At 42.2% G+C, this 144179-nt stretch overlaps 6 protein-coding genes and 1 long non-coding RNA gene across 13 annotated transcripts in view; 1 reads left to right on the top strand and 6 right to left on the bottom strand.

Annotated features, from left to right (window-relative positions):
- Window positions 1-15692: 15692 nt before the first annotated feature.
- Window positions 15693-16934, bottom strand: LOC134287785 (uncharacterized). The gene is made up of 2 exons (XR_009997544.1): window positions 16435-16934; window positions 15693-16351 (listed from the first exon to the last, which is right to left on the bottom strand). It is a non-coding gene; the product is annotated as an uncharacterized LOC134287785 (long non-coding RNA).
- A 7387-nt stretch (window positions 16935-24321) lies between these two features.
- On the bottom strand, window positions 24322-26226 carry LOC134287781 (leucine-rich repeat-containing protein 74A-like). Its single transcript, XM_062850673.1, has 3 exons — window positions 25724-26226; window positions 24859-25662; window positions 24322-24801 (listed from the first exon to the last, which is right to left on the bottom strand). The coding sequence occupies exons 1-3, from the start codon at window positions 26102-26104 to the stop codon at window positions 24355-24357; spliced, it is 1632 nt and encodes a 543-aa protein (XP_062706657.1). The 5' UTR covers window positions 26105-26226; the 3' UTR covers window positions 24322-24354.
- A 15678-nt stretch (window positions 26227-41904) lies between these two features.
- Window positions 41905-45681, top strand: LOC109424818 (serine palmitoyltransferase small subunit A). 3 transcript variants are annotated; one of them, XM_062847338.1, is made up of 3 exons: window positions 41905-42201; window positions 42293-42564; window positions 44830-45681. In XM_062847338.1, exons 2-3 carry the CDS (start codon window positions 42465-42467, stop codon window positions 44991-44993), a joined length of 264 nt encoding a protein of 87 aa, XP_062703322.1. In that variant the 5' UTR covers window positions 41905-42201; window positions 42293-42464; the 3' UTR covers window positions 44994-45681. The 3 variants fall into 3 exon arrangements, with proteins under 3 accessions (XP_062703322.1, XP_029723576.1, XP_029723578.1); XM_029867716.2 differs by having other exon boundaries at window positions 42290-42564; XM_029867718.2 differs by having other exon boundaries at window positions 42287-42564.
- An 8666-nt stretch (window positions 45682-54347) lies between these two features.
- On the bottom strand, window positions 54348-99545 carry LOC115264214 (zinc finger protein 557). Of its 3 annotated transcripts, none has more exons than XR_009996635.1 (8): window positions 99115-99545; window positions 98694-99037; window positions 97654-98010; window positions 97224-97586; window positions 96970-97134; window positions 96554-96898; window positions 54576-54870; window positions 54348-54517 (listed from the first exon to the last, which is right to left on the bottom strand). XR_009996635.1 is itself a non-coding variant. In XM_062847332.1 (7 exons), the coding sequence occupies exons 1-7, from the start codon at window positions 99265-99267 to the stop codon at window positions 54678-54680; spliced, it is 1920 nt and encodes a 639-aa protein (XP_062703316.1). In that variant the 5' UTR covers window positions 99268-99545; the 3' UTR covers window positions 54537-54677. The 3 variants fall into 3 exon arrangements, 1 of the variants encoding a protein (XP_062703316.1); XR_009996634.1 differs by having other exon boundaries at window positions 54358-54517; window positions 54572-54870; XM_062847332.1 differs by lacking the exon at window positions 54348-54517 and having other exon boundaries at window positions 54537-54870.
- A 6971-nt stretch (window positions 99546-106516) lies between these two features.
- On the bottom strand, window positions 106517-111360 carry LOC109424786 (zinc finger protein 808). Of its 2 annotated transcripts, XM_062847335.1 has the most exons (9): window positions 111077-111360; window positions 110656-110999; window positions 109641-109997; window positions 109238-109573; window positions 108982-109146; window positions 108717-108909; window positions 108544-108683; window positions 106993-107300; window positions 106517-106933 (listed from the first exon to the last, which is right to left on the bottom strand). In XM_062847335.1, exons 1-8 carry the CDS (start codon window positions 111233-111235, stop codon window positions 107108-107110), a joined length of 1887 nt encoding a protein of 628 aa, XP_062703319.1. In that variant the 5' UTR covers window positions 111236-111360; the 3' UTR covers window positions 106517-106933; window positions 106993-107107. The 2 variants fall into 2 exon arrangements, with proteins under 2 accessions (XP_062703319.1, XP_062703318.1); XM_062847334.1 differs by having other exon boundaries at window positions 108544-108909.
- Window positions 111361-111853: 493 nt separating this feature from the next.
- On the bottom strand, window positions 111854-134361 carry LOC134285785 (zinc finger protein 91-like). Of its 2 annotated transcripts, XM_062847337.1 has the most exons (9): window positions 134124-134361; window positions 133677-134050; window positions 133185-133556; window positions 132774-133118; window positions 112613-112780; window positions 112426-112538; window positions 112239-112371; window positions 112042-112165; window positions 111854-111978 (listed from the first exon to the last, which is right to left on the bottom strand). In XM_062847337.1, the coding sequence occupies exons 1-9, from the start codon at window positions 134262-134264 to the stop codon at window positions 111946-111948; spliced, it is 1803 nt and encodes a 600-aa protein (XP_062703321.1). In that variant the 5' UTR covers window positions 134265-134361; the 3' UTR covers window positions 111854-111945. The 2 variants fall into 2 exon arrangements, with proteins under 2 accessions (XP_062703321.1, XP_062703320.1); XM_062847336.1 differs by having other exon boundaries at window positions 112239-112538; window positions 134124-134359.
- Window positions 134362-138549: 4188 nt separating this feature from the next.
- The window catches only part of LOC109424820 (zinc finger protein 62 homolog), a 7994-nt gene continuing 2364 nt past the window's right edge, over window positions 138550-144179 (bottom strand). Inside the window, exons 5-7 of the mRNA XM_062847330.1 lie at window positions 139270-139449; window positions 138871-139185; window positions 138550-138808 (exon numbers count right to left, since the gene is read on the bottom strand). Coding sequence (XP_062703314.1) covers window positions 138682-138808; window positions 138871-139185; window positions 139270-139449 — 622 coding nt within the window. The 3' untranslated portion in view covers window positions 138550-138681. The remainder of the gene's footprint in view (window positions 138809-138870; window positions 139186-139269; window positions 139450-144179) is intronic.

The raw sequence follows: 144179 nt of genomic DNA, 5'->3' as shown, positions 1-144179 counted from the left end.
GTCTGTGGTCAGATAAAGTTTCGTCGTCAGAAACATGCCAATTTTTCATATTTGTTGAAAGCATTGGACTACAAATAGTTATGTCCAGTACTTCTTGTCTTGTTTTTGTTGTAAATGTCGGCTGATTTACATATCTCAATTTTGTCTCGATATTGTTCGCTGATATGTATTCTAAAAAGTCTTCGCCCCTTTTATTAATGTCGGTGCTTCCCCAAATTGTGTGATGGGAATTGGCATCGCACCCAATAATAAAATGTTTGTTATTATTTTTGCAAAAGTTAACGAAGATTATCAGTTCGGGTGGAGGGACCGTGTCCACATCTCCTGGAAAGTAGGCCGAAGCTATGTACGCTTCTGTTTTTCCCCGGGTCGTGGGTATCTCCATTTGAACCGCAACTAAATCTTTGGTAATGAACTGTGTCAAAGGTACGAATTTTGTTCCCCCTTTTATTAGTAAAGCTGTACGAGGTTTTACGCAATTTTCATCGTATATTAACTTACCTGCCTGCATAGAGATTCCAAGAACTTGGTTTTTATGAGCCCACGGTTCTTGTATAAGTGCTACGTTCAAATTTTCTTTGATAAATCTTCGACAAAGGATTCCCGTTGCTGCCTTAGCATGATGAAGATTGATTTGGATGAATTTGATGTTACTATTCATTTTTCTAATATAAAATAGGTATGTTTCGTATTCAATATTTGAGGACTTTTTATTATTCACTCATTATGTATTACAGGTATGTTCCGTTTTTATCAACACGGTCCGCGATTTTCAGTTGACAAAAACGGAATAGTGATAAAAACGGAATAATTTTCTTTGACAAAATATTTTGCAACATTTTTATATAAATTGGAAGATCTACTGTGGAACACATTCCAAAAGTAAAAATATGCAGTTTATTATGAAATTTAATTGTTTTTGATATATTTTAGCACATCTCAACGTTCAGAGCCCTTAGGTCCTCCTCAACTGCAAAAAGCCACCGTGTGCGCGGCCTACCACGAAGCCGACGACCCCTACCTGGTTATCTGCTGAATATGGTTTTAGCTTGTCGTTCCTCCGGCATACGAGCCACGTGCCCAGCCCACCGCAGCCTGCCGTGTTTTATTCGCTTCACTAGGATACTTTTAGAATTCACTAGAATAGTTTTAGAAAATCTTCAGGAATTTTTCTAAGCAATCACTTGTATTTTCTCCAGAATATTGGATTCTCCAAGAAGTTCCTCGAGAATTCTTGTAGGTTACCTTGTACCATGTCGCTTGTTTATCTTTTGGAATTCGATAGGGGGTCGTCCAACAACGACGTGGCATTTTTAGACGATTTTTGATATTTTCCCATACCTTAAACATGGTCGTAGCATAATCAGAGACTCCCCCCGTTGTCCTAAAATGCTACGTCATTTATGGACGGCCCTAAGAATTTTTAAAGAAAAGAGGTTCTGCCCCTTATGATTTCTTCAGAAATTTCTTCTCGGATCAACCTAGATGTTTTTTTTAAATTTCTCCTGGAGTTTCTTTGGGGATCCCTTCAAATATTCCACCAGGAATTGGAATTTATTAACCATACTGGGAACAGCTCGCTGACGTTGTGTACGGTTTGGGGCTGGAATGCACAAGGTGGGCTAAGAAAATCATTCTGGGATTTAGTCCTAGTTCATCAATTCAATTCATCCAAGAGTTGCTTTGGAGATACAACAAGATTTTACTTTTGAAATATAGGAGGTTCTCCGTTTCTTCAAAATTTCCTACGAGATGTCTTCCAAGACTGCTCTTTGAAATCCCTCCAGGATTTTTTTCTGACATTTCTCCAAGGGTTCTTTCTGGGATTCCTTCAACAGTTTTTCTAGAATTTAATCAGAAGTTCTTTCTTGGATTCTTTAAAGATTTTCTTATGATATTTTTTTACTTTACTTTGGTAGTTATGCGCAGTAGAAACATCTACACCTACTGGAACTTTCAGAGATTTTCCAATACGATGCTATCTTTTATCTATGTTATTTCCTCATGATTACAATAGATGAACCAGCCTTGGATTGAAAATCTAGTTAATAAAAATAATATGTATTACAATAATAATTATCCCCGATTTCTTACTACGTTTCCTGGAAATCTCCCAGAAGTTTAGTCTAGTAATCTTCCAGGAATTCTTTCCTAAAATCCTCCAGAAGTTTCTTGGATGATGTTCTGTATAGAAATCTCCGAGGAGTTATTCCTGAGAATCCTCCAGAAGTTCATTGTGGGAATCCTTGAGAAATTCCTTCAAGGAATCCTGTATAAATTCTTTCAATTGTTCCTCGAGGGATACTTTCAGAATTAATAGGATTTCTGTAGGATTTTTTTTGGAATCTTTTGTTTCTTCTTGGGACCCTTTAGGAGTTGCTGGAGAAATCCCCAGATTGATTTCCAAGATCCTAGACTCCAGCTTCTTTGAGAAACTTATTTCTGAAAGATTTAACTCCTAATTCACCTAAAGGAACTTCTGAATTATTTCCTGACGATTTCTCAGAAGAAATCCATTAAAGATTCTGGTGGAATACAAAAATCGCTAGTAGGAATCACTGAAGAAAATCAAGATTGCATTTTGGGAGCAAACGAAAGATGAAATCTCGGATAAAATTCTATAGGAATCTCCTGTTAGGCTAGTGAATATCGCTGTTTCGGTCTGGAAATTTTCGACAGGGTATCAAGGATGACAAGAGAGATTTCTGGTAGAAGTTTGAGCAACGTCGGAAAGAAATAGCGAAAGAAATAATTTCAAGAAAACGTGTACAAAATCACGTGAAATTTATTTCACTTAAAAAAATCTTGTTTAAAAGATTGTAGTGTAAAAATTCAGGCAAGGACAGACAAAGAAAGCCTTAAACTGTTTAAGTTCTTGAAGAACACTTGAAGTGGCAGGCCAAGTTCCAGTTGGGACGTAGAGCCGTTAAGAAGAAGAAGAACAATAATAAGAAGAAGAAAGGAAAAGAAGGATCTTCAGAAAGAAGTTCTTTGAGGAATACTCAGATAGCCAGCCTGGAGCTGGCATGGGACATCAATTGTACCCTAACACAATAGGCTAATGAAATAAAAAAAATAGATTATCCAAGGGGGATTTTTTCATATTCCTTTGATGGTTTTATATGCACATCCCATCTATTATTGATCTATCATGATTATCAACTTTTGTTACTCTTGGAAAATGATTGAACCATTTTACAAACCGACAAAATTGTTGATAATGATATTGATATTTACGTGTTGCCACCTCCTGTCAGATTTTCATTAATTAAATTGGCCCGGTTTAATTTTTCTATCGGACTATTGGTTTAATTTTTCGCATTTTCAAATAAGAAGTTAAATTATGCTTGAGAGAAAGCATGAATTACCATTATCTCTCTCTCTTCTTGGCGTAACGTCCTCACTGGGACAAAGCCTGCTTCTCAGCTTAGTGTTCTATGAGCACTTCCACAGTTATTAACTGAGAGCTTCCTCTGCCAATGACCATTTTGCATGCGGCGTATATCGTGTGGCAGGCACGAAGATACTCTATGCCCAAGGAAGTCAAGGAAATTTCCTTTACGAAAAGATCCTGGACCGACCGGGAATCGAACCCGTCACCCTCAGCATGGTCATGCTGAATACCCGTGCGTTTACCGCCTCGGCTATATGGGCCCAATTACCATTATATATAGCTGAATTTGAAATGTTTTGAAAGCTACTGTGGCGTATTCGTCTTCTATGTCATCATTGGTAATTGTTTAAAATTCATTCTTGGATGCATTGCCTCAAGATTAATGTTAAGCTATAAATAACTCGTGTTCGAGGGAACAAATTTGACAAAAATTTTAGTGTTGATAAAAACGGAATGAAATGTTGACGAAATCGGATAGTGACAAAAACGGATAGTGATAAAAACGGATAGTGACAAAAACGGAACATACCTGTATTAACACATCTAGTCCTTTATTGGCCCAGATTTTTTTTATTTATTACATTGTTTTCCTATTCAGTAACATTTTGGTCCTTACATAGCCCAGATGTCTCTCGGTCTTTCCTCGAGTCTGATTTATTCTGGTATTTTTGAGTTCCGGAGTAGTTCTGGTCCTTTGACGATCATGGGCAGTATAGAAGAACGGTGTGTGACGGTGAAGGATTTACCACGAGCTCGCTGCATTCTACGGCGAACCCAGCATCCAGAAGGAGGCCAAAGTGTGAAGGATACGATGGGCAGGGCATGTTGTAAGAATGCCGAACAATAACCTTGCAAAGCTGGTGTTCGCTACTCCAGGACATTTGGTTGGACCTACTGTTACAAAGCTTAAAATTTGTTTATTTTCTTTGTTCTTGTCATTATTCTGATGACGACGTATATCATGGAACGAGTATTTTTGACATGTCTGTTCAAAGTTATAGAGTGTACTTCAAGCTGCACACAGGTAAAATACCATTAGAATTCAACCAAAAATTCCGATGATTCATTGCAGATTGCTCCCACACTACCTATACCAACTGATACTATCTCCCATGAATCAGGTCAAATCTGCAGCTGATCGCAGCCTGCTTTGCCATTTAAGGCCCGCTTCTGCATCCGATTTCCCATGTTTACCATACAAAAACAATTATGTAAGCAATCTCGGAGCCTGCTTAGATAATCTAGATCTATCAGGCAAAGCAACGGTGACTACGATAGGTTGAACCAAAAAAAAAACTACCCTACAAACAAGCTGCAAACATCTCAATTCCGTCGTGTCCTCGGCTGCGCGCGGTCTTAGATCGGGATCGACCATACAGCTTGGCGATCCGCGGGGTCTCCTGAAAATAATAGGCTAATTAAGTCCCATTATTCCAATAAACTTTTCTATTCGCCCGGGAATAATAAAAAGACCCACACTTTCCGCTCGCTATGTGCTGAGCTGCAGATGGAGACTCCGGCAGTTTGCAAACACAAACTCTGATCGACTTCCGATAAGGCGTCGTCGCGAGAGCCGTACCCAAGTCGTCGTCGTCGTCATCGAGCGATATCACAATTAAAACATAAAATTGTGTACTTTTTTCTGCAATGGCCACTACTGTGTGTTGGACCTAAACGGCGCGATGGTTTCCCATTGGGTTCCTTTCTCTCCTCACTCTATAGTACTATTTTTAGTAGGGATCGCGAATAGCCGTGCGCGGCGGCAATATGCTACACATTCCGCGCGAGTCTCGATCGCACGCCACAATAACAACAACGACGACGACGACACGGTGTGCAATAATAAAAAGTGTCACGAACTTGCGCCACTGCTGCATCCATCCCTGGGATAGCAACAAGTAGGCCAGTGGTGTTCAAACGGGGCGGTTGAAAAGTACTGGTCTTCTTGATCGTTAGCTTATTTAGACACAGACAGACAGACAGACAGACAGACAGACAGACAGACAGACAGACAGACAGACAGACAGACAGACAGACAGACAGACAGACAGACAGACAGACAGACAGACAGACAGACAGACAGACAGACAGACAGACAGACAGACAGACAGACAGACAGACACTACTTGAAACGGCGAGTGGGCTAATGGTGCGTCTGCCTCCGTCCCGGTAAAACCTTGGCAGGCCTTCGGAAACGTTCTTCACTTGTCCGTCAATTTTGATGGGTACTAGGCTCGGATGTAAAATTCCCGACTTACGCTGATCTGGCTCTGGACACGAACCCCATGAAGGTTCGTGTTCAACCCTCCCTTGGCCTCCCTGTTTCATAGACAACCAAGAGATCACGAAAGCGACTACGTACAGCGGGTGGAGATAGCGGCCCGGAGGGGGGACCCAATAACATGGAAGGAGAAAACGGAAGTAACAGCGGAAAGGTGGCGAATCCGTTCGCCAGAGGAGGATTGCTGAGGTCTCCGCCTCAGCAAACAGAAGGTGCAGAACCGCGGCAAGAAGCGGCTTTACAACAAAGTGCGGTACCCTCGGAGCAGCAGCAGCTGCCGACGAATAGTGGATGGAGCGTGCCTCAACAACAGCCGAAAGTAGTTGCGGCGAAGAACTTGACGGATGACCTACACGAGTTCGTCGACAAAAAGCACAACGTGCACAAGGACATCAAGGACTTGGTGTTGAAGATTAGGAGGGCTCTCGGAGCTGCTGTGAAAGAATGGCACAGCGTGATGCAGAGAGCGGATGAGGCAGAGAGCGCATTAGCAGCGACTAAACACGATCTTGCAGCAGCTACGCAGCGGCAGCAGCAACGAGCCACGGTCGAAAATATGGAGACGCCGAAGAACCATCGGAATACTCGCTCGGAGAAAAGAGGCAGAGATACGCCAGGAGAAGAGGAAGTCCCGAAGAAACAAAGAAGTGAACGGGAGCGCGCCAGCAATCGGAGAGATGATGGATGGCGCACTGTGGAGAGTCAGCAGGCGAAGAAGAAGAAGCGAAAGGAGAAGGAAGAACAGAAAAAGGAAGAAAAGAGGAAGGAACAGGAGAAGAAAGAAAATCGCCGGCCCCCTAGGCAGAGGAAGAAGGGTGATGCACTGATCGTCGAGGCGAAGGACAAGACGACGTACGCTGCGCTCCTCAGGAGAGTGAGGGAGGACCCGGAGCTAAAAGAGTTGGGTGAAAACGTGGTAAAGACCAGGCGCACCCAGAAAGGAGAGATGCTGTTCGAGCTCAAGAAAGATCCGGCGATTAAGAGCTCAGAGTACCGGGAGCTCATTGCGAAATCCGTAGGCAGCGAGGCCACCGTGAGAGCACTTTCACAGGAGGCAGTGCTCGAGGTCAAGGATTTGGACGAGGTCACAACTGAGGAAGAGCTGAGAGTCGCATTGACCGAGCAGTGTAACTTGGAAGTACCGGTGACAATCCGAATCAGGAGATCGTTTGCAGGTACCCAGACGGCGGCAATCCGACTACCAGTAGATGCGGCTAACAAGATTGCGGTAGCCGGCAAGATCAAGGTCGGATGGGCGGTGTGCCCGCTGCGACTGGCTCCCCGAGTCACCAAGAAAATGGAGAGGTGTTTCAGGTGCATGGAATTTGGTCACCAGTCAAGACACTGCAAGGGTCTAGATAGGTCCAAACGGTGCTGGAACTGCGGCGAAAACGGACACGTTGCTCGAGACTGCACGAAGCAACCCAAGTGCATGCTGTGCACGTCGGAGGAAGGAAATGGCCACCGGACGGGAGGCTATAAATGCCCGGCCTACAAAAAGGCGAAGGCAGGCCAACAATGATGCAGATAACGCAAATTAATCTGAATCATTGCGACATCGCACAGCAACTGTTGTGGCAGTCGACAACAGAGACGAAGTGCGATGTTGCGATCATCGCAGAGCCGTATCGGGTTCCACCTGAGAACGGCAATTGGGTAGCGGATATAGCAGGATTGGCAGCTATACAAGTTATGGGCAGATTCCCTATAGAGGAAGTGGTGGAAAACTCTTACGAAGGTTTCGTGATCGCCAAAGTTAACGGTGTCTTCGTAGGTAGCTGCTATGCACCTCCAAGATGGACCGAGGAGCAATACAAACGGATGTTGGATGCACTCACTGACACGCTGGTAGGACGTAGGCCAGTAGTCATCGGCGGCGATTTCAACGCCTGGGCCGTTGAGTGGGGCAGCCGGCAAACCAATGCAAGAGGATATAGTCTACTTGAAGCTCTGGCGAAGCTGGACGTAAAGCTGTGCAATGTAGGAACAGTCAGCACATTCCGCAAAGACGGTCGTGAATCCATCATCGACATTACATTCTGTAGTCCATCGTTGATGGAAGACATGGACTGGAGGGTGAGTGAGGAGTACTCCCACAGCGACCACCTGGCGATCCTCTACAAGATAGGCCAGAGAGCTCCTACGTCCATACAGAGAACTAGAACTTATGAGCGGAAGTGGAAGACGAAGGACTTCGACAAGGAGACTTTTATCGAGGCACTTCGGCCAAATAGCGATGCGGCAAACCTCGACCCAGGGTGGTTGACGGAAGCGCTAGCAACGGCATGTGATGCAGCAATGCCGAGGAAGATTGAACCTAGGAACGCTAGACGCCCAGCGTACTGGTGGAATGCGACGCTCAGCACCCTTCGTGCGACTTGCCTCCGAGCTAGGAGGCGAGTTCAGAGGGCAAGAACTGCGGCCGATAGAGAAGAGCGCAAGGTTGCGTTCCGTGAAGCTAGAGCTGCCTTCAAACGAGCTATCAAGCAGAGCAAGGAGAACTGTTACAAGGAGCTATGTCAGGAAGCCGACGGTAACCCCTGGGGAAATGCCTACCGCATCATAATGGCAAAGCTGAAGGGCCCAATGACGCCAGTCGAAATGTGCCCAGACAAACTGAAGGGTATCGTGGAGGGCTTGTTTCCAAAACACGATACAACAACGTGGCCACCTACGCCGTACAGCGAGGGCGATGCGGAATTTGACGTAAACCGACTGGTCTCCAACGACGAGCTCGTTGCCGTGGCGAAAGCATTGAAGGTGAAGAAGGCTCCCGGTCCGGATGGAATCCCCAACGTGGCGTTGAAAGCAGCGATCCTGGAGTATCCTGATATGTTCAGGTCAGTGTTGCAGAAATGCCTGGAGGAAGGCATCTTTCCGGATATATGGAAGGTCCAAAAACTAGTGCTGCTGCCAAAACCAGGAAAGCAGCCGGGAGATCCAGCATCGTACAGGCCGATCTGTCTGTTGGATACGCTCGGAAAACTCCTGGAGAGGATTATCCTTAACAGGCTGACCGAGTATACCGAAAGTGTTAGAGGGCTGTCCACGATGCAGTTCGGCTTCCGCAAGGGAAAATCGACGGTTGACGCAATTCGGACCGTCGTTGAGATGGCGGAAAGGGCATCCTTACAAAAGCGGAGAGGAGATCGCTACTGCGCCGTGGTAACGATAGACGTTAAAAACGCGTTTAACAGCGCCAGTTGGGAAGCTATCGCCGTAGCCCTGCATAATATGCGGGTCCCCGACTATCTGTGTAAGATTCTAAGGAACTACTTCCAGAATAGAGTCCTTGTGTACGAAACCAACGTAGGGCAGAGGTCGTTTAGAGTGACAGCAGGTGTTCCACAGGGATCAATACTTGGCCCAACGCTCTGGAACGCAATGTACAACGGTGTGTTAACACTGAAGCTTCCGGCAGGTGTCATTATCGTGGGGTTCGCAGACGACGTTGTCTTAGCGGTATCTGGCGAATCAATCGATGAAGTCGTAGTGCTGGTATCGGAGGCAATCGACACAGTCGAAAGATGGATGAATGGAGTGAAGCTGCAGATAGCCCATCACAAGACAGAAGTGCTCGTAATCAGTAACCGCAAAGCAGTGCAAAGGTTGGAGATCACCATCGGAGAGGAGAGAATTTCGTCGCAGCACGCTTTGAAGCACCTGGGCGTGATGGTCGACGACCGCTTAAACTTTAACGCGCACGTTGACTACGCCTGCGAAAAGGCGGCGAAGGCGGTTAACACAGTAGCGAGGATTATGTCAAACGCGGGCGGTCCAAGAAGCTGTAGGAGGCGCCTCTTGGCAAATGTTGCAACCTCAATACTTAGGTATGGAGTGCCAGCCTGGGCTCCGGCGCTAAAAACGAAGAGAAACCGTGGAAGGCTGGGCAGTGTGTTCCGGCTCATGGCTATGAGAGTCGCGAGTGCCTACAGAACAATCTCGTCGGAGGCTGTTTGCGTTATCGCTGGGATGATGCCCATCTGCATCACCCTAGAGGAAGACGTCGAGTGCTATCGGCGGAGTAACGTAAGGAATGCGAGAGCAGCTGCTAGAATGGACTCGCTGGTGAAGTGGCAACAAGAGTGGGACAATGCGGCGAACGGAAGGTGGACCCACCGACTGATCCCAAATGTGTCGGCGTGGGTGAACAGGAAGCATGGGGAGGTGAACTTCCATCTGACGCAGTTTCTGTCCGGGCACGGCTGTTTCCGGAAGTACCTGTTTCGATTCGGTCACGCGTCTTCCCCTCTGTGTCCGGAGTGTGTGAACGTGGAGGAAACACCGGCGCACGTCGTCTTCGAATGCCCTAGGTTCTCGGAGATGCGCAGGGATATGCGCGGTCTGACAGTCGACAACATTGTCGAAGAAATGTGTCGCGACGAAGCTACGTGGAACGCTGTCGACAGAGCAGTAACGAGGATGCTGTCCGCGCTGCAAAGGAAGTGGCGCGAAGACCAGAGAGCGCCGGAACGCGATCGGAGTAGGCTTGATCCACCGCCGGGGACATGACGGAGTCGTCCGTTGCGTAGTACCGGTTTTTGGTCGTCGGAGCGCCGGTGAACCGGAAGTCTACCACCAACCGGAATCGCCGGGTCGACTTCGGCACCTTACTGGTCGGGATGAAAACATCGGAAGTCTTTGTCGGCGTAGGGTAGATCCACCGTCGGGGACTATCCGAGTCGTGCGCGAAAAACTGGAGTGCTAAAACGGCACCGTTCCTCGGAGAAACTCAGTATGATCCGAAGTACTTGCTGGTGGTATTAGAATAACAAATTTGGTGTGTGTTTGTGCTAACTGTGTCGCTGAATGGCGATAGGTTAGGTACGAACACGAGAACGACTAGAATAACAAATTTAATTTTAGAATAACAAATTTGGTGTATGTTTGTTACTAACTGTGTCGCTGAATGGCGATAGGTTAAGTACGAAAACGAGAATGACTAGAATAACAAATTTAGAAGCGACAAAAAGTGCATGAGCACAATAGCAGAAGAGCGCATGAGCGCATTGCCCCCCCTGAAGCAGTCGCATTTCAGTGGTACCAGGGGGATCGAGGCGTCAAGGTGTAGCAGAGTTTTTCCAATCGGTTTTCTCTGCTTGGGAGGTTGGGAGGAAAAAAAAACAGACAGACAGACAGACAGACAGACAGACAGACAGACAGACAGACAGACAGACAGACAGACAGACAGACAGACAGACAGACAGACAGACAGACAGACAGACAGACAGACAGACAGACAGACAGACAGACAGACAGACAGACAGACAGACAGACAGACAGACAGACAGACAGACAGACAGACAGACAGACAGACAGACAGACAGACAGACAGACAGACAGACAGACAGACAGACAGACAGACAGACAGACAGACAGACAGACAGACAGACAGACAGACAGACAGACAGACAGACAGACAGGGGAACGATTATCACAAAATCCGGTCAATTTGTGTGCTCTGCGGACGACATGGACATTATCGCCAGAACATTTGGAACGGTGGCAGAGCTGTACACCTACCTGAAACGCGAAGCAGCAAAGGTCGGGCTGGTGGTGAATGCCTCAAAAACAAAGTTCATGCTGGTAGGCGGAACCGAACACGACCGGATCCGTCTGGGTAGTAGACGGGGATACCTTCGAGGTGGTGGAGGAATTCGTCTATCTCGGATTCTTACTGACGGCTGAGAACAACGTGAGCCTTGAAATTCGGAGGTGCATCATCAGCGGAAGTCGGGCCTACTACGGGTTCCAGAAGAAACTGCGGTCTAAAAAGATTCACACACGCACCGAATATATCATGTAGGTACAAAACGCTAAAAAGGCCGTTGGTCCTTTACGGACACGAGACATGCTCGGACCATGCTCGAGAAGGACCTGCAAGCACTCGGCGTTTTCGAGCGACGCGTGCTAAGGACGATCCTTGGCGGTGTGCAGGAGAACGGTGTGTGGCGAAGAAGGATGAACCACGAGCTCGCTGCACTTTACAGCGAACCCAGCATCAAGAAGGTGGCTAAAGCCGGAAGGATACGATGGGCAGAGCATGTTGCAAGAATGCCGGACAACAACCCTGCAAACCCCTTGGTGTTCGCGACAGACTGGTTGGCACAAGAAGGCGTGGAGCGCAGAGAGCACGATGGCCCTGCACAAATGAAACAGTGAAAAAACATGTTGTAGATCCGTTAACCCGTTCTTGAGGCTAATCGTGACATACAAACACCATTCCATTTTTACTTTGGATTATTTAAATTAAATTTCGCCTAGTTTCGCGTGCAAATTTAAACATGGAATAATCTCAACACCGTTAGAGAAACAAATTTTTGAAATAAAAACCTTCGTGAATAAGTTGAAAACCACTGTAACAGGCGATGCTCCGCTTTGAAAGGTATGTTTTTTTTCGCCTACTGCTATCAGAGAGACACCCGTCGTCGCCTGCTGAGAACTAGATCGGTTCGCGGTTTGCCTCCAGTCCTTCGCCGTCGTCACCATATCACCTGGCATCAGTTATGACCGATCTTAATTAACTCATTAAATGGGTCTCTGCGCTGTTTGGCCTGTAGTGCGATTGCCAAATCGGGAACGACGCGGGACGATTTTCCCGAACCTTTCACGCGCGGGTCGCAACCCTTTTTGGGGACAATTATCACCTGCGCGGAATCGAACGGAACGAACGGGACCTGAACGCGACGAAAGCCGCGTGAACGACGTATCAATTAAGCAACTGTTGCACGCTCGGTGATACGGCGTGACGCGTCGTCTTCGACATTGGTGGAAACTTGATCCCACCATAACTGGGCGGCGGAGAGTTTGTGCCGTTTTCGCGAGATGTGAGGAATGCGAAATTTGGATCCGATTGGACGCTAAATTATGTCAAATCGACGTGGACCCATATACGGACCTTCCGGCTTAACACTGGTCCAGGCGAGAGGCTACTCAGCTCCCGCGAGTACTCAATAAGCCGTATTAATTCCGCAGATTAAGATTAATAAAATGACAAACTATTCAAGACTTCATTACATTAGGGGTATTCACTAAACAGATTAAATTGCTGCGTAAGCCATGATTTTCTGCTTATTTGAAATGTTTCATGATTTTGCGAATGAAATAATCGAAGATTGCCTTGGTGATTGCGACGTTTAATCAGTTTAATCAGTTTACGCCGTTAAGTGAATCCCCCTATTATCGCGCCAAGGTTTCACAGCTGACTCATGCGCGCACCAAAAAGCGTGATCTCCGGGTCCATAAAGGAGTGAATGGCTCAAGGCATGGGAGTTCTACCCGGCGGCGGCGCAGCGCAGACCAGCACACCCAGCGAGCGCGATCGAACCTTGGGCTGACGACAACCGCAGAGCGCGAGGTGTGCATTTACATGGGAACCGATAAGCCCTGCCCGGCGCGATCGTTTGCAAATTTTTCAATCCTTAAGTACCTGCCTGTTGTACCCACTTAGCTGCACTGCTCGGTGTCCCAACGCCAACGACAGCCAGCGATCGTTTGGGGCCTCCTCGAAGAGAAGCGTTCATTAAATGATGAAAGCCAGGGTTTCTGCCTGCCTGCCTGCCAGAAAGACAGAGCTCCCCATTATCTATGACAAACTGTTATCTTCAATTTGCAGCCTCACGCAATTGAATTTAGCCAGCCTGGGTATAAGTGAGCAATCGAGCGTGAGAGACTCGATCGCAAAATTTTAGGTCCTCTTTGCACCCATAGCTGATATCGCAGTAGGCTGATCAAGTACGCTTGTTGTACGTTATATTCTTTGCAGGTGAAAGCACGGAACTCGCATAGCAGGCGTGTTTAGATCCTATAGCATTAGTGGCCTACTTGGACACTCGTGCTATGGAGCTAAAAATACTCAACTACATATTACTATGTAATGCCGTTTCTTCCAAGGTCTAAGTCAACGACAGAATCGTCGCCGACGCTGATAAGAGTGAATAATGGTCACACTTTTTGCGGTTTTTGGCGTGATGTTGCGCAGCAGGCTCGGAAATATCATTATCAGCACGTGCCATTTGCGGGCGGCATTCCACAATCCTCATCTTCATCGTAAGAGTAGAGCATAATCATAGAACTATGTGAAGTGGCGAACACCATTACCATCAAGAGAAGTAACAGATTGCTACGATCGACGCGACAACAGAGCGTAAGCATTTTTCAGGGTAAATTGGTTTGTGCCCGGCGGCTACAAATAAACCAGGCACAGCTTATTCACAAGAAGATTCCCGTCTTCCCTTCTCCATCCATGGGTCCTCCAATGGTGATACTTTATTACGTGGCATTGTTGACAGTGAGGCATTGTATGGACACAGCAAACTGGACCTGACTGAAAACCGGAAGCAAGTGCTTGAGATGAGAGACCTGAGGTGAACAGACAAACAGACGTAACACTTTTCGAAACAGCTTGTCACATGCATCTAACGATAAATTTGAATTTCAATTGATTTCCGCGATCCTTCCACCAGAGGCGCTAGTGTTCGATCGCTTTGATGTTTGCTAGTGCACACGTGGCGAATGATGCAAACGATAATTACAGGAAATTTTTAAGTAGTGTGTGTGTTGGCAAACGTGAAATCGCAATCCATCATGGCGGACAATGTCTCGCGCGGTTACACCAACAGGTGGCAGCGTGTTCGTGAAAAAGACATCGGGCAAAAAGTTTGAATAAATTTCCCCTAAGAGTTACGTCTGTTTGTCTGTGGGCAAATACTGGATATGGATCGTATGTTCGTCAATGACCGTGCAGTACAATAGGTTGGCGCAAATGATTACATTATCTTCGCCGCATCAGCAGACCATATTCCGAGGACCACAGCGTATTCAGATTAGGGCCAAATATACATAGATGATGACAATTCCTAAGATATGCTAGTCGCTTTTCGCACACATATCAAAAACAGTTACGAAATACCATTTTTGCATGGTACAATGAATGGCCTACGCCACCCGGACAATTTTCCCACTGTAAGTATCTGCACACATAAATAGTTAGCGACATTATTTACCATCGATCACGCTTTAAACGACTGTTTTCCATTCAAGTGGTAAATTAAAAACATGATTAAAAATCTTACATCCTGAGGGCCGCATTGTTTTTTTTTCCTTCAGACATTTTGCCCTGTTGGAAATCATAGTAATCATATGACGCATTTGAATTCCATTGTAGTAGGCATAAAAAGCCCATAGGCAAATTTTTCGGAAGCTAACGATCACTCTTTTCTCTGGTGGTAGGAATGAGAACCCTATGAAAAGAGTGACTCCGCCAAAATTTACCATGGCGAAGCATAGGCAAAGTGCACTTTTTCCGTTCTTCATATCAAATTCCGCATCGCATAGTAGAGAAACAAACGAGCACTTTTTGGAAAGAAAATTTAATTCTCTTTCAGATGCGCTTAGATCCGGTAGGTTTTACGAACAATTTATGTGATATTTTTGAGGAGCTCTTGCTATGCCTCCTGTGGGCGATCTTCCGGATTTTTTTGTTAGCCGGCCAATCCGGTATCTGTCGGCGTGGCCATCAAGAATGATGATAAAGAAGCCATTGCAAATGGAAAATAGCAACTTCTAGAGCAAAAAAAGAGTAAAATTTGACGACAAAAAATTGACCTTTTTATGTAAACAAACGATTTTCTCCTTATCTCACCAAGCGCCTCTACAACTGGGGGTCATCCGAATTAGCCTATGGCAACCGTTGGGGTATAAATACCACTCTGATCTCTGGGGACAATTCAGTTTCTATTCTTTACAATAAATCACCAGTGATAGTGCTCTTGTAAAATGTGTTTCTCTTCATGCCCGGTAGGGTAATTTGCCAATTGTTGCACGGCTAAAAATTCGCCAATTGTTACACACCTCATAAGAATAACATGGAGTGTGCAACAATAGGCGAGTTTTTAGCCGTGCAACAATTGGAAAATTACCCTACATATTTTTTAGTTTCTGTTTCGATAGTAATTGAATCTCAGAGTGTTTTAATGTTTACGTGACAACTGATACATACCAGTCGAGTTGATAGTTTGTAACTTAGCAAGGGCCGTGTTACTCCCAGCAAGGATGAAACCCCCGTCTTCAAGCCTCAGGGTCGGCAAGACGCTCGTGACACTCCGCGAAAGAAAACACTTATAGGTTCGATTAAGAAAACTCCCTGTATTGTCGGTCTCGTGCACTTTTATTCCTACTTCCTGACGTCCTCCTTTCCTACCACTTTCCTCTAGCTTTCTCCCTCCTAGCTTTTTGGCGTCCGCCCTTAACACTGGACGACGCCTCCCACGTTCTTAAGGACTAGTCCTACCTTACTTTCTTCACTTTTCTTCGTTCTTCGGGGCCCCGCACACTGCACGCCTACGCTGCCGCTCCTTTCGCCTGTCCACTAGCTCCTTCTCTCCTTCCTGGGCCAGGGGGCGGGCAATTCTTCTCCTTTCCTCTCTCTTCCGTTGGCTGCAGCCTCTCGCGGACCTTCCTCCTGTCCCGTGCGCCCCTCGAGTGTGTTGACGGACTCGAGGCTTCAGTGATCCGTAGAGTCACTGGAAAAAGCCTGGGTTCGTCGGCGCGCTTGATGGTTGTATCGGGTACAGGGGTAATGCGGACGCACTACAAAAAGGTGAGTAGCGTCTACGCTGCGGTATGGCTCCAAAAGATACCGCAAAGTTCGGTTTTAAAATAAAAACCGCGAGGTCCTGTGGGCACAATGGGAGAATCGCGATGGCGGGTTAAGCACTATACGGATGGGCTAGGTTCGGGGTATTGTTACGGAATTTACCTGGATGTCCGGATTGCTCCAACTTCTCCACTTTCCTTTTCTCCTTCTTTCCACTTTTCCGTGCTTTCAACTCTTTCTATTAACTTCTCCAACTAAACTTCCTTCCAACTTTACTTTTCTTCAACAAACTTTCCTTCTACCAACTTTTCAAATGACTGTTGTCTCTGAAGATCACCAGGCTAATGATCCTCCGTTTTGAAGATCGTTGACCCCGAACCATTGGCCATTGACCCGTCGTAAGTGCCGAAGTTCCTCCTCATCATGGCCACCCAGTTCGCCACCCCCATGGCCGCCCATTCGTGCAGTCCTGTGCAGCCTGGTGGTGGCTAGCAGAACTACCGTCGTCCTTGTATAGGGCAGTGCAGTGATGGCTGCGTTCGTGGGATTTTGGGGACGTTACACTTAACCTAACTACAAACGTTTTCTTTTTTTTTATACAAAATACAACGAATACTACACGCGACAAATCTCATCAATACTGGACGTTACACTGACACTTGTTACAAGTTAGACATAAAAATGATTACGGCAGCTAATGAATATCACGATGCCCTCATGATCTCCCTTATAGACGAGTGCACCGCCCGCTGAAAGTTCACTCGGGCCGCGAATTTTGACACCACAGCGGGGTCTATTCTCAACAACTTCTACCCAGCTGAATATTTGTTTAATTTATTGCAACTAGTTTCCGCGATGAAGTTGCAAAAATGTGGGCTAGTGCATTTACTTTATGCATATGCATCACTTTAAATGAAAATTGATGTAAGAAATCAAAGAAAAAAATATCAGCGTATTTTGGTGATGCATCTCTGACTAGAAATTGTTGAGAGTCGACCCCGCTGTGCTGTCAAACATTTTCAGGCTCAGTGAACTCAATGTTCATCGGTGCACTCGTCTTTTGTGCCAATAGACGAGTGCACCGATGAACATAGAGTTCACTGAGCCTGAAAATGTTTGACAGCACAGCGGGGCCGACTCTCAACAATTTCTAGTCAGAGATGCATCACCAAAATACGCTGATATTTTTTTCTTTGATTTCTCACACAGTGAATCAAAATTCGGCCATCGCGCAACAATAATGACAATGTCGCAACCTGTATTTGTTGCGACAATCCACCCAATGCGACATAAGTTTGTCCCAACTTGAAAATAATAGGATCAACATCGTACACCACGAGTTTAGAGATTTTTAAGCCTTGCATTGCGATTTTCGAACGGTAACTTCGAGTCGGTAAACACTGCAACACTGCTGAAGATCTGTCATCAAACAGTTTCGACTTTGGGTTAGTAATAATTGATTATTCACGAGTTGAAAAGTACGCAACAAATTCAGCTTCCGTTTTGTCTGCAACAAAAATATTCGAGATCATCCCTAATAAAAATGTATGATACACTGCTGATAGAGTGAATGATTGTATCATTCACTGTATGATCAAGATGATAGCCCGAAAGGGTTGTTAAGCACGTTGTATCATATTTTTCTATTAGGGATGTCATTATCTGCTACCAGTAGGGATAAAGAGTAATCGGCGCGCCTTCTTTGTTGCTTGTTTTGTGCCTCTTTTGTCTGACAATTCTCTTCACTGAGTGATGCATATGTATATAGTTAATGCACTAGCTCATATTTTTGCAACTTCATCGCGAAAACTAGATGCAATAAATTGAACAAATTTTCAGCTGGGTAGAAGTTGTTGAGAGTCGACCCCGCTGTGGTGTCAAAATCCGCTGCCCGAGTGAACTTTCAGCGGGCGGTGCACTCGTCTATGTTTCACACTCTTTCAATCAAACTTGGAAACTAACCAACTATATATGGTAATGAACCTTAACCACAGACAAACAGACATACTACTTAGAAGAAATTTGTTTCAAAATCATCGTTTGGCATCTCACTAGCACCCTCTATAATGCTCAATCCGAAGCATTCATTTGCAGGTGTTGTTTCCCTCGGTTCGATGTAATAATTTAGCAGATGACGACTCCCTCGTGGCATTACCCATTCATAAAACATGAATGAAGGTTCATGATTGAATCATTTTATGTAAACATTGATCGGCGTCGCGTTCATTTCTCTCGAAAATTGAGAGGTGGTGTAGGCACAGCAGCGCCACCATGACACATGCGAGCACAGTCCGAACCACACTGCATTTTCAAAATGACCGTTAAATCGTGCGACGATTGCGATTTGAGTGGTATGTCTGTTTGTCTGTGCCTTAACCTTCCGTAACTGGCGCTGTTGACTACCTGCGTCGGCACCACGCTAATGCTGAGTACAAAAAGCGAGATTTTTTCAACGTGTTGTACAAAATACAACAACGCGATCGCTCGAGGGTTAAGGCTGTGTACCATATCACTTGTTCGTTTAACTTTTAGTTAAAATTTGACACTTCGATAGTTATTTGATAAGAATAACTAATCACAGAAGTCCAATGTCGCGACTATTCGTGTGACTACCCTGGTAACCAATAAGCATTTGAATAAGCCGTATTTCTGTTTTAAATCTGCATTCCGCCTGCTTACTGCCGTATCATAGCAGTTCGACTGCTAAACTGCCCTATAGTAACAATTCAAATGCTACTTAAAATCTGAAAGCAGTTTCGTAGCATTTCAAAAGCATGGTGTGGTTTGGCCAACAGGCATCGTAACTGCTACTTTATTGCCATGAAACTGCTAAGAGAGATGAGACAGTGATGCTAAAACCACAATACATTTCCACTTTCTAATTTACGTGCCACGGCTGTAGAAGCCATCATTATTCGCATGTCCAGTCAATCATATGTATCAAAGAAGAAAATCAATGGGAAAACATCCTTTGGCAAATTAATTCCATGGTTGGTTTTCTATGATCAATTTTATTATCAGCACCTGCCGAGCTCATAACATAACGACTGCCTGTCGGTGTAATACTCATGCCTTAAATAGATCAAAAATCCAACGCGCTTCATATGATCATCTATAGCTTACTCTGTAGCGCGGTTTAGCACCATCGTCAAACTGAGGATCGAGGGATCAAATCCCAATTTGGCCGAAAGCAGCAAAAAAAAACAGCAGTAGCAGTTCAGGACGTGCCCCAAGCTGGAAAAGTTTCACAGGAGAATGAAAAAAAAGAAGAGAAAGGGAAGCCGTAAAATGGGCAGGGGAAGATATTTGTTTTTATATTTGACAATCTGGGGGATAGGAGGGATAAGCATTTAATCAGCCTATATTGGGCCAAAACCTGCAGTTAATTAGCACTAATGACGCATATACGGCAGGTTTGCATTTAATAACCTGCTGTAAAGGCGTTATTATTTGTCATCGAAAAAGCCAGTCCATTTGGAATTTGACAGACGAGTAGTTATTTGGAACAAAATACAGCACGCAGCCCAATCATTGCGAACAAAAAATAACTAACGAACTCCAGGGATGCCAGATGTGAAGACATGTCTTCAATTTGAAGACATTTGAAGTTCTATGTAGACACTTATTTTTGTGAAGACATATGGAAGACATTTCAAATTTTGTGGAGACTTTTGATAGCTGAAAAAAAAAATATTTATGTTGTTAATCTGAACCAATAGCTTCTTGAAACAATTTTGAGATGAAATGCGTTCAATTTTTTTGTAGATAAAATTTTAAACGTTTAAAACTTTTCCAAATTGTTCGGTAATTGGCAGAACTTTTGAAGCAGTTTTCAGTTAAAATACGAATCAAATGAGACGACCACATTTCATGGAAATTTTATTAAGTATACTGAATTATTGAATTAATTTTTCATCCGCAATTGTTTATCTATATCTATCTATCTATCTATCTATATAGGGGAAAATACCTATTCTCGGCCGTTTTGTTCTCTTCGTCTTGGGGGGTTTTTTGAAACCTAGTTAACTCAAAGTTGGCCTCAAATCCTTCTCAACTAAGCTGAATTATATGGCCAAGTTTCAGGCAATTTAGCTGACAAAAACCCCCCATGACGAACAGAACAAACCTGCTGACAATACCCAATGTCACCCTATATAAAAATGAGTTTGACGTCCTTTTGAGGCAACAAAAATCACGAACGGATGAACAGATCAGGATGATTCTCGCATGATTAGATTCGTATTCATGGTGGAATGTAAAAAAAAGTTAGGAAAATCAACTACAGAAGTAACAAAACTGATAAAGTACTGATTTTCTATGAGCTGTGAAGGAAATCGACACGACCGAAATTAAATCAATCTAGAGTGCGGTGCTATTTTGAGTTCAAAAGTTGTCAAACCACCACAAGACGGCAAGACAAAGTTTGCCGGGACAGCTAGTAGAATATAAAATTTTCATCAACAAAATTTCTCAGGGTATTCTTTAATTTTCAAAAATGTCCAAAAACAGAGGTTGCTTATAGAATATTACCAAGGTTTTTTTTTCGGAAATTCCCCCAGAACTTCGTTTGAATTTTGAACAGAGCTTCATCCAGAATTTTTCGCAGACTTGTCCGAAGATTTGTCCAAGCCTGTTAAGATTTCTTCAGTAGTTCCTCGAGAATCTCTCTAAAAGTTCCACGGGTTTTTTATCAGGATTGCATCACGAATACCTTCAAATGACTCTCAGGAATTCTTGCAGGTGTTCCTCGGATATTCCACCTGGAGTACCTCAGGAATTCTTTCAGTTTCCCGAGAATTCCTCCAGGAGTTTTACGATTGTTTTTTTCTGGAGAGCCTCGGAAATTCTCCCAGAAGTTTTTTTTCCCTCGAGAGTTCATCCTGGAGTTCCTCGGGAATTCCTCCAGCAGTTCCTCGGTAATTCCTCGAGGAATTGCTCGGGAATTCTTCCATGAGTTCCTCGAGAAATCCTTTCTCGGAAATTCCTCCAGGAGTTCCTCGGAATTTCATCCTGGAGTTCCTCGAGATTTCCTTTAGGTGTTCCTCGAGAATTATTTTAAGAGTTCCTCGGGAATTCCTCCAAGAGTTCCTCGATAATTACTCCAGCAGTTCCTCGAAAATTCTTCCAGGACTTCCTCAGGAATTCCTCCAGAAGTTCCTGAAAAATACCTTAAAGAATTCCTCGAGAATTTATTCAAGAAGTTCCTCGGGATTACTTCTGGAGCACCTTGGGAATTTCTGTACAAGTTCCTCGGGAATTCCTTAGTAAATCCTTTATGAGTTCCTCAGAAATCCCCCCAGAAGTTTCTCAGGAATTCCACCAGGAGTTTCTCGAGAATTCATCTAGGAGCTCCTCGGGAATTCCTCTAGGAGTTCCTCGGGAATTCATTCTGGAGTTCCAAGGGAATTTCTCCAGAAATTCCTCAAAAATTCTTCTAGGAGTTCCTCAAAAATTCTTCCAGGAGTTCCTCAAGAAATCCTACCTAAATTCCTCGAAAATTTCTCCAGCAGTTCCTCGGGAATCCTTCCAGGAGTTCCCAGAAAATTTATTCATGTATTCCTTGGGAATTTCTCCTGGAGTTTTTTTTTTTTTGGGATTTCTCCAGGAGTTACTCGGGAATTCTTCCAGAGTTCATCGGGAATTTCTCCTCGAGTTCCTCGGGAATTCCTCCAGCAATTCCTTCAAGAAGTTCCTCGAGAATTTCTCTGGAATTCTTTTCCTCCAAGAGTTCCTCGGAAATTCTTCCAAAAGTTTCTCAAAAATTTCACCAGAAATAACTCAGAAACTCTACTAGAAGTTTCTCGAGAATTTATTCTGGAGTTCCAAACGAATTTCTTCAGGAGTTCCTCGGAAGTTACTCCAGCAGTTTTTCGAGAATTCCTTAAGGTGTTCCTTGAGAATTCTTCTAGGAGTTCATTGGGAATTCCTCCAGGAGTTCCTTGAAAATATTTCCAGAAGCTCCTCGGGAAATTCTACATGAATTCCTCCGAATTTTCTCCAGAAGTTCCTCGAGAATTCCTCCAGGAGTTTGCCAACAACTTTTTCAGGAGTTCCTCAGAAATTCCTTGAGAATTCCTCTATGAGATCGGACTTCTTCTAGGAGTTCCTCGGAGATTCCTCCTGGAGTTCATCGGATTTTTTTAGGGATTCCTCTAGAAGTTACACGGGATCTCCCAAAAAAATCTCCTTTGAGAATTATCAAGAAACTCCTGGAGGAATTTCCGAAACACCTAGAGGCATACCCGAGAATCTCTTGAAGAATTCCCGAGGAACTCGAGAAGAAATTCCCGAGGTACTCTGAAAGAATTACCGTGTAACTTCTAGAAGAATCCCCAAAAAACTAGGAACTAGTTTTAGTTAGGAAGTCTCTCTAGCATTTTCTCGGAAATTCTTCCAGAAGATTCTCGGGAAATGATTCAGGAGTTTATCAGAAATTCATCTGGATCTTACCTATAAATACCGCCAGGAAAACGTCGGGAATTCCCAGAAAACTCCTACAGTAGGTTTTCTGGGGACCAAGAGGAATTCCCCAGGAACTACCGAAAAAGAACCTCGAGAAACTATGAAAAACTGCTCGTTGAATTCTTGGAGGGATTCCCGAGAAACATGTAACTCCTCGGGAAATTCCCGAGGAATCCCAAGAGGATTTCCCAAGGAGCTTCTGGGTTTCCCCGAGAAACTTTTTAAGGAATTCCTGAAGGAATTTTTGATGAACTTCTGGAGGAACTCCCGAGGAACTCATGCAAGAATTCCCGAAGAACTCCTGGAAGGAATGTACCAAGGATCTCCTGTAGAAATTCCGGAGGATCTCTTGAAGGAATTCCTGAGGATCTGTAAATGAATTCCAAAGGATCTCCTAGAGGAATTGTTGAGGATCTTTAGGACAAATTCTCATAGATTTCCTGAAGGATTTCTATGGATCTCCTGAGGGAATTTCCGAGAAACTCCTGGAGGGTTTTTCGATGATCATCTGAAGGAATTCTCGTGGAACTCCTGGAAGAATTACCGAGGAGCTCCGGGAGGAATTTACGAGAATCTCCTGGAGGAACTCCCGAGGTTCTCCTGCAGGAATTTCCGAGAAACTTCTGACGATCTCCTAGAAGAATTCCCGATGAAGTCCTAGAGAAATTCCCAAGAAACTCCTGTAGGAATTTCCGGGGAATTCTTGGAAGAATTCCCAAGGAATTCCTGGAGGTATTTCCGGGGAACTTCTGGAAAAAAATGCCGAGGAACCCCCGATGAACTCCTAAGTTCCCGAAGAACTTGTGGAGGAATTTCCTAAGAACTTCTTGAGGAATTCCCGAAGAACACCTGGTGGAATTAACGAGGAAGTCCTGGAGGAATTGCCGTGGAACTCTTGTAGAATTTTCCGAAGAACTCCAGGAGGAACTTGTAGAGAAATTCCTGGAAGAATTCTTGGGAAACTCAACTCCTGAAGAAATTCTCGGGACTCTTATGAAAGAATTTCGGAGGAACTCTTGAAGAAGTTTCTTCTGATGGCATTCGCAATGACTTCGAGGGGAATTTTTGAGGAATTCACAAAGGAATTCCTGGAGAAATTCCCGGATTTTTTCTCAGATTTTTTTTGTGAATCTCGTGGAAACAAATCCGAGAAACTTGTTCATAAATTTACGGAAAACCCCTTGAAATTGTCATGGTAATTCTGAAGAGAACCATGCATTATTGCTGGATGACCTCACGGTATATTCCTTCATATAAAGCTAAGTGAGAGCATAGCATAAATGTTGACTTTTAACATCATTTTTATACCAAAACCACAAAATGAGGTGTGAAGACATGTGAAGACATTTTAGCGTACCTTGTGAAGACATTTGAAAATTTCACCTGGATTCCCTAACTAACCCTGGTCGGGAGTAGGGTTATTTTTAACCGGACGCAAAATAGCTATCGAAGGGTCAAATTTTAACTAGAAGATAAACGAACAAGCGAAACGGTTCACAGCCTAAGTAACTGTATTGCACGCTATATCTGCAAAGCAATACGTCATACGATCCCATTCACACATAATAACAACAACTTTGTAGAACCGAACTAATTTATGCACACTTGGTTATGACATACCTATTTTTTCGCTTTCTTGTTTCCCTTGCTTTCTCCATTCACCCCCTTTTTCTTCTTCCGCTTCGCCTTCTTGGGTTTCTCAGGCGGCCATTCCGTCGGATATTTCCCCAGATATTTCAATGCCATGGCACCACTGTCAACCAACTTTCGCTCTGCAAACGCGTCCATCAACGAGCCGAGCAGACTCTTGTCCAGCTTGATGCGGAACTTCTTGACCATCGCAACAAAGTCATCCCTCTCCAAAACAGGACTCTCGAGTTTCTGCAGCTGGAGCATAAAGAGACCCAGGTCACGTTTCCTTTTTTTCCGTTTGGGTTTGAAGCCCAGAAAGCGGCATCTCTCCAGGAGCATCTCTGGGACGTCCACCGGTCGTGGCGGATTGGATAGAAGGACACCTTGGTAGATGATTGTTTTCTCCGGGTCCCGTTTCATGAAGCGTTTCGAAAGCTGTAATACCAGTAACATTACAAAACCCTTGAAATAGAAAATACTGTAAAAACTTACCCGTCCAGCTACCTTGTTAACAAATTGATAGTCTCCGAGTGAAAGCACCTTCATGGTCGGGTTTCGCCCAAAAGCCTTAACCAGCTCTTTAGTTTCATCTTCACTAAAGAAATTCCCGCCTACATAGATCTCCTCCAGAATCTCACACTTGCGAAATGTTTTAAGCAAAGCCACAGCCTCTTCCGATCGCAAACAGTTCATTTCCAGATTCAGAACTTTCAGCCGGCTTGCTGTGATTGCTTTGTACAGTGCCGAGCTGAACAAGGCACCCCGGAGCGCATTCCATGACAAATTCAACCTCTGTAGCGATTCGTTCTTCGCCAGCTCCTTCAAAAATGGTACAATACACTCCTTCTCCAGATATAGCAAGTTCCCCTCCAAGTTCAGTTCCCGAATTGTTGAATTCACACCCAGAAATGCTCCTGCAGCTACTCCGGTCAAGTGCTCCAACCTGTTCCAGCTGACGTCAACCTCTTCAATGCTGAACGACAGCATCAACGCTTTGAACAGTTCCATTCCACTTCGATCGTTCAGATGGCAGTGCGATAGGTTTAACTTCCGAACGGCTGAGTTGGACAGGGCTTCTGCCAGGACTTCAGCAGCTTCAGCGCTTCCTAGAAAGTTGTGAGAAAGGTCCAAGTAGACGATCCGTTGGGCAAGTTGTAGAAGATTGGCCAAGCAGACGGCCAGCGCACTGTTCATCAACAAGTTGTGGCTGATGTTAAGGGTGTTTATCCGGTCCGGGCATGCTATTACCAAGCAGTCCAAAATTATCTGCACTTGAAGATTGCTACAACCAATGCGCTGCAGTTACGATCATAGAGTTAAGCCATTAGTAACCATTAGAAGTAAAAATAAATCTTACGTTCAAATCAACATCAACGGGTTGTTCGGGATTCACCTCGACGTCATCCAGAATCTCGCATACGTACCGCAAGGGAGTTACACCGTACTTGCGACACTCTCCAACGTAGATCTCAACGAAGGAACGCTTGGATAGAAATAGCACTTCTTCAGCGGCTAACCGCACTAGTGCATCAACAGGTTCCGGGAAGTCCTCCGATTCATCTACGATGGTCGATTTTGAGCTCACACCTCGGAATGGGCATACCGAGATGTCCAAAGGAGTATATTCCTCCAAGATTGCTTTTTCAAGTTGCTCGGAATCAACTGCTGCAACTTCCTGGTTTTGCTGTTCTTCCTCTTGTAAGGCGGGTTCACCATTTTCTACATTTTCGGACTCCATTTTATAGTTTTTTTTTTATTTAATTAAAAGTAATACGAAAAATTTAGCACCAACATGTCCGAACCATTGCATCTGACATCACCCTTATCACACAGCGTTATGGATGACGGTTGGTGGTCGTCGCCTACTATCCATGCTTCATAAATATTGTTTATCTTCAGTTTTGAATTTGACCCAGATTCACCCGTGTCTTCCCAAAAAAAAACACGACAATATCCATAAACGTTCTATCCGCAGTGTCTCTCCACTTGTACTTGGATATCAGCTTCTTATAAATTTAGATATACCTACGTCCAGTACGCGCCTTCCCGACGTATCTACGCAAAATTTCCTCGCATGGAGACACTGTCCCCAGATTATCTGATAAACCTAATTCCGATAAAACATTTTTATCTATGCAACAATTCGGTCCGGTACAAAACGGACACAATCGAAAGACGGCCAGTGTGAATTTGACATCATCACAAGCCGCGTCGCCGGGTGTGCTCTCTCCGTTCAACCGTCTCGGTTTCCCAAATGGTACCATAGCCCAAATAGTTTAGTTAGTGAATATAGTTTCCATCATCAACCAACATGCTCGACAAGGATATCAAACTGTTGGATTACTCGCTGAATCGACCTCAACCACCGGAAACCCTACGGCAGTACCTGCGGCGGAAATGGGACAAATTCTACCTGCAGTGGGAAGTGTACACGATGGCTTATGTCTTTGAGCCATGGGAGAAGTGCATCATCAGTATCCTTTTTCAAAATTGTCGCTGTTCAAGCGTCCAACGTTTTAAATTCGCGTATAGTGATTATGTGGCCCTGGTAAGGGCTCTTATCCTGATTACACTACATTAGTGTCTATGATTGTATATCTCGTAGTTGCTCCTTCATAATTGACTAGATCAATCGAAAATACACAGAAAATCAATGAATGAATAGGCAAATCCAGCTAAAGGTTTTTATAACGGCATTGATCACGTTCTTACGAATATCGAGAAACAAATATGTATTTTCATGTCTCTTTAATAGTGAATTTTAACTAGAGTAAATTCTTTACACATCGGGGAAGAATTGAGGAATATTAGCTAGATAGACAAGTACTTAGTTTTTCGCTAAATCTCGCTAAAACCTTTTTTTTTTAGTTCTTCAGCAAAATTGTAGGCAATGCTATTTCGAGCAACTTTGTCGAAGACATCTTTTATCTAGCTCTTAATTTGAACATAGTAGGTCAATTTTAAGTTTTGACTAACGATGAAATGAATGTTTATTCAATGATCGTACATCGGTTGTTAAACTGTTGTTCAACGTTTGAACCATCAGCTATTGACACAAATATCACAAACTTTTCTTCAACGTTTATTAAACATCGTTGTTTGACGCTATTTGTTTAATCTTTTAAGAATGGCTTAAGAAATCATAATTGTGCATTGGCAGCAAAGTGCATAATTACAAGCATTCTTCGAAATTTATTCCACCATAATACTATCAAAACATGCTGGTGTTATGACATATCTCGTGCGGATTTCATTTCTATTAATAGAACTGATTTTATAACTGTTACAAAATCGTTTCTTAAACGTTTCTTCAATACCATTGTAACAATATTTTTTCTTCCTATATTTCTGCATTTGTATCTAATCTGAAATATCTCTTTCTGATCTTATACCCACAACATCACCATTTTATTTCATTTTAATGGAACAAATCTCATCGGTGGAAAGACTTGAACTTTTGATTGACAGTCGTCTGCATTCGGTCTTCCTCAATCAGAATTACATGAATCGGCAGATTTTTTTTTTGTCTGTATTAACGAGATTTTTAACCCTAGGCTAGTTCATCTCGGGACTCACGCTTTACTTCTCTTCCAAAGGAAGAACCCACCTTTTGTGAGTATGTCGGGAGTGGGATTCAATCCCACATCCTCAGCGTGATAGTCTTGGGTTCTAACCACCACACCAGGTCCGCTCCACAATCGGCAGATTTGAAGCAGTATATAAATATTCAGTTCCTCAGTCTAACACATTGCCGTGCATATGCTGTTTAAACATTGCTTAAGTATTTTATTCATCAAATTGTCCTCATAATCATTGAAGCTGTTCAATGTATGAATAATTGTAATCGCAATGTTTAATCATAAAGGCATTTATGCTTATCTGCATGTCTCAAAGCAGCCATCAAATTGGAACATACGGAAGCTGATCCCGGTTGTACCGGTGGAACCAAAGTGGGTATTGTACTAGTCAATACCAACCGCCCAGGAGCCACTTCAGCTGCCTTGTTCGATGTTTCTGTTGGCGGTTTTGCTATTGTTGGAGCGTGTTGTGGAAAAGATGAGCCAGAATGATTCTGAAAGTGTAATATTTTGAGCTGCTGCTAGATATTTGTTTGGTGTTGAAGCTGGTAGCCACAGACGCTCTTCTTAGACTTCTAATCAGCAATCGTGTTTACAAATGGGAGCATGGCGAACAACGATAATTAGGTAACACAGTTCCACTGCTAATCAACATTGATTGAATAAAAGCGTAACATATGTTCTAATACAACATGATTACATCTTGCTGTTAAGCTATATTATTCCCAACAAACATTTTTTGATGTAAAAGAGTGGAACAAACCACTCTTAAGCAAATTTTTGCTTAAGAAACTGTTATTCAGTTTATTCTGTTTTCTGGGTTGTAGTTGAATAAAATGATCAAGCAAAATTTGTTAAACTTCGAATAAACTACATGTTCCATTGTAGATCATATGTGGATTAACGGCATCTAATGCGTCGGAAGCAGCTTGTTTCTGTCATTATTAAAGCACTATTAGGCAGATGAAGTGAATACCTAAACTACTTTCTCTAAACTGTTCGATTAATTCTTCAATGTGCTGAAATATGGTTAAAACCCCAACTAAAAATCACTCTTTTTACAAGCACCTTTACGACGAATTGATTCAGCATGGTGCTGAATAACATTTGGATAATTCTCAGGCACAAGCTTTGTTCGGGTTTTGTTCACACAAATTTGGAGAAACAATAAAGCATAGGGTTGTGTACTAACTGAACTGTTTGTTATTAAAAACGTTTTACAAATTGATAGTAAAGCTGTTATTCAGCTTTAACAAAAATGATTTAAAAAATAAAATGCAAAATTTTTCAATTTCTACGAGAGTTTATGATTGGTACTTATGCTGTGAACAACTATTGTGAAATAATAACTACATATACATTTACCTAAATCAAGAATCGAACTCGAGACCCATCCATTGCCAGCCGCATGCCTTCCTGTCTGCGCCATCGTAGAGATGATAAATTGAAGCGCTCAAATCAAAACATAAACTTCCCGTGGTTGAATAATGATTACACTTTAAATCCTATTCAGCAGTGGTGAATAATTTTCTGTTTATGGTTAACAACTGAAGAACACATTAATTCAGCTGCTGTTCAGTAAAAAAAACACGTGTTTTTCATCCTGTACACTTAGTCGAAGTATGATGAAACGAAAGCGCTTATTTGACTTGTGAAAAACACATTATACAAATACATGTTTTAATTTTTGCATGTACTTAACAAGAAGCAGAAAAAGCTCTTGTTTAACTATTTTGTAAAGAAATAACTGCAAGTTGAGTAAAAATATTATTAAACGCTTGAAAAGTGTTTTAATTTATTATTGCTAATACCGATACGAAAGGTTGAACATTGGCTACTTTTTCAATTGAAAAAGCATTTGTACAGTAAAGTGTACAGCATAATTTTAGTTCAGCTATCATTAATATTATAAAGCAACAATTCAACATGCATGCTTGTTTGTGACTTGCGATAACCTGATGATCGAAACCTGAGGATTGAAGCTACTGGAAGTGTTCCGGAACCGGTTCTGGATGGCAAAACTGCTGACAGTGATCAAATCGCGGCCTTTTCGATACTCTGATGGTCGGTTAATAAGATAAGGCTCATATCACATTTTTGACTACCGGTAGTGTCCGGAATGGTCATTAGACTGTTCCATGAGGCACCCCCTATAATTGGGCCTTTGGTTTAGAGGAACGCTCTGTGAAAGATACAGCTCAATTGGTAAAAACTAATGTGGTACAAATGAGTTTAAGTTTGTATATGGGGTTTTCAAGCCAAATATATGGGACACTAGATTACTTCCAGTCCATCGCTCAGCACGCTGGTTGTCACGCTCGATTTGGTTTGGCTCATATTTGCATTGATGGTAGTTGATACTCTAAGGAGCAAATTTGTAGAAAATCATATTATGATGAACCGGGTCTCCAGTTAGCCTAGTGGTTTAGGCTATAGATCGCCAATCCGGAGACGGCGGGTTCGATTCCCGTTCCGGTCGGGAAAATTTTCTTGACTCCCAGGGCTTAGTGTATCATTGTACTTGCCTCACAATATACAATATCACGGAGACAAATTTCGTTCATTTGAAACAAAAATATTCATGTTTATTCGGTAAACTGATAAAATGTTTAATACTAAAATTTTCATTTTTAAAACTAACTCAATTACACATTTATTTAGACAATACTCATTGGGGAGCCCCCCGTTCCGCCGTCGAGAACATAAACAAAACTCACAAGTTCCAGGTGCAACATCAAACAATATTTCCTCCTGCAATAAAAGGCAAGGTTCACCGAAACTCCACGAAGTCCCGTTGCTTTTGGGAACATATGTTATCTGATAGATGTATGCATGCCGTTGGCATTGAAAGTACAACACGCGAGGTGGATTTTTCCAGCGAAGGAAATGACTTTATAAGTTTAATGGAAAAACAAATATTTCCATAGGGCCGACCTGCCACAAAAAAATAACAAAAATATTTACATTTATTTCTAACATATTCGGGAGTAATTCGCGAATAGGGCGTAACTAACAAAGCAATAACAATGCGAAAACAACAACCGAATTTTGCTGATCAAATTTTAATTCCTATTTAGAAGTAATACAGAATAATTCAACTTAAATAAGGTTAATTGATATAGTTCTGACATAGTTTCTTGTTTTTCCAAGAACACTGCACGAATTTGATATTTTTTGCACTAAAAATTGCATTTATTTAATTACGCCTGAATTGATACCTGAGAATGCTAATTTCGCCCAATACTATGCGCCTCGAATCGATATTATTTTCAGAATCGCCTTTTACTATTCGCCTTGTTTATGATTTTGACAGAATTTCGCCATTTGCTTTCGCCGTGTTTACGTTTTGATTTCAGTTTCGCCTTCTACTATCGCCGTGTTTACGTGTTGATTTCAGTTTCGCCTTTCACTTTCGTAAACAAAACACCAAACAAAACAAAGGAGTAGAAGGCGTAATTCTTGTTTTTGTTCGTTTGGAATAGAATGGGATTACGCCTTTCACTCAATCAGTGATTTTCAATAGTTAGAAAAGTGATATCAAGGAAACTTTGTGAGCATTTAGAAGACAAATCTAGCTTCTTTTCACTCCTGCAATTACTCAAATTGTGTACATTTTGTTGGTTACGGCTATTTCGCTAATTATTACGGATATGCATTTTTGTTTCAAACATGGATTGCATTTGCATTAAATGTGTCGTTCGATTTGCTCCAAACAGTTTTATTTTTGTGGCCTGAACAAATTGAGAATTTATTTGAATTTACCTAGAATATTTTTGATTTTAATAAAGTTTTTTTTCTGCGTGAAGCAATGGCAAGCAAAGAAAGCTCTTCAATCAATGTAACAATGAAGCTCAAAGAAGACTAAGTTGAAAAGAGGCAGGCCAAGTTCAAGTGGGAACGAAGAGCCATACAGAAGAATTATGATGAAACTTAATGTTTTTGTAGTTTCAGCCAACGAAAGGAGGAAAAGAATCTGTATCCACGTTTACCCTCAATTAGAACAGTTGCAACGAAATGCTACCATGTGAAAGTTTTTCAGTGACAATTAACGGTCAGCAAGAAAAATGTAACGAATTCCAGGATTCCCACATGATGTCACCACATTTAAAAAATGAACCAGACCAGACCAGCATGCAACACATCAAATTGATATTATTATATCGATATCTTGATGTACTGAACATAGGCTCTGGCCACATTTGTTATTACTATCGGCAATATTCCAGAATGAGTTCTACACGCAGAAAAATAAATTGTAAACACAATTAAATTCTAGTTCAAATCAACCAATTTTTCAGTTTACTATAGCGACAAACTGATTTCTAGTTTAAACTGAACTGTTCTATTGTTTGATAATACAAATATTTTTATTTGTCGAAATTTTTGACAGTTTGTTAAAACAAACAGAGATATGGTATTTTCAACATGAAATAATGGATTGATTCAAACGACTGCACTTTTGCCACTAACAAACCCGGAATGTGATTGTGTTGGTGGCGGCAGCAACGGGGCAGCTCGGAAATCTATTTTTAGACCGTCGGTAAGCGGATGGGGAGGAGAACGACTAAAAAAAAAGACAAAAAAGGCGAAACCGATCAACTTTTTGTAGATGCTGTCGTGAGTACCTGCGCGTTATCCATCACGGCCAAAGCTGCACTTGGAAGTTGGCGTGATGGATTTTCTGCACCTTCTTCAGCTTTGTTTACTGAAAATGAACAACTAAATCAAGTATTATCACGATTCAAGGACACTTCAGCTTAAGCCGACGGGAAGATCATCAATATACATTTAACGAGAAAGGCACTATTACCACTAGGTGGATTAATCAGGTTTTTGTTTCGTAGATATGAGCTTCGGAGCATTTGAAGAGCAAGTATAGACGCATATTTATTCTGAACATTGCATGTTGCTAGGTCATGTCATTTAAATGTTATTCTTAAAGAAACGCTCATTACGAAAAGTTCCTGTAGACCTATTTTTCTTATCGCACTTAAATGTGAGGCGTTGCATTGTGGACTCAGCCTTATCTATGTAAAGATGTTGAACAGAAATAAAATGAAATGTACGCCACCTTGAAGTCGTTGAACAGGTTATACGTTGGGACCCGAGTCCTCCGCCGCACGATGAAGATCTAGTCCGTTGTCGAGCGACCATCGATGAAGCCGGCTTGATAACTTCCTACAAACTCATTCACTTTTAATGAAAAACGACGGAAGATGATCTGCGATAGTGGCATTCAGAATTGTGATCGCACGGGAAGTTCTCACATTCCTACTTATCACATTTCTTAGAGGTTTGACCTATAACTACTGTTGGCTTGTGGTGAGAGTCACAGAATGTGAGACTATGTATAGACCTCACATCTCAAGGGTCGGCACGCTTATCCTTGCTCTTTCGCGGGTTCAGGCAAACACTTGGATCGCCTTTTTCACACTCCTGTATATTTGTACACTTTCAGTCTATCTTCCCCTAGCTCTCTATCTTCACTATTCTTCCACCCACTATCTTAATCTAATCTGACCTTCTTCTTCCTTCTTCGGGGCCACTTTCTCCTGCTGCATGCATCTGCTAATCTTCTCTTTCGGTCTCTTTCGGACATCCTTCTTCCTGTTCGATGCGACCTTTGTCGCCTATCCGAATCGGGAGTTCCTATGCTTCCGTAGAACGAGTCTTCATTGGTCTTCAGCCGGGTGTAGCGAATGGCCGGAACAACACCTGCACAAGCCTACGCCGGATGTTGCCACGGCGGAGGGTGATCCATTTTGAAGGTTGGGGTTCACCCCTGTAGTGGGGGGGGGGTTGGTTGGGCTCCAGGTATTAAACACTTTATGGAACATGTTTTACCTTTGTCCTCTTAATCCTGTACACACTTGATCCTCGCTTTGGCTCAATGAACAGCGAGCACTTCCAACTATGCTGTTGGGGAATACTTGGGCGAATACCCGTTCTTATGTGCCTGATCAATCTACTTTTGTGTCATGCCCTCCACTTGCTACCAAAGGACTACTATTGTCCTCTTGACGGGCAGAATCCTCTAGGTAGGGAGAGAAATTGCAGGATGATGGTAGCTACTGTAGTTGGCTGAGTCCTTATCGGGTGACCGGAAACAACACAAAGTGGAAGCACACAACACAAATGCTTTCCTGAATTTTACTGGAAAACTGACAAATACTACTCTAGACCGCGACAAACTCTCACAAACCTGCTGAGGAGTATTACGAATTGTTACAATGGGGCAAATGACTCCTTCCTTCCTCTCCCTCCGGTAGCTCTTCGAACTCCCAATCCGGACTATTAGCCGATGCTGGCAGGTCATCAATCTTGATTAGTTCAGCTCCGATACCATTGTTTCCAGCTTACTTAGTGTTCTTGAGCTGCAAGTCCTTAACTTCCCTCAACATGGAAGTTGGATCGTTGATGCTCCCTACTGTACTAACGGATTCATTTCTCCTGCTGCCCTGATCCCCTATGTCTGCGCTTCCCACATCATTTAAATGTTTATCGAAGTGCTGCTTCCACCTTTCGATCCCCTCACGTCGCGACGTCCGTCAAAAGGCTCCCGTCCGTATCCCTGCATATTTCGTCTCGCGGAACGAAGCCGTTTCTAGATGAGTTGAGCTTCTGATAGAGCTTCCGTGTTTCTTGTCAACAGCACAGGAGTTCCATTTCGCCGCACTCCACCTTTTCCAGACGGCGTTTTTTACGCTACTGTTTGTAGAGTTCCACGTTCTGCCGAGTTCTTTTTTGCAGCATTACCACCCGTGCTGTTTGCATCTCCACCAAAATCGCTCTACACTCCTCGTCGAACCATGCGTTCCGTCGATTCCGTTTACGTACCCGAAGATGCTCTCGGCTACGTCGTTGATGACTGCTTTTACTATACTCCAGCAGTCGTCTAGAAGAGGCACATCGCCCTCTCGTTGCAGCGCTGCCTCGAGATTCTGCGCGTATGCTGTGGCGACATCCGGTTGCTTCAGCCGCTCTAGGTTATACCGTGGCGATCACCGGTACCGTATACACTGTTGATGACGGAATGTTTTGGGGGCAATACGACCATCACCATCAGGTAGTGGTCGAAGCCGATGCTAAAGCCACGATAAATCTTGACATCGATAATGTCGGGGAAGTGCCGTCCATGAACCAGAACGTGATCGATTAGCGACTCCATCTGCTGTGGTGATCGCAGTTTCCGGTCGGTACCACGGAAAGGTAGGGATAGGAGTTTCTGGGCAGAGGCTAGTAACCTCAATGGAAATCTGAATTTGACAATACCCAGCTTTTACCGTGCCATTTTCAAATGCTAGGCCCGGTAAACGTGAACCATCAGGTCGGAAAAGAAACGAATATGGGTTAATTCAGCTAGGGGAGGAAGGGGTAACCCCGTCACCTTAAGCATTTGGATTTTTCAAAATAAATGTAAGACGAAAATTGATATTTTAAGTACGCAGAATATTCGATTCATTAGTTTTTTATAAGACTTGTGCATTGGAATTCAGGCCAAACATGTCTAAAGGTCCAATCTGCAGAAGAGAGACTCTCTTTGGTTTCCCTCTCTTTCGTTAATATCTCAGCTATTTATTTGTATTGTGATTGTCTCCTTGCATTGAACGATGATCAAAACAATCGTCTTTTGATTTGTACTGCAAAAACTAGTTGAAAAGTGTACCATTACATTGCAAAAATTGAAAGAGAAAGTGAACAAAGAGAGCCTCTCAATTGCAGATAGGACCTATTGAAATGTTTGGCCTGAATTGTCAAATTATGTTAATTCTGGCACATAATGCACATAACACAACCATATTCAATATTGATGTTTTTAATTCAGTGCGGGTAAGGCCGTCACCCCTATGGGGTAAGTCCGTCATATATATTTTGATATTGATACTTTTGAAGATTTCAATTTTAAAATATTTTCAATACATTTTTGAAGTGCAGTGATGGTTTACCAACCATTCTACAGTCGATACTCTTGTAAAATCACTGGTCGGGGGCGCAATCGGAATCCGCTTTATAGGAGACTAAGCTTATGGGATTTGGGCTTTTAGGGGGTGTGGCCAATTATCCCGGGTGTGTTAAGAGATAACGCAATACTTTCTTCGGCAAAGTTTTAGGGTTTGAAAAGATCCACCATTTGGTTCATATGATTAGTTGGTAACTTGGCCGCCAGAGGCGCCACCAACAGTGTGATGCTAAATTGCACTACAGGAACCATATTAGGTTGTCAAGCAAACGTTACGATATGCGGCAGCTCAAGACCCTGATAATTAGAAATAGTGTCTTCGGAAACAATATTGGATACGCTAATAACTTACAGATGATGAGTTACAAAGTTCGAAATTCCTCCACTGGGCGCGCCGTGTGTGTAAGCATGTAAATTTTCCAAACCTCATATCTCAGAAACCAATGATTTGGTGTCTTCGGCAAAGTTGATCAGTATGACATAGACTTACATAAAACGGGACAAGTGTTTCGGAATTCTACCACTAGGCGGCGCTAGTAAATTTGCAATCGCTGAAAAAACAATCCACAAATTATGGTCCAGAAGGAACAGGAAGAGTCCAAGCAGGAACTCCTGGAGAAATGCTAGTAGATTTTGTTGGATAAACCGTAGGAAATACTGAAAGAAGCCTGAGAAAAAAAAAACCGCAGGAATCCCAGGAAAAACCTATATGGGGTCGTCCATAAATGACGTAGCATTTTTTTTGACGATTTCTGACACCCCCTTCCACCCCTTGTAGTCTATTTTCCAATACGTAATACATAGCTAGTAGCATAATTCGAAACTCCAACTCCCCCTCCCCCCCATAAAATGCTACGTCATTTATGGGCGACCCCTATAGAAATTTTCCTGGTTGACCATCAGTTTGTAGTTGCATGGCATCTAATAGAAATGCCTAGCCAGTTCAACAAACATCTGGTGACCGAAGAGCAATTAGAATAACCAGCCACAGAAATCCAATGTCGCGACTGTTCGTGTGACTAACATCTAGTTTGCCTCGCCCTTACAGCGTCAGTAGCGGTACTATAAGTGTCAAATAAATTTTGTTAACCAAAACAAAAGGTCCTCTACAAGATGGGCACTTAAAAATAATCAATTATTACAACTAAGGTTATTAAAATAATTAAATAGGAAAACTGAGTACAGCGCCATTGGCGTTCTAGTGTATTTCTATTGAAGAGCATGACGGTGTTACCCCCGCCGATGAGTGACGGGCTTACCCGAAAAGGCCACTTTTCTTAAATTACACCGTAATTTCTGAATGATTGTTGAAACTGACCATTCAATGAATCTTGGCACTAAAGAATAGTACAGAAGAGAATGCATGATTGATGAAAGTTATTTTTTGCACTTCTCTTGTATTCCAGAAGCTAAATTCTACCGACGAAATATTACATCCTCCGGTGGTACTATGACGCGTGCGTTTGTTTTGTTTATTTTCTTCGTGTTTGACAGGTCAATTTTGGTATCATTTGTCTCGAAAGAGTAAAAATGGTAAAAACAAATAAAGCGTGTCGCCAAAAAGCTACTAAATAACTGTTTTCTGGTAAAATCATTGGGGTGACGGGCTTACCCACCCTGACGGTGTTACCCGCTTTTCCCCTACATAACCATGTTATGATTTAGCTTATACAACCAAATAGTTGCCATTCTTGTACGGCTTGATAAATAGTTGCTTGAGCAAGTTAGAAATCTACAAAAAGCCTTTCAGTTATCGAGCACACAGGTATCGATTCGTTTTATTCGGACGTTTACGCCTCGGTTCGTTGCGCGCGATACGCAAACGAGAGAAATAAAACGCCAAAGCAGGAGTCTATTGATGCCTCCATGCGCATCAACCAGGGATGCCAGATGTGAAGACATGTCTTCAAATTGAAGACATTTGAAGTTCTGTGAAGACATTTATTTTTGTGAAGACATATAGAAGACATTTTAAATTTTGTGAAGACTTTTGAAGACTTTTGAAAGCTGAAAAATAATATTTATTTATGTTGTTATTCTAAACCAATATTTCAAATCTTGGAACAATTTCAGATGAAATGCGTTTAAATTTTTGTAGATAAAATTTTAAACTTTTAAAACTTTCAACTTACAAATTCCTAATTTTTCGATCTCCATATTGGCGGAAATTTTGAAGAAGTTTTTAGTTAAAATACGAATCAAATTTGATGACCACCATTCTATGAACATTTTAGGAAGCATGCTGAACTATTGAATTAATTTCTCATCAGCAATAGGAAGCAATCAGTGAAGTACTAGATTGAAAGTAGTGAGCTGGATTTTTGTATGGTGAGATGAGCAGTTCTCCGTTTCTGCAATGAAATGGTGCAAACAGCGTGGGTTATATGATTTCTTGCCTAATTTGATGCTATTTGAGCAAAAGTTTGGTTAACTGTGTTGTTGTATTATTTATTTCTTACAACTTCAACAACACAGTTACCCAAACTTTTGCTCAAACAGCATCAAATTAGGCAAGAAATCACATAACCCACGCTGTTTGCACCATTTCGTTACAGAAACGGAGAATTGATCATCTCACCATACAAAAATCCAGCTCACTACTTTCAATCTAGTACTTCACTGATTGCTTCCTATTGTTTATAGAAAATAAAATTTACATCAACAAAATTCCAGGAGTTTGCCGAATCTTTTTTTTTTCAGCAGTTCCTCGGAAATTCTTCCATGAGTTCCTCGAGCAATCCTTTCTCGGGAATTGCCCCAGGACTTTCTCGGGAATTCATCCTAGAGTTCCAAGGGAATTTCTCTGGGAGTTTCTTCGAGAATTCCTTTAGGTGTTCCTCGAGAATTATTTTAGGAGTTCCTCGGAAATTCTTCCAGGAGTTCTTCGTGAATTCCTCCAATTGTTCCTAGAGAATACCTTTAAGAATTCCTCAAGATTTTTTTCAATGAGTTACTTGGGAATTCTTCTGGAGCTCCTTGGGAGTTCCTCTGCAAGTTCCTCGGGAATTCCTTTAAGGGTTCCTCAGTTAATCCTCCAAGAGTTCCTCGCAAATTCTCCTAGAAGTATCTCAGGAATTCCACCAGGAGTTTCTCGGGAATTCATTCTGGAGTTCCAAGGGAATTTTTCCGGGAGTTCCTCGGGAATTTCTTCAGAAGTTCCTCGAGAATTATTTTAGGAGTTCCTCGGGAATTCCTCCGGAGTTCCAAGGGAGTTTCTCCAGGAGTTCCTCAAAAATTACTTAAAAAGTTCCTCGAAAATTCCTATAGGTTTTTTTTTGAGAAATTTTTCAAGAGTTCCTCGAAAATTTTTCCAGGAGTTCCTCGGGAAGTTCTACATGAATTCCTCGGTATTTTTCCAGGAGTTTGCCAACAACTTTTTCGGGAGTTCCTCAGGAATTCCTTTAGAATTCCTCTATGAGATCCTCTAGAACTCCCATAGGAATTGCTAGAAAATTTCTCCATGTATTCCTCTGAATTCTTCTAGGAGTTCCTCAGGCATTCCTCCTGGAGTTCGTCGATTTTTTTCCAGGAGTTTTTTCTTTTGATTTCTCTAGGAGTTACTCGGGAATTCTTCCAGAGTTGCTCGGGAATTGCTCCTTCAGTTGCTCGGAAATTTTTCGAAAAATTCTCGGCTATGCCTCTAGGAGAATACCTCTAGGAGTTTCGGAAATTCTTCCAGGATTTTCTCGATAATTCTCGATTTTTTCGGGAATTTCCTCCAGAAGTTCATTGAGAATCCCTCTAGCATTTTCTCGGGAATTCTTCGAGAAGACTCTCGGGAAATGTTTCAGGAGTTTATCAGAAATTCATCTGGATATATCTATGATTACCCCCAGGAAATCGTCGGAAATTCCCAGGAAACTCCTGGAGTAGGTTTTCTAGGGAGTAAATCTCGAGGAACTGCCGGAAAAGAACCTTGAAAAACAATGAAGAAATGCTCGTGGAATTCTTGGAGGGATTCCCGAGAAACATATATCTCCTCAGAATATTCCCGAGGAATCCGAGGAGGAATTCCCAAGGAACTCCTGGAGGTTTTTTCGAGAAACTTTTTGAGGAATTCCTGAAGGAATTGTCGATGAACTTCTGGAGAAATTCCCGAGAAACTCCTGCAAGAATTCCCGAAGAACTCCTGGAAGGAATTTACCGAGGATTTCTTGTAGAAATTACGGAGGATCTCTTGAAGGAATTCCTGAGGATCCTTGGATGAATTCTAAAGGAACTCCTGGAGGAATTGTTGAGGATCTTTTGGAGAAATTTTCGTCGATTTCCTCCATGGATCTCCTGAGGGAGTTTCCGAGAAACTGCTGGAGGATTTTTCGATGATCGTCTGAAGGATTTCTCGAGGAACTCCTGGAGTAATTCCCGAGCAACTCCTGGAGTAATTCCCGAGCAACTCCTGGAGGAATTTACGAGAATCTGCTGGAGGAACTCCCGAGGTTCTCCTGCAGGAATTCTCGAAACTCCTGGAAGAATTCTTGATTCGATTCAATTTCGATTCGATTCGACCTCCTAGAGGAATTTCCGATGAAGTCCTAGAGGAATTCCCGAGAAACTCCTGTAGAAATTTCCGAGGAACTCCTGGAAGAATTGTCAAGGAATTCCCGATAAACTTCCGGAAAATCCCGAGGAACTCCGACAGAAATTTCCAAGGAACTTCTGTAAGAACTGCCGAGCACTTCCTGGAGGATCTCCGAGGATCTCCTGAATGAATTCTCGAGAAATTCCTGAAGGATTTTTTGAGGATGCTCTGAAGGAGTTCCCGAGGATGTCCTGATGGAATTTCTAAGAGCTCCTAGAGGAATCCCCGATGAATTCCTAGAGAAGTTCCCGAAGATCTCGTGGAGAAATTTCCTAAGAGCTTGCCTAAGAGCTCCTTGAGAAATTCCCGAAGAACTCCTGGAGGAATTCCCGAGGAAGTCCTGGAGGAATTGCCAAGGAACTCTATTAGAACTTTCCGAGGAACTCCTGGAGGAACTTGTAGAAGAATTCCTGGGAGAATTCTTGGAAAACTCAACTCCCGAAGAAATTCTCGGAAACTTATGAAAGAATTCTGGTAGAACTTCTAGAGGATGTTTCGAGGAATTTCTGGCACAATTTTTGAGGATCTCCTGGAGGAATTCCTGAGGATCTTTTGGAGGAACTGCCGAGGATCTGCATGGGGCCAAGCATGATGATTTGCTGAGGATCTTCTGCAGGAATTCACAAGGAACTCCTGGGAGAATTCTCGAGGACCACTTGGGGGAATTTCCGAGGATGATCTGGGGGAATTCCCGAGAAACTCCACGATGAATTCCCAGGGATCTTCTGAAGGTATTCGCGAGGGGAGAATTTCCGAAGGAATTCCTAGAGAAATTCCTGGATTTTTTTTTGTGGAACTCGTGAAAATAAATCCGAGGAACTTGTTAAGGAATTATCGGGAAACCCCCTTAAAAATGCCATGGAAATTCTGGAGAGAAGCATGCATTATTGCTGGATGACCTCACGGTATATTCCTTCATATAAACCTAAGTGAGAACATGGCATAAATTTTGACCTCTAAGACCGTTCGCAATGCTGTTTTATTTTGTATGGCGAGTTTTAAAATTTTTAAAACTCGCCATACAAAATAAAACAGCATTGCGAACGGCCTAACAGTATTTTATTCTAAAGCCACAATATGGGGTGTGAAGACATGTGAAGACATTTTAACGTGCCTTGTGAAGATATTTGAAAATTTCACCTGGCATCCCTGGCATCAACACTTCCTTGTTTTGGTTCTGTTTCTTGTTTTGAGTGCGCACCCGCCTGCTGTGTGTATATTTTCTTTCGCCAGTCAGTCAGTACTAGAGTCAGTCTAGTTAGAGTCTGGCGGACTATCACTTTCGATCGGAGCCAATCGAGCATGACGTCACGGTGTAGCATTCATCGGTGAGGACACTATGACGTCATGCTCGATTGGCTCCGGTCGAAAGTGACAGTCCGCCAGACTCTAATTATAGGGACTCTAGTCAGTACGAGTTGTTACAAAAAAAACCATTCACTCAAGTGTTCGCCTTGTTCTTTTGTCAGCCACAGTTTGTTGTGGCTGTTATCACTGCGAAATCGCGTAATTATTACATAGTCGATTAGGACGTTTGGATTTCTTTAACTAAAGAAAATTTACTAAATTGAGGAAATCATCGTTTGGTAAAGAGTGGTTCAGATTGATCCACCAATCCGAGCAAAGTTTTCAAGGGGCGAAGATTGTGTTGTTAAATCAATGAAACTTCCGGACTTCAATCAGTCAATGTGCTGACTAATTCACTTCCACACGAACAGGTAGCTTTATCTTATCTCGATTGAGATTTACTCACGCCTTGCCAATATATTTACGCTTTTTTCGATAAATTTGGGGTGTTTTTAGCAGCAGCGAGAAGACGATTTGCCATTTGGAAATATTGATTAGCTGTCGAGGCGACGATAAGCGCGCTGTGGTCAGCAGAACCAAGCTAGTAGTCATCGTACGTCGTAGTTGGCCGTGCGGACAGTAAAACTTGGCATTTGTGTGAAATTTGCCATCATAGTCAAAGCAACCCAACAAGATGTTGAGCTCCATCAAGAAGTCGATCTCTTCCGTGTATCTGCTGTACGAGCTGAACACCTGCATCTACATGCTGGATCCGTGGGAGAAGAAGTTCATCAGTATCCTTTTTTGAAACTAATGTCGTTCTCGTTTTTGCGGCGGTGCTACACCGCTTCGTGCTACACTTTTTGCTGAATAAACGAACATTTTCGGTGCAGTTGCATTGGTGTGCGTGTATAAACACCAAAATATTGACAACTTTGCCAACGCTGATTGGTGGACACGGTGTGCACCAGCTACACTCCCGATTTTTTGAGTGCTACACTATCGTGCGCGGTGCAGAAAAAGTGCTACACCGGTGTAGCACGAAAATCAAAAACGAACATTTTCGGTGCAAAAGTGCTACACCGGTGTAGCACCACCGCAAAAACGAAAACGACATAAATGAGTAGCGTCGTGAGATGGTCTGAGTTTACTCATTACTCAGAAGTGTTCATCCGCTTCAGTTGGGCTTAAACTCCAACAAGTTTGCGAATTACGTACATATTAAAGAGGTGCAGAAGATCTCAGAGAATCCTACACAATCTGATGAACAGTCTGGAAAGTAAAAGTGCTCCGAATTTTGATAACGAAAACAGATGCTGTGTTCGAAAAGATTGGTGCCAATATTTTAGAAAAGTTCAGATGGATCATGCTAGAATCGAGCCTTCAGAACGAGAACGGCCATAAGATTGTATTATTCTGAAATTTGTGGTGTGAACACCGAAACTTTGAATTAGAATAATGCATAATCGTTCAATAACGTTGCGAAACTGTGAAGCTGTAAAATATGACGCATTATTCGCTTCAATTTCTGTTTTATCGAGTTAGCCAACAGGTTATGGGCCCAGCAGCTGGAAATTTGCAGTGAGTGATCTGATGAAACGGAAGTTCTAGTTCGTTTTGGTTGGTTTATTGAATCTTGAGTAGCCGACGATGAATCATCCGAAATGGAGTTTTCAGCGGCTAGGATACGATAACAGCAAGTTGTCAAGCACATCAAAAATGGAGGGCATGCTCACATTAAGGACATTACAAACCCGGATATTCGACCGTTTGACACCCATCAGAACGTCTTGTAATTGGTAAAGGGATGTGCTATCTACGAATCATTACAAAGTTTCCTTCGAGTCTATAGAACAACCCTAAGTCATGCCCTGAATGGAAAAACTTCGTCTGCGGACAGTCTACTCCAACCACGCCAGTCGAGAAGCCCAATCATCAATCAACATATGACAAGAAAAACAGGAAACATGGCGTAGTACCTAGGAAACTACAAATCGGGCATGCAGTTTATGTCAAGGTGTACCAAACCAATTCATAGAAATGGATACCCGGAGTCATTATTGAAGTCACTGGGCAAGTAAACTTCAACGTTCTATGGCCGACGGAAGTTTACATGCCAATCAAATCAAGTATCGCTTTGACGGTCAACAATCAACTAGCGAATTAACGGAGAAATCTCCCAGAAAATATTCGTAGACGAGTTTGGATTGCTAGTTAACAAAATGAAGACACTACCATTGCTTCTCCAGAACCTGTATCGGATCAAGAAGTTTCCATTGGTATCACTAGTGCAGACAAAGCACTTCCCGAAATCGAAGTGAACCTGCCGGATTCAATTCAGCATTCACTACCTGACCAGGAAGCCTCTATGAGTCGACCCCGGAGAATGTTATAGATGACATACGTACTAGAAGCTTTCCTGGTATTCAGGAAACAAGAAGGGAGGAATGTTAGAGACAACCTTAAAGGCCAACCAAACCATCGACTAGTTGATGTCCAAGCAACCGCCATGCATACCTTAGCAACCGTAGCAACCACAAATCAACCTAACTACCTGACACTATATAAGTAAAGATAACTGTTCACTTAAGTCATTCTGTACCTACCACTCGAACAATAAATAATAGTAGTAAAGTACAACAAGTACGCGTTGGATAAAGTGAAGTAACCATTGTCGGATTTTTGGCACAGTAGTAGCATATTGCATGCGAAAATCCAGACTTCAAAAACTTCGTTTACCTCTCTGAGGATAATAGGTTGAGTAACTGCCGAAGTCGTTATTTCACCTTAGTCAATCAGTGTTTTCCTAGAACACAAGATAAGTGTACTTGTGCTAACCAAATGTTGGATTTTTAACGAACACTAGTTCCAACACTCTTATTATCAAAAGGATACTATATATAGTACCTATACTCTCTATTTTTTGCTTTTAGATCTGAATGAACATTTACTTAAGTATTGAAAGTTTTCAAGTCTTCAGCATTCTTAGTTCTCGTTCTTCTCTGCCAAACATCAACCCAATATTTTCCTTACATCACGAAACCCCTTCTCCCTCTTAGATGGTGTCATTTTCAGCATTCTTGCCCTGCTGGTATTTTCCAGTTACGTGTACCTGCCGAGCTACACCCGGAAACTGATCAACGCCTTCATGCCGACCGGCAGTGAGCTGACCCTGGACCTGATGGATCACCACCAGCAACCGGTTGACTACGGCGTCAACTAGTTAGTCATGATGGATCAACGACGATTAGAAAAATCGGTCTTCTCACAAATTGAACAAGTTTTACAGGAACGGAACCGTTTTTTTCTTATTAGGAGACCAATCAGCGAAGCAAAGGAGTATCTCGCATTTACAAAATAACAATAATTATACGATGCTAGTTGAAGGAGCACACAAAAATTGCTATTAGAAAGTTGTTAGACGCTAGATTTTGTAGGTTAAATCGGAAAGTTGGAGAATTTCAGAAACTTGGAAAGACAATTATATTCAAATTAGGTGCTGGCTGCTACAAGCGGATACAAAATATGGCTTAAGAGATTCCATAACTTTTCCTCAAGTCAAGTTTTTCTAACCTTCTTAGTACTGATTGCTTCTAGCTGGAGAACTAGAATAGGATGTAGGATGTGCGTGCACTCGCCCGGATGTGTCGCCCAGTCAATACTGGGTGGCCGAAGCTGGCGGGAGCCAAGTGAAATTAGGGCTGTTTTTTATCTTAAGATAATACCTATCATAACTACTATCATATAGTTGAGTGCTAATAATTTTGTAACAATCTAGAACAAAACGTGAATTTACCTTCAATCAAGAAACGTTAATGAATTCGCTTTAACTTCGTTTGTAATTGATTTTTTTTAATCCTACTCTTTGTAAATTCTTACATTTAATAAAATCTTTTTACTACAAGACATCATTTAAAATTGTTGTTTTTATTTCTAACCTTAATTTATTGATATCTTAGCAGACAATTGACTTAAACACGTCTGTCATATTTGAAGTGTTATTCAGTACTGAAGAGCGTACGTCTCCTGGTAGTACATGCCAGGCTTTTGGAGATACCCTTTGACGATCAGTCGAGCCTTGCATTTGACTGCGTTCCCATGTTCATTTTCCTTCAACCGGAATACCCATATGGAGCTTCCATCATTCCTCTGCGACGGGTAAACTCCAGCTGCTTCCCTGAATCTTGATAGTTTCACATTGGTAAGCGATTTCGCCACCATGTCGGCCATCATTTCCTCAGTGGAACAGTACTGCATCCGGATGATCACATCTTTCTTCAGCTGATATACGAAATGGTACTTACTGCCCACATGTTTCGAACGATTGGTTGACCGCCCGCATTCTAATTGTTTAATACATGATTGGTTGTCTTCATGGATGATGATCGGCTTGGCTGGTGTTCCAGTAGGTTCGCTGGCAATCGAAACCGTCAGAGGGCTCACCTGCGGGACCGTTGTTGGGGGGAAAGCACCAGTTCCAGCTTCTCTCGGGTACCTAACCGCGTAACACCACAGTCGCGCACAGAAGACAAACCCACGTTCTGACAAACGACCGTACCGAAACATACTCTTCCGTCACCAAAGCCACTTTTCAGAGTTTTACAAACCACGCGTTTGGAATTTAAACTAATTTAATTTATTAATAGCCTAGTTACAGAAAATGTCTTTACAATTCAATTTCGTTATTCTAATCATCGACAATGTGCGTCCTGTCCGCAAGAGAAAATTTTCACTTCTATCTGAAAAATTCAAATTTGAACCTCGCTTGCTGCGATGTGGTTCGTTAGTTGCAAAGGCAACCCGTTCGCGTGGTCGCGACGGTTGGGTCGACGTTGGGCGTCGCCAGTGCCCGAGCAAAAATGTTTGTGTCGCTTCTAATGTTTGCAACAGCTGGTTTTACTGAAAAGTCCGCTTGTAGCCGGTCGATCCATAGCAGTTCGACGTCTGCTTTCGGAATTCCCAGTATATTGGTCCACCCCCGAATAAGAACAATAAGTACTCGGAGTTGGACTAACGAGTCTTCGCACCACTTGCCCAATCTGCATCCACGTACATCACCACCAAGCTGGAATAGGTTTTCCCTAAAACGAGTTCATGGTTCATGATATGCTTGAGGTAACGTAGTATTCTTTTTACTTCGGTCCAATCTACCTGTATCGGTGCGCTCATTGATCTGCTCAGAATGGAAACTCTTACTGCAATATCCGGGAGAGTATTCACAGCGAACACCCGATCAGGCTGTGTATTGATGGTTGTCAGTCAGAATGTGTCCAGGATCCATGGGGTAGTTGGACGGCTTTGCTTGATCCATATATGGTATACCTATCAAAACGTATCAAAACCTTCTGAATGTACGTCTGCTGGTTCAAAAATATCCTTTCTCGGCGCTGAAGCAGTTCGTCGATGTATCGCTGTTGATCCAACATGACTGCATCTTCAGACCGGGTGATCCAGAACTTGCTCCGCTTCTCCAAGATTATTCATGTGGAACTTGCTCCTTGACATATTCCACCAACCTCAGTCGAACAGCACTTCGCAGAAATTGTTCCATTTCTTGGTTAACGTACTCTAAACCGTTGTCCGTTCGAAGCCGCTTGATGCTCTTGCCGGTTTGGTTTTCAGCGTAGGCCTTGAAATCCTAGAAACAGTCCAAGACCTGTTTCTTAGACGTGAGGAAGTAAACGAACACTTTTCTGCTAGCGTCGTCGATGAACGTCAGGAAATATTTGCTGCCGCCTATCGAGACGTTTCCCATCGGCCCACACAGATACGAGTGTACCAGTTCGAGAACCTCGCTTGCTCTGGTGCTCTTCTTCTTCAACGGCAGACGATGTTGTTTTCCTTGTAGGAACACGGTGCACGTGGGAATGCTCGCATCCCGGAACCGAATACCACTAGCCATACCACGTAGCTGCTTCAAGCTGTGCTGATGTAAGTGGGCCATCAGCCTGTGCCAAAGAACCATGTCGTCCGTCTCCTTCGCCGCACACGAAAGTTGCTCGTTGGCCAAGCACAACTTGTAGAGGCCTCTTACCTCCTACCTCTCTGTCAACAGCGACCACGACCAGTTCGTCGATTTTGAAGAAAACCACTCGATATCCGTTTTTGCAGATTTTGCTCACGGACAAGGGATTGAGTACTAGTTCTGGAATGCACAAGACATTAGACATCGTCAAATCGCACGAATTACCTTCCACTTCAGCCTTGACTTCAGCGGTAAACTTAACTGTGCCGGTGGCGGCCACCACCGTGGACTCTGCGTTGTTTACCACGTTAATGTAATCACTTCACCGCTTTTTTGTCCTTCTGCTCACCCTGAACTGGCTGTAGAAAGCTCCATCGCCGGAACTTGACTTCGTCACACTGTTCATCTTCACATCTTGAAGAATTTTGGATTTGACCGCGTCCGCTGTGATTCGTGTTCCGGACGCCTCAAAGCCCATGATCATAGGCTCATACTCTTCCGGTAAACCCATCAGAAGAAGACTCGTCAACCATGTGTCATCGACTTTGAAGCCAACTTCAGATAGTTTGTGGCTGGTTGGCATCAACTGACTCACATACTCCTCTAAGGAACTGCATTCCACCAGCCGTATGATGGTCAACTTCCGCCGGGTCATTCCGTCGTCCTGAAAGGCGTTCTTCAGGTTTGTCCACGCAGCTTTCGCCGCTTCTGCACTTTGAACCAAACTGTAGTTCACTGGCGCAATGCTCAGGCAGATAGTATAGCGAGAGCACGAAGGGAAATCGCATCTACCGATCCTTTTCCTGCCGCGTTACGGCGGCCCAAGTTGCTTCCCGAATCAGGAGCATCTTGGTTGCAAGCGCCCACGAGGTGTAATTTTCTCTCCCGCGCAGCCGCTCTATTACCGGTAACGAAACCTCACTTGCCACCGGTAGCCTCAGAATGGTCTCACCTCCGGTCCTTCCTGGATTGGCATTTCGTCCATTGCCGGCTGCACCTTCACCACCGCCTTAGTTTTAACCCATAGCCCATGGCCACTTTCAGGTTCGCATCCAGTTCCATGTTACCCCTTTCGTCGTACTCCGCCGTACTCCGGCAGTCGTCCACAAGAATAGCGATCGTAGGCAGGGCCTTGGCGTAATCTTCCTTCCTATGGGAATTCGGGAGTTGAATAAGACCTTAGGTTGTAATTTAACTTTCTTCTTCAGTAGTGGTCACAAGCAGAATGAACAAATTATTCTAGAGGACGGACTTATATACACGACAAAATTAATCGTGATGGATTTGTAGTAGCTGCGTTACTGTACTCCACCTCGTCGGGCAGCTACGCCTTAACCCTTTGGAGCCTGAAGGGTCACATATGACCCCAACATAGAAACCGCTGTATAAATTCACACATTCGATAAAACAGTATACTGGTTTCGTAAAAGTTTTTACAAATTGAGTCCTCTATTAGGGAAAAATATGAGTATTTGTGCTTGGGACTTCATTGATAACCTGGAACATCCTGAACACCATGAAATTTGGAAAAACGAAATAATTGACATACCAGTTGTTCTAAAAGCTGAACATGGATGTGGGTTACGTTTATATGTATTCATTTAACCTTCGTCAAGAATATCAAAACGTGTTTTATATTCTAGGATGTTCTAGATGTTTCAAACTGTCCTGTAGTAAAGTCCTTCAAATCTACAAGGAAAACTATGTGTTTTCGCCATAAATAATAGTATTGCATAATCTGCTGGGATTCGCGAAGCACTTGAAATCTCAAATGTAATTTAGAGACAGTACAGGGATATTCCAGGTCAGCCAAACTACCTTGGAGTTCAGGACTTCATGTCTACACTCGTAACAGTATCCATATCTGTTATACTAAGTAATGCTGCAAATCAACCTAAGATACTGGAGCAATCTGAAGTCTACATTTTTTATAAGGAACCTTGGGGAATTCAGGTTCGTCCAAACAGTTCTATAATGAAGTCCTTCAAATCCACAAGAAAAACTTTACGTGTTTTCACCATAAATAATAGCATAAAATAATCTGCTGGGATACGCGAAGCTCTTGAAATTTCAAATGTCATTTAGAGATACTACATGGATATACCAGATCACCCAAACTACCTTGGAGTTCAAAACTTCAGGTCTACACTGATAACAACAGCCATATTTGCTATACTGACTAACGTTGCATATTTATCCGTGGTCACTTGAGCAATCTGAAGTCTACTTTATTATTATAAACTTTTGGGACATTCAGGTTCGTCCTAACTGTTTTATAATGAAGTCCTTCAAATTTACAAGAAAAACTTTATGTGTTGTCACCATAAATAATAGCATAGCATAATCTGCTGAGATCCTTGAAGCTCTTGAAATTTCAAATGTCATTTAGATACACTATATGAATGTTCCAGGTTAGCCAAACTACCTTTGAGTTCAGAACTTCAGGTCTGCACTCGTAACATCAGCTATATCTGACATACTGAGTAACGTTGCATAATCAATCGCAGTGACTGGACCTACTTTTATTATTATGAACCTTTGGGACATTGATAGTCGTTCAAACTATCCTGAAGTTAAGCTTTTAATAGTAACAGTAGTTTGTCTCACAATAAACTTAAAACTGTAATCCCCCTGGCATATCATGAGTCATTTCAAGATAGTTATGAGATATTCCAGATCAACAACACTATTCCGGAGACCATATCTTCAGATCTACATTTGTGATGATAGCTTTTGCCACCACGTTAAGTAATGTTACATAATCCACTGTACTTACCAAATCAGATAGAGGAATAATCAGCGTTATTATATATTTTAAAATATTAAGGATCTTAACTCAAGGATATCTCGACTGATCTGATATTGTCTATTAACCTTTTCGAAGACTTACTGGACATGATAAATTACAAATCGTAGGCCTTAGGATCTTAACTCAAGAACAGTTTGGATGACCTAGGATATCCCGACTGATCTGATACTGTCTATTAACCTGAGTATTGTTATCTAGGTGCTGCGGATATAATCAAAACTTGTCACGATATCTCCATTTGCCGCTATCAATCCGTCGGAAAGCGAGGAGAAGAATAAACATTGTTTTGAGCCCATTTTAGCTAATTTTGTAACAACTATCCTTCCAAATTTCCATCGCGAATGGAAAATAATAAACTTTGAACACGACAACAGAATTGGAATAATGGTGGATTGATCATGTTTACCATTTCCGAACAGCGTCGCGACGGCATGTTTGACAACTGCGCTCAGAGAGGTACCTCTACGTACGTGTTTGCAAGAAAATTGAACGCTCGTGCGTGTTTACAAGCTGTGTGACGGGAGTGTGGTGGTGTGTGTTGGCTAGCTTGAGAAATAAAACCGTTTCTATCCGCAGCACCTAGGGTGATACCATTTTCACGGCAATACTGCTGAAACTGCACGCTGGTGAATTGCATGCCGTTGTCCGAGACCAGAGTGTCCGGGTTGCTGAAACGGGAAAACGTCTCACGAAGCAGATCCAGGGTTGCGGTAGTGGTGATGGAACGGGCGCGAAAATTTTCGGGCCACTTTTCGAGTAGGCATCCACGATGACGAAATAGAAATATCCATCGATTGGGCCAGCGAAATCAATGTGGACACGTTGCCATGGTTTGACTGCAAGAGGCCACGACTCCAGGCTTGCTTTTGTCGGAGACTTTGCTGCTTCAGCGCACGCTGTGCGCTCTCGAACGAACTGCGTCACGTCATCATCCACATTCGGCCAGTAGATGTAGCTTCGGGCCGGAGACTTCATCCGGTCCATTCCTGGGTGTCCACGATGCAATTGTCGAACAATCCGCTTGCGACAACTTGAAGTCCATCTCGTCTTGCGAAGTACTTCTTGACATCTGGATCTGCGATTTGCTTCGCTTGGGCCGGCCAACCCTCCTTGAGGAAGTTCACCACTTGCTGGAGAACTGGGTCCTTTCGTGTTTCAGCCACAATCATTTGGTGCGTGACTGGAAGGTTGCTGATGGTGTCTTCGAGTATCGCTTTCGCTGCGGATTCGACGTATACGGCGGCTATCACGTAATCTTCATCCGGCCTTCGTTGTGATGACATCAGCCGCGAAAGGAAATCCGCATAGCCGAAGCTTGTCGTTGAAACGTGCTTGATGTCGAAATCATACAGCAGGAGTGTCAAGGCCCAACGCTGCAATCGGTTCGCGGTGTAAACAGGAATACCCTTCTTGGAACCGAAAACCTTGAGGAGCGGTTGGTGATCGGTCTGCAGGAGAAAGTGGCGTCCGTACAGCATGTTGTGGAAGCGAGTGACAGCGAAAATCAGGGCCAATGCTTCTTTTTCCACTTGTCCGTAGTTCATCTCTGCCGGGGTCGGTGAGCGAGAGGCTGAGCGATTGTCTTCACTTCACCGGTCGGGAACCGATGCATGATGACTGCGCCAAGACCGTACTTCGATGCATCTGCTGCGACGATGATCTCCTTGGATGGGTCATAGTGGGTGAGCAGCAGATCGGAGACTAGAATGCTCGAAGGATTGCTGGCATTCGTCGGTCCAATTCCAGCGGGCATCCTTCAGTTCACAGCACCGAGGTAGGAACGGAGCTGCTGAACGTCCTTCGGAGGTTGCATCTTAAAAATGACATCGGTTTTGGAAGGGTCCGGGCGGACGCCATCTTTGCCCACGATATGTCCGAGGAACTTGATCTGGGAGGGCGCGAAACGACACTTTTCGAGACGTAAGTGGAAACCATACTCACGTATACGGTTGAGAACGGTGTAGAGATTGCGGTCGTGTTCCTCCTTGGTCCGACCAGCGATGAGGATGTCGTTCAGATACGGCTTGACTCCAGGGATGCCGGCCACCATGCTGTCGATGATGCGCTGGAAAGCGCCGGGTGCCGACTTGACTCCAGGGTAATCGGTTGTACTAGAATAGGCCACGGTGTGTGTTGACCGTGAGTAGCTTCCACGATTCCTACTCGACCTCAACCTGCAGGTAAGCGTCAGACAAGTCGAGTGGAAGAAAAGTGAGGTTACGATGGCCGAGCAACAGCTGGGAACCGCTCACGAAGCTGAACGAACAACCACAACTACCAGGCGTGGAAGTTCAAAATGGAAATGATGCTCATACGCGATGAGCTGTGGCATGTCATTTCCGATCCTCCCCCGAATCCCGTGACGTCTGACTGGACGAAGGCGGACACGAAGGCTCGTGCAACCATCGGTCTCTGCATCGATGACAACCAAACGAGTATGGTTCGGAATTGTGCCACTGCGAAGGCTGCTTGGACGGCGCTCAAGGAATACCACGACAAAGGCTCCGAAGTATATCTGCTGAAGAAGCTTACCCGGCTGGAGCTGCCGGAGGACGGTGACATGGAGCAGCACCTTCAACAATTCACCGATTTGTTGCAGCGGATTGCAGATACAGGAGATCCGATACCGGACAAATGGCAAGTGGCGATGTTGCTGTGCTCGTTGCCCGATTCATTTGATCCCCTGGCAACAGCATTGGAGCAACGTTCTCTGGCTGAACTGACATTAGACCTTGTCAAGTCGAAGCTGCTTGCCGAAGCTGAGAAACGACGAGATAGAGCAGGAATCGGTTCAGTGTCAGGAGAAAAAGCGTTGCGGACTGATTTTCGACGAGGTGGAGGTGGCTCCGGAAGTACTTCTGGGGGTGCACCGAAAGAAACTCGCGTGCGCTACCACTGTAAAAAGCCCGGACACCTCAAGCGAAACTGCCGAAGCTTGCAGCGGGACGGTCCGTCCGGATCCGGGAAGAAGGAAGGCAACGATCAGCCGAAGAAACAAAATGAAGCGAAGGCAAAACAAGCAAGCGTAGCGGAGAGCCCGCTGGCCTGGATGGTTGGCCACGGAGAGCCGACGAGTTGGTTCGTGGATAGTGGAGCGTCAAGGCATATGACGGGCGATAGAAAGTTCTTTTCGTCGTTGAATCAATCCACAGGAATGAGTGTACTTCTGGCTGATGGAGAGAAGGCGGACGCTGCCGGAATCGGCCAAGGAAAGCTCGTCGTACTGAACGGTGCAGGTAACCCCGTCGACATTGTGCTAGGTTAGGTTCTGTTCGTCCCCCGGCTCACTAGCGGATTAATCTCGGTGAGTACTCTTACAACGAAAAATTTCCATGTTGTTTTTGATGTCTACTAAATCGAGCGCTATATAGCCTGAATCAGGCCTCGAGGGCCTGAAACGAGAGCTTCCATGCGCTAGTAATTAAGCTCGGATTTCAGCGTGGCGAGAACGATCGTTGTCTATACGTGAGAGGTGAATCGAAGCCGTTTCTGCTGCTATATGTCGACGACATTCTCATCGTTGGTCGGAATCTGAAGGGTATCGTTAAGTTGAAGAAGCATTTAGCAGCTTCGAGATGTTTGACCTTGGGCAGGTTGGAAGCTTTCTCGACATGCGCATCGAAAGAGATGTGCAGAATCACGTGTTGCTACAGTGTTGTAGCATCATTTTTCCGGTTGAACTCCTATTTTCCAAGAGGATTTACCATGAGTAGATGACTGCCGCTTCACCCGATTGACCCCACAGGATTTTGGAATGATTCGTAAGTAAGGCTCAAATAAATAAAAAATAGTTTATTACCTGATTCTAGTATATCTACTGACTTTGTCTACCAAAATACGAATTTGTGACAAGCTTACTTACATCCTGTATATGAATGCTGCCCAAGAATCATTCTGGTCTAGTTGTGAGCCATTTATTTTCGGTTTTCTACATTTTCCAGGAGCCCGCATTTCGCACTTCTCCAACCGAAGCCTACAAATGTGAAAAGGTGAGTATACGGTCAAGTACTTAAATCCGAAAACTCACCGACCACTGTAGTTTTCCATAAACGGAGCAAGCTCATAATTCGACTTGCCCATTCAAAACTTACTTAACTCTATCGGAAAGAGAAGGGGATCTGCTGTAGTAGCTTTTACGAGGAGGCGGAAGGAGATCCACCATTGTTAAATGTTTCCTTCCGTAACATTTGAATGGAATCTCCGCTATTATGCTGGATTCGTTCGTGGTTCGCGAGGGTGTTTTCAGCCTTGTAACACTTTCCACACTTGGCGCACTTGTATGGTTTTGTCTTATCGTGCCTACGCACATGAGACCGCAATCGGCTTCTGGAAATAAGAAAAGTAAAACATTTTTATTGCATATAGAAATGATCGATCATCTTTGGCATATTTCTTACGTTGCGCATGCCTTCTTCAATGAAAAAAGAAGCGATACGCCTTTGAACTAGTGTTTACCCAAGCAACCAAAAATTCGGATTCCACTTGAAGAACAAACTCAGAAGAATTCCGGTTTCGTTGAACTTAATTCTCCAAAAAGTTACTCATGTATTGTTAATGAACTCATGTTGAACTTTTGCGTGCCTCTGAAGCACAAATAAAGTTCAGTTGAACATATTCCAACCTGAGTGTCGCGGACTGACTCAATATGCTCTCACAGCGGGAGCCAAACATCGGGAGCCAAACATTGAAGATAGAGGTTATGTTAAACCTTGTTGAACCTGTGTGATTGATTGAATAGTATTGTTATCTAGGTGCTGCGGATATAATCAAAACTGTTGTCACGATATCTCCATTTGCCGCTGTCCAGCCGTTGGAAAGCGAGGAGAAGGATAAACATTGTTTTGAGCCTATTTTAGCTAATTTTGTAACAACTATCCATCAAAATTTCCATCGCGAATGGAAAATAATAAACTTTGAACACGAGAACAAAATTGGAATAATGGTGGATTGATCATGTTTACCATTTCCGAACAGCGTCGCGACGGCGTGTTTGACAACCGCGCTGAGAGAGGTATTTAAATATTTATTTATTTATTATTTAACTCGCAGCGTAAGATTTACATCTTTTAAGGTGAAACATCAAGAAATCCCTATGCAATTTTGCATACAAACTTTAGAGGCACAAATCTGACGAAATGTCGGGGCCCGTGGCGTAGTGGTCCACACGTTCGCTTCATAAGCGGATGGTCATGGGTTCGATCCCAGCCCCGGCACTTGCAATTTTTCGTCAGTTGCTCTTCCCCCCGAGAGCAGCTGACACTTGACCCTCTTCGGAGCATATGCTCCAACGGACCCGGAAACTTGGATATCGGCGAACCGCAACTCATAATGGACGACCCCCAATTGGACTGGAAAAGGAACAACAGCCACACATCAGCATCATCGTGCTCATCATTCTACTGTGGACAGGGTAGAAAAGTGAAAGCAGCACAAGGCACCAGTTCAATATAGTTGAATTAGAATAGTATACATTTCGGCGCTGTACAATGTGTAAGTGCAGCGTCCAATTGGAATCGCTCACGTAGTGCCCTAGTGGACAAAGGAGCTGTAAAATTAGGTTAAGTGATTAAGAATAAAAAAAAAAAAAATCTGACGAAAGAGGCATCAAACTAAGCCACACTTGATAATCCTGGCTTTGCTCACTTGCAAAAAGAGGCAGCTTTTCCAAATCGAGCGCATTTGTTTACGAATTTTCAAGATTGGTGCTCTTGAAAACGCGAGTAGGGGACCAAGTCGGCCATTGTGGCAGCCATGTTTGTGTTCTTTGAAGTTTCTCCTTAATTGCTACAAAGTATTGAATACTGGAACGCGTCATAGCAACAACAGACTAACAATTACTAACACAAATTACAAATACAAAACTCAAAAATAAACTAATTAAAATACACTTTGCATTGCTTCTTAAACACTAAAATAGAATTCATTTCCTTCAAGAAATTCGGTAGAGTATTCCACAAACTTACCACAACTTAGGTAGTTGCAAGAAAATTGAACGCTCGTGCGTGTTTACAAGCTGTGTGCCGGGAGTGTGTAGGTGTGTGTTAGCTAGCTCGAAAAACAGTGGCGTAGCTAGGAATTTGGGGGCCCGGTGCGGAACCAAATTTGTGGCCCCCATGAAAATTACAGATGTACATATTTTACAATGACAAGTCTATGCTTCAAACTCTGAAATGATCACGCCGTATTTTATATTTTGTACAAAACGTTGATAAAAATCTCGACTTTCGAACTCAGCATTAACGTGATGCTGGCGGTGGTGGCCAACTGACTGACGGAAGGTTCAAAATTATTTTCTACATTCTTTTATGATTTTCTTCGAGGATTTCTGCAAGGATACATCCCGGAGTTCCATTAATGAGCGTAAGATTGTTTTCTAAGAATAATGTCGAATTTATTAAGAAATTTCATCAAGTAACCCCAGGCCCGGATTAAGGATTGTGAGGGCCCGGGGCCCGAGCGGTTGTGGAGGCCCCTCGGAGGTACAAATGCGATGAGCAATACAGTATTTCTTTGTTTTTGAGCAGTACTTGAACCAAAAATGGTGTTTGTGGGGGCCCTTAAAATGTGGGGGCCCGGGGCCCTGGCCCCCCCCCGGCCCCCCTTAGATCCGGCCCTGAGTAACCCCTTAGGAAGTCCTTCAAAGATTGCTTTACCGTTTTTAAAAAAAACCCTTTCTGAATAATAATTTGTCTTCAAGAATCTTTCAAGTGGTTAACGCAAGTGTGTCATTCAGTATTTCGCTAAACACTCCATCAGGTATTCTTACAGTGCGGCCTCCGAGCATGTTTTCAAAAGTACTCTAGAGTACTTTGGCAGATTCATGCAAAGGCTTTATTAAGCATTTCTTCGAACATTTGTTCAGGAAGTCCATCAGGGATTCAATAATAAGATCTGAGGATTCATCTATAAGATCAAAGAATTCTTAAGACATGCTAGAAAACCACTACAAAAGTTTTCCGATGATTTTTAGGAACCAGATATGTTTCCAAGAAATTACATCGGAATTCCGTCAGAGAAAGAGAATTCCTTCTAGAATTTTTTCAAACATTCCTCCATGGTTTCTTTCAGGAGATCCTCCAAATATCCCTTAAATGATTTTTCCACGGAAGTCAAGCATTTCTCCATAGACATATCCAAGAATTTAAATATCTTGGCATTTCCTCAAGCATTCATTACTCACCTTGGCGTTCCTTTGAAGATTTCTTAAGAATTTCTTCCATGGATTCCTTTAGAAATTCCTCCAAGGATTCCTCCAATAATTACTGCAACGTTTTATTAAGAGATTCATCCTAGATATCGTCCAAGAAATTTCCAAAGAATCCATTGCATAATAATTAAAAAAAATCCTCCAAGGATCCCTACAGAAGTTCCTCTAAGAAAATTCTTAGATTTACTTTCGCAAAACCTTTTGAAAAATCATTCTAAGTTTCCAGTCTAAGCATCTCAGTCAGGAATTTCTTCAGGATTTATGATTGATTCCTCCAGAAATTCCTCCGAAAATTCGTTTATATCAATCTCTAAGGATTCCTAGTAGGATCAACGTGCCTTAGTAATCATATTGAATTAACCTCAGATGGTAGTAATCTTGGCTTAATTTTTCAAAATAATCTGAAATGGGACAAAGCTGTTTCCCAACAATGTGGAAAAATCTATTGCGGACTGAGGACCTTGAGAGCTGTGACGAAGGAAATGCCAGTGCATACAAAACTACAGTTGTTCAAATCATTGCTGTTGCCCTACTTTATGTTCGCCGATATAGTTTACATGAATATGAATACGACCTTGTCTTCTAAACTTGAAGTTGCTTTGAACGATTGCGTTAGGTACGTTTACAACATTAATCGATGGACATCTGTTCGTCATCTACAGAAAACACTATTGGGCTGTCCCTTTCGCAATTTTCATGGATTACGAGCTTGTCTTTTTTTGCACAAATTGTTAAATCGGAGAGCACCAAACTATCTGTTTGCTAAGCTTACATCACTTCAAGGAAGACGAACAATGAGCTTATCTGTCCCTATGCACAACACTGCGCTATACGGTGAATCATTTTTTGTGAAGGGTGTGGTTTTTTGGAACTCCTTACCACCTGATTTAAAACGTATTTGCTCGGAAGCAATGTTCAAGAAAGGCTGCACTACATTTTTCAACCAATTGTAAATTTAAAAAATGCAATGTATGATTGTCACGTTTTGTAAGAAACTGTTTTGTAAATGTTTTAAGTATGTAATTTTAACCGCTTTGGCAAAGAAAAGACAATAGTCTTAAGTCATGTGTTTCTAATAAATAAATAAAAAAAAAATACAATCCCAAATCCATAATATTCGAAAACAAAGCGATTACCGCACCGATTGATTACGTAATTTTTGTAATCATTCGTACCTACTTCTAACAAAAATCAAAAAAGCGCTTCATTCCTTTGTTTTCAATAGAATGAAAACAGTAAAGGAACAGGTACCTGATTTGTTAAGATAAAATCGAATTATTTCTTCAGAAGTTTATCCTAGGATTACTGTTTTGCCACTTTCTTGAAGAATTCTTTAAGAATGCCTTGAAGCATCTTTTAAGTGATTAATGAAAGTTTAAGATTTCATTTAGGATTTCCATCGAAAATTCTTCAGGAATCACTTCCTAAATTCCTACGGGATTTTTCCAAGGATTTCTTAGATATTTCTTCAAAAACAAAAAACCTTTCGGAATTTCATCAAAAATATTGTTAGGAACCTCTGCGAAGGTTTCATCAATCAAATAAAGCTTTCCTTGCTTAATTTATTCAATAATTTCTCCAAGAGCTCTACAGAGGATTACTTTTGGGATTTTTCCAGGGATCGCTTTAGTGATTTTACCAAGGTTTTATTCAAAATTCTAAAGGAATTCTTTCAAAGAGGCCTTTACAAATTCCTCCCAAACTTCTTTCAGAAGTTTTTGCAAAGGTTTCTTCAATAGTTCATCCAATAAATTCTCTTGCCATTTCTCCAAGGATTCAACAGATTGAAATAAAAAAAATGTAAGAAATCTTTCAATTCTCACAGAAATTCTCCAAAGAAATTCTACTGGTATTCCTTCAAACATTTTTCTTAGATAATTCTTTTGAGATTTTCTTCGACTTTCGGCTCTCGATAATAAAGTTATATAAAAAACATCTTCAGCCGTTCCATTGTAAATTCTTGTTTTTTTTTTTAATTCGCAGTGAACCTCAAAATTTCTGAGAATTAACGGAGACATTTTCTAAAATTACCGCTTCAATTCACAAACGAATTGACTGAATAATTTTCAGATTACCTGCCGAATGCATTTTGAAAGGAGTCATTGAAAGATTTATAAAAATAATTGTCAGGTATATTAGCAAAGGGACTGCCGGTGAAACTTCCAAAGAAATTGCTGAAGGGAATCCCGCAGGGGTTGCCTGATAAATTTCTGAAACTATTGGCCAAAGTATTTTGAAAAGTAATGCCGTAGATATTTTCTAGAATAGAATCCTACATCAATTTCGAATATTATTACCCAGAAATTTCCGAATGAGTTACCGAACCAAATTTCGAAGAAATTGCCGAAATAGTTTTCAAAAAAAAATGTGCAAGAAAATCCCAAAAATAATCATATAGAAATTTAAAAAAAATTGCTAAAAGGATTTCCAAAGGTTTTGCCAAAAAAACTCCGCCAAAGTTAATATGAAAAATGTTCACGGGGTAGCTCACAGGAAATTCGCCGAATGCATTTCTAAAGTAAATGCCAAATGAATTACCCAATCAAATTCCGTGGGAATTTCCCGGAAGAAGTTTCAAAAAGAGTGTTGAAGTTATTCCGAAAGTAATTACCAGAGGTCTTTTCAAACGAATTTTCAAAAAAAAAAAAATAACGAGAAGTTTTGAATGGAATTTCCAAAGAAATTCCCGTAGAAAACAATCTGAAAAAGTTCGCAAAGCCATTTCTGAAGCATTTCCGATAACTGATTAAGTAAATTTCAAAAGGAATTGCCTAACAATTTCGCAAAAGAATTGTCGTAGGAATTTTCAATGAAACTTATAACCGAGTTCCTAAAAAAAAGTCTTGAATATTCTTACCAAAGGAATTGCGAACACAATAGCTGAGACATTTTTCAAAAGAATTGCCAAAGAATTTATTTAAAAATAATGAAGAATGAATTCAGAAAAAAAAAATACTCAAGGAATTCCCAAACCAATTTCCGAAGGAAATTTTCAGAATAACTGCCGAAGAAATTTCTTAATTGATTTTCAAAGGTATTCCTTAACGAATTGCTGCACGGATTTTCAAAGCAATTACTGAAAAAGATCCAAAAGAAATTTCCGAAGGAAAATTCTAATAAAAATTGTAAGAATTCTTTCAAGAATTCTCACAGAAACTCCTCCAGGAAATTTTATTGGAATTCTTTCAATGAATTCTTTAGGTATTCTTCCATGGTTTTCATCTATTGATACCATTAAAGATTTACTTAGCGATAACACCAATTTCGTCCAAATTTCCTTCACGAAGCTTTTAAGAATTTTTTTAACGATTCCATCAAGCTTTTGTTCCAAACGAGGAACTCCAAGAGATATCTTTTACGATTCATCTAGGAATTACTTCAAAGACTTCTTAACAAATTCCTCCAAGATTTTATTTTAGAAAATCCTTCAAGATTTGGTTTTAGAAATCTCTGCAAGGGTTCTTTTTGCAATGCCCCAAGCGGTTTTCTTAAAGTCAAGTCCTTTCAAGTATTTCTTACGAAGCATTGTTCAAGAATTTCAAAGATTTCTTCAGAAATTCTTCCAATAATTACTGTATGAAATCGTCCAAAGATTACGCAATTTTTTAAATTCCTCTTTCACAATTCGTTCATGAATCCTTTGAGAAAATTCAATAAATATTTAATCTTTTTTTTTCAAGGTTTTTTTAAGCTTAACAAAGATTCCGTCAGGGATTTCTCAAAGTTTTCCTTCAGATAATCCTACAAGGGTACATTCATCTCCAAAGGATTCCTGCACAAATTCCCTTAGGGGGTCTTAAAGTAATTCCCCCAAGGCTCCCAACAGAAATTTTTCCAATGAAATCTGTGGGAATTCTTTCAAAAATTGTTTTTTGATTTGCATCAACGAATTTGAGAGGAATTCTTTGGGATTCATGCCATTGATTGAAAAATAGTCTAGGCATTTCATAATTCATGCTTCCAGAACTCCCTTCGCTTTCAAAATTTCTTCAGGAATCCTTTACGTAATTCCTCATAAAACATCTAGTACTTCTACTACTACTTCATAGTACAGTAGAAATCCGTTAAGAATGTTATCAAAGATATTTCCAAAAGCAACCTAATGATTCTTTCCGAATACATCTTAGAATTCATCTAGAAGATTCTTCGAGGATTCCTTTAAAATTTCCTCCAAAAATTCCTACAAGCATTTCTACAAGGATTCTTTCAGGAATTCCTCTGAAATTCCTTCAAAAATCTCACAAGGATCCATTGAAGAGCCATACCTGATCAAGCATGATCTCAGAAATTCATCAAAGATATTTTCCATGAGGAACTCCTGCAACATTCTTTCTTTGAGAAGTCTCTAAAAGGATCCTTGGAGAAATTCCTTAAGGTTCATCTAAAGGATTCGTTGAAGGACTTCATGACATAATCCTTGAAGGACTTTATGGAGGGATGCGAAGAATTTGAAAGAATTTGTAAGGTTAAATATTCCATTCCTTGAAGGAATTTTTGAAAAATTCCTTGATACATTTTCAATTTTATTTTCATTTTGCAGCATTTGGTGGGTCAATGAGAGCGCAAGTCAGTCCAAAGCCGATGATAAGGAGGGCTAATGGCTGCATAGTCTTTGCTGACCACATAAACGCCATGGGATAGGAAAAGGGTATTTTGGTGTGGAATCAGGGTGTTGGTACAGACTTGACGATATCAATGCTATTCAGATGGAAAATTATTTTAAGGCTCAATAGTGAATCGCATACCTTCCAAAACCAAAAAAAAAACAAAAATCCACAAAATGCCATAGTCATAGAAAGAAAAAGCGCCCTTTTGTTTATTTTGTCAGTTATAACAAACGGAAACTTCTACCCTCTACCCTCCCTCAGTTTGTAATATTCTCACCAACTTGGAATTATATTTTCCCGGCACTTAAATGACTTCGACAAATGTTCGATATACTATGCAGCAGCATGATCAGTATAACTATATCAGACGACTTTAAGATCTGATTTTTACAGAATTGTTTGCCATTGATTATACATTCAGCTATTCCAATCATTAGATAGAAAGACGATCAAGAGAATTAGGTAGACATTGACGAGTGAGAAGTGTTTTGGTGAAATAGTGTGAGAAAACATAGTAGAGTGGAGGCGTATCGACGTGAAGTACTAGAATACCATATCGACTTTTCCCGACATGCACAGACAACAGTACAGGCTAAAAGTTTATGGACAATGATGAATAATTTTTTATCCCCTGATGAAGATCCAAACCGGGATCGAAACGTTGGAGCAAAAATAATTGTTTCGTGAGCCAACACATAAGACTGTAAGCCAGAAAAAAATACCGCTGTAACTCTGTAAGTATTCCAATCATTACTGCAAAGCACATCGGCTACATGTCTTAATTCAAAGCTTCCTGGAAGACATAATCCAAGCCCAGGGAAAGATTCCTTGATACATTTTGGAAAAAAAAAATCCTGAAGAAATTCTTGGTGGTGTTCCTGAAGGCATCAATTCAAGTATTCTAAAATCAATGCTTAGAAGAATTTCTAAAGCAATCCATGAAAAAAGTTCTGAAGACAATCTTAGAGGATTTTTTGTAAAAGTCTTTGAAGTAACTGCTAGATAAATCGTAATACATATTCCCGAAGGCAAGGTACCGTGAAACGGGGTGAATAGAATCAATGGGGCGAATGGAAACAAATAACTCAATGTGAAAAATATGGCAATTATATGAATGAGTGTAATCAGTTTCGAACCTTTTAATTCCGCCCTATGTTGCTTATCCTTTGACAGATACGCGTATTTCGACTACCACTTGTAATCTTCCTCAGTGTCAGTTATCCACTCGAAGGATAACTGACACTGAGGAAGATTACAAGTGGTAGTCGAAATACGCGTATCTGTCAAAGGATAAGCAACATAGGGCGGAATTAAAAGGTACGAAACTGATTACACTCATTCATAGAGGGTATTCTGCTTAGAGGGTTCGAAAAGTCGGTACAAGATGGCAATTATGTTTTAAAATTCATCAAAACTTAATTTCATTAGCTAGTTGGATACTACCAATGTTTAAATAAACCTTTTTTGAGATGATAATTATAATTAAAGAGGAAGATGGGACCCAAAATTGAGACCCATGCAACTGACTTTATTATGCACGGTTCCCGAAATACTTGCCTAAGTATGCTGGAAGGTGTTTCTATTCGCCCCGTTTTACGGTATGTAAGTATTTACCTTGTCCGAAGGAATTCTCGTAGAAAACTCTTCAAGGAATACTTGGAAAGAAATACTTGATAAAATTGTTGGAATACGATGATTGAACTTTTTTAAATACGAAAGCAAAAAAACGACAAAATAATTTTATTACGGATTTGACTTGGCATGTGTTTAGTAGGGTTCTACCCCATTACCCCGAATGCCACTACCCCGAACGCCATTACCCCGAACGCCACTACCCCGAAAGCCATTACCCCGAATAGGCCATTACCCCGAAAGCCGTTACCCCGAATGGGCCATTACCCCGAACGCCACTACCCCGAATGGGCCACTACCCCGAACGCCATTACCCCGAAAGCATATTTTTAGATGGGTTATTCTGATGATGGATATTTTATATTTTTTTAAAATTTTATAACATTACTGACAGCTTCAATACCAGAAGATATCATTGTGAATAACCTTGAAACAAAATAATGGAACATTACGTTGTTGAAATTGCTTTGACATCCATGTGCACAACAGAACATGTGCTCGATGAACAAATTGAGATTTGAATTATGAATAATTATGAATAATACGTATTAGAGATGATCTTGTATGAGATAGAGCTGTCAGCAAAGGTCCTTCAAATACTGGCTATCGATATTGGCTCATTAGGCCGAAAGTATCACTAATATGTCTAATGATCATTAGGCGAGATCAAATAATACAAATTGCAAAATAGGCCCAGAAAATACAGCCTACACACTTAATTTCGATTACCGTATTCGGTAATTTTTTGACGAAATTAGAACAGCTGAATACAGCAATAATGGATTGTTTACCTTTGCACCCGGTTTTGACAGCTGGTGTACCGAGCCTCAGTAAAATCGATTACCGAAATTACCGAAATCGTACTGCTGTTCTATTTTCGTCAAAAAAGTACCGAACAGGCAATTCAGGATTAAGTGTATATAGTTAGAAAAAGAAAAATCTTTTAAGGAGGAATAGACGATTTGGTAATAAAACTCTATAACAGGGTAACTTAAAAAAATCCTTAAATGTGAAAAAATGTGATTGACAGGTTGGCCGTCAATAAGGTCTGCTAGGATATAACTAGAAAGAACAGCATATAAATTAAAGAAGGGCAAATCTCCTATGGGACCATTCATAAACTACGCGGGCCGAATTTCGATCACCTCGGTCCTCTCCCCCTGCTCATCGTAGAATTTTAAAAGACAATTACACCGTCTTCGGCCAGAGGCCGCACAGACTGTACATTACTAACATTAGACAATGAACAACACGTATAACACTCAGTGGCCCAGTGGAGAATTTTCTGTTTTGACGAAAAGTTTTCCTCGACCGGAGCGGAAATCGAACCTACACTCCGAGGCATGCGAGATACCTAACGACTAACGCCGCTAACCGCTCGGCCACGAAGTCCACGATTTGTTCATACAAAAATTTGTAAATTTGTATAGAGCATAGAATTTGGATAGACCCTCTCCTGCTCACATAGTTTATGCACGGCCCCTATACATAAATCTGCAAGGGGTAACATGGCTGCCAAACAACTCTGTAACAATATAAGTCGAAAGAACAGCCCAACTTTAAAAGAAGGAAAAACACCAGATGGAATCAATAGAGATATGTCGCCAATCAACCCGGTTACGACGTAACTAGAAAGAACAGCCTATAAATTGAAGAAGGGCAAATCTCATATACAGTAAGCAGCTTTCACTCCCAGTAAACTATATAAGTGCAGCTAGAAGAACAGCCTTTCATGAAAAGATAAGCTACAGTTTAGTCGCCAGAAAAAAAAAGTTAATTTGGTCCAACGATGCTGGATCTAGCTTGCTAAGTGAACTGAACTGAATATCTGAAATCGAGTCCATTTACAAGTACTACAATCTTGAAAAAAATATTCAGAAAACAATTTTAGGGCTTGATGTTCTGGAAACAGATCATCAACATCAAAAGAAAATATAAAATCTAAGTGCCAGTTTGGCCTCAAGTCAATTCTGAAAAATTTTACTTGAAAGAACAGCCTATTATTCAAAGAAGAACAAATCCGCTATGGAGTTAGTTATTCGTCTGCAAATAAACTACGTAACACTCAAACTCTTAAGAACAGCTTCTGATGAAAAGAAGGAATCATTTCTATAATGAAATTAACAGTTTGGCTACCAAACAACTCTGCAATAGTACACGGTTGGAAACTCAAAAGAACAGCCTATTTTTAAAAGAAGGCAAATATTTGATGAAGTGTAGTTTGAAAACCAGCACAATCGTTTGCCACCAGTTTACAAACGTGCTTGAGGCCAACCAACTTTTAAAAGAAGGGAAAATGTCAGTTTAAAATACTTGTAGTTTGTATAGCCATAGCCATATAGTTCAAAAGAGCAGCCAGTTTGAAATAGGGAAAATTTGTCTTTACTTGTCTTCTTACTTGACCTTACTTTTGCATGAAGCACAATTCACGGAAACCTAAGGAGAACGAAACCTATCTTAAACAATGTGCTCCCATTGTCATGCTATCTAATACGAAGTATACAGGGTGTTTGTTTCCGGACTTTAAATAATTTGAGGGCAGATAGGTCTTAATGAGATATGAAAAAGTGCCCAAGGAACATGGGGTCGCAAATCACTGCTAAGTGAGTTATTCAAAATTCTATGATTTTTAAAATGCAAAACTTCAAAAAATTGTATCTCAGCTATCTTTGATCAAAATCTCAATCTTTTTGCATGAATTGAAAGCCTGAACCATTGTGCTGTTATGCTTCTTGGACAAAAACTCGATCTAAAGTGATTAACATGCTTAAATTTTGGAAAGTTTGCGGCAAAAGCCGAAAAAAATGCTCTTTTTTTAGGTATTTTTGTTGTTATTTAATGAAAACACGTAGTAAAGTAGAAAAGTGATATTCTACAAAAGATTGTTTATGTTGTTTTCTACCAAACTCTCTTTGGGACTAACATTGAATTTTTTGTAGTTTGGCCACAATAATTAATTCAAAGTTAGGTAAGAAACTCATCGAATTGCGAAAAACATCGCCCCGATTTCATTCAACCGTGCTTTGGCAGCACTTCCCGTTCGTGTGCTTGCTGTTTACTCTCCCAACAGCAGGCAAGAGAAACTATTGCAACGCACATGAATAGCCAAACATTGCCACACAACCAACCAACTCATCCTGATTGGTGTTATGTTTGGTCGTGCATAACAAACATTGCACCTATCTGGGCGAGTTGGTCGTTCGGGTGGAGAGCCGGAGAAGTTTGTAGCCATGACCATGCCTCTGTTATTGTTGATGTGGAGAATGCGCACAGTTTGAAGCAGCGCATCGAATTTCCGCTGTGGCGGAAAGCAATGCGGAGGTTGCGTGCGAGAGGACGCGCGCAAGATTTTTAAAACATTGATATGCTAGTAGCGATACTAATGTTGGTCGCCGAGAGCAAGACGAGCTGCGTGGTGTTTAAATTCCTTTGCCGAGCTGGGTTTCCTTGCACTCGCAGTCAAACTGCGGTGCTATTCAGATGGGGTGGGGTTATGCTGACGAAGTCAGATATTATTTTATTGATTTTAAATAAGTAATTCAATAAATAATGCCATAATTAATTACAACATTAATGTATGCTAATTTGCTAACTAAACTGTGATTAATCTTTTTTCTGTCATTACGTGCCATCGGGTACACAGTCTGTTCTGTACTATTTAAGGTATGAATGGGTGATATTAAGGTGGATTATTGCGGGAAGTTGGGGGGTTTTAAATGAATGTTTGAGAACTTTAGAAGATATTGGGGGCATTGTGAGGGAAGTTGGGTCCTTTAAATAAGTGTTCGGTAATTTTAGGTGATATTGGGGGGCATTCTGAGGGAAGTCGGTTCTTCCCAATAAGTGTTCGGTAATTTTAGCATGCGCGTAACTACAGCATATTTGGCCTCTCAGCTCCAATGTCATGCACGCTGCCCGTAGTGCACGACAAGCGAGCACGGCATGGAGCTGGGGGGCCAAATGCGCTGTAGTTACGCGCATGAATTTTAGGTGTTATTGGGAGGCATTCTGAGTGAAGTCGGTTCCTCCCAATAAGTGTTCGGTAATTTCAGATGATATTGGGGAGCATTCTGAGGGAAGTCGGTTCCTCCTAATAAGTGTTCGTTAATTTCAGGTGATATTGGGGAGCAGTCTGAGTGAAGTCGGTACCTCCCAATAAGTGTTCGGTAATTTCAGGTGATATTGGGGAGCAGTCTGAGTGAAGTCGGTACCTCCCAATAAGTGTTCGGTAATTTCAGGTGATATTGGGGAGCAGTCTGAGTGAAGTCGGTACCTCCCAATAAGTGTTCAGTAATTTTAGGTGACATTGGGGACCATTCTGAGTAAAGTCGGTTCCTTCCAATAAGTGTTCGGTAATTTTAGGTGATATTGGGGGGCATGCTGAGGGAAGTTGGGTCCTCCCAATAAGTTTTCGGTAATTCTAGGTGGTATTGCCAGACATTCTAAGGAAACACATTCATTCACATTCTGAGGGAAATCGGTTCCTCCCAATATGTGTTCGGTAATTTTAGGTGATATTGGAGGACATTCTTAGGGAAGTTGGGTCCTCCCAATAAGTGTTCGGTAATTTTAAGTGATAATTGGGGGACACTCTGAGGTAAGTCAGTCCCTCCCAATGAGTGTTCGGTAATTTAAGTGATATTGGTGGGCATTCTGTGGGAAGTCGGTTCCTCCCAATAAGTGTTCGGTGATTTTAGGTGTTATTGAGAGGCATTTTTAGGGAAGTTGGGTCCTCCCAATAAGTGTTCGGTAATTTTAAGTGATATTGGGGGGACATTCTGAGGTAAGTCAGTCCCTCCCAATAAGTGTTCGGTAATTTTAAGTGATATTAGAGGACATTCTGAGGGAAGTCGGTTCCTCACAATAAATGTTCGGTAGTTTTAGGTGATATTGGGGGACATTCTGAGGGAAGTTGGGTCCTCCCAATAAGTAATCGGTAATTTTAAGTGATATTGGGGGGCATTCTGAGGGAAGTCGGTTCCTCCCAATAAGTGTTCGGTAATTTAAGGTCATATTGGGGGGGCATTCCGAGGGAATTTGGTTCCTCCCAATATGTGTTCGGTAGTTTTGGGTGATTCTGGAGAGCATTCTTAGGGAAGTTGGGTCCTCCTAATAAGTGTTCGGTAATTTTAGGTGATATTGGGGGGCTTTCTGAGGGAAGTTGGTTCCCCTCAATATGTGTTCGGTAATTTTAGGTGATATTGAGGGGCATTCTGAGGGAAGTTGGGTCCTCCCAATGAGTGTTCGGTAATTTAAGGTTATATTGGGGGACATTCTTAGGGAAGCCGGTTCCTCCCAATAAGTGTTCGGTAATTTTAAGTGTTATTGAGGGGCATTATGAGGAAAGTTGGTTCCTCCCAATAAGTGTTCGGTAATTGAGGGAAGTTGGTTCCCAGAAAGTGCTTGAAAATTTTAGATGTTATTGAGGTTGATTCCTAGGGAAGTTGGGTTCTCCCGATAAGTGTTTTAGGTGACATTGGAGGTAATTTTGGTTTGGTAATTTTGGGTGTAATTGGGGATCATTCTGAGGGAAGTTGGGTCCTCCCAATAAGTGTTCAGTAATTTTTGGTGAAATTGGGGGGCATTCTCAGGCAGAATACTCACCAATATCACAAACATTTCCAAAAACTCGTTGGTATTTCTCAAGATGCCTCCCAATATCCCCAAAATTTCCCAACTCTGGAGGACTTAGATTTCCTCAGAATGCCCTTTAATATCACATGAAATTGATAATTGAATTTTGTTGGCTTACTACTTCTCAAAGAAGAGGAGAGTAACGAAAGTAATGAAAGAAACAGTTCTTCATGGATCAAAAGGTCTTAGCTAGTAAAAAGAGGAAAAAACGGTGGATACAATCGCAAGTGTGCGACTACAGGAATTGAATAGAAGTAGAAAACTAACAGAGGGCCATTATTGAACAGCACAGTCGCAACGACGACCTCCTTGCCTAAGGTCCTGGTTTTAAACGGCTCGGTACTAGTAGTTCGATGATAACTACATACTAGTTCGAGACTAGATTCAATTGCTCTCGCCGCACACTTGCGATACTATCCACCGTTTCTTTTATTATTCTCGTTACTTCCTTCTTCAATGAGTAGTATAAAGTTCACCAAGAAAAGCCAATAAAATACAACTATCCTAAAGTCATGCGGTGATTAAACCTGAGAAGTATTGACCTCAAATTCTCAAAAATTAATTGGGAGTACCCAGAATGCCACAAAATATCACATAAAATTACCGAACACTTATTGGGAGGACCCAGCTTCCCTAAGAATGTTCCCTAATATCACCTAAAATTACCTAACACTTATTGGGAGGAACAGACTTCCCTCAGAATGCCCCCCAATATCACCTAGAATTACCAAACACTTATTGGGAGGACCCAACTTCCCTCAGGATGCTCCTTAATATAACCTAAATTGATCGAACATTTATTGGAAGGACCCAACTTCCCTCAGGATGTCCTTCAATATCACCTAAAATTTTCAAACACTCACTGGAAGGAAACACCCAATGTTACCTAAAATTACCGAACACTTATTAGGAGGACCAAACTTCCCTCAGGATTTCCCCAATGTCACCTAAGATTACCGAACACTTATTGGGAGGACCCAGCTTCCCTAAGAATGTTCCCTAATATCACCTAAAATTACCTAACACTTATTGGGAGGACCCAGCTTCCCTAAGAATGTTCCCTAATATCACCTAAAATTACCTAACACTTATTGGAAGGAACAGACTTCCCTCAGAATGCCCCCCAATTTCACCTAAAATTATCGCACACTTATTGGAAGGACCCAACATTCCTCATAATGCTCCCCAATATCACCTAAATTGATCGAACATTTATTGGAAGGACCCATTTTCCCTTAAAATGCTCCCCAATTTCCCCTAAAATTACCGAACACTTATTGGGAGAAACCGACTTCCCTCAGAATGCCTCCCAATAACACCTAAAATTACCAAACATTTATTGGGAGGAACCGACTTCCCTCAAAATGTCCCCCAAAATCACTTAAAGTCACCCAACACTTATTAGGAGGACCCAACTTCCCTAAAAATTCCTTCCAATATCACCTTAAATTACCGAACACTTATTGGGAGGGACCGACTTCCCTCAGAATGTCCCCCCATTATCACTTGAAATTACCGAGTACTTATTGGGAGGACCCAACTTCCCTAAGAATGTCCCCCAATATCACTTAAAATTACCGAACACTTATTGGGAGGACCCAACTTCCTTAAAATGCTCCCTAATATCACCTAGAATTACCGAACACTTATTGGGAGGAACCGACTTCCCTCAGAATGCCTCCCAATATTACCTAAAATTACCGAACACTTATTGGGAGGCCCCATTTTCCCTGAGATGCCCCCCATTGTCACCTAGAATTACCAAACACTTATTGGGAGGACCTAACTTCTCTAAGAATGCCCCCCAATATCACCTCAAATTACCGAACACTTATTGGGAGGAACCAACTTCCCTCAGAATGCTTCCCAATATCACCTAAAATTACCGAAAACTTATTGGGAGGAACCGACTTCCCTCAGAATGCCCCCGAATATCACCTAAAATTACCGAACACTTATTGGGAGGACCTTACTTTCCTAAGAATGCCCCCCAATATCACCTAAAATTACCGAACACTTATTGGGAGGAATCGACTTCCCTCTGAATGCCCCCCAATATCACCTAAAATTACCGTCGTTGGGGGTGAGAATGGGTCAAAAAAGGATACTCAAAGACTGTTTGATAAATAACAAATGCAATTGAAGTCGGAATAACTTTTTATTTGGTATGAATACTCTTCTATATGGTATTAATAGTTTAACAAGAAAGTATTACATTATATGAATTTCTTGCTAAACTACAAATGATTGAAAATTGACCCAATCTCACCCCTTAGAGGGGGTGAGAATGGGTCAAAGTATTCGAAATCGCCTATCTAAGAATATAAGTAAATTTTATTGATCATATCTAAACAATATAACCATGACTAAAAAAACATTTGTTATTTTAAAAGATGATTAATCCACCTAAAAGGGCTAATACAACCGAAAAAATGTTGAAATTTGATAAAATAACGTTTGTATGTTGTATCGCCATTTTCAGCCACCATAATCATCCTCATTTAAAGTTTCAACCTCGATGAAAGGAGGGGGGGATTACAATGAGGGAGGGACGCATTGAAAGATTGCATAAGAAATGTTTAACCAGAGCAAAATTCGACGTTCATTCACTTTCCGACATTGTACTATTTTACCGGTTTTATAGCCCCTGCATTTCCTGAATCCCACTACCGTCTGGCAGTTTCACGATATTTCCTTAAAATTTCAAAAATGAGTGGAGAAGAAGAACGTTATTAAGTCTATTTTGTGAGCTTACGATATTGCAGTACACTGAACGTTAGATGACGATTAGAGGAGCCGTCCAAACGCATGGGTTTATTGTTATAAATGATTTTAGGCACTAAACATATGAACACACTCGCTTGACACATCTTCGACATATTTTAGGAAAAAAATATGCTTTTATGAAGATATGGTAAACATGGCACCACTTGGCGTCAAATGGGGACTGGATAACAAGTTGAATTTTTAGTTAAGGTTATGTGCACTCGATAACGTGCTTGACCCAATCTCACCCCCATTCTTAATATTTAGACATAGGGTCGCAAATATTGATTTTTTATATAAAAAGTGCATTGACAGCTCACTTTTTTTCGTTGCATCAACCAGGTAATACCTACAGCTAACTACCTATAATAAAATTTATGGTTAGGTGCTCGTGTGAAACATTGCGAAGGAGAAATTTTTTCAGAGTGATTTACTAGTAGTTTCATCATATAAGTTTAGCCACAATTTGAACAAAAAATGATTATTGCTAAACATCTTATTCTGCATCATGACGTGTAAAAACATCTTCTCTTTCAAATAACATAAAGTTTTCAATATAAATTCACGATAGTTAATGAGCTATTTCAAATTTTATGTTTCTCCGTTTTGACCCAATCTCACCCCCAGACCCATTGTCACCCCCATCGACGGTACCGAACACTTATTTAAAGGACCCAACTTCCCTCACAATGCCCCCAATATCTTCTAAAGTTCTCAAACATTCATTTAAAACCCCCCAACTTCCCGCAATAATCCACCTTAATATCACCCATTCATACCTTAAATAGTACAGAACAGACTGTGTACCCGATGGCACGTAATGACAGAAAAAAGATTAATCACAGTTTAGTTAGCAAATTAGCATACATTAATGTTGTAATTAATTATGGCATTATTTATTGAATTACTTATTTAAAATCAATAAAATAATATCTGACTTCGTCAGCATAACCCCACCCCATCTGAATAGCACCGCAGTTTGACTGCGAGTGCAAGGAAACCCAGCTCGGCAAAGGAATTTAAACACCACGCAGCTCGTCTTGCTCTCGGCGACCAACATTAGTATCGCTACTAGCATATCAATGTTTTAAAAATCTTGCGCGCGTCCTCTCGCACGCAACCTCCGCATTGCTTTCCGCCACAGCGGAAATTCGATGCGCTGCTTCAAACTGTGCGCATTCTCCACATCAACAATAACAGAGGCATGGTCATGGCTACAAACTTCTCCGGCTCTCCACCCGAACGACCAACTCGCCCAGATAGGTGCAATGTTTGTTATGCACGACCAAACATAACACCAATCAGGATGAGTTGGTTGGTTGTGTGGCAATGTTTGGCTATTCATGTGCGTTGCAATAGTTTCTCTTGCCTGCTGTTGGGAGAGTAAACAGCAAGCACACGAACGGGAAGTGCTGCCAAAGCACGGTTGAATGAAATCGGGGCGATGTTTTTCGCAATTCGATGAGTTTCTTACCTAACTTTGAATTAATTATTGTGGCCAAACTACAAAAAATTCAATGTTAGTCCCAAAGAGAGTTTGGTAGAAAACAACATAAACAATCTTTTGTAGAATATCACTTTTCTACTTTACTACGTGTTTTCATTAAATAACAACAAAAATACCTAAAAAAAGAGCATTTTTTTCGGCTTTTGCCGCAAACTTTCCAAAATTTAAGCATGTTAATCACTTTAGATCGAGTTTTTGTCCAAGAAGCATAACAGCACAATGCGATTTTTTAGCAATTTGGTCTATTTTTAATATGTATTCCTTTATTGTTTCATTTTGTTGGCGGCTTTGTTGTTACTTTCCTTTAAACTACATTCATATACAGGGTGTTAGGTTCCTGAGTGCAAACTTTTTAAAGGGTGATAGAGGACCATAAATGGTGAAAAAAATTGTTCTATGCATATGATCAAATCTCAACCGTTACGTAGTTATTGAACTCCCCATGTTATTGACTCTTACTGCTTTAACTGGCTATAACTTTAAAATGGTCAAACTAATCGCAGTTTTTTTATCCTTATTCGAAAGATTATTAAATTTTCCATCAAATGGCGTCTTTGAACCGATTGGTTTAGTTAAATAACTAAGTTTTCTAGAGCAAATAGCTTAAAAGTAGTGTGTTTTTAATCGTTTTTGTCAATTATCTTTGAAAAATGCGTAGTAAATTAAAATTGTTTCTTTGGTAAAGTTGTGGCCCCTATTCCACTCTACAATTCGTTCTTTGACATCGAACTTCTATCTCTTGTCGTTTTCTTGCAATATCGATTTAAACGTCGCATTTCAGATCATAAATTTGCAATCGTCATGGTGAGCAGTTTTTTGCGCTCTGTGTCGCACATTTAAATCAAAATTGCAAGAAAACGATAAGAGATAGAAGTTTGAAGTTAAAGAACGAATTGTAGAGTGGAACAGGGGCCCCAACTTTGCCAAGGAAAAAATTCAAATGTATTACGCATGTTTCAAAGATAATTGACATAAACCAATTAAAACACGCTATTTTTGGCTATTTTGCTCTAGAAAACTTAATTATTTAACTAAATCAATCGATTCAAAGATGCCATTTGACAGAAAATTCAATAATCTTTCGAATAAGGTTTAAAAAACTGCGATAAGTTTGACCATTTCAAAGTTAAAGCCAGTTACGGCAATAAGCGTCAAAAACATGGGGCGTTCAATAACTACGTAACGGTTGAGATTTGACCATATGCGTAGAACAATTTTTTTCACCATTTATGGTCCTCTATCACCCTTTAAAAAGTTTGCACTCATGAACCTAACACCCTGTATATGTCAATTAGAGGGAAGTTAAACGAACTTTAATTTGCATCTTGAATTTTGAAACGATGTTGAAGTTTTGGATAATTTGGTGTTTTATTAGAAAAATAATCTGATCGTTGTAATTTTCTTCCGTGTTAAGAATTTTAAGTTAAGTCAACGGTTTTTCATAGCTCATTATATAAATCATTAATGGTTAAAATTTCATTGCATTCGGTTTATTGAATCCGGAGATATAACAGCTCAAAGTTGGCTATCGGATGATTTCACCTTTTCCAAGAATCTTTTTAACTTCGTGGAGAATGGCCCGATCTGTCCTAAATTTGGACCACTGATACACAACTAGTTGATGAACTTACAGTAAAAATTTGAGAATATTTGATGCACTTTTCGAAAAATTACAGCCAGTTGAACATTTTTTGAAAAGTGAAAATATTGCCTGTCCCGATCATTTTGTCTATCCCCTGTACACTAGTTACAGATTACCCTTTTCTAACTTATAACCACCTTCATCAACTTCTATCGGGTCACCACTTTTTTGGTGATCTCCTGAACGATTCGGGGTAATGGCCCTTTCGGGGTATTGACTTTCGGGGTAATGGCTTTCGAGAAAAATGGCTTTCGGGGAAATGGCTTTCGGGATAATGACCCATTCGGGGTAATGGCTTTCGGGGTAGTGGCCTATTCGGGGTAATGGCATTCGGGGTAGTGGCGTTCGGGGTAATGGCGTTCGGGGTAATGGGGTGGAGCCGTTTAGTAGATCATAATTTTCATAAATGCGGACTCTGAATTTTAGCTGCTACCTTAAGCTGAGTCAACAACTATATTTGATCCTGTTATCAGTATATCAGGGACGTTTTCACAATGATCGTAAATTTTACTTCGAAATCGGTAATTAATTTCGTAAAATCTAATTTTAATTTCTAACACATTTTTCGGGACATCCATGTGCCCCATGATAACCATGAAGGGGCCTCCACATACCTATCAGCAGTTCTGCGAAGTGTTGAACTTATTGTATACTTATTGGAAACTTTCGCTATTTAGAGAACTTAATTCAAACTAGTGTTAGAAACCTTCCTTGATTTGGAGGCCCCCTGAATTCAGGGACCCAGTGCGGACCGCACCCATCGCACCCCCCTTGCTACGCCACTGTTGAAAAATAAAACCGTTTCTATTCGCAGCACTCAGATTCCAACAACTTGAAAAGTTCCATTTCGAACATTTCTAGATTGAGTTTAAATAAGGGCGAAAGTAACATGAGAGAGTTCTCTTCATCGACTCTCTCTTCTGCAAATTAAAGTGACAAGATGCAAATTGCATCGCAACCTAGCGATTTATGCCCAAAAAGTTCAACAAAACTTGCATCTTGTCACTTTAATTTGAAGAAGAGAGAGTCGATGAAGAGAACTCTCTCATGTTACTTTCACCCTTATTTAAACTCAATCTAGAATTTTTCGTACTTGTTTTGAACTTACTACTCATAGTTCAGATAAATATTAACGTTTTGACTTATATAATGAACTATGAAAAACCGTTGACTTAACATAAAATTTTAAACATGGAAGAAAATTATAACGATTAGATTATTTTTCTAATAAAACAAAAAATTATCCAAAACTTCAGCATCGTTTCAAAATTCAAAACGCAAATTATAGTTCAGTTAATTTCCCTCTAATTGACATATATATAAATGTGTTTTGAAGTAAAGTAACAACATAGTCGCCAAGAAATTGAAAAAGTAATGGAATGCATATTAAAAATAGACCAATTTACTAAAAAATCGTGAAAAAAATAAAATTGCTATAACTTTTTCTCTTGGTGAAAATTTTAACTTAAATCGAATTATGAAATTCAAATAACTCAACGTACATATGTACAGATGGGTAAATTATTGGTTAAATTGGGAAAAAATCCACAGCTCAGGTGAGATTTGAACTCACGACCCTTATTCGCTAGACAAGTGCTTTTACCAACTAAGCTACCGAGCCAATTAATGACCCGGCAACTATGTTGTCATAAGGTTCAATTCTAATCTCATCGATCTATATCATCTTCGCCTAAACCGCAAATATAACCATCTCTGTTGTACATATGTACGAAGAGCGAAAGCGATTTGTTTATTGTTTGAAATTGTTTGCCTATCGTACAGGCAACGCTTCCTCAACCACTTGTAGAGGAAGAACAATGCTACCTGGAAGGCGATCAAACGCGTCGTTCGCATTCTATTTGATACGACGGATAACTACGTAGAGGTAGATGCTCGAAAACGACTCACTTGAAGTGCAAATCTAAGTTGCCGGGTCATTAATTGGCTCGGTAGCTTAGTTGGTAAAGCACTTGTCTAGCGAATAAGGGTCGTGAGTTCAAACCTCACCTGAGCTGTGGATTTTTTCCCAATTTAACCAATAATTTACCCATCTGTACATATGTACGTTGAGTTATTTGAATAAAATTGCTATAACTTTTTCTCTTGGTGAAAATTTTAACTTAAGTCGAATGTTTTTCAGAGTTCATTATATAAGTCATGAATGGTCAAAATTTCATTGCTATCGGTTCATTAAATCCGAAGATATAACAGCTCAAAGTTGGCTATCGAATAATTTTACCATTTTCAAGAATCTTTATAACTTTGTAGAGAATGGCCCGATCTTTTCCAAATTTGAACCACTGATACACAACTAGTTGATGAACTTACAGTAAAAATTTGAGAATATTTGATGCACTTTTCGAAAAGTTACAGCTAGTTGAACATTTTTTAAAAAGTGAAAATTGTGCCTGTCCCAATCATTTTGTCTATCCCCTGTATATGTAGTTTAGGGCCCTTTGCATTTTCTTCGAAACAGTTTCGTCATACTTTCCTCTCACTATTATGACTATATCATCTGCAAACCCCACAACTTCGAAACCTTTTTCCTTCAAGCTTATTAGAAGATCGTCTACAACCAAGGACCACATTAGTGGTGAGAGGACTCCTCCTTGAGGGCAACCTTTCGTTGCCCTTACTGTTATAGAAGAACTTCCCAGCTCAGAGGTGATTTCTCTTTTTGCAAGCACAGTATAAATCCAATGTACGATACATTGGTCGAAGTTTTTGTTTTCCATGGCACGCTTCATAGATGAATAGGAGGCATTATCAAATGCTCCTTCTATGTCTAAAAAGGCGCATAGAGCTATTTCTTTTGCTGAAAACGTTTTTCCACCTTTGTTACTAGCGAATGAAGTGCCGTAACCGTTGACTTACCAGATTGATAAGCAAACTGGAAGTCAGATAGGGGATGCTCTTTTATGTAAGAAGAATTGATAAAATCCTTCAAAACCTTTTCCATAATCTTCAACAAAACTGAAGAAAGACTAATTGGCCTGTATGCTTTGGGATGCGTCTTGTCTCGCTTCCCCTTTTTACCCTTCTTACACCCATAAGAAGGGTATAAATATCGCTCGAAAAACCGACTTTCGATCCGAGGCCCGGAGGGCCGAGTCTCATATACCAATCAACTCAGCTCGACGAACTGAGCAAATGTCTGTGTGTGTGTGTATGTATGTGTGTGTGTGTGTGTGTGTGTGTGTGTGTGTGTGTGTGTGTGTGTGTGTGTGTGTGTGTGTGTGTGTGTGTGTGTGTGTGTGTGTGTGTGTGTGTGTGTGTGTGTGTGTGTGTGTGTGTGTGTGTGTGTGTGTGTGTGTGTGTGTGTGTGTGTGTGTGTGTGTGTGTGTTTTTTTTTTTTTTTTCCTCCCAACCTCCCGAGCAGAGAAAACCGATTGGAAAAACTCTGCTACACCTTGTCGCCTCGATCCCCCTGGTACCACTGATGCGACTGCTTCAGGGGGGGCAATGCGCTCATGCGCTCTTCTTCTTCTGTGCTCATGCACATTTTGTCGCTTCTAAATTTGTTATTCTAATCTTTTTAGTGTTCGTACCTAACCTATCGCCATTCAGCGACACAGTTGGTACAAACATACACCAAATTTGTTATTCTAATGCCGTCCGTGTGCCATTCAGCACTCCGGCTTTTCGCGCACGACTCGGATAGTCCCCGACGGTGGATCTACCCTATCCGACGAAGAGTTCCCCGACACTGAAACTTCTTCCGTTACCGATACTTCCCAGGCTGGTGCCAAGGTCGGTTCTGAGATTCCGGTTGGAGACTGGCTTCCGGTTCACAGGCGCCCTGACGACCAAGCACCGGTGCTTTTTCGCGGTCTACTCGGTCTAGTCCCCGGCGGTGGACGGACCTAGCCTACTCCGACAGAGAAAGACCCCGACGGTGGAAGTTCTCTCGACACCGATGTTTTAAACCCGACCAGTAAGGTGCCGAAGTCGGCCCGGCGATTCCGGTTGGTGGTAGACTTCCGGTTCACCGGCGCCCCGACGACCTATAACCGGTACTACGCAACGAACGACTCGGTCAAGTCCCCGGCGGTGGATCAAGCCTACTCCGATCGCGACCCAATACTCTTTGATCTTCGCGCCATCTCCGCTGGAGAGCTGACATGATCCGCGTGACCGCTCTGTTCACCGCATTCCATACGGTTTCGTCCTGACACATTCTCTCTACTACGTTGTTGGGACTCAGATTTCCAGCAGCGCTCGCTAGCATGTCACCACGTACTTCTTCAAATCGCGGACAGTCGAATATCACGTGCTCCGGTGTCTCCTCGTTGTTTGGGCATGTCGGACAGAATGGGGACTCTGCATGGCCGAATCGATACAAATACTGTCTGAAGCATCCATGACCTGACAAGAACTGTGTTAGGTAGAAGTTCACATCTCCGTGTTTTCTGGACATCCATACCGACACATCTGGGATAAGCCGGTAGGTCCATCTACCCTTCTCCGCGTCATTCCACTCTTGCTGCCACTTAGCCAACGAGTCCGCTCTGGTTGTCTTCCTCACGTTTGCTGTGCCTCTTCTCCGGTAACACTCTACATCCTCTGCCAGGGTGATGTGTATGGGAACCATCCCGGCGATAATGCAGACTGCTTCCGACGATATCGTCCTGTACGCGCTCGCCACACGAATAGCCATGAGCCGGAACGTGCTCGAAAGTTTTGTTCGATTCCGCTTCAGTTTCAGCGCTGTAGCCCAGGCCGGAACTCCGTATCTAAGTATCGAAGAGGATACTCCCGCCAGAAGACGTCTGCTGCTGCTGCTCGGTCCACCGATGTTCGGCATAATCCTGGATACAGCATTAACAACTTTCGCTGCCTTCTCACAGGCATAGTCGACGTGGCAATTGAAATTCAATCGGTCGTCCACCATCACGCCCAGGTGTTTTAACGCACGCTTTGACGGGATAACCTGTCCGCCGACGTTGATTTCGGCCCGTTGAACTGCTTTACAGTTGCTGACTAGCACTACCTCTGTCTTATGGTGAGCCAACCGCAGCTTTACTTCACTCATCCAGGCCTCGATGGAACCGATCGTCTCCGCCGTCAGCATCTCTACTTCTTCCAGGGTCTCACCGGTTATCGAAAGGACGACGTCATCCTCGAAACCGACGATCTCGACTCCTCCGGGTAGTTCAAGTCTTAACACTCCGTCATACATAATATTCCACAACGTTGGGCCGAGTATGGAGCCCTGTGGCACACCCGCCGTGACTCTAACCGATCTCTGACCCTGGTTTGTCTCGTAGACCAAGACTCGATTCTGGAAGTAGCTTTTCAGAACCTTGCACAGATAGTCAGGGACCCTCATGTTGTGTAGTGCAGTGGCGATGGCTTCCCAGCTGGCGCTATTGAATGCGTTCTTCACGTCTATAGCTACCACGGCGCAGTAACGATTACCTCTCCTCTTCTGCTTTGAGGCTTTCTCCGCATTCGCAATGACTGTCCGGATTGCATCCACAGTCGACTTCCCTTTCCGAAACCCGAACTGCCTATTAGACAGTCCGCTCTCGCTTTCCGTACACTTTATCAGCCTGTTCAGGATGATTTTCTCCAGGAGTTTGCCAAGCGTATCCAGCAGGCATATCGGTCGATACGATGCTGGGTCTCCTGGCGGCTTGCCAGGCTTTGGCAGCAACACCAGCTTCTGGATCTTCCAAATGTCTGGGAAGTAGCTATCCACCAGACATTTCTGTATCGCTATCCTGAACATGTCCGGAAACGCTTCGATCGCCGCTTTCAATGCCATGTTGGGGATACCATCTGGACCAGGGGCTTTCTTCACTTTTAGTCCTTTGGCTATTGTAAGGAGTTCCTCGTTAGACACCCGGTTTGCGCCGGCAGCTACTTCCACCCCGTCGACGTACGGCGTAGGTGGCCATGTGGTTAAACCGTGATTCGGAAAGAGACCGTTCACAATTACCTCCAGCTTTTCAGGGCACATTTCAGCTGGTGTAGCTGGGCCCTTGATCTTCGCCATCACGACGCGATAAGCTTGTCCCCAGGGATTGGCGTCTGCTTCTCTGCACAGCTCCTTGAAGCAATTGGCCTTGCTCAGAGCAATCTCCCGCTTGAAAGCGGTCCTGGCCTCGCGGAAAATCACCTTGCGTTCCTCTCTGCTCGCTTCGGATCTTGCTCTTTGAAATCGTCTTCTAGCTTTAAGGCAGGCAGCACGTAGGGTGCTGAGCGTTTCATTCCACCAGTAAGCTGGACGCCGGCGGTTATTCGGTTCGAGTTTCCTGGGCATAGTAATATCACATGCCCTCGCTACTGCTTCCGTTAGTTCCACAGCGGTCATAGCGGGAGTGTCGCTGTCTGTCCGAAGTGCCTCGACAAAAAGCTCCTTGTCGAACTGCTTCGTTTTCCACTTCCTTTCGCAGGTCCTCCGGGTGCTCGGCAGAGCGGAGATCCGCCGACCGACGCTGTAGTGGATGGACTGATGGTCACTGTGCGTGTATTCTTCGCTTACTCTCCAGTTCATGTTGTTCATCAGCGACGGGCTGCAGAACGTCACATCAATAGTGGATTCTCGTCCGTCCTTACGGAATGTACTCACAGAGCCTTCATAGCACACTTTAACATTCAGCTTCGCTAAGGCTTCCAGCAGACAGTAACCCCTTGCGTTGGTCAGCCTACTTCCCCACTCCACCGCCCAGGCGTTGAAGTCCCCGCCGATAACAACCGGCGCACGTCCTATCAACTTATCAGTTAGTAGATCCAACATCCGATTGTATTGCTCAGGGGTCCACCTTGGGGGCGCATAGCAGCTGCACACAAAGACACCGTTGATCTTGGCGATAACAAAACCTTCATGATCGTTATCCACTACTTCTTGAATGGGAAACCCGCCTGTAACTTGGATTGCCGCTATCCTTGCTTTATCCGCCACCCAGTTACCGTTATTGATAGGAACTCGGTACGGCTCTGCAATTATTGCGACGTCGCACTTGGTTTCCGTTGTCGACTGCCACAACAGTTGCTGTGCTGCATCGCAATGATTGAGATTCACTTGCGTTATCTCCATCATTGTCATTGTTGACCTGCCTTCGCCTTCTTGTACATCGGGCATTTGAAGCCACCCGTCGAATGATCGTTTCCGTCCTCCGGTTTGCAGAACATACACCTCGGTTGCTTCGTGCAGTCTCGAGCAACGTGACCACTTCCGCCGCATCTCCAGCACAATGTGGACCTGTCAGGGCCCTTGCAGCTTCGCGCCTGGTGACCGAACTCTATACACCGGAAGCATCTCTCCATCTGCTTAGCAACTCGAGGAGTGGCTCTCAGAGTGCCCACCGCCCAACCAACTTTTATCTTGCCGATCTCCACCAGCTTGTTTGCAGCGTCAACCGATAAGCGAATCGCCGCCGTCTGGGTGCCTCCAAACGCTTTCCTTAATCGAATTTGCACCGGAACATCCAGCTTACACTGCTCGGTTAGGGCAAATCTCAGTTCCTCTTCTGTCGTGACCGCATCCAGATCCCTGCATTCGATCACCACCTCCTGTGAAAGAGCCCTGACATTTGCATCGCTGCCCAGGGATTTCGCGACGAGTTCCCGGTAATCCAGGCTCTTAACAGCTGGATCTTTCTTTAGCTCGAAGATCATCTCGCCTTTCTGCGTGCGCCGTGTCTTAACCACGTTCTCGCCCAACTCCTTAAGGTCCGGATCCTCCCTCACCTTCCTGAGAAGCGCAGCGTACGTTGTCTTGTCGCTCGCTTCGACTATGAGGGCATCACCTCTGCTTTTCCTCCTAGATGGCCGAAGTTTATCTTTCTTTTCCGGTTCCGTCTTCCTTTCTATTTTTTCCTTTCGCTTTTTCTTCTTAACTCGCTGGCTTTCAACGGTGCGCCATCCACTGTCTCTGCCATCGTTTCTCTGATTGTCGACGCGCGACTGATCGTTCTTCTGCTTCTTCGGGACTTCCTCGTCTCCAGGCGTGTCCCTACCTCTTTTCTCCGAGCGGTGACTCTTAGGCGTCTCCCGAGTTTCCGCCGTAGCTCTTCCTGCAGCTTCCGTTACAGCCTTTTCAGCTGTTTCAGCTCTCAATCTAAGTGCCTTTTGCTCTCGTTCGGCAGCTATAACAGCAGATTTGATGTTCGTCACCATCTGCTTAATTTTCAGGTGCACGTTGTGTCTGTCCTTCACAAACTCGTACAGTTCGTTCACCTTCTTCCTCACCTCACCCAAACCCGACTCTTGAGCAGCACTGCTCTTCGGCGTCGGTGTGAACACTCGCTGGTTCGAAGACCCTAGCTCCTGTTGGTTTCCTTGGAGCTCGCTTCGGATTGTGCTACTGGTAGCGATCGCTGCGGTTTCCAGCGGTGTCACTGGTGATCTCTGCATCCTCTCACTTCTTCGGAACACGTTCGCGTCCTCCTCGACTTCGGTATTCGTTAGATTCTCCATTTTGTTGGGTCCCCACTCCGGGCCGCTATCTCCACTCGTTGTAGTAGTCGCTTATGATCCCTTGGTTATCTTTGCAAAGCAGGGAGGCCAAGCGAGGGTTGAACGCGTACCTTCATGGGGTACGTGTCCAGAGCCGGATCAGCGTAGGTCAGGAATGTTCCATCTGAGCCTACTACCCACCTTTGTTGGTGCGAGTATTGAACGTACCTGGAGGCCTGCCAAGGTTTTAACGGGACGGAGGCAAACGTACTGTTAGCCCGCTCGCCGTTTCAAGTAGGTGTCACCCTTCCTTACTCAGGGAACAGAACAGCACGAATGTCAGCCCATCATCGCCATCCGATCCATAGTCCGTAGTCCGTTGTCGTTTGCGTTGACCAGTATGCCATAATCAGGATGTTACTGGCATCGATCCTGATGTGCCGGTTGGCACTCCGAGTATTTGGGCTAAGGCACTTTGGAAGCGGTACCAGGTCGCTTGTACAGAGTTGCTTGCGGATGTGTGGCTTTTTATGGAGATCCAACAGAGCCCACTGTTGAAACCCCGCCACATCCTAGGCATCCTCTGCTTGAGCTATCTGGAAACCAGAAGCTCGGTCACTCCCCGAAGGAAGAGCCAAAGGTGGTAATCCACACGGATGTGTGAACGATTTTCGCTTAGGATGAATTCCCAAGCTGCCACCCGACTCGCAGAAGGGGGGGGTTCGTCAAGCCCCTGGACTCCTGTCCCTGCTGCCCTGCGTGTGTGTGTGTGTGTGTGTGTGTGTGTGTGTGTGTGTGTGTGTGTGTGTGTGTGTGTGTGTGTGTGTGTGTGTGTGTGTGTGTGTGCGTGTGTGTGTGTGTGTGTGTGCGTATGTTACAAAAAAAAGTCACGCACGTTTCTCAGCCGTCTGATATCCGATTTGGATTCTCTTAGTTGCAAATGAAAGCTACAACATCCTAGTAGAACCCTATTGAATTTTATTACGATCGGACATTTGGTTACCGAGATATCTTTCGAAGAGTACTTTCAAGTAATATAGGTTAGCTTTTTGAGAGATTTTTGACATTTCAGGCCAAACATGTCTAAAGGTCCTATCTGCAGAAGAGAGGCTCTCTTTGGTTTCCCTCTCTTTCGTTAATATCTCAGCTGTTTATTTTGTTATGATTATCTCCTTGCATTGAACGATGGTCAAAACAATCGTCTTTTGATTTGTACTGCAAAAATAGTTGAAAAGTGTACCATTACTTTGCAATAATTGGAAGAGAAAGTGAACAAAGAGAGCCTCTCAAATGCAGATAGGACCTATTGAAATGTTTGGCCTGATTTAGCATATTGATGAATATCTCAGCCATCTGTCGACCGATTTGAGTTTACTTGGCAGCAAATGAAAGCTACAACATCCTAGTAGAACGCTCTGAAATTTTATTTCGATTGGACATTTGGTTACTGAGATATCTTTCGAAGAGTACTTAGGAGTTATACAACTAAACTTTTTCAGATTTTTAACAAAGTGTATCATATTAAATATCTCAGCCGTGTATCAATCGATTTGGGTTCTCTTGGCACCAAATGAAAGCTACAATATCCTAGTAGATTGCTCAGAAATTTTATTAGGATTGGACATTTTGTTACAGAGATATCTTTCGAAGTGTACTTAGGATTTATTCAACTAAACTTTTTGAGATTTTTGACCAAGTGTATCATAATAAATATCTCAACCGTCTGTCAACCGATTTCGGTTCTCCTGGCACCAAATGAAAGCTACAACATCCTAGTAGAACCCTATACAATTTTATTAGGATTGGACATTTGGTTATCGAGATAACTTTCAAAGAGTACTTGAGAGTAATACAAGTTAACCTTTTGAGAGATTTTTGATCAAGTGTATCATAATTAATATCTCAGCCGTCTGTCAACCGATTTGGGTTCTCTTAGCACCAAATGAAAGCTACAGTATCCTTGTAAAAGGCCCTGAAATTTTATTTCGATTGGACATTTGGTTACTGAGATATCTTTCGAAGAGTATTTCAATAAAATCCTTTTTTATTATTATATTCGTTTGTTATCTTGCATGAGCTTTTGACCAGTCTATCGGAAATTATTGTTCAATCAATAATGCTGACCTCATATAAAGTGTATACTAGCAGGTTATTGTTTTCAACAAAATTATAAATAACATATTACAAATAAACAGGAATTCTAATTTATTCGACTAATTAAGAGATATTAGACAAAGTGTATCTCGCTGATTTTCTTATCCATTTGTTAATCGATTCAAGATCTTTTGGCAGTTAACAAAAGATACAATATTCCAGAATATGTAAGCTATTTTTTTTAAATTTCACACGAGATTCTAGAAGGTGTCTGGCATTTCTGGTAGTTTAGTCCATGGTCCATGATGCTATTTTGGAAACCAATCCACTAGATGCCAAATCCACAACATTTTCTAGAACTTTTGGTCCATCACACAAAATTAATATGGTAAATACAAATAATACAACCATAGTTTTAATAAGTGTAAGAAGGGTTCTGTTCACCATAGGTGGATTAAATCGGGTTTTTGGTTTAAAGATAACTTTTACAAGTCTCCATTTTGATGGAACGTAATTCAATCTTAAACTAGCCTTGAACATCTCAATTAGTGATGGAACCAACACCGCTTCTCCATTTTGAATCAGTGCTGGAAATATTCCATCAACTCCTGCAGATTTAAAAGGCTGAAAAGATCTAATTGCCTTTTCCACTCTGGCCTTCGTGAAAATTTCATCAGCTAAATCTTGTTAGAATACAACCGCACACCCTCGCATATGCCCATCGATCAATACTACACAAGAGAGACATACCATGAACTATTTCCGCGATAGGGCGGCAACACTGTAACTGTCAAAAGCTGTTATTGAATAAATCATTCCAAAGTGCGTTTTTCTACGAACAACAAGTGTTTTCTCTTTATTCCTCCCTTCGGTCTTTCGGTCGTAAAGTCTTTTGTGTCTGCGCGTTCGCTTTTAGGTTATGGTCCCGGACATGGATGAAAAGGCGAAAATCACACCGTTTGACGGCTCTGGTTTCCATAATTGGCGTTTCCGGATGGAAACGGTCCTGGACACCTTCGATTTGTTGGATTGCCTCGAGCGTGAGGCGGACGAAATTGAAGAGTTTCGGGAAGAAGATGGTGATACGGCAGCGGTGAAGGCAGAGAAGAAGAAGAAAGTGTTGGAGAGAAAAGCGCAGGAGAAAAAGTGCAAGTCACTCATTGTGCAGGCGGTGGCTGACAGTCAATTGAAACTGATCAAAGACTGTAAATCGCCGAAAGTGATTTGGAATACGCTGCGGAACATCTTCGAAAAGCGTGGTGTTGCGGGGCAGCTCTACATTCGTAAGCAGCTGCTCACGCTCAAGTACACAGAAAGTGCCGGTTCGACGATGTCGGAACATCTGATGCATTTTGATCGACTGATCCGAGAGCTCAAAGGGAGTGGTGCCAACGTGGAGGATTCTGACGCAATTTGTCACCTTTTGCTGACGTTGCCGTCGTCTTTCGACTCTGTCGTCACGGCAATTGAAACACTCCCGGGGGGCGTGGAAATGGACTTCGTTAGAAAGCGTCTAATGGATGTGGACATGAAGCGTCGAAATTTCGACGGCGCTGCTCAAGAAGGGGGTAGTGATGGTGTGGCTATGGCGAGCAAACATAAGAAGAAGACGAAGTGTTATCAGTGTGGAAAAGTGGGCCACAAGAAGGCCGAATGCCGTTCGCCGGTGAAGGGAAAAGTGATTGAGAAGAAACAGAAGAGCGACGTGGGCAGTACACAGAAGGCAAACGTTAGTGTGCGTGAAGAAAAACCAGAAGTGGCTTTCGTAGCAACCGATATGGAGGATTTCGTGAAGATCGGATGGTTTCTCGATTCGGGCGCGACAGATCATATGGTCAACGACTCTAGCTTCTTCGTGTCGATGCGGCGGTTACCGAAACCGATCGAGATTCTGGTTGCGAATGGACAGAAACTAGTAGTGGAATACAGTGGCCATGTAATGATGTACGTGCGTGTGAACGGGAAAACCACGAAGATCGAAGCCAAAGACGTTTTATACCTTCCTGGTTTGAGCTGCAACCTGTTTCCGTCAAACGAATTGCACGGTTGGGATTTAAAGTGAGTTTCGACAAAGAAAAAGCGGAAATCTCGAAGGACGGTGTGATTTGGGCGGTAGGGTGGCTCAAAGACAAACTTTACGAGCTGGATGTGTACTGCAAAGAAAGTGAAATGGGGAGTGCGCTAGTTTCCGGAAAAGTGTCGCAGAACGTGTTGCAGTGGCCTCAGCGTTATGGACACGTTGGTAACTACAACCTGAAGCAGCTTACCCGGCACAGAATGGTGGACGGATTCAACATTACAGACTTCGACGTTGTGTGTGAGGCGTGTCTATCGGGTAAGATTGTTAGATTACCATTTGAACCCAGCGAGGAAAGGCGATCGTCGCGCCTTCTGGAGCTTGTTCATAGCGACGTTTGCGGTCCAATGACCCCGCAGACTTGGGATGGGAACAGGTTTTACGTCTCCTTCATCGACGATTACTCGCATTTTACAATAATCTACCTGATGTCGTCGAAAGATCAAGTGCTGCAATGTTTCCGCGAATACGAAGCTCTTGTAACCGCTTACTTCGGATCGAGAATCTCTCGGCTCTGGACCGATAACGGAGGAGAGTATGTTGGGGGTGAAATGCGGCGATTCTGTCGGAGCAAAGGTATAGCAATGGAAACGACCATCCCCTATACGCCGCAACAGAATGGCGTGTCCGAAAGGATGAATCGGACCCTCATGGAGCGCGCCAGGGCCATTCTAGCGGAGAGCGGTTTCGGAAAGGAGCTGTGGGGCGAGGCTGTGTACACGGCGACATATGTTACCAACCGTTGTCCAACTGCTGCTGTTGATGTACACAAGACACCATACGAACTGTGGACTGGCCGCAAGCCGGACGTCAGCAAGCTACGAATTTTCGGCTGCGCGGCGTACACCCACATTCCGAAGGAGCTGAGAACCAAACTGGACCCCAAAGGAAGGAAGCTGTATATGGTGGGATACACAGTAAACGGCTATCGCTTGTGGGATGCAGAGAAGCGCAAGGTTATTGTGGCGAGAGATATAGTGTTCGATGAGTGCTCGCTGTTCGGCGGCAAGCAAGAAGTTCAGGAAGCACCAACGAAGGAGGTTGAGCTGTCTTGCGAGAAGCGTGCTGTTGCAGAACCGGAGCCGGAAGAGGTGTCTTCAGAAGATGATGTTCCAGAAAACGAAGTGCAAGAAGCAGTGGTACGGAGAAGTGGACGAGCGAGGAAAGATCCAGTATGGTTCGACTGCTATGAAATGTCGTGCGGATTGGCGTTGAGTGCAGAAAATTTCGTTGAGGATTTGCCTAACACCATCGCTGGACTCAAGAAACGAGACGACTGGGAACGTTGGAAGGAAGCGATTACGGAAGAGATCGAGTCACTGGAGAAGAACAAGACCTGGATCCTCACTTCGTTGCCGACTGGACGGACCGTGATTGACAGCAAATGGGTGTTTAAAATCAAGCGCAACGAAGTCGGTGCCGTCGATCGTTACAAAGCGCGGCTTGTTGCCAGGGGGTTCACCCAGCGTAGAGGCTTCGACTACGAGGACACGTACTCTCCGGTAGCAAAGCTAACTACTTTGCGTGCCGTATTAGCTGTTGCGAACTTCGGAGACATGCACTTGCATCAGCTCGATGTCAACACCGCATTTTTAAATGGAACGTTGAAACAGGATATCTACATGCGGCTTCCAGACGAGTTCAGTGCAGGGGACTTGGTGGCCAAACTGCAGAAGTTTTTGTATGGCCTCAAGCAGGCCTCACGTGAGTGGAACAAGCGATTCCATGACTTCATCGTGAACCTCGGCTTCAGGCAAAGTCAGGCGGATAGCTGTCTCTACATCGCTTGGAAAGACGGAGAAGCGGTGTTCCTGATTTTTTACGTCGACGATATCATAATAGCCAGTCGTTCCATTTCCGTCGTTGATGCTTTGAAGAAGTTGAGCCTGGAGTTCGAAATGGCCGACCTGAACGATGTCAAAATGTTTCTCGGCCTGGCGATTGAGCGTGATAGAGAGAAGGGCGTGCTCCAGATCAATCAGAAGCAGTATTTGCTAAGTCTTTTGAATCGTTTTGGTATGGGAGAATGCAAAGCTGCACCTACACCAATGGAAGCTGGACTGAAACTGGAAAAGGCCACTGATCCGTCGAAGTTTACTACGCAACCATATAGGGAACTCGTCGGTTGCCTTATGTACGTGACAGTGGCATCCCGCCCCGACATAAGCGCAGCAGTGAACTATTTCAGCGGCTTTCAAAGCTGTGCCACCGACGTACATTGGAGCCACCTCAAGCGAGTCTTGCGTTACATACGCGGGACTGTGGATCTGAATCTAGTGTTCAAACGGGATGACGTGGACGGAGTTATGACCGGATATGCTGATTCCGACTGGGCGGGGAACGTCACCGATAGAAAATCCGTCTCCGGTTACATTTTCAATGTCTACTCGGCGACAGTGTCTTGGACAACGCGAAGGCAGACATCGGTAGCGCTGTCTTCAGCTGAAGCTGAGTACATGGCGCTCAGCGTAGCCGTGACGGAGGTTCTGTGGCTACGACGGTTGCTGGTGGACTTGGGCGTGAAAATCGATGAACCTACAGTGATCTTCGAAGACAACCAAGCGTGTATTAGAGTGGCTGAAGATGATAAGAAGATGAAGAGGTTGAAGCATGTTGATGTGAGATACCATTTTGTTAGGGACGAGATTCAAAAAGGAGTGATTCGCTTAGTGTATGTTCCAACAGACAGTCAGATCGCTGATGTGATGACAAGAGGACTCAATAAGATTCAGTTTGTTAAGCTACGGGAATTGCTCGGGCTATCCGTTTGACGGGGGTGTTAGAATACAACCGCACACCCTCGCATATGCCCATCGATCAATACTACACAAGAGAGACATACCATGAACTATTTCCGCGATTGGCGGCAACACTGTAACTGTCAAAAGCAGCGAAGTTGTTATTGAGAAGCGCGAAGAGGATTTAGGTTATGTTTATTTACATCACGCCCAATGACAATCAATTTTTGCGGTGAACAGAATTTTATTTTCGCGTGCGTGTTAGTTTGATCTGCCCATAAGATGTCAAGCATACAAGTGACGTCATGCTTTGCACTAACACACTTTCATATGCTTTCATGTTGCGCTTTGTTTCCCATGTTTTCCTATTTCCTTGAATTTGCTCGATTGGGACCGCGTTTGACGGTTCAATTGGAACCTTTGGTTTCAGTCTTCGCACATCTCTATAACAACTTCTCTGGTCAAAAGCTGTTATTGAATAAATCATTCCAAAGTGCGTTTTTCTACGAACAACAAGTGTTTTCTCTTTATTCCTCCCTTCGGTCTTTCGGTCGTAAAGTCTTTTGTGTCTGCGCGTTCGCTTTTAAATCTGAGGCGGTGATTATTGTACTAGTTGACTCCGATGAGTTTATACTAGGACATCCTGCACCTTGCAGAGATATAGTATCATTGGAATCCACACTTAGAATTGAACCTGGAAAATGGGTTTCCATCATTAAATCCAAAGTTTCACGAGGAGTTTTGGTAAAAGCTCCATCGTCGCGCTTCAGGTTTCCCAATTCATTTGAATGATCTTTTGCAAGCGTTTTCTGCAGTCTTGCAACTACAGGAGTGCTGTTTATTTTTTCACATGTCAGCATCCAAAATTTTCTTTTCGATTTTCGTATTTCGTTGTTGTAATCAGTCAGGGCTTTCTTGTACTGAGTCCAATCTCCCGTTTGTTTCGCTCTTTTGAACATTTTACGAGAAAATTTTCTAAGGCGATCCAGTTTAAAGTTCCACCATGGCACGTCTCTAGTAGAAGACGATTGTATGGTGGGACAACTTCTGTTAAAGGAATCGATGATACTTTCATTTACCCTTTGAGAAAATGATTCTAACTTTTGGGTTGAAGTTTCTCCCATTGTAAATGAATGCGTATTCAACAATTCTACATATTGATCCCAGTTTGTCCTCCTGGGATTTCTAAATGCTGTTCTACAATAATCTCCACCACTCCAATTGAAGATTATGGTGTTTATGATCAGATAGAGAAATCTCATCTGACACGTGCCAGTTTATGATCTTGTCAAAGATTGCAGCATTGCACAGTGTTAGATCCAAGACCTCTTGTCTGACTACATTTGAGAAAGTAGGTTTATCACCATTATTGCAAATGTCTATATTGTTGGAAGACAGATACTCTAATAGTGACTCACCTCGACTGTTAATATCCGTACTACCCCAAACCGTGTGATGCGCATTGGCGTCACAGCCAATGATAAACGATTTGTTGTTTTCTTTACAGAATTGAACAAATGATGCGATCTCAGGAGGAGGTACCTCAGGAACATCACCAGGAAAGTAAGCTGAAGCCACAGCGATCTCAGTTTTACCCCTAGTGGTTGGTACCTCTACCATGACCGCAACAATGTCCTTTCTGATAAACTCTATAATACGATAGCATTTTAACGTTTTGCGTACTAAGACAGCGGTTCTGGGAGAATCTTGTTGCTCATCATAAAATAGTTTACTATTTTGTGTCAGAACTCCAAGAATCTTTCGTTTATTGGATTGGACCATGGCTCTTGAATAAGCGCCACTTCCAGTCCTTCTTTTTCAAACCTTCGACTCAACACAGCAGAAGCACCTTTTGCGTGATGAAGGTTTACCTGTACGAACTAAATTCCTGCCATAAAGAAATTTCATTTACCCACTTTTATTAAGCCTCGGAGTTGAGACGTAAGAAAAGTGGCCGATTATCCCGGAGACAAATAAGGTCCACTGCGTCATTGCTCCGTTTAACACAGTAAGGGCAACATACTGTGGAGGGTGCCCTGGTACTCCACAGGCTCCGTTCACGGTTAAGTTTTTAAATATTAGACCCCCCTAACCATTCATTCCTAGGCACGGTACGCTTAACACCATGAATTAGGGGTCGCTTGTTTGGTGGACTTTTACCACCGGATCAGGCAAACTGTAGTGATATTCTTAGCCAGTTGAGGGAACTGCTACCGCCACTACACGGCTATCTAGGCTGATCAGGAATAGAAATTAATATTGATGATCAACTTCTTTAGAGCCCGAACAGCCGACCACAAGTACACTTTGTTTCACTATAATATTTCAAAGTACTTACTTGTAGTCAACGCAAAGCATCCGTATTGTGTGGCTCAAAGGCTGGCCCCGAAGCGAACAACTGTTCCACCCAGGATTCCACCGGAGTTTTACTCCAAGTTCAGAAAAAGTGCACACGCAAACCTGATTGAGCTGTAATAAATGATATCAGCACATTGAGTAAAATCCCTCAGTGCTTAACAGATCAAACATGACGTAGTCGTTAGGCGCCGGCTTTCAACTAGGAGAACCCGAGTTCAAGTCTCAGTAAGTAAAAAACATCAAAAATGTATTCCAAGGCATTAGTCAATTTTGGAAATTAGTCAAATTGGAATTTAGACATATACTTATGTCTTTTAATAATAAATTACTTTTGAGGACGAAGCGCCTTTTTTGTTCATTTTATCGAAGCTTAATTTTAAGCTGAATAGCGTTTTTTTCAGAGGCACATGTATAAATTTTGTGAACTCAAGTTCGGTTAGTTACTTAAAAAGTGAGTTGTATAGAAAGCTATTCATCTTCCTTGGAATAGCTGATTAAGCCCAAACATGCTGTTTTATCCGATCTTTTGGTTGCTTGGGCAGTGACCAGAACGACAGGTTATGGGCTCAACACGCAAATTTTAAATAAATTAAACTAGCTAAACTAGATCACTAAAAAAAGAAGGAAATATGTACACTACACCTGAACCTCATTTACGTCCATCGTTAGGTAAGCTTAAAACCAATTTTAAAACCCTTTGAGGCGAGGAGGGTAAACAAGTATTACAAGTGTTATCAGCACACACAAGTATTATTACAAGTGTTCTTGGGAATTTCATGATATATGCTGATTTATTGAATTAATTTCAGATCAGCAATTAAAGAAATTAAAAAATAAAGAATGAAAAATTTTCAGGAACAACCAATACATTCCATGAATGCTTCAAGATATCTTCCAGAACAATCAAATATATGTTAATATTGTTTTTAATTTCATTCAAGAACTTTTTAATGTCATCAAAGATTCTAAAAGACGTTATTTTAAGAATTTTCTAAGTTTAAACTATGAATTCATCTTTCTATTTTCTAGTTTTTCAAAAATCTCTAAAATCAGAGGTTCTTGGTCCTAGGCAGCCTGTTAAGATTTCTCCAGTAGTTACTCAGGAATTCCTTCAGGATTTCATCAGGAATTCCTCTAGAAATTCATTGATGAGTTTCTCGGGAATTCTTCCAGGTGTTCCTCGGAAATTCCGCTCGAAGCTTCTCGTAAATTCCGCCTGGAGTTCCTCGAGAATTCCTCCAGTAGCTTTCCAAGAATTTCTTCAGCAGATCACCAGGGAGTTCTTCGGGAGTTCCTTTCGAGGATCCTTGAGAATTCTTTCACGAGTTCCTAGAAAATTCCTCTAGGAGTTCCTCGGAATTCTTCCAGGAGTTCTTCGAGATCTCCTACAGCTGTTCCTCGTTAATTCATCCAGGATTTTCTCGGGAATACCTTCTTGACTTTCTCGGGAATTCCACCTGGAGTTTCTCCGGCATTCCTGCAGGAGTTCTTCTGGAATTTCTCAAGGCGATCCTCAAGAAGAATTTTAGAAGTTCCTTGAACATTTCTTTAGAGATGCCTTGTTTGTATGGGAAAATTTGTTTTGTTCGGCGTGAACTGTCATTTTATCGAATGAACTGTCATTCTATCCACAGAAATTAAATTTGTTTTGTATATTTAACGATCAAAACAAAGGAACTGGATCGCAATAAAATCACGTTATACTCAGAAAAATTAGCTCTTTCGATTAGGATGTAGAATATAACAATATTTTATTCACTTAATAACCCAATTCCTCTAGGAATTCCTCCTGGAGATTCTCGCGTATACCTCTAGGAGCTCCGCGCAAATTTCTCCAGGAGCTCCTCTGGAATTCCTCCAAGAGTTTGCCGAGAATTCCTCCAGAAGCTCCTTAAGAGAATTCCTCCAGGAGTTAATCGGAAATTTCTCTAGGAGTTACTCGAGAAATTTTCCAGATTTTCTTCTGAAATTCATCCATGAGTTCCTCGGAAATTTCTCTACGAGTTCCGCGGAGATTCTTCCAGGAGATCTACGGAAATTCCTCCAGGAGTTCTGCAATAATTCTTCCAGGATTACCTCGAGATTCTTCCAGGAGTTCCTCGGTAATCTTTCCCGGAGATTCGCGGGTATACCTCCAGGAGTTTCTCGGGAATTCCCTAAAAAGATCCTTGGGAATTTCTCTAGGAGCTCCTTGGGAATTTCTCCGGGAGATCCTTGAGAATTTCTCTAGCATTTTCTCGGGAATACTTCCACGACATTCTCAAGAAATTTTTGAGGAGTTTATCAGACGTTTAATTGGATGTTCCTATGGATACCTTCAGGATTTCCTGAAGAAATTCCTGAGGATTTTTTGGGAAGCTTATGGAGGAATTCCCGAGGCATTTTTGGAGAAGTTTCTGAGGAACTCCTGGAGGAACTCCTGGAGGAACTCCCGACGATCTCCGGGAGGTATTTCCGGAGAATTCCTGAGATACTTCTGCAGGAATTCCCGAGGGACTCCTGGAGGAATTCCCGAGGAACTACTAGAGGAATTTCCGAGAATCTCCTGTAGAAATTTCCGGTTATCTTATTGAGGAATCCCCGAAGAACTTCTTGAGAAATTTCCTAAGAACTCCAGGATGAATTCCCGAGCATCTTCTAAAGAAATTTCCGTTTTTTTGTGGCACTTTTGGAAATAAATCCCAGGAACCATGCATTATTACTGGAAGATCTGTTGGTAGATTTCTGAAGTAAGTTTCGTGGAAATTCTGGTTTGAATCTCCGCCATGGAAGCCATGGAGGGATTCTTGGAAAACTCCTGGCGAAATTCTTGAAGACTTCTGAAGCAATTCCCGAGGTACTCCTGGAGAAATGTCTGAAGAGCACTTAGATTAATTTTTATGGAAAACTTCAGGAAGACTTCCCAGTGAACTGAGTAAATTCTTGGGAAGCTCCATTAGGAATCACAAAAAAAAACTGGAGGAATCCTAGAAGTGTGAACGCCTTTCCTGAATTCATCGCTATATTACTTAATATAGAGCGGAGTGAGATTATTTTGATTTTTAGCATTAATTTTATACCAAAGTCACAATATGGAGTGTGAAGACATGTGAAGACATTTTAATGTGCCTTGCGAAGACATTTGAAAATTTCACCTGGCATCCCTGGTTATCAGAGCTATACTGCCCCCACTCGCAAAACAGTCCCATATGAATAGGAAACCCAGCAAAGATGGGACTGTTATGCGAGTGGCGGCAGTCCAGATAACTAGCAGATTAGTTGAAATTTAATATAATAACAAAAAATCACTAAAATAAAATGGTCCTTGTTAAGTTATCTACAAAAAAAATGTTAAGATAACTTACGCGGCGATGAATCTCTTGTTACACATGGAACACGCGAAATTCTTCTCTCCATGTACCAGCCGCGTGTGATCATCCAGCTGACGTTTTTTCCAAAACATTTTCGAGCAGGTATCGCACTGATGGTGTTTTGGTTGTTGTTGTTGTTGTTGCTGCTGCTGCTGTGCACTTCCAGCAGTATCCGGTTGAGCTTCTTCAGCATTGTCAACCTCATTCGTTCGCTGGTTGGTTACATCAGTAGTATCGTTTGAACCAGATTCATCAGATACTTTTTCATTTTTGGAATTGGCTCTCATTTCTACATTAATTTGATGTAGTTTGGTACGTAGATGTCCCTCTAACTGACGCCTGAATGATGACAAAAATAAGGTGATAACATAAATACATTCCACGTGTAATAGTTTTAAAAACACACTCACCTTAATGGAAAGTATATTCCACAATCGGCACACGAGTTTTGCGCGCCATGTCGAATGTTTTTGTGTTGCCACAAGGATTGTCCATACTTGAAAGTCTTTCCACAAATGTCACACTTGAACGGCTTATCTCTATCGTGCTTTTTTGCATGAATGCGTAATTGGCTTCTAGAAGAAAGAAACAAACATATTTCATGTTAAAAATAAACTTTACAGACAATCTCAAATAGGGTCTTGAATTGACTTTGACAACTTACGGTAAGATAAATCTCTTGTCACAAATGTGACAAGCGAGTTTCCTCTCTCCATGTACCAGCCTCATGTGGTCCTTTAGTTTTGAGCTTGTCGAAAACACTTTCGAGCACTCATTGCAACGATGTTGCAGTTTCTTTTGCGTGATCTCCAAAATTTTGTCTTCTCGTGGACCACAATCTTCAATTTTCGAATTCGCTTTCACATTTCTGGTACCCTTCTTCCTTCGAACGTTTGTTTCATCGGATATGATGTCAATATCCTTTGAAACCTCACACACTTCTTCCATTTCGGAGTGCATGCAATCGTTGCTCCTGGAAGTCGCCGGTTCTGCATTCTCCAGACCAACTTTGAAATGCAGATCGCGTCTGAATAAACGATAAAGAAAACAAGATAGTTGAAAGAATCAAACCCAGTATTTTCCTGACAACTCACTGATCAGCATTTGCTTCAAGTTCAGCATTTTGTGACACTGCATCCTCCTCCATATCGTCGTCAGCAGGTTCTTCAATTTTCACAAGTCCAATTTCAATGCTGTCAGCCGTTGCTTCTTCGGTGTGGCTTTCTGTTTGACTTTCCTCTTGCTCTTCGCCATACGACGAAACTTCATCTTCAAAGGCAGTTTCCCCCTCCAGCGAATGTTCCGATCGTGGTGACGCAGCTATTGAATCGATTTCTCCGAGTGGTTCAATTTTTACAGCCTGAAGATCCAACATTTCGTGCTCCTTCTGTGGGGACTCCTCTTCAAGTTCATCGCTTATGTGAGTCATCAAGTGCAAACGTAAATAGCGACTGAAATACAAGGAAATCGATATCAGTTTATGGCGAATCTATTTGCTTATAAATATTGCGTTGAATATGATCTGTAGAAACTCCCAGGCGCAGCTCTTTGACACTAGCAGACCGTATTCAATCACTGGAAGAATGATCTGTTTATAGACAGCGAGCTTGTTCTTCTGGGGCAAGGCAACTTGAAGGGATAAACTGCTTTTAGCATAAGCTGTTGAACTTTGTATCTAATTCCAAGGTTATACTGAGATTATGCGCCACGTTGGACCGTTCTATCGCAGAACCATTTAGGGTTATTTTGCAATCCTCAACCGGATTAAGTCTAATCAAGATTGGGAATCGGGTGTAGGAGGAAGACCTGAGTCTTTGCTGTTATGATACGAATCTTCCAGACGGTGAAGTAATCTGTGAAGGCACTCAGGCTTCTTTGTAGTCTCGAGGTGAGCGTATTGTATTATCGTACTTCCGAGCATTCTGAATGCCTGCCTTATTATCGGCGAACAACGTCCGAGATCCGTTTTCATGATGGCGTATCCGAGGTGAAAAGGTTGAACAGAAGTGTACCCAATATTCTACCCAATATTCTTGCGCATCAGAGACTACAGCATGCAGCGAAACACGGAAGATCCTATCCTAGTTGTACCAAGTACCAGATAAGAGTGGACGCCAAAGTGTCTTCTACTCACCGTATCGGAAACGACTTCCCGCATTGCATACACCGGTACTTTTTTGGGCCATGGATCCTCTTGTGATCCAATGCCCGTTTCCTGTTATTGAACACCTTCCCACATGTCGCACAATGATATTGGCCGCCCTTTTCTAGCACCCCTTTGATGGGTCTGTATGGTCGTTGCCTTGAGCCATCGCTTGACCGAGACTGTTTCGGAGGTTCCACAATCTTTCCAGTCTGAGCCATGGACCACAGTGTGGTTTGCACTTCCAGGCAACCCATCCGAAACTGGTGGAACTCGTCCAACCGTATTCGACAAATGGTGCAGATTGCATGGCTTATGCTATCCGCGCTGGATACCTGAAAGATGGTTTATTCAAGATTTCATTATTCTTGTATGAGAATGTTTGAAGATTCCAGATTCGATCGTTACTCACCATAATTGACAAATAATCCGTTATCCATCGTCGGAGGCCATCCACCTCGAACAGATTCTCCAGAGATTCTGTACTCATGCATAGGCGGCATATTTCAAGCGAACATTCGGTCACTGCTGTTTGTAGTTCGGACCGCGCCTCGTCCGAAGTCATGTTTAATTTAATATCAAGAATTAACCAGATTAATCACAATTCACACACGACTAAATGTAGAATCTAACAATTTTTTAGTTGTTTTCTTTCATGATACTATAGAATAAAACAAAACAAAAGTATTGTTTATATTTACAGTTGGATGACGTTTGTACACGATTAAAAATGTTTCCCAAGAATTTTAGCGATTTACACAATAACAAACGCTTAAACCACAGACAAACAGACATCTCCAGGATAGGGGTCTCCAGTTAAGGCCCACGCACAATGGGTACGTTTGCGTTGCGTTGACAGAATTTTGACAGTAAACCCATGGGAAAACTGTCAAAAAATGCAAACGCAGCCGCAACGTACCAATTGTGCGCCGGGCTTTAGCCTAATGGTTAAGGCTATGGATCGCCAATCTGTCGGCATAATAGAGTTAATAAACTATAGAGGACGAATGCCGCTGCTGTTCCCTTTGTTCTCGCTCGCAAACATGTCGGGTATCTATCTGTCAAACTGCATACTTTTTCGCTTTGACACTTATAGCCCGGCCTATCTCCGCCAGCAAGAGATGTTTCGGCAGCGACGCCAGCGACATTCTTCCTCTATAGTTTACTACCTCTATTGTCGGCATTGACCAGGGGGAAACTTGAGCAACCCTACACTTACCTGCCAACACGATTTAGCGGAACAAGGGAAAGGCCAAGCAGACTTATAAGGGAATTAATCTCTCGCTTTTGGAAATCAAAGGAACCGAGTTGAATTAATCTACTACTAGTTGATTTAATCTATCTAGGATGTGTGGGTTAGTAAATACAAACATAACTTTTATCTTCGTTTGGGCCCATTTCGGTGTGGTAGAGGGGGGGGGGGGGGGGGGAGTTGATGACATACCTGCCGGAGCACGGCATAAAAATCACAAGGCAAGCTAGTAACCTATGTAAACATCAAGGGGTTGGTCAATCGGCACATTGTGCCCGGCACACATGCCGGCACTTCTCGGCACAATTCGGCACACTTATGGCACACATGGGCACAACAACTTTGCGGTATAGAATGAATTTGTCAACATGCTTACAATTACAAAAATCTCTTTATATTGATTTCCGACAAGTGTTCTGGGTGGGATTTTGTTGGTAAACACCGATTAGATTAACAACAGTTGTCAAAAACAGAAAGGGTTTCAAACAGCGCATAAACATTCGAAGAAAACACTCCACTGGGCACATGCGGCACAGCTCCCGGCACGTTCGGCACACCTCGGCACACACTGAAAAATGATCGGCACAGTTTTGGCACCCATTGGCACACGCTCAAAAATAACGGCACAAATGAAGTGTGTTGAATGACCAACCCCTTGGTAAACATCAATTTTGGATGTAAATATGTGACGCCGTTCTTATCGTCCATTCACGGGATCAAATTGGTGTGGAGTACTAGATTATTTTGGTCCCGCCTTTGAGCGATTTGAATTACGTCATCAAAAAACTGTCAGATTTGCGGAATGTATCACCTTCTAAATATTGTACGTGTGCCGGAGCACGTGGTCGGCGTTAAAACGAAGTTAGCCGGAGCAAGCGCCGAGACGTTGGCGCTTCGGGTGAAGGGATGGGTTCGGGACCGACGATCGATAGCATGTCTGGTGGCCTAATGCGTCGCGCCGCAGGGCGCCTAGATTAACCGTGGTGCTTCACGAGATGTGCGACGTGATCGTAGGGTGAGGCTCCAAACTGGTCCAAAACTTGGTTGTGAGCCGCTTCGGAAGATTTGTCTGGTTGACGTCACACTAGGTAGCATTAGAATGTGGTTTCGCGTAACTAATGGTTGACTCGCGACTATGGTCCTGTAGGACTCCGAACACTGGAGCACTTGTCCCTCCGAAAATGGTACAAACTTCTTCACGCGGTCCGTCTTGGAGATCACCATCGCACCAGTTACTCCAACACCTTGCTCGACCTTCTCGTCTGCACAATATCCCGAAATCGACGTCTCTGGCTCCCACCTTCCCGTTTTGCTCCTCAAAACTCCTCTCCAGACTCCTCTCTCCCCCCCTCCTCCGTTGATCTTCATTTTCTTTCATCTCTCTTCATCTCGGATTTCGTGTTTAGACATATAAATTTTGTTCCCCTTTCTAACCGATCTAGTACTCCATCGGGGGGCATATATTAGAAATTCTTAACTAATTTGAATATGAGATTTCTATTGGAGCAGGGGTTCCCAAATAGCATTTTTTTATCACTAACAATACTAACAACTAACAAGTTTTATTATTATTCTTATTTTAAGCCAAACAACTAGCAAATATAAATACAAAAACAAAACAAACATTTAAGGTCATACTTGGCTTCCCATTGTTGCCGTTATTGTCAGTAACAAATCCGGAGACGGCGGGTTCGATTTCCATTCCGGTTGGGAACATTTTCTCGACTCCCTGGGCATAGTGTGTCATTGTACTTGCCTCACATTAGCATTGAGCATTAAGCCTTCAGTACACGCTTTGCCAAGTGTGCAAACTTTTCCTCACGCATCAACCAACATCAATGCAAACGTTTGATATTTCCGATGTTTTGTCAATGTTACGACCGCTGTTGGCCTGCTGGGTTATGCGTGCGGAAAAATTTGCACACTTTGTAAAGCGTGTACTGAAGGCTTTAGCATAAGGCAATCCATGAGACAGATGCGATCAGCTGATTTTTTTTTGTTTACCATGTATTTTTGACAGCCGATGATCGGGGTGACAGTTGAACACAAAGGAATTTGTTAAGCACCGACGACACTTGACGAAACTTTGTTACGTAGTACTCACACTGTGTTTACATTTTTGGCTGTCACCCCCATCGCGAAAAGTCGTCATGGATTGCCTTATTAACCCTTTATAAGGCCGAGAGAACCAGGCACGGAATCCACTCGTTCTACATTGGAATATAAAGTACATGTGGTGTAATGAACAAAAACGTTTTTATTTTCAAAAAATTCGATGGTCGATTTTGTATGAAAAAATGGTCTAAATTTCAACTTTTTGTCAACAAAGTTCAAAATTTTGTTATTTTGTGATGCTTTTATCAATCATGCTGATTTTTTGACAGGTCATTGCCCTAATATTCATGAGTTGCTTGTGTGGATTTGAACTCGATTGGTCAATTATTTTGGACGATATAACAATTTTAGTACATGCCCATTTATTATAGTTTTCAAAAAGCAGAGTTTCTAAAAGTAATGAAGCAATCAAGGTGAAATTTTGTCCACAAGTAAAAGGAACATACGCCTTTCATTCCTCATCATTCGATATTCAATTCGCTCACCATAACAGAATTTAGAGCTTATAAACCTTCATGCACTCAAAAATGGCAGTTTTTGGAGAGACATTTTGTTCTAAAAAAGCCCATTCATACTTGTTATGGCTCAAAAAAATCATGAGTGTTCACAAAGGCCTAATGTGTCCATCAGTTAAAACAGAAGTTGTTAAAATATGTGTATAAGGTGGCAATATAGTTGCCAAAATAACCCCAATCCAAGGTGTTAGGCGACCCGTGCTAAGGGATGAATGGTTGAGGGGGTTTAAAAGATGCTCGATCTTTAACGGAGCCCGTAGCGTGGGTAGATCGCCTTTTTGGGTTGCGTTGCGGTGATAGATCTACCAAACCGAAATCTAGTGTCATCCTATTTTTCAATTTTGGAATATGTATTGTCGTCGCGGTTGAAACCCGAAGTTTCCCCACACCCGACAATCGAATTTTCTCAAAATCCATACGTGAAACCTAACGTCGGACGTAGTGCGCTGGACAGCGGACCTGGCCCTCTATCCAGCGCACTGTGCCCGACGTACGTCCGACACACGGTTTAGGAGAAAAATCGATTTTCGCGTGTCGAAAATTCCGATTTTCAACTGCACGAACTATATTCTGGTAATTCATAGGAATTATAGTATTTAGTCCTTACTACTGGTGTTTTGGTGACTTCCAGTTTTTGAATAAAACTGAGTTTACCAACTTTACTTTGCATATAGTTAAAAACCTCACCATCTGAGGCTAAACTCAATGCAAAGGAAATCAAATTGGGTTAGGGATCCATGTATGTACTAACTCTTCGAAGACTGGAAAGTGCTAGTACGCAAGGAACATACTAGAATCCTTACTACTGAACACATGTTACATTATTGGAATGATATTGTTGCTAATGTTAAAACCCGGGTCCTAAACTTCCTACTGGGGATAATTTAGCAGTAAAACAAGGGTGATGCTAGGTTTCCGATGCATGGCCAATATCAGTACTCTTGTTTCGTTTTCTAAGAAAACAAAACAAAAACTGTATCAAAATCGATACTTTATTGCCTCTCAATGGCAATTGAGTAATGCGGCATGCACTACACTAAGGATACGGGTAATGTCACAATAGATCTAAAAATTGGTCGCAGTGACAAACCCGAACAGGAATAACCATAAGTGGATGACTGCCATTTAGCCCGATTGGGTCAACCACGGGATTTTGGAATAATCAATAAGTAGTTACAGCTTAAAGGCTCCAACGAATTTAATTAGTTTATTACCTACTGCGCAGATCTAATTAGTTTATTTCCTACTGCGGAGATCTACCATTGTCAAATTTCCGCTGGAACGGAGCGCCGCACGAGTACGTCCGTTCATTTCCAAATCCGTCAAAAGAAGAACGAGTGAGCTGAAAACCGAAAAGGGCTAAAGCTCGGGTTGCTTCGTCGTTTTTTTTTTTTCGTTCGCTGCATCTATCATTTCCAAGATCATTTTACTGGTTCGTTATAGGGTAAGAAATCAAACTTTGAACTAGTCAAATTGTAATCTTAATTTGAACCATTTCAAAATTCATTAAAACAACGTACTTTTCAGGCAAATATTGTCCCGAAAAAGATGTTAAACAGCTTTCCGTAATATAACCTGATAACATGGACTTTAAAAGCATTGAAACAGGCAATTGAAAAATCACTGTGATTTCACCCATTTCCCCCAAGAGAAAGCACATTTTCGGTGCACTCGTACAGCTCATGCATTGTATCACACGCAATATGTGAACACGTCAAATGAAAGCTTATTTATCGTAGAATCGACCAACCGAATAATATTCCGCATTATTTGTTATAAAATTATCAAATTTAAGTGATTCTTACTTGGAGAATGTTATCTTAAGTTGAACCATTTGTAATCTAAATTTGAACTAGTGAACGGGGGTGAGCTTCTAGTGTTGGCCTGTAGATTGCGCTAGTGGTTGCTTTGTTTACTGTTGAGGGATGAAAAAATCCAAATTTAGTTTCCAAATTCCTAAAGAATTTCGAACATTCTGAGTTGAGATTCCACTGCCTAATGAAAAATAGGTATAAGAATTAGCAGATTCATGTGATTTTTCATTGTTTAGCATGGAATTGGCTGTTTTGTGAGTTGCTCGAGCTGCTGCCGCCAGTAGTTCAAATTAAGATTAAAATTGGTTCAAATTATGATTACGATGGTTCAAATTAAGATTAAAATCATTATTGATGAAAAATCAAATATTTTAATGAAATTCGGTGCAAATACAAACTTTTTACCATTTAACAGAAAGCTTAGGGGCTGTCCATAAACCACGTGGTCATGAGGGGGGGGGGGGGTTTCGGCCAATGACCATTTTGTATGGACAAATAAAAAAATTTGTATGGACCAATGACCACGGGGGGGGGGGGGTGGTTGAAAAGTCCCAAAAAAATGACCACGTGGTTTATGGACAGCCCCTTATACCCGTGGCTTTCATGTACATACGATTTTGCCGTAGTAAATTATTTCCATGTGGGAGAAAAAATCACTTAAAATTTGCACTGCTTCAGAAGGCCGCAATTTGGTTCAAATTTTGATTACCTACCCTAGTGGTTTCTGCTTTTAGCAGTGTTGCGGGTACGTACACGCTGCATTACACGAACGCCACTTGAGTTACTGGTTGGAAATAGTAAACAAAGATCAGCTGTTCCCAGCAAAATCAAATGGGCATATTTTCAACCAGTCGATTTGCATTAGTGTTCGTGACACCGCGCTGCGAAACCACTATGTCCGATTAGAGTCTTTATAATTAGAGTCTGGCGAACTGTCACTTTCGACCGGAGCCAATCGAGCATTACGTCATGGTGTCCTCACCGATAAATGCTAAACCGTGACGTCATGCTCGATTGGCTCCGATCGAAAGTGACAGTCCGCCAGACTCTAACTAGACTGACTCTATGTCCGATATGTCGATATGTTGTCTTCCAGTGTTGGCAAATACACTAGCATAAATTTGCAATAACAAACTGAATAATTTAATAATTCTACACTTGGTTTGAAGTATTGATAATTCGTTGTACTACGCTATATTTACTACAATGAAGTCACCGGTTATTGTTCATATTGATTTATTTTAGACCTAAATCGATACAGTCGACTCTCCAGGTCTCGGTATTAAAGGGACCTTCGAGATAGGAAGAGATCGAACTGAAGAATCAATTTGTAATGCACACTAGATTGAAAATATTTCCGTTACTAAGAAAAACCGACAACAAACAGATGTCACCTCGCCTTCCCAGAATGTTTTGCACCTAGGAAACGAGGTCAAGTAACCTGTGAAAATGGGCATATCGACATATAGAGAGAAAATATAGAACAAAAACGAACGATATCGCATCGAGATAGGGAGATATCGACATGTAGAGAGGAAAAATATATGCAGATTGAAGGTACCGATCAAACCATCGAGATAGGAAGATATATCGAGATGAAGAACATCGAGGTATAGATAGTCGTAGGTGAATTCAAATATCCCCAACAAAAGTTCTACTACTACTAAACCGAGCGCTATATGGCCTGAATCAGGCCTCGAGGGCCTGAAACGAGAGGTTCCATGAGCTAGTAATTAAACTCGGATTTCAGCGTGGCGAGAGCGATCGTTGTCTATACGTGAGAGGTGAATCGAAGCTGTTTTTGCTGCTATATGTCGACGACCTTTTCATCGTTGGTCGGAATCTGAAGGACATCGTAAAGTTGAAGGTTGGAAGGATTTTGGAAAATAGAGGTAATAAACTATAGAGGGAGAATGTCGCTGGCGTCGCCGCCGCAACATCTCTTGCTGGCGAAGATAGGGAGGGATATAAGTGTCAAATCAAAAAAGTATGCAGTTTGACAGATAGATACCCGGGATGTTTGCGAACGAGAACAAAGTGAACAGCAGCGACATTCGTCCTCTATAGTTTACTAACTCTATTTTTTGGAATGATTCGTAAGTAATTACACCAGAAGGCTCAAATAAATAAAAAAAAATAGTTTATTACCTGATTCTAGTATATCTACTGACTTTGTCTACCAAAATACGAATTTGTGACAAGCTTACTTACATCCTGTATATGAATGCTGCTTAAGAATCATTCTGGTCTAGTTGTGAGCCATTTATTTTCGGTTTTCTACATTTTCCAGGAGCCCGCATTTCACGCTTCTCCAATCGAAAGCCTAGTTTGGTGTTTGAAAGAAATCGCTCAAGAAACTTCTTGACCGATTCCTGGCAGAAACTTTCCACGGTGACTGCCATTTGAACTGTCATTTCTTCGCAACTGCGTACTGTGATCGAAGAAAAACGGTTTCTTGGGCGATTCAGGCAAGGAATTTCCCATGCATCAAGATAGGCCGAAAAATTCCTTCTGAACTGCAAACAGCGCTGAAGCCTACAAAACAAATGTGAAAAGGTGAGTATACGGTCAAGTACTTAAATCCGAAAACTCACCGCCAACTGTTGTAGTTTTCCATAAACGGAGCAAGCTCATAATTCGACGTCTGGGAAGTCATTCAAAAGTTACGTAACTCTATCGGAAAGAGAAGAGGATCTGCTGTAGTAGCTTTTACGAGGAGGCGGAAGGAGATCTACCATTGTCAAATGTTTCCTTCCGTAACATTTGAATGGAATCTCCGCTATTATGCTGGATTCGTTCGTGGTTCGCGAGGGTTTTTTCAGCCTTGTAACACTTTCCACACTTGGCGCACTTGTACGGTTTTGTCTTATCGTGCCTACGCATATGAGACCGCAATCGGCTTCTGTGAATAAGAAAAGTAAAACGTTTTTATTGCATATAGAAATTATCGCTCATCTTTGGCATATTTCATGCGTTACACATATCTTATTCAAAGAAAAAAGCGATACGCCTTTGAACTAGTGTTTAGTGACCAGAATGACAGGTTATGGGCTCATAATGAAAATTTTAAATAATCTCAACTAGCTAAACTAGAAGTCTAAAGCTAAGGGTACACACCAAATTTTCGATTTCTCATCCAGCAATATGAATTGCTGAAATGCAACCAGCAAATTTTATTTTACTGAAACATCAGTAATGGTAACTGATGAGTCAGCAATGATTGCAATTGGGTTATTTAGTGAATAAAATATTGCTTTTTTCTAAAGCCTAATCGATAGAGCTAATTTTTCTGAGTATAACGTGATTTTACAAACTTTAAATTCATTTTGAAAATAGTTCCCGGGTACCAAAAATTATGACATTTTGGATTTAGACTATTTTTTGGGTGGAGAATCCGATTATAAAATAATCCGGATACCCCTAAAGAACCCAATTAATGATATTTAATGAAATTGAACATATCGACAATGATTTTTCATAAGGGCCTAACTGACTTGATCGATTTCTCTTCGTCGACTCTCTCTTTCGCTAATCACTTGATCAAAATAAACAAAATCATTATTCTTTTTGTTTCTATAGCAACATGTAGTCGTCTTCTTCGCATTTCAACCAAAAAATCTTTGGAAAACTCAATACACATTCTGTGATAACACAAAGAGAGGATCGATGAAGAGAACTCGAAAATATCAGTTAGGCCCTAATGAAAAATCAGTGTCGATATATATGTGAAAAATATAGATAAATTATTAGTGAAATTCCAAAAAAAATCCACAGCTTAGGTGAGATTTGAACTCACGACCCTTATCCGCTAGACAAGTGCTCTTCCCCATCAAGTGGATGGAGAAGAGACGCCTGTAAGATAGGCAACAGTTTCAACACTAAATAAAATGGCTCTCGCTCTTCATATACATATGATCATAAGAGATGGATATATTAGCGATGCAAGTTAAGGGAAGGATGTTAGGTAAGCTTAAAACAATTTTAAAACACTTAGAGGCGAAGAGGTTAAACAATTATTACAAGTGTTATCAGAGCTATTATAGATAACTAGCAGATTAGTTGAAATTTAATACAATAACAAGAAATCACTAAATTAAAATGATCCTTGTAAAGTTATCTATAAAAAAAATGTTAAGATAACTTACGCGTCGACGAATCTCTTGTTACACACGGAACACACGAAATTCTTCTCTCCATGTACCAGCCGCGTGTGATCATCCAGCTGACGTTTTTTCCAAAACATTTTCGAGCAGGTATTGCACTGATAGTGTTTTTGTTGTTGTTGTTGTTGTTGTTGTTGTTGTTGTTGTTGCTGCTGCTGCTGCTGTGCACTTCCAGCAGTATCCGGTTGAGCTTCTTCAGCTTTGTCAACCTCATTCGTTCGCTTGTTGGTTACATCAGTAGTATCATTTGAACCAGATTCATCAGATACTTTTTCATTTTTGGAATTGGCTCTCATTTCTACATTAATTTTATGTAGATTGGTACGTAGATGTCCCTCTAACTGACGCCTGAATGATGACAAAAATAAGGAGATAATATAAACATTGCACATATTATAATAGTTTTCAAAACACACTCACCTTAATGGAAAGTATATTCCACAATCGGTACACGAGTGTTGCGCGCCATGTAGAATGTTGTTGTGATGCCACAAGGATTGTCCATGCTTGAAAGTCTTTCCACAAATGTCACACTTGAACGGCTTATCACTATTGTGCTTTTTTCCATGAAGGCGTAATCGGCTTCTAGAAGGAAAAAAAACAAACATATTTCATGTTAAAAACAAACTTTACAGACAATCTCAAATAGGGTCTTAAATTGACTTTGACAATTTACGGTAAGATAAATCTCTTGCCACAAATATGACAAGCCAGTTTCCTCTCTCCATGTACTAGCCTCAAGTGGTCCTTTAGTTTTGAGCTTGTCGAAAACGCTTTCGAGCACTTATTGCAACGATGTTGCTGTTTCTCTTGTGTGATCTCCAAAATTTTGTCTTCTCGTTGACCACAATCATCAATTTTCGAGTTCGCTTTCACATTTCTAGTACCCTTCTTCCTTCGAACGTTTGTTTCAACCGCACACACTTCTTCCATTTCGGAGTGCATGGAAGTGTTGCTCCTGGAAGTCTCCGGTTCTGCATTTTCCAGACCAACTTCGAAATGCAGATCGCGTCTGAATAAACGATAAAGAAAACAAGATAGTTGAAAGAATCAAACCCAGTATTTTCCTGACAACTCACTGATCAGCATTTGCTTCAAGTTCAGCATTTTGTGACACTGCATCCTCCTCCATATCGTCGCCAGCAGGTTCTTCAATTTTCACAAGTCCGATTTCAATCCTGTCAGCCGTTGCTTCTTCGGTGTGGCTTTCTGTTCGACTTTCCTCTTGCTCTGCGCCATACGACGAACCTTCATCTTCAAAGGCAGTTTCCCCCTCCAGCGAATGTTCCGATCGCGGTAACGCAGCTATTGAATCGATTTCTCCGAGTGGTTCAATTTTTACAGCCTGAAGATCCAACATTTCGTGCTCCTTCTGTGGGGACTCCTCTTCAAGTTCATCGCTTATGTGAGTCATCATGTGCACCTGTAAATAGCGACTGAAATACAAGGAAATCGATATCAGTTTATGGCAAATCTATTTGCTTAAAAATATTGCGTTGAATATGATCTGTAGAAACTCCCAGGCGCAGCTCTTTGACACTAGCAGACCGTATTCAATCACTGGAAGAATGATCTGTTTATAGACTTCTGGGGCAAGGCAACTTGAAGGGATAGACTGCTTTTAGCAAAAGCTGTTGAACTTTGTATCTAATTCCAAGGTTATACTGAGATTATGCGCCACGTTGGACCGTTCTACCACTGAACCATTCAGGGTTATGTTGCAATCCTCAGCCGGATAAAGTCTAATCAAGATTGGGAATCGGGTGTAGGAGGAAGACCTGAGTGTTTGCTGTTATGATACGAATCTTCCAGACGGTGAAGTAATCTGTGAAGGCACTCAGGCTTCTTTGTAGTCTCGAGGTGAGCGTATTGTATTAGCGCACTGCCGAGCACTGTGAATGCCTGCGGTATTATCGGCGAGCAACGTCCGAGATCCGTTTTTATGAAGGTGTATCCGAGGTGAAAAGGTTGAACAGAAGTGTACCCAATATTCTTGCGCATCAGAGACTACAGCATGCAATGGAACACGGTAGATCCTATCCTATTTGTACCAAGTACCAGACAAGAGTGGACGCCAAAGTGTCTTCTACTCACCGTATCGAAAATGACTTCCCGCATTGCATACACCGGTACTTCTTTGGGCCATGGATCCTCTTGTGATCCCATACCCGTTTCCTGTTATCAAACACCTTCCCACATGTCGCACATTGATATTGGCCGTCCTTTTCTAGCACCTCTTTGATGGGTCTGTATGGTCGTTGCCCTGAGCCATCGCTTGACCGAGACTGTTTCGGCGGTTCCACAATCTTTCCCGTCTGAGCCATGGACCACAGTGTGGTTTGCACTTCCAGGCAACCCATCCGAAACTGGTGAAACTCGTCCAACCGTATTCGACAAATGGTGCAGATTGCATGGCTTATGTTATCCTGTGTGGATACCTGAAAGATGGTTTATTCAAGATTTCGTTCTTCTTGTATGAGAATGTTTGTAGATTCCAGATTCGATCGTTACTCACCATAATTGACAAATAATCCGTTATCCATCGTCGGAGGCCATCCACCTCGAACAGATTCTCCAGAGATTCTGTGCTCATGCATAGGCGGCATATTTCAAGTGAACATTCGGGCTCTTTTAGTTCTGTTGGCAGCTCGGACCACGCCTCGTCCGAAGTCATGTTTAATTTAATATCAAGAATTAACTTAGATTAATCACAACTCATACACGACTGAATGTAATATCCAATGTTTTTTAGTTGCTTTCATTCATGGTAGTGGAATAAAGCAAAACAAACTCTTGTTTATATTTACAGTTGGATGACGTTTATACACGATTAAAACTGTTTCCCAAGAATTTCAACGATTTACACAATGACTAACGCTTAAACCACAAACAAGCAGGCATCTCACTCTACTCATCTGTGCCTTCCGTGCCTTCATTCACCTTTTCAACGCCCATGGCGTTCATGTCGTTTTTGTTTCTGTTTGACAGATGCTCAATACCGCCACCTGCTTAGCGATTTGCAAAACACAGTCTTATTAGAGAAGATAATTGCCATTTATTTATCTGTATCAACGAGATTTCTAGCCCTGGGCTAGTTCATCTCGGGACCAACGCTTCATTTCTCTTCTGAAGGAAGAACTCACAATTTGCGAGTTTGTCGGGACTTCGGGAGTGAGATTCGATCCCTTGCCGTTATTCTAGACAATTTGTCATATTTCCTGCTGACAAATGATTTTAACCTGTTTTAAGAAAATTTAGCAGATTTAAACAAAACACAATGAAAAGATACATCTTAGGTTTCAAATAAATTCAGTTTATTGACTATAACGCCATTAGTATTCCAGTTTCTTTGTGACTTAGCTACCAATACATAAATCCTGTTTGTTAACCATTTTCTTCAGTTGCTCCAATCGAAACCTATAAATGTGAAAAAGATGAAAATCCGATTAAATACTAGAATTCGAGTAACTACTGTTTTACCTCCTTAATGTTATGTTGAAGTCTTCGGTGGGACCATAAGCTGCATTCCTCATGGAAGCTTTTTGTACACATATCGCACCTGTACTTCCTATTGTGCATACGTACATGGTTCTGCAATTGGCTTCTAAAGATGAGGCGAAAAATAAACATTGACATATCGGATTGAGAGCGCGATTTGGGGGGGGGCAGTTACTTACGGTATGACAAATCTCTTGCCACACACAGGGCACGCGAGTTTCCTCTCTCCGTGTACCAGCCTTTTGTGATCCTTTATTTGCTGTTTTTCCAAACACTTTTTCGGGCACTCGTCGCACTGGTATACACCTTCACCTGTTAGAAATTGGTCAACGTTAGTCCCTTGATACGATCGATAGTGATTGTTACCAATAGAACTGTTTGAACAGGATTTATCAACCGCCGTTTCCTTTTTGATACTTTGTTTCATTGCTACAGTCATTCGGTGATACCTGGTACGAAAATGCCTGTCTAACTGACGTCTGAAAGGTAAGCAAACAGCGAGATTAATGTAGATAAGAACAATCGAAATATAAAAAAAAAAGAAAACTCTCACCTCATTGCAAACTGTAGTCCGCAGTCTATGCAAAAGTTTTGTTTCGAACTGTGTTGAGTACTTTTGTGACGCGACAAAGTTTGTCCATGTTTGAAACTCATTTCACACATGTTGCACTTGAACGGTGTCGCCTTACTGTGCGTTACTACATGGAGGCGTAACTGGCTTCTGTAAACGAGAAAATAAAATTGCGTTAAATATATAGGAATTCTCTAAACGCCTTGTTGAGTTAAGGTTCCAGAATTTTCTAGAATCGGCGTACACTGTAAGGTGTACTTCCTAGGGTAAGCTGAGTTCATCGTGATAGCAAACAAGTGTGATCGAGATGACAGCCCATAGCGAGATGTCTTTCTAGAGCACTCTTGTGGTGGGAGTAGCTCCTGCTTCTGCTCCTGTAGGAAGTTAGCTCTCGAAAGTTGTCATGATGGGGAGTCTCCATGTCATGCCGTTGACCTTGGATAGATCTAAGGAGACTACGTCTGCGTGCAGGTCCTCACTCGACGCTTGTTCGCTCCCAACGCGAAGTACCATTTAGATTTTGAGCGCATCTCCCACCCAAACTAACCTCGAGTTGCCGCGAGTATATTACGGCTCCAATTCTGACTAACAACCACCCTATTACCCTCACACACACCACGTCGTTTGTCTGTGCCTGTCCACCGAGCGACGATGTATGATCGATCATGCAAGGATCGACCGACCACGCATGCATTGCGTGTCCTTATGTGCCAGCCGCCGACGACGCCCGCACCACCGCCGCATTGCCATACATATAAGGAAATTTCCACCACTGCCACAGCGCAGCGCATGCAAGGAATTTTCCTCCTCCACACAGTCTCAACTCATCATTCAAGAAGCTTGCGTGCGCAACCAAGAAACAGTCTTCATTCAACCACAGAACTGTACACACCGAAGAACAGAAATATAGTCTAGTTTAGTAGTTTGTAGTGCAAACCGCCTTTTCCTCCCCAGTGGAAGCCACAGCCTTTCCGTAGGCTAGTGTCCCCCTCCTTCCCATCGAGCTACCGGTCCTGTGCTGTTCCTCCGACGGAACATTTGGTCCTAGCGAACCGGATAAAGGATCCAGTGCCCTGTGAAGCTGCAACCGCAGCTGTGTTGTCGCCAATCAGCCGATTGGGACAATTCCCTTCCATTGCTATCGCCGATAGCATAAAGCTTTCCCACCGAGGGGATTGCTTGTGTTCCTGCCCCGGTAGTTCGATCCCAGTGTTCAAGTGATTTTCCGTGGCTTTCTCCGGCGGAGAGAAAGAGACTGCGTTTCCCAAAGCAAAAGTGATGAAAAGCGAAAAAGTCCGAACCCATTCCATCCGAAAGTGAATCGCGCGCGTGTGTAGTGGTTCCCAATCACCAGTGGTTACCAACCGCAAAATGGCCGAATTGAAAAAGCTGTTCGCCCAACGTAGCCAAGTTGAGGCAAGAGTGGACAAGCTGCGAGAACAGATCCGATGTGATAGTGGCATCCAGCCTGACTTCCTGCAAGTGAAGAAATTTGAAAGTGAACTCCAGTGCTACTATCAGAAGTATCAGAGAGTGTATGGGGACCTCCTATCCGTTCTCCCAGCCGAAAGATTCGAGGAGTTAGATGAAGATTACTGGCGCTTCGAAGATGCCCACAATGAAGCCTGTGTTCTGGTGGAAACCCTCTTGATTTCCTGCCCGACCACCAGTGACAGGTTTAACAAGCGAAGGTCGTCATCCAGCTACTCCGTGACGACCACTACATGCTGGCTCAGCCATCCCAACCGAAGAAGCCAGTCACCCATCCCAACGACGGAACAGCCCGTTCCGATTCCTGACGTGGTGGAGTGGCCACGCACGTCTTTGCCGAAAGAAACAGTGGTGAGTACGAGTGTTACCATTCCAATCAAGTTTGTGAAGCCGCACCGCGGCGAAGATCCCACCAAGAAGAAGATTTCTGTGTGTGGACCGGCCGAGGTCCAACCTGAGAGCAAGCTCGAGCGTGACTTCGCCGATGTCACTATTCCCGAGTCGGCAACCACGCCGACCGAAGAAGAAGTAGCAAAGCGTGAAGATGAGGTGACAACCGTTGCCTTTGAGAAGAGTTCCTACCACACGTGCGAGAGTAAGTATCCTTCGGTGAGCCAGGAGGATTTCCTTTTCGGCAACGAGCCAGCCAAGTTTGTCGGCATTCCATCCAAAGATCCAGAAACACCGACGTCAAGCAAAGCGCTTTCCGGAACCGATCCGGTGGCGAACCCGTCCCGATCTCCATTCGATCCGACTGGAGTTTATCCGAAGGTGTTAACGATTCCTACCGGATTCCATGCGGTGCTGAAGCCGTTCCGACCGCCACCAGGATTCCATCCCAAGCCCATGCAGATCTCGAAGCCAACCGGATTGCCTCCGGTGTCCCAGAGTCCGACCGGATCCCTTCCGGTACCACAGCCGCCCCAGTGCAAGGCCGGTTCCCTTCCGGCAAACCAGCAGCAACGAACTCCGACCGGTCTCCTTCCGGTACCCCAACAGTTGCAGCCCGTGACCGAATTCCGTTCGGTAACCCCGTCGCTCCATTCTAAGGCCGGATCCCTTCCGGCATTCCAACCGCAACAGAATCCGACTGGTGTCCTTCCGGTATCCCAGCCGTTCCAGTCTATGACCGATTCCTATCCGGTATCCCAGAAGCTGCAGTTCGTGACCGAATCCCGTTCGGTAACCCCGTAGTTCGAGTCTACGACCGGTTCTCATCCGGTACCCCAGCAGTTCCAGCGTGCGACCGAATCCCATTCGGCAACCAATCCGATCCTAAGGTCTACCGGAGCCAGTCCGGTGGTCGATTCCGCCCTGATGCCCGTCGATACCCGTTCGGCGGCCAAGACGATCAAGAATTCTACCGGTACCCGTCCGGTGAATAACTCCGATATGATGTTCGTCGGTTCCAGTCCGACGGTCAAACCAACTAAGATGCCCATCGGTGCCCGTCCGATGGTCAAGTCCAACGAGATGCCTACCGGTTCCCGTCCGGTGGTCAATTCCATCCAGGTGTCTGCCGGTTCCTGTCCGGTGGACAAGTCACTCCTGATGTCCGCTGGTGCCAGTCCAGTGGGCAAGCCTAGCCTGCGTCCATCATCTATCGGTACCAGTCCGGTAGTCAAGACAACCGTCGATACCCGTTCGGCGGCCAAGAATTCCAAGATGTCTGCCGGCACCCGTCCGGTGGTCAAGTTGCACGAGATACCTGCCGGTTCCCATCCGGGGATCGAAGCCAACCTGATGCCCATCGGTTCCTGTCCGGTGGTCAAGTCCTTTCAGATGTCTGCCGGTTCCCGTCCGGTGGATAAATCACTCCTGATGTCCGCTGGTGCCAGTCCAGTGGCCAAGCCGATCCTGCGCCCAACGTCTATCGGTACCAGCCCGGTAGTCAAGCCAACCGTCGATACCCGTTCGGCGGCCAAGACGCCCAAGACGCCCAAGATGTTTGCCGGTCCTCCTCCGGTAGCCACGCCGATCCCGATGTCCACTGGAACCAGTCCGGTGGGCAATTGCGCTCCGACCGTCGGTTCCCGTCCGACGCTCAAACCGAATCCGATGTCCGCTGGAAGCAGTCCAGTAGACAGTTCCGCCCTCAAGTGTGCCGGTTCGTATCCGGCAACCAAACTGAAGTTGATGCCCATCGGTGCCCGTCCGGTGGTCAAGTCCGTCCAGATGTCTGCCGGTTCCTGTCCGGTGGTCAATCCACTTCCTGAATACGCTGGTACCAGTCCAGTACGAAAACGAATCCTGACATCTGCCGGTGCCCGTCCGGTGATGAAGTCCATCCTCCGATCCACCGGTGCCCGTCCGGTGTTCAATATTTTCCAGATGGCCGTTGGAACCTACCCGATGGTCGTGCGTGTGTAGCGGTCCTGCCGACCGAAGGCAGCATTTCCCTCCCTGTATCGAATAAATCTAAAGATCAATGATCACCATTGATCTAAGAAAGACCCTTTATTTCCTCATGGTGCTCCACGCAATTAGTGGATTACATTACATGTGGATTTCACGGTCATGTTTATAGACCAACGCCGGTTAACCAAGAAACAAGCGATGCAAGCAGAGAGAATGCTTACTGCTTGTTGCTGGTTGACCTGGTGATATAACGTTCTCGCTCCAATGCCGGAGAAATGTTTTTCTTTTAATTTTTGTTTGTCGCCCGGCAGCGCTGACTGAACCCCAACAAGGTCTCAGTCACGCGGCCGAACTAATGAAGCCAGAGTGGACGACGCCCGTTTTGGCTTTTTTTCTCTTTTCTCTTATTTCTTTTCAGATCGGGAGAATGAGTTCTTGCGACGGCAAGTTAAAAGACCCGCGATTGACGCCGGGGCGGTGTTGTATTGTTGTGTGGATCGTCGGCTGCCCGGTTCGTCTGTTCGCGGTGACGGTTGTTGTGGGTTCGTTGGAGAAGTCCGGGTGTCCGTTTGTCGTCGGTGTCGACGACGTTAGTGTGCCGTGTGGTTGCGAGAAAGTGTTAGAAAGTAAGTCTAGAAGAAGAATAAACAGTAAGAAGTAATAATCGTAGAGTTAGTTTTTCCGAAAAAGGAAGAATAGAAAGAAAGCCAGTGCAGTGCCGTGACCACTCCGCGTCTACATTCTGGTGACAGCGCAAAAGCGCTAAACAAGTGCAGGCACGCCGTTTGTGATTGGAAAGTGAAAAAGAATAAAAACCTATTGAAGTATCTAAGACCCAGCTGGTTACTACAGAAGAAATCGTGTAAGTGTTGCGCAGAAAACTATTAGGCGAAACAGTGTGAATCATTCAGTTGAGTAGAACTCTTGAACCGTGCACAGTTTGAGTGTGATGCTGATCTCGGATTCCTTTTAACGAAAATTGTCGTGTTACTCATCGAGTCAAAACAGAGAAGAGGTTGGACCCACTGGATACTACTGAGTCGCACATTTGCAAACCGCTTGCAAATCGATCACTGCCAGATCATTTCCTACAAGAAGAACTACGTATCTTCATCGGACCCAGCAATATGATGCCGAATAATGGGTAAGTCGAATCAATATTTTTTTTTTAATTGAGTGATTTTAAGTGCGTATGTGTATATGATTTTGGTTCTCTTAGCACAAAATGAAAGTTACAACATTCTAATAGAATGCTATTATTGTATTTTTTTTATTTGAATTTGAGAAAGGCAAGTAACAAAAATTGCACGTAAATAAATCCCTTTTTTTATAATTATATTTTTTGGCTTTCTCACATGAACTCTTGATCAAATTGAAGATTATGAACTATGAATATTGCAATCTTTGGAATGCTTGAACATTTTATTGCAGTTCCGTTTCTCAAGATCATGTTAGTAAAACATGTAGAAAAGATATTGCAAAATTTATAAGAAAAATTTAATTTTAAAGAATCATCTGATTTAATCATGTGGTTATAGAGGAACGAATCTATCAAAAATCTATCAACAATTTATTTCCCGGTTGGTTTCTCCTACTATTTTAACGGATTTGGAATGAACATGGGTGTGATTAGAAACAAACATAGGTTGCTGGAGATGAGAGCAAAGATCGTGTTACTGCGACAAACACGACCAAACCCTATCGGTAAAACTTTATTTTTCGCGCTTTTTCGATTATTGCCTTTATGGATGGCCATGTGATGATATTAGGAGTGTTGATGGCACGGCTTGATTTATGGATGATATTAATTGATATCTATTGATAATAATTAAATAATTTGCTGAAGGAAAAATTAAACATGAAGAAACACGACGGGAAAATAGTTCTGTTTTATTCTATAGTTTTCTCGTAATTGATTGTGAATTTTGCACTTGCGTGGAATAAATAACCATCACAAAATTAATCCACCATTAAAAATGTTGGTATTGAAAGTGAATTACTATAAACCCATGGTAAACATTAACGAAGGCCATAATTATATGAAATAGTGCTCCACATAGTTCCTCGCACAAAAAATGGCATTTCCTAAGTATTCCCAACGGGATAGATTCTTCCGAGAATCGCGAGACAGGCTCGAGAGAGAGTCTGAGGAAGAGAGAGAGTATGAGGAAGAGGAATTAAGAGGCATTCATAGGCGACTACAACCGGGTCGGGTTGATAAGCCACGAGGCAATAACAACAACTACTACTACCGGAACACTAACAACACCAACAACAGTAATTACAACCATAACAACAACAATTACAGTCGCAACAACAACAATTACAACCGCAACAACAACAATTACAACCGCAACAACAACAATTACAACCAGAACAACAACAATTACAACCACAACAACTATAACAACAATGGTTATAATCAACATAACAACAATAGCGATGCTGTTAAAAGTAATAAGGCAGCAATGGAAGCAGAGAAATATAAGGAATTATGGGAGGAATCAGAAGAATCAAAAGCCCGATTAGAAAAACTGTTTCAACGTGACATAAAAGAACTTTATGAAGATAGGCGGGATGCTGCTAACGATATGGCTGCAAAAGAAAAGAAATTTGATAAAAAGTTGAAAGCTTTAGAAGCTAAGCTGAGCATTGAGAAAATATTGAATGAAACATTAAGCCAGGAAGTCACTATGCTGAAAATGCGAGAGGAAGAGCATGCTCTATCGGTTGCTGAGAACAAAACGGCAATTAATTCCGAATTGGAAAGTAAAGAAAGTGAAGTACGCAAGTTGAAGGTGCAACTCGAGAGCAATAAGAACTACGAGAAGAAGTTGGCCGAACTGAACTTCACCATCCAGGAAATGAAGAAGCGTTCCGTGGAAGATTCTGATATTGCGAAGGAACTGGAGGAAGCGAAGAAGAAGATGAACAAGGACATCGAAGTACTGCAGCGGCAAATCTTCGAACTGCAAGCCACCAACGATCGGCTGGACAAGAGCAAAACGAATATCCAATCGGAGCTGGAGGATGCCACCATCGAGCTGGAGACGCAGCGTACTAAGGTGCTAGACTTGGAAAAGAAACAAAAGAACTTCGACAAAGTTCTCGCCGAGGAGAAGGCCGTCAGCGAGCAGCATGCGCAGGAACGGGATGCCGCCGAGCGGGAAGCTCGCGAAAAGGAAATCAAGGTGTTGTCGTTGACGCGGGAGCTGGACGAAGCGTACGAGAAGATCGATGACCTGGAAACGAAACGGAAAGCACTGCAGAACGAGTTGGAGTCGAAGTTTATGGAATTCGAGCAAAAGACTTTGGATTTGGAAAAGGGGAACCATAATATGAAAACAGTTATTATTAGTTTAGAGCAAGAAAAAAGTGACATTTCTTCAAAGTTTGTGGGTTTCGAACGAAAGATTTTGAATCTGGAAATGGAGAATTACCGTATGGAGACGGTTATTATCAATTTAGAGCAAGAGAAGAATGACCAATCTTCGAAGTTTATGGATTTCGAGCGAAATATTGTGGATCTGGAAAAAGAAAACCATCGTATGAAAACGGTTATCATCAAGCTGGAGCAACAGAAGAGCGATCTTACTAAAAAATTGCCAGAATCTATTGATAAATCGGAAAAGCTACTCAGTGAAAAGGATACGTTGTCAACTAAAGTTCAAGAACTAGAAGAAAATTCAAAATGTTTCAGTAGCTATGAAAAAGTTACAAGTTTCAAAGGTCCAATTGATAATTTTTGCGTAATTAAAGAGGAAACGCAGAACAAATTGACTTCACCACTGAAACAACAAAAGAATGCCCATGCGGAGAAAGCAGTGAGCGAATACCGCAATACTAAAACTCGGTTGAAATTGCAACAGCTACAAGAAACTACCTATGATAACGAGATTTTTTTTCAAGAACCCCAAAGCCAAATCAAACAACAAGAAAGTGCTCATGCCAAAGAGGAAGCAACTATTGCGAGTCTCGCAAAACGAAAAGACTTCGAACCACTGGGCAATCTTTTAAACGAGATAGATTCACTACGAGATTGTGTCTTTTCGGAAAACTATGAGTGCCTAACGGAACTCCTGTGGGATGACCACGGTTGATTTGAACCAAAAACAACATTTATCAACAATAAATATTTTTCTTCTCGTTTACAACAATTGTAAATACCCATACTGACCAAGGAGAGCTAATTATTCCTCACGTTAAAATATTGTCGATGATATTGACTAATTTACACTCATAATCAAATCATTAAGGATTATGAAAAATATATATAGGAATAGATTAAACAACTTAGTTGATCAAATTTAAATAAAAATAGAGAGTGACTACATGATACCAAACACATTACCTATTACAGAAAGAGCGATTGATATGAATAATACCAGTGCAAATATAAGCGAAAATCATATTCATCTGTCACCGCTCAGGATAAAGTGGTAAATTAAATTAATGAAAAATGAGAGGAATTTCATACCCTCAATAAATACAAAATGAAAATTAAAAGTGAAATGAAGAGGAATTTCATACCCTCTATAATATAAAAATGAAAATTTAATTGAAATGAGAGGAATTTCATACCCTCTATAAAAATAAGTGAACATTAATTAAAAATGAGAGGAATAGAATACCCTCAGTAAATATAAAATGAAACATTGAAAGGGAAGTAAGAGAGGAATTACATAACAAAAAAAATATTGATAAACTATGAGCCTACAGCTAATTTATAACAATGAATGCGTCCGTCAAACTCAGTTTTTGAATGTACCGAAGGGCTGGAAAACCAGAGTAACTACTATTCTGTAAGGGCCATAGATATCAAAGAACAAAGAGAAATAAATGATTAGGGAGAGGAAAACACACCCTCCAGGAATACAGAAAATACAAGGAAATAATTGAAGAAAAATAATAAAGAAGAGGAATACACACCCTTCAGTAACATAATAAACGGAAAATTTGAACGAAAGGAGAGATGATTTAGGAGAGGAACACGTACCCTCCAATGATTTAATAGTACAGAAACTAAAACGAGAGCAAAATTAAGCGTTTTTTAAAAACGAATATGAAAACTTAAGAGAATTAAGAGAGGATTTACAAAAGCCCTCTGAAAAATTTAAATGAAATTATGAGAAAATTTAAAACACAGAAAGGAGACAAAGCAAATGTCTACACATTTTGATGAAAGAGGAAATCCAAAACCTCCACGAAATAATGAAATATTAAGAGAGATTAGAGGAACCCATATCCTCTGTAAAAATAATATGGAATGATATTTACAATGTGGTTTTATACACAAGTTAATCAAGAGAAATGGAGTATACTTACAGGCCCAACCTACAACCTCAAAAGGGAAAGGGGTGGAGCAATGCCGGCAGCCAAGGACTTGCCACAACAAACGGAAAAGGACGAAAAAGTAAGGTACCTAGAGACTCGGTGAGTTCATTTTATTTTTAAGCTTTTGCGGATATGCAAGAAAGATAAATAGATTATTGCCTTGCATCCCTGCAACATTATGATGTAGTATGTAAGTTTGTTGTTTTTTGTTTTTTCTCCGGCAGTGTCTCGAAAAAAAATTTTTTTTTTATTCATATAGTGAAATCCAGATTTGATGGAATATAAAATGCAAATTGTTTTTGGTTGACAGAAATGATCTTCTGAAGATGTTTCAATTGTGATCAATTGGTTTTTTTTTTCCTTACTTTCAAGTTTGTCACATAATTTGCCGAAGGCATAAGGCTAATGAAGTAGGCCAATTCATGATGAAATATTTGATTAATATTACATTACACATGTATTAAGTTTATTAGATTATTATTAATATTACACATGTATTAAGAAAAAAGGCAAAAAAAAAACATTTTTCGAAAAAAAAACAATATTCGAAAATATATATTAAAAAAAAAACAATATTCGAAAAAAAGTAAGATATTTTCGAAAAAAAAAACAAAAAAAAAAAAACATTCGAAAAAAAAAAGTATTTCGAAAAAAAATATAATTAAATGCCATTTTTAAAAGTTCACAAAATATAGTTCGTATTTAATTCGTACTTTTTAATCTTTAAAAATAAGGGAGTATTTCTTTTACTATTTATTTGACTGATTAAGTTAATTGATATAGGAGACGGAATTTGAATTTTTCGTAGGGACAGAATAGGGTCAGAAGGATCATGGAGCGGTAGTCTGCGATGCTAGTCATGCCGACAAGGACGAGCCGTTGGGAGTTTGCCCGATTAAGACGAACAAGGTTTACACGTTTGAAGGTGATGGTTTAGCGCCGATGGAAGAAATGCTGGGATGTTGCTGCTTAAATTGCCATGTTAGACCGGAAATCCTAGTCTTTGATTTCGGGAGTAAGTTATGCATTTGGAATGGGAAGAATATTCCGTGCTGTGCCAAGGGAGGAGTCATTAGGCATCTGAAATGCTTCGCAAGAGTACTATATGACATGTGCCAGCTGAATCCGACAAACTTCACGGAGTTGAACGGTGACACGGAAAAGACACTCGTCGAATCTCTGAGAGTGGTTCGATGGAATGGGAATGGTGATAGGTAGCTAAAACTACTCAACACATGAAAACGACTTTGTGCAGATAGAAGGTTGTTGGTTACGTACGTGCAATGGAAGGATGTTGGTTACTATTTTGGAGGTACTCCGAGTTTAAAGAATATGGCGGTTGGTTGAGAGATTTCGTTCAATGGACAACCCTACAAATAACCCGTTTTTGGTGCTTGAAATCTAGTTTCGGTCGATGAATTTCTACTGCAACACAAACACGAAGCGGCATTTTGATAGACTCGAGCGTCTGGAGGAAGGTGAATCATCTTAGAGTAGGGAAAGAAATAAGGATTAGATTAGTTCGTTTTTGCAAGATAATCTTTAACCCGCAAATGTATACGCTAGCCGAATGCCTACTGCAAGTTTTTCTTTGCTTCACAAATAAAAACTTAATTTAAGGGGGGGCGGATGTAGCGGTCCTGCCGACCGAAGGCAGCATTTCCCTCCCTGTATCGAATAAATCTAAAGATCAATGATCACCATTGATCTAAGAAAGACCCTTTATTTCCTCATGGTGCTCCACGCAATTAGTGGATTACATTACATGTGGATTTCACGGTCATGTTTATAGACCAACGCCGGTTAACCAAGAAACAAGCGATGCAAGCAGAGAGAATGCTTACTGCTTGTTGCTGGTTGACCTGGTGATATAACGTTCTCGCTCCAATGCCGGAGAAATGTTTTTCTTTTAATTTTTGTTTGTCGCCCGGCAGCGCTGACTGAACCCCAACAAGGTCTCAGTCACGCGGCCGAACTAATGAAGCCAGAGTGGACGACGCCCGTTTTGGCTTTTTTTCTCTTTTCTCTTATTTCTTTTCAGATCGGGAGAATGAGTTCTTGCGACGGCAAGTTAAAAGACCCGCGATTGACGCCGGGGCGGTGTTGTATTGTTGTGTGGATCGTCGGCTGCCCGGTTCGTCTGTTCGCGGTGACGGTTGTTGTGGGTTCGTTGGAGAAGTCCGGGTGTCCGTTTGTCGTCGGTGTCGACGACGTTAGTGTGCCGTGTGGTTGCGAGAAAGTGTTAGAAAGTAAGTCTAGAAGAAGAATAAACAGTAAGAAGTAATAATCGTAGAGTTAGTTTTTCCGAAAAAGGAAGAATAGAAAGAAAGCCAGTGCAGTGCCGTGACCACTCCGCGTCTACACGTGTCCTGATTCCCACCGGTGTCAGTCCGGTAACCAAGCTGTGGTCTGTCGGCACCTGCCCGATGGCCAAGATGTTCCTGAAGCCCGTCGGTACCAATCCGATAATCAAGCCATTTCCAAAGTCCACTGGAACCGGTCTAGTGGTGAAGCCGACCGAGTTGTTCGCCAGAACTAGTCCGGCAGCCAAGCCCTTCGTAATGTCAGCCGGTCTCTACCCGGTAACCAAGCCATTGTTGATGTTCGCTGGAAGCCGTCCAGTGGACAAACCCGTCCCGAAGCCTGCCGGTACCCGTCCGGTGACCAAGTCAAGCCTGATGTCAACCGGCACTCCTACAGTGAATCCGTCGGTTCTCCTTCCTGTTATGTCTGCCGGCATCCAGCGAATTGCGAAGCCCATTCCGAAGATTGAGATGTGTCTAACCAGAAAGCGAAGCCCACCGACAGTCGGAATCCTTCCGGCACTCAAGCGAATCCAGAGCCTAGAAGAACGAGTCCCAAGCCCGAAGATAGCCGGAACTTGTCCGGTAGTTAGAGAACCTCCCGAGAAGAAGAATTGGATCGTGGTGTTGTCGATGATGAACCAACCACCACTGGATCCGCCGCCGGTCAGCCCGACTGGTGAATGCAAGCAGCTCCATTCCGATCCAAGGCCGAGGAAGCCTCCCGATGGACTATCCAAGCGATCCCGATCCAGTAAAGCCATCCCAGAGCGCGTGTCCCGAACGTGTCCACCCAACGACCCGAAGAAAGACGAGCCAGACGCCACAGGTGAGCAAGCATTCGATCTGTGGTGTGTGAATTTCCTATCCTGGCTTTGAGTGGTTTCTCCAGTCCTCCGTAGAAACCTCTAACGAAATAACAAAGTTGCCTTCCTCTACCCTCATTGCGTTGTTATTCCTTTCCTATGTTGAGTTCCTGTTGATTGCCCTTACCTAGCCCTGAATGAAATTCCATCCAATGAAATAGTTTCCTGTGAAGTTCGAGTCCCTTGAATCTCCTAATAACACCTAGAGCCCATACCGTAGTCTGAAACCTGATTGCCTTGTGATTTCCTGTTTCTCCGAAGATGAAGACCCTGCTAAGAATCCAAGTACCTTTCCTAAATTGCCGTTGAACATTGATATGCATCTTTTAGAAATTCCACCCGACACTCTTCCAACGTGTTATGATATGTTCCCTTCTGTTCAAAGTAAATCTTCTTCTCCAACTCAAGTAAGTTTGAAGCCTCCAATCCTGCTAAATCAAAGAATTCGTATAAGTCTCCTACTTGAATCTGATCCTTATGCCTTTCCTATATAACTCCTTTTGCCAAAACAAGTCAGATTGCCTATCCTTGAATGAAGTTCATGTACCCTAAGCACCAAATCCTAACAAGATAGCCAAGAACCCAAAATACAGTCCACTCTCGTAGAATTTGAAATCCCAACATGAAGCATGAATTTGTCATTGATAGCCCTCCTAGTTTCTTCCAAAGTTAACAGAAAGATTTCCCACGCCTTGAATTTCCACCCTTGAGGTAGGGACAAATATGCCCTAAACCTAGAAAGATAGTTTATCCTGAAAGTCCACCAAAAGTTGCCTGAGTTTTCCTATGTTACCTGTCCTAAGAACCCTCGTATATGATGAATCCCCCTAAAAGACCATTTGCGAGTTCCTTGTCATCCCTCTGAAGATATCCTTTAGCCATGTTTTTGAAAGTGTCCTGATTGTTAGTCTTCCTAAGATAAGTTGCCTCCCTGATCTAGACATCCTAGCAAGTTCCACCTTTTCCGGCCGGGGAGTATGTTCGCTCCCAACGCGAAGTACCATTTAGATTTTGAGCGCATCTCCCACCCAAACTAACCTCGAGTTGCCGCGAGTATATTACGGCTCCAATTCTGACTAACAATCACCCTATTACCCTCACACACACCACGTCGTTTGTCTGTGCCTGTCCACCGAGCGACGATGTATGATCGATCATGCAAGGATCGACCGACCACGCATGCATTGCGTGTCCTTATGTGCCAGCCGCCGACGACGCCCGCACCACCGCCGCATTGCCATACATATAAGGAAATTTCCACCACTGCCACAGCGCAGCGCATGCAAGGAATTTTCCTCCTCCACACAGTCTCAACTCATCATTCAAGAAGCTTGCGTGCGCAACCAAGAAACAGTCTTCATTCAACCACAGAACTGTACACACCGAAGAACAGAAATATAGTCTAGTTTAGTAATTTGTAGTGCAAACCGCCTTTTCCTCCCCAGTGGAAGCCACAGCCTTTCCGTAGGCTAGTGTCCCCCTCCTTCCCATCGAGCTACCGGTCCTGTGCTGTTCCTCCGACGGAACAACGCTCAAGCCCGGAAAAGAAGGTTTCCGTACCGTTGACGCACCGGAATTCATGTTCCAGCTCTGTTGACAGGTGACAGTTAGCCATCCGCATAAGCGTTTTGCCCATGCAACTTAATGGGGTTATTGGCCCATAACCCTTCGTCAGCGTCTTGTTCTTTCTTTCCTTCGTCCATACTCATCAGGAGTAGTTCCAGTTTTCCGTACTTGGTTCATGGTGTTAAGAAAGGACAAGAAGGCCGAAAGGATACAATTTTCTATCGGCTGGACTGCCATGACTGAGAGAGAGGAGAGCCCAGTCGCGGTCCTTCAAACTTAAATCCTTATTGTAGACTACCACTAGACTAGTGTTGCTTTCGTCTTTAAGTGAGTAGCAGACCTCAGCTTCTGTCAATAACTACGCTGAAATTGCTGTTTGCCGACACATCGGTGTAACTGTCTTTTACTATTATTACTGACTCTACTCTTAAGACTGACAGCTTTGACCTTCCTCGATAGTTCCGCCGAACTGTAAAGATAGCCCAAGTACCCTCTTGAGCATCCCAGATGGCCTTATTGGCCCTAGCCTGCGGAAGTATGAATCCTTTCAGCTTACTAGGGATTTGGAGGGAACATCGAGTAGCCTACGAAGGGCTCTCTGGTGATTGCGGCTCTAAGCCATCCCAGTTTGCCTTCTCAATACTCCACCTAAGCCTTGATGCAGTACACGGGGGAGTGGTCTACGGCATGCGACAAAAGAATAAGTGAAAAAAATTGGAGGAATTCGTGAAGAAATCCCTGTTGGAATTTCTGAACGAATCCCTGCAGGTTTTCTAAAGAATCCCTGGAAGAACTTCTGAAGAAACTTCTGGAGAATCGGTCAGATTTTTTAGAAAATTTTTAAAACGAAATTTCCTAAAGTAATGATTGACGTAAACTCTGGAGGAATTCTTGAAGAAATCCATATGAATTGGTTGGAAATTTTATGAGAAACTTATATAGGAACTCTGCAAGCAGTAGGCATTTCTGAAGAAGTCTTTGAAAACACTCCTGAAGAGATTTCTGAAGGACACCATTGAGGAAATTCCTAAGGAAACCCTTCAGAAATTACAGACAAATGTAATGGAGCAATATTTGAAGAAATCTTTAAGTTAATTTCCGCAGTGATGTCTGGAACATTTTCTTGAAGTTTCCTTAAAAGATCTCCTATATCGACTCCTGAGAGCGATGTATCCCCTTCCGAGCAATAGAATCCTAAAATTGAAAACGAAATCTCGCTTATATTGAATAATACGATCAAGCATAGTATTCTAATCGGAACTGTACTTTACTCGAACTTGAAAAACAAAGGAATAATGAGAAAATTCGAAATAAGTAAAATGGTAAATAGTTCTACTTTGACATTTGAGGTCAACCTTGTGTGACTGAGCTCGACATTTTTCGCACTGGGATTTCAAAAATGTTCCTATCTGACATACACGGTGAAAAAAAATCACTCAAAGTATGTGTTAAAAGCTAGGGACGAGACAAAAGGCTAAGAAAATAAAAATTATATATTTTCAACTACGATTAAAAACGCCAAAAAATGAGTAAATATGTACTCTTGAACCATATATTGTGGTTTAAAACAAGAATCCCGATAGGACTTCAGGAGCCTATTCTTTAAAAAAAAATCTTGTACAATTCCTGAACGAAGGCGTAAACAGAAATCCCAGTAGCAATTTCTGAAGTAATGCCTGAAAGCAGCCTGAAGTAAGCTAATTACTGGAAAAAAATCAGAAGGGATAAAGTTTTTTGAAAAAAAAACTCTGAATGAATGCCTGGAACAACTGAAAAGCCGTCAGCTCTCAGAATTTCTTGGAAAAAATTCTGGTAAAATGCCAAAACATAAAAATTAATCTTGAAGGATCACCGAAACAATTTCTGAAAGAATTCCCAAGAGAATTCCTGCAGAAAGGTCTGAATAAATCCCAAAAAAGAATTTATACAGCTATAATTTGAGGACTTTTTGAGGAGCTTCTAGAAGAACCTCTTGTGAATTTTTAGAGGAATTTTAGGTGTCAAGAAATTATTGCTGAAGGAATAATCCCTGGAGGAATGTGATAAGGAACTGCTTAACGAATTTCTGAAAGTATTCCTGGAAAAATCTGATTTTCTCATGCAAGAATCGCTGAAGAAGTCTCCGAAACTCCTGCAGAAATCTCTTCTAGGAGAATCCCTGCTTAAAATGCTTGAATGAATTCCTGAATAAAACTGTACAGAAATTTCCGCCGGATTTTCACTTGTTGTAGAAATGTTTGAAGGATTATGAATATTCGGAGCAACCAGTGGACTGTAGTTCCTAGAAAAATATGTTTAGTAATTTCTTAAAAAAAAACTCTTGAAGAAATCCCGTGCAAAATTTCTGGAAGAATTCCTGAAAAAAATCCCTGTAGGAATTCCTAAGAAAAAATCCTGTAGGAATTCTTTTAAATTTTTTTGAAGTAATATATAAAACATCTACGAGTTTCTACAGCAACCCATGGAGGAAACCCAGGATGCATTTCTGAAGGAATTTCTGGAAGAACGTTTGGAGCATTTCCAGAAGAAAACCGTGGACTAGTGCTTAGAAGAACCTTATGAGTAATTTCTTGAGAAGCTCTTGAAAGAAACGCAAGGAAAATTCCTAGTCAAATTCCTGAAGGAGATCCTGGATAGAAATGGACGAATCGTTGCAAGAATTTTGGCTGAAATAATTCACGCAATTCCTGCCAGAATCTTCTTTCTGCGACAATTCCTGGAAATTTCGATAAATCTTGCAAGAACCCCTGAAAGCGTTTCTAGCGGTTCAACTGGAGATAATCATGTTGAAATTTGAGTTTTAGTTGGTGTTTTTTTTTATTCTCTTACTAAAGAGTTATCGTCGAGATTAGGAAAAATCGTCCAAATAATATGCAGAAGCCACATTATTGGAGTCATTTTGACTGGGGCGTAGCTGTCTAGCGAACGCTAGGAATTTCCCTACAAATTAGTGAGCTATTTTCCAAAGACCATGACAGAGAACTTCTCAAAGGAAATGCGTTGGAGAAATCATCAAAGGACTTTGGACTTGGGAATTGCCGACAGAATTGGAAATCCCGAAAAAAAATGTTGAGGAAATTTCCAAAGTAATAACAAAAGATGACCTCAAAAGATTTGCTCGAGAAATTTTCAAATGCATTGCTGATGAAATTCCCAAAGAAATTTTAGAATAAAGCTACATTGGAATTGACGAAAGAAAAAATATCAAAGAAATTATCTAAAGAATTCTCATGGGCTTTTAAAAATGGATTTACAAAGGAATTGCGGAAATATTTTTTTTAAGAAATTGCCGAAGGAATTCTGAATAGCTCATCTGTGCTCAAGATATTTGCCGAAGAAAATCCTGAAAAAAAATGCAGAAAGAATTGCAGAAGACATTTCCAAAGAAATTTGCGAGGACACATTCAGATTCATTGTCGAATGAATTGCCAACGACATTATCGAAAGGATACCCAAAGAAGTTGTTGGATGGTTTGCTAGAGAAATTTAAAGTATAATAAAAGAATTTTTGAAATACATAATTAAAAAAAAAGTGGAAAAAATATTTAAACGATTGGCTAAGCAACTCCCAAGAAATTCCGAAGAATTTTCTAATGAAATTTAACTCCCAAATGAACTGCAAAAGAGGATCCCAAAGTAATTGTTCATCGGTCATTTTAAAAAGATTCTAAGAGTATTTCCGAAGAAATACCCAAATAAATTTCTGAAGCGGGGGCCGAAGAATTGACTAATTCTAAAGGAATTACTGAGACTTCCAAAAGAAGTGTAAATTGCCCAGCAATGTGCAAATAAATTGCTGAGAAAACTCCTTGAGGAATTGCAAAAAACTTTCTGTCGAACGAAAAAGCCTCCACAGAGCTATTGGATGTTAATTGAGTTGTCCGTTATCAAGATCTAGTCTTAGTAATTTTCTGTCTCTAGCTAGAGGCTGTGTAATTGTCATAACCCACCTACCAAAAATTCGGAGATACGCCAATAGTAGCAGAGCATTTCATCGAAGACTACTTTATCAAGAAGACATGCAACTCTGTTATTTTCCCATACTAACGGCAAGCGTCACCAACGGCACCCCCGCCTGGTGAGCTAAGGTGGTACCTTTCTGTAAAAGTGTAAGAGTGTATTGGTGTGAGTATGAAAATTTACACACACTATCATGAATAGTGCCACCTTCATCCGGGGTGGCGCTGCTAGCAGAAACTCCCGATTTTTGGCAGTGCTGCAAGTCTACTTGATAATGTGGTCTTCGATTTCATGCTCAGCCGCCGGATGCCAGAACAGACGCTGTTTGAGCCGCACTTCTTTGGTAAACAGACGCTGAGGGCGACCTCTTCAATCAAACTGAAGGCGGAAGGACAACAGTGCCAAGGCTGCACTACCAGCTAAGCACACGATGCTTCGCCATCGTTTGACCCGTGGAAGCACGAAGTAGGAATTTCATAGGATCAATACTATTGGACGCTGTGAAGTGATCACTACCATGAAGACCGTCATCTACTTGCTATGTAAACAGACTGGTGTCATCCCAAGAGGCAATGGAAAGATCGACCACTACCAACCTAGCATATATCCAGTAACAGACAATCGCTCATCTCTGACGATATACACTGTATCAAACAATTGACCGTACAGCAAATTTTTTGTCAAAATAATTTTTCATTCAAATGTTTATAACTTTTTTATGCGTCAATCAAAAACGCTGAAATTTTGACCAATCATAAATCATATATTGAAGCTCAATTGGTAAAATTTTGAGCGAGATCGAATAAGTTTTCTGAAAGTTATAGAACTTTCAGTAAAACTTATAAGATTTTTGAACACATTTTTAAAACATTATATCTCAATATGTGCTCGATGATTTTTTTTTTCAATTTTTTTTGTTTTACATCTTATACCTAAGGCTTTCATATGCAGCTGTGTTTGAGGTTTTTTATTCATTACAAAAAATATGAAAAATGTGCTTATGTAGTTGACGATGTTCAAAAATTTACCATATTAGGCACATATAATCTGCCAAACGTTTTCCACCAATTAAAGTACATTAATTGAACGAAAAATCCATAGGACCTACTCTTCATAAGTAGTTTAGTAGTTCCTGTATAAAAATATTACATTAAGAGAGTTTAAAAACGTTAAAAACACTTGGCACTTTTATTGATCAAAATATGATAAATGTCCAAATGACACTCTGAACATATACAGATTTTTCATATTTTTTGTAGTGAATATAAAACCTCGAACGAAGCTGCATATAGAAGTCTTAGGTTTAAGCTGTAATACATAAAAAATTGAAAAAGTATCATCAAGTACATAATGAGATATAATGTTTTAAAAATGTGTTCAAAAATCTTATAAGTTTTTCTAAAAGTTCTATAACTTTCAGAAAACTTATTCGATCTCGCTCAAAATTTTACCAATGGAGCTTCAATATATGGGTTATAATAGTCAAAATTTCAGCGTTTTTGATTGACGTATAAAAAAGTTATAAACATTTAAATGAAAAATTATTTTGACCAAAAAATTACTGTACGGACAATTGTTTGATACACTGTACGATCTCCGTGATGGGAGATGAAAGCGTTTAAGTCGTCTACAGTCAGGTAAGCTACAGACAGCTGTCGAATGACATCCTGCAGCATACCTGTAACGTTGCTTTTTAGTCTAACCATGTTCCTTGGAGCTATGTATACGGTGAGCTCAAAAGGAAAATTAATGATTACCACCGGGGGGAGCGACACTAGTTTTGCCAAGCCGAAAAACCTAAAAAAAAGCCGAAAAAGTCGAACAAAATCCTGTAAAACCCGCCGAAAACTTTTTCGGCTTATGGCGACTTTTTTGGGCTTTTTTCAGCTTTTTTGAGGTTTTTTGGCTTGGCAAAACTAGTGTCGCTCCCCCTGGTTACCACGATGGCTTCCAATGCAGTGCAACAAGCGAGTGCCCATTCCCTGTTGGCGGTAAAACGCTAACTCGGCGTCAGGCCAGGAAAAGGACATAAGGTTTGAAATGACTGTGCACTTTAGATTTGTTGCGAGCAAGCGGGAGCTACCAGAATGCAATCTGACTTCACACTGTGACGTTACTGGACGAGTGACGACGACGCGGGTGGCTGAGATTCACCATGCCTACTAGGATCACTTGAAGCGCCATGCATCATTGTGCACGGTTCAATATGCTAGCATGAATCTACTGTCACACAATGACCTGCTGAAATATCGTTAGGCAACTTACGCTAAGACGTATCCCTTGCCACAAACGGGGCATACGTGTTTCTTCTCTCCATGTACCAGCCTCAAGTGGTCCCTTAGTTTTTGCTTTGTCGAATACACTCTGCTGCACTGATCGCAAGGATGTTGTTGTTCCTTTAGCGTGTTCTCCATTTTGTTTTCTTGTTGGGTGCTAAGATGTGAGTCGGCGTTATTAGGTTGCAAACTCGAGTCTTTATCAGAGATGATATCGTTTGCATCATCCTTTGAATCATCATCCATTTCTTCCACTTCAGTTTTTATCCAATCTTTGCTACTGTCCAACGTAATTTCCTCATTTTTTACGTGGAATTCGGAGTGTAGATCGCGTCTGAAAAAAAAAACGTAAAACATAACAAACTAGTTGTTCAAGACCAGTATTTATACGGCAACTCACTGATCAGCACATGGTTCAATTTCATCAGTTTTCGACGCTGTACTCTTCGTTTCCGTATCGTCGTCGTCAGAAGGTTTTTCAATTTTTACATGTCCAATCTCAATCCTGTCAACTGCGGATTCACTGTTTGCTTCTTCTGTGTTGTTTACTGATCCTTCCTTTTCATCTTTGAACTGCGACGAACGTTCTTCGCAGATAGTTTCCCGTTCTAATGGATCTACCGAGCGTTGTGACTCAGAAGTTGAAGCAATTTCTTCATCTGGCTCCACTTTGACAGACTGACACAGGTGTTGATTGTTCTCGATAAACTCTTGTTCAAGCCTTTTCTGTCTCCCAACCCTATGACACCTCAAGTGAAGATTCAAATAGCGACTGAAAGTATTGAGAATTTTAAATCAAATGGGACAAAATCTTCTGTACTCGCTCTGTAACAAGCTTCAATTTTCAAGGACCCCTGCTTACCTACCATACCACAGTTTCTATATTACTCACCGTATCGGATAGGCTTTTCCGCAATGCATACACACGTACTTCTTCGGGCCATGGATCCTTATGTGATCCATTATCGGTCGCCTTTCGTCGAACACCTTCCCGCATGTTTCACAATGATATTGGTCACCCACTTCTAGCACCCCTTTGATGGGATCGGGTTGGCGGATACTTGCGCCAGAGCGAGGGCGATACGCCACTTTGGGAGTCTCCGCAACTTCCTCTTGTTCTTCTTCTTCCTCTACTTCTTCAGCCTGACCCATGGACAACAATGTGGTTTGCACTTCCTCGCAGCGCATCCGAAACTGGTGGAATTCGGCCAACCGTATCCGACAGATGGTGCAGATTACATGACTCATGTTATCCCCGAAGGACACCTGGAAGATGATTAAGTAAAAGCATGGGTAAGAATGCCCGAAGAATAACGGATTCGATGGATCACATTCTTACCAGAATTGATAAATAATCCGATATCCATTGTCGAAGGTCTTCCACCTCGAACACATCTTCCAGCGATTCTGTGCTCATACAAAGGCGGCATATTTCGACATTTTTTCGTTTGCTTTTGTTTTCGACCGTTTTCGAAGCCATGATTATTTGCGTAATAAGAATTGACTAATTCGTATGCCACTATATTATATTATTATTTTTTTTTATAAATAATTTATTCTGTAAGCGATAACACGACAACGATAACAAACCAATTATTGTTTATGTTTACAGTGCGATGACGTTTATTTGTTGACTAAGGATACACGTTAAAATCAGTTTACCCGAACATGGGTAAAGTATACAGTCTGTTCCAGTTCTTTTTACTCAACCATCAGGTAATATTACTCAACTTATAACATTTACTCACTGTTGGCTTCCCGCATCGAACTACAGTACCTATTCGTTCGTAGGGCGCTCGCTATCAAAGTTGGATTGTTTACTTGTCGCAGTTGACAGCACAGCAGCACAGCGTCGTGTAACTCAATCGTTGCTCTATTCAATGCTGCTCCTCAACGAACTCCGCCGGCCAGTCCTAGCCATACCTGAGCGAACCGCATACCTGAGCAGATACGCAGTCATTTCTACAGTAAAGCAGTTCAGCAGCTTTAAATCTTCTGCGTCGCACAATTCCTTCACGAAACACTGACGGGTTTCGTAGCTCTGGTTCTCATCCTACAGCGCCACTCACTGGCTTGAACTAAGGTCCGCCAAAGTCCTCGAAGAGTTTCAGAAGCCACCCTGCCTCTTGGCTTACCAACTTCCGCGTGCCGTTCTTCTCGTGAGACCACGGCTCTTCCATCATGGCCTTTCTCCACTCAGCCACACTTTTCACAACTCAAAGCTTCCTGAAGCGTTCACGACTTCATCTTCTTCTCCTCTGGGAGAAGAGTGCCTGCCACGAAAACTTTCTCAATAGGGTCCTAAAATTAAAGACGAAATCTCGCTTATATTGAATAATACGATCAAGCATGGTATTCTAATAGGAATTGTACTTTACTCGAACTTGAAAAACAAAGGAATAATGAGAAAATTCGAAATAAGTAAAATAATAAATAGTTCTACTTTGACATTTGAGGTCAACCTTGTGTGACTGAGCTCGACATTTTTCGCACTGGGATTTCAAAAATGTTCCTATCTGACATACACGGTGAAAAAAATCACTCAAAGTATGTGTTATAAGCTAGGGACGAGACAAAAGGCTAAAAAAAAAATAAAAACTATATATTTTCAACAACGGATAATAAAAACGTCAAAAATTGAGTAAATATGTACCCGAATAAAAAATACAGTAGAAAAACCGAACGTTATATTGTAACAGTACTATTTAGAACCATATTTTTACAATAGACACCACTGTAAAAATAAAAATACAAAAACAATAAGATGTAATGTTGGATACCATACCGTGAATTGTAAATAAGATTTTTACAACATATTATACAGGTTGTTAAGTATCGTAACAATATAAAAAAATATTTTTCTCCATATATATTTTTTTGCAAAACCATACATTTTATTGTTAATGAATTGTTCAAAATACTGATACGTGGGTTTAAATATACCGTACATTGTATGGTACATGAATGGTTTCAAACAATAAAATGTACCGTAAATAAATTGTTTTTAATTGTAATTTCACTACTGGTTATACATTTAATCAAATGGTTTTGGAATGGTTCTCTTTTGTTATGTTGAATTGTTTTACATTACATAAACCATATATTGTTATATTATCTTGCCATTTTCCTCCTGTTAATGGCATCTTAGGCTTATTAGATTTATTAGAATGCGCTTTGGGAATTCCCAGAGCGTTTTGGATAACCCTTCATATATAGGATCGCCCACATCTAAGTCTGAGTAGTCTCTGATTGCATTAACAGTTGAAGCTTAGGCTCCCATTCCCCACCAGCCAGATAACCGGGTTTCGCAAACTAAGCATTATTTGTGGCAACACTTTGAGCGGCATGATGGAACTATGCCGAGCGCGCTAAGTGTTATTAGACCACTAATGTAGTTGCATGAAGTGGGTGACGAGGTACATAAGTATCATTACAGCGTGCTTAACCGTTATTGCAATATTGAGGCACCAGTTTGACTAAAGTTTGAAATACATAACAACTCATGAGATAACTGTCAAGTTCGATTCAAATATAAGTTAGGTTAAAAAGCGAACCCGCAGACGAACCTATATTAAAAGTCATTTCAGTGTTCAGTCCAGTCCATATGTTAAAGATGGCTCTACGTCAAAGATAAAGTTTGTCAACCGCATTTGATTCGATTGTGGTCGAAGGCAAGTTCACATGAGAGAAGAGGAGAAAACTCCCCTAAATGCAAATACAGAAAGAATAGTGTTGAAGTGTTGAACTCATCTACTGATTTACGGTAATCTGACCTGCATCTTTCCGGGTTGGCCTACATTGCATTCGTATTTCTCTCATCGCACTCTACACACCTAGCCCGCCCTCGAGCCCGCCATATCTCTTGGACCCCTGCTAGGACCTGCAGTTCTTAGGACATCTGGTTTACCACTGATTTAAACATGTTATTGGCATTAACCCTTTGGAGCCGGAGGGGTCATATATGACCCCGGCGATGTAACCGAGCATAACAAACGTGTTCGACACCAGCGAGGTTGCGTCAACAGCGGCGAAAAAAATCGATTCCAAAAAGTTAAATTGGTGTTTCAACTTATTCATTTTTTTTTTCTTTCCTTTCCTTTGCATCAAAAAATTCACAAACATCAACAAAACAAAGCACGGAAAAAATCTTTAACTGAATAAATCTGGTGTTCGATTTGAATAGGTCGAATCTGCATAGGAATCACAGCAAACATACGATCTATTCAAATCGAACACCAGAAATAATTAAAAATTCACTGAAAAATAATGTTTCGGAAAAGTGAATGGTTCAAACGTAAGAAAAACAGTATAATATATTGTTACATAAAAATCCAATGTAAATGTATAGTATAGCGAACCATTTCATTACAATACACTTTATTGTAGCTGGTACACTGTATGGTGCAGGAATGGTTTTCACCATACATCCTATGGTTAGTTTTTATCCGGGTACTCTTGAACCATATATTGTGGTTTAAAATAAGAATCCCGATAGGACTTTAGGATCCTATTAGATGCCGTGGAGCTATTCTCTTCGTAGATCTTTGAGACGCTCTTGCGATTCTATCCATCGGAAAACCACTTCTGACTTCTACTTTGTCCTCAGGAGATTTCAGTCCTTCGTAGCACTCGCAGGGCTCTTCTTCTTCAGGCACCTCCACGAACTTGCGAGTTTTTATTATCCAAGTCTGACTCAAAAAACAAACAACGGACCATTTCGACTTCGTACCGGTTCTTCCACTCCGCTTTATCGTTTTGCCGCGGGGAGTCCAGTGCGGTTTGCTGCAAGGCACTGCCATTGTGCCATTGTGTTACCATTCATATGTAACGGCTGTAATCGTTTATCACAGCAACACAGAATCGATCACCGCTGGGTGTAGAAACTTCCAATGCGTCGTGAATCCAAATCCCCAAGGCTCTAGAACTGTTGCTGATGGCACGGACATCCACATGAACACGTGAATCCAAACCAAAACAGCTGCCAAATTTCCACAGCGCCGCACGTACACGTCCATTCGTCTCCAAATTCGTCAAAAGAATTTCACGAGCAAAAACCAAACTAGAGCACGCTTGAAGCTTAGCATAGCATGTTTTGACCTTTTCTTCGTATTCGACGCATCTGTCATTCCACTGATTCGTTATGTCGACTATCAGTGACAGTCAAACTGAAGCTGGGAAATACACTAAAATAAACGTGCAACTTCAAACCGAATAGCTTTCTTGTTCAATTCTGAAACACATTTTTATTTCCTACTTTTAAACACGCTACATACACTACACATTGGACCACCAATGCCCAAGTGCACCAAATCTCCGATCGCTGACGAGTCTGCAATTGCTTCGGAAACGAACTCCCACTCATCTTCCCTTTCAATCCAACGGTACTGACGCAATTCGTGCGCTATGAGCCTAAAACCGAATCCCAAATCGTGTCGCATTATCTTCACGCCTGCTTCAGGATCGCGATGACCCAGTCTACGGTGTCACAAATTCTCACACAATTCTGGAAGGTTCATAGTCGTCGCTAATGCTTTCTCTAGGAATTGTTTTAGTTGGTATAAACCACAGCTCCTCTCACCTACCACAAGACTGTTTGTAAACAAACACGTGGCGCCACACCGAAGGTGGCGACTTCAAGAGCTAGGGGGTTGCGTAACACCTCGGGCAATTTTCGTGTCTGTCTCTGACTACAGAATGAAAATATGACCTTGTTCTGGTTAGATTCATGGATCTTCAAAACGAACAATAAAGACTAAAAAGAATGGTTACAACACAGATTTTAAATAAATTAGTTTATTGACTATAACGCCATTTAGTAATTCAGCTCTCTATCGATTCAGCTACCGATATTCAAATCCTCTGTTTGTCAGCCAAACTATTCCACGAGCTGATCACGATCATTCCTTAAGGTTATGTTGGCCTCTTTTGTGGGACCATAAGGTGCGTTCATGGTGGAAGCTCTTTTTACACACTTCGCACATGTACCCCTTATTGTGCGTACGCACATGTTTCCACAATTGGCTTCTAGCGGAAGAAAAAAAAATGAGAACACATCGAATTGGGAGCGAACCGCTACACGAACTTACGGAATGACGTATCGCTTGTCACAAATATCACACGCCAGTTTCCTTTCTCCGTGTACCAGCCTTTTGTGATCCTTGATTTGCTGTCGTTCCGGAAACTGTTTCGGGCATACATCGCACTGATATACACCTTTATCAGTTCGTAAGTGTTCAATGTTTACCAACTTATCCCTTCGACTTTGAGCTTTCCTGCTGTGTTTTGTACTGTTCAAACATAGCTTTTCAAGCACTGCTTGCGTATCTCTACTTCTGATATGTTCTTTCATTTCTAACGTCATTCGATGAAACTGGGAAAGTTGATGCTTTTCTAACTGGCGTCTGCAAAAGGAAAACACATAACGATGAGATATGTAACAGGAACTTACGTACTTGAGGTATACAAAATATCAAAGCCTGTCTCACCTCGTTACGAACTGAATTCTGCAATCGGAACAAGGGTATTGTTGCACGCTGTGTTCCGTACTTTTATGGTGCCACAAAGCTTTTCCACTCTTGAAAATCTTGTCACATATACTGCACGTGCACTGTTTACTCCTATCATTACCCCTAGTGTGCATTCGTTCGTGAAGGCGTAACTGGCTTCTATAAACGAGAGAAAACAAGATTGATTCATATTTAAGAAAAATGGAACATTCTTCTCAAGAATTGTTACGGTTTGGCTTCGCAGTCTTAAGAGGAATGGAAAACACTAGTTTTTGATTATTCCGGACGTTTCGGTCCGTTTGGAATCTTTTTCAAGGGTTCAATCTTTAAGGTTTCTGGGGGCTATGCGTTATACTTTCGACAGCTGAGTTCATCGCGATGACAAACAATGAGACCCTAGAGATGTGATGATAGACCCATTCAGGATGCCATTCTCGACTGACCTTGGAGTAGACGTAGTTCTTGCGATTACATAAAGCTTGAAAACTGCGATTACGTAGGCAGTTGGCTACGTAGTTGAACATGCGCCCTCGGATACCCCATCTCTTGAGGACAGGAAGTCCTCACGTCATGTCTGAGGCCTTGGATAGGTATAATGACACTACGTGCAGGTCCTGACTCGCTGCTTTCTACTCAAGAGGTCAAGCTCGGAAAAGAACGTTTCCGCATCATATTTAGTCGCCCCAGAATGAGTGTTGATGTGGATGGATTGTTTCATGTCTTTCCAGTTTTATTGACATGCGATGCGACCATCCGCTCGAGTTTTTTCCCATATAACTTAGTAAAGTTATTGGTCTATAATAACCTTACGGGTTGTTTCGTCTACAAGGATATCTCTCTGTGCCTTGATGTAGTAGACAAGGAGTCTACGACTTGCGGTAAGAGAATAAAAAAGGGGTAAGTACCATGAAGATCGACGGCTACTTGCCATGTAAACCGACCATTCACATCCCAAGACGTAATATAACATCGACCACTAACTGAACCCCAGTGCAGTGGTAGGATCCAGTCTAGTCTAATTCCCAAACAGTCTAGCATATCCACCTCTTTCGACAACTTAATGCGATCTCCATTATAGGAGATAAGGGCGTTCAAGTCATCCAACCACAATCATGCTAGGTACATGCCGTTGTAGAATGACGTCCTGTTGACGTTGCTTCCTAGCCGAACCCTGTTCCTTGGAACTCACACTGAGCTCAAAGGGAAACTAGATGATGGCTTCCTAAGGGTTCTAATTGAAGCACCTTATGCAGTACTTCTTAACTGTCAGTCCTACGGCTTGGATGGCCCAATATACGTATCACTTTTAAGCATCTCCTAGACAGTTGCGAAGTAAGGACCCCTATGGCTACAACATCCTGGACCTAGACTACAATTGTAAAGGCGAAGCAGATCGACAAATTAGGCTTGGGTTTCTAGGAGGGTCAGCACCAAGATGCTCTTGGTCTGGGGAAACTTCTGGAAGATTTTCACCTAGCCACGACCGGAAGAAGTAACTGCGAAATGCTGCAGACGTTGAAGCTTGGATTTCCGGAGACCAGCCTGTGCGAGCACGCAATCGGTCTTTTGATAGAGAGCAACTAGCATGGCATCATCAAACAGACGATGACGGCACGCGAATCATGAAGCAGGCTGAAGGACCATTTCGAGAAGCTAACGTTGACATCCAAGCTGTCGAATCTCCGCGGAGCCATGCGGTACTGCAAAGGCGAGGACATGGATAAGCACGTAAACGAAATAGAGGATGTTTTGAGCGTATTTTCACAGACAAACAGACGTAACACCTTGAACGATTTTCATGAAAATCCATCGCCCAGTTCACCCTACCATCACCTGGTGGAAAAGTTGCACGAATCACTGTGTTGTGCAATATCGTCAACAGAAGGCGCTAGTGTGAAACGTCAAACGCATAGAAAAACGATTCGCGCGCCTCTGGTTCTGAAAGCCACAACTATGAAAATTTAAAATGATCGTTAAAAGCGTGGTCGATGAAAATTTCGCAAGTGTTACGTCTGTGTCTGTGGTATTTTCGTGGCATGGCCGAAGCTGGATGAAAAACTGAGATTTCAATTTTTCCATGATCAAAAATATGTGATTTCGAATGTAATCGAATGTTTTCACGTTCAGTAATTATTAACGATAAGTAGAAATAGGAGAAGAAGGGAAGATCCGTGTGCTGTGTACGTCCTGAAGGTGAAGCGGTTCATCAAGGGAAAGTTGATGGGCAATAGTATGGGACAAATATCAAATCCTCGCTCCAGTCGACTTTTTAGATCCCATTTAGGTCCCATATGAACTGTGCAAAATTTCAGCGCAGTCGGTGAAACTATAATTTAGCGCAAGCGGTTCAAAGTTTTCATAGGATTTACTATGGGAAAAGTTACACTTTCAGATAAAAAATCCCAGAGGTCGTCCCTTGTCTCCTTAATTCAAATCGATCAATGCTTCTTGTAGAAACATCAATTATGAAACTTTTCTTCGAAGACCGCAAAACAATTGGATGCTTGTGGAAAAAGTTATTGATTTATTACCGATTAGTGATCCAACGAACGGCTTTTTGTTTTGTTTTATTAGCAGCACTGTAGCTGCTGCCTTGGCTGCTGCTGTTTCTGGGGGTGGTGATGCCTCCCGCCACCCCATGCAGCAACGGCAGCAGCAGTGCTGCTGATAAAACAAAATAAAAAGCCGTTCGTTGGATCACTAATCGGTAATAAATCAATAACTTTTTCCACAAGCATCCAAATGTTTTGCGGTCTTCGAAGAAAAGTTTCATAATTGATGTTTCTACAAGAAGCATTGATCGATTTGAATTAAGGAGACAAGGGACGACCTCTGGGATTTTTTATCTGAATGTGTAACTTTTCCCATAGTAAATCCTATGAAAACTTTGAACCGCTTGCGCTAAATTATAGTTTCACCGATTGCGCTGAAATTTTGTACAGTTCATATGGGACCTAAATGGGATCTAAAAAGTCGACTGGAGCGAGGATTTATTTTTTCCATACAAGCGTGTACCATACTAATGGGCAATGAATAGTTTCAAGTTGACTGTGATGGAGTGCGTCTAGCGGGTGAACGTCGACGGCTAATCCTGGCATTGAACATTGACCGGGGCATTGGTCCCGACACAATTCTTCCCGGCGACTGAAGAAGCGAGCTGTTCCAAACTTGATGCCATAGGAAGGTAAAACCACGGAAATCGTACTGGATCTGGACGTCGTTGCTTTCGGGTGAAAATTCCTGCCGAACCGTTTGCGGGCATACCAAGGAAGAAGGAAGAAGGTTATGGTGCTATTGTCTCGACATCCACCGTAGATGATGTAGCTGTTTCGTAATTGGTGAGATTGTTCCTTTTGTATCTACAATTATTTATTCTTGTCATGTCTGGACGAACATTTGAAAAGGGCCTATCTGCTTTTTGTAAACAAACATGTTTTTGTCTCTGTAGGGCCCATCTGCATCCACCCACGCACATCAACACCCTTAACAGATAGCTTGAAGAACACTCTTTCTGATAAGGGTGTTGACGTGCGTGGGTGGATGCAGATGGGCCCTACAGAGACAAAAACATGTTTGTTTACGCAAAGCAGATAGGCCCTTTTCAAATGTTCGTCCAGATGTGTATATGTATTTATGGGAGGAGGGTAATTGTTAGGGTATTAAACATATTGTTGGTTGGAGGCGGGAGTCGTGATCACCAGGCCCAAATCACGGAGATATCCTCCACAGGCATCACAATTATTGATTGCGGTGGTTGTGATTAGATCAGCTGCAGCAGCCTGCAATATGTTTGACGCACCCATGGAGAACAAACCACCAGACAGAAATCTTAATATGAACCGTACGACATGGCAAGACCTACACTGGTGGTTGTTATCAACCACATCACACCACATCACATAATTAATAACTTTCTTTTTCAGATTAATACAGGTAAATATAAATATTATTATCCTAAAAATGTACCTGTGGAATTTGCTAATATTTCCGTAAAGGATTGCCCAACATTGAAATACCTACTGAACTCCATTATGCTGCAAAACACGTCTAGCCGGGTCGATGGTCCACTGAAGAAAGAGGCCGAGCTGATGCTCGGCGCGCACACGTTGGCGGAGCTCATTCTGGTAGTGTGTGTGACTGGATTAACGTCAATTGACAGTAAACCAAGGGGTGTGTGTTATGGTATGCTCTTTCTGATAATAGGGTATCCCACAGTACCAATTATCTGCTTTTTCGCCAAGGAAAGCATCCTATAAAACCCCATCCAATCTCCAACTCCAGATATCTATGAAGTGGCCCAAGTTCTTGGACATATTCTGAGTAGATATCTAATCAACATTTCCTACCCATCCCTGCTGATCGTAAGGACCTGGCCAGGTGTCGAACAAAGAGGTCGTTCAATGAAGGTTTGTCAAGTCCCAGGCAAATTTTCTGGCGCATTTAACGTCTCTATCGACAGCCACTCCAGGATGTGTACGGTCGGCTATGCTATGCTATGCTATGCCCGAAGCTGGATGAAAAACTGCAGATGATGCTTTTCAACATTCTAACGATCGTTGTAGAGTCGGGCGTTCGACGAGTTGACGCTGGACCTCGTGAAAACCAAGCTCACCGACAAAGTGTCGAGGTAGGGTAGTTTCGACGAATCCATTCTGAAGACTAAATCCGGAATGAGGTCATCGTTTGCCTCTACTGCAAAAAGTCAGGCCACTAGCACAGGGAGTGCCGAAGGCAAGCCTGTGACCAAGAATCGGACACCAAGGGCGACCAGAGAAACCGGAAGAGTTCATCCAAATCGAAAGGGGTTCTCGACGAAGAATACGCTGAATGACGTGTTGACAAAGCCTCAAGTTCGGCTCGAACTGTGAAACATACGAGAAGAAGATAGG

This window comes from Aedes albopictus, chromosome 1 (genome assembly GCF_035046485.1).
Source record: "Aedes albopictus strain Foshan chromosome 1, AalbF5, whole genome shotgun sequence".
NCBI classification, from domain to species: Eukaryota; Metazoa; Arthropoda; class Insecta; order Diptera; family Culicidae; genus Aedes; species Aedes albopictus.
The sequence above is the reverse complement of the archived record's forward strand: the minus strand, read 5'-3'. Positions and strand labels throughout refer to the sequence as shown.

Bases quoted from the DNA above. Each gene is read 5' to 3' on its own strand.
- LOC134287781 (XM_062850673.1), bottom strand. From the start codon at position 26,104: ATGGAGTCCGAAAATGTAGAAAATGGTGAACCCGCCTTACAAGAGGAA. The intron at 25,663-25,723 runs GTAAGATTTATT...TCGTAACTGCAG, and splicing joins CCGTTGATGTTGATTTGAAC to CGCATTGGTTGTAGCAATCT. The intron at 24,802-24,858 runs GTAAGTTTTTAC...CTGGTATTACAG, and splicing joins TTAACAAGGTAGCTGGACGG to CTTTCGAAACGCTTCATGAA.
- LOC109424818 (XM_062847338.1), top strand. From the start codon at position 42,465: ATGTTGAGCTCCATCAAGAAGTCGATCTCTTCCGTGTATCTGCTGTAC. The intron at 42,565-44,829 runs GTATCCTTTTTT...TCTCCCTCTTAG, and splicing joins GTGGGAGAAGAAGTTCATCA to ATGGTGTCATTTTCAGCATT.
- LOC115264214 (XM_062847332.1), bottom strand. From the start codon at position 99,267: ATGACTTCGGACGAGGCGCGGTCCGAACTACAAACAGCAGTGACCGAA. The intron at 97,587-97,653 runs GTGAGTTGTCAG...TCGTTTATTCAG, and splicing joins CTTGAAGCAAATGCTGATCA to ACGCGATCTGCATTTCAAAG. The intron at 97,135-97,223 runs GTAAGTTGTCAA...TCTTTCTTCTAG, and splicing joins GACAAGAGATTTATCTTACC to AAGCCAATTACGCATTCATG.
- LOC109424786 (XM_062847334.1), bottom strand. From the start codon at position 111,235: ATGACTTCGGACGAGGCGTGGTCCGAGCTGCCAACAGAACTAAAAGAG. The intron at 109,998-110,655 runs GTGAGTAGAAGA...CTTGTATTTCAG, and splicing joins GGGAAGTCATTTTCGATACG to TCGCTATTTACAGGTGCACA. The intron at 107,301-108,543 runs GTAAGTTATCTT...TCTTATTCACAG, and splicing joins AACAAGAGATTCGTCGACGC to AAGCCGATTGCGGTCTCATA.
- LOC134285785 (XM_062847336.1), bottom strand. From the start codon at position 134,264: ATGGCTTCGAAAACGGTCGAAAACAAAAGCAAACGAAAAAATGTCGAA. The intron at 112,781-132,773 runs GTAAGTTGCCTA...TCTCGTTTACAG, and splicing joins GGCAAGGGATACGTCTTAGC to AAGCCAGTTACGCCTCCATG. The intron at 112,539-112,612 runs GTGAGAGTTTTC...CTTACCTTTCAG, and splicing joins GGACTACAGTTTGCAATGAG to ACGTCAGTTAGACAGGCATT.